Consider the following 144,179-nt stretch of genomic DNA (forward strand, 5'->3'; position numbering starts at 1 on the left):
TCATCAACAAATCCTACACTGTCTAACCTTTGCACTACTTTGAACCAGTCTCATCAGCGGAGCTCTCTAAAATGAATGGAGGTAGCTGCAGCCTGCATGGATATTCTCCTTCCTCTTCTTTTCCTACTGAGAGTTCTAACCTAACAGCTATAAATAACAGCTCTTTGATGAGTGGAGTTGAGTACAATTCTTCATCACTTGTTTAAAAATAAACTAAATTGGAGCATGCACTATATTATAGCTATAGGTCTGTTTCTAAACTGTCTTTTATTTTAGAGAAAGTGGTCTACTTACAGCTTTACTCATATTTTAATTATTTTAATATTTTAGACTTTTTCCAGTCAGGCTTTAGGACCTGTTACAGCACCCAATCTGCATTGCTTAAGGTTATGAATAATAAATAATAATACATTTTATTTATGATGCACTTAATATTTAACAAAATCTCAAAGTGCTACAGAATTAAAAACAATCAACAACAATATATAAATAAGTAAATAACTAAAATAAAATAAATAAAACTGAAAAATTAAGAAATAACAAGTCAATTAAAAGCTCTGCTAAAAAGGTGGGTTTTAAGACCAGACTTAAAAGCATTTACAGTCTGTGCGGTCCGCAGGTGGTCAGGGAGAGCATTCCACAGACTGGTAGCTGAGCAGAAGGCCCGATCTCCCATAGTACGGAGGATAGGAGGGCGCGTCACCATGAATATAAGGGTGTTTCTGCAACTACGGGCACTTTTGACTATCCCAATTTTTAAAAAATCAACCTTTTTGAATTTACATTTTAACCATCATGGTCTGTAATACACATAACAATGTACACAAAATGTAATGTAGTCGTTAAGATTTTAATCTGGAACATGTTTATTTTTTATGTTTTTGGGGTCATCTTCTTAAAAAGTGTCCTTACCGCAACGTTACAATAACGTTCATTTCATACATTTTCCTTTATTTGTTTCTAAAAAAAAAAATCATATTTAAATAGCTTTTTCAAATTTTACACAGTTTTGTAAATACTGATATAAAAATGATAATATACAAAATAGGGAATTTCATGTTTTTTTCTATGCCATGTAAAAAATTTACAGTAACCTTAGATGTCAATTGTCTCCATACGCACAAAATTTAACATTTATTTTTTTTTGTAACAGATTTTGCAATTTCAATGTGTAAATCATGTCAGCTTAAGTGTTAAAATATTTTTTTTGCAAATGAAAATGTGAAAAAAATAGAAAAAGAGCAGTGCTGCAGTAATGACATCTTGTGTCGGTAAGGACACTGTTAAAGTGCCACGAAATCAAAAACAGGCTAAAGAACAACAGTAAAAGAAACAGGTATTGCATGCAAGATACTGCAAAACTAGTACTAAATAACTCTTTTAATTAACTCTTTTAACTACTTTAAAAACATTTACATTTAATCATTTAGCAGACGCTTTTATCCAAAGCGACTTACAAAAAAGGGGAGAGCAATAGAATCAACGAAACAAACAAGGCCAACAACCTGTAAGAGCTGTAAGAAATCTCAGTTAATTAGCACAGTACACTATTTTTTTTTTTTTTTTTTGGGACAAACAAACAAAAATTAATGGATAGTTAAGTGCTAAAAACATTGTCTCCTAAAGTTGATGCTGCACAAACCTTAGTAATAAAATAACACAAACCCATAGCACTATCAACATCTCACCATAACATTTTTTTCTCATTAATGTACACACAGCACCCCATAATGTCAGAAAAACACAGAATTGTTGAAATTTTTGCAGATTTATTAAAAAAGAAAAACTGAAATATCACATGGTCCTCAGTATTCAGACCCTTTCCTCAGTATTTAGTAGAAGCACCCTTTTGATCTAATACAGCCATGAGTCTTTTTGGGAAAGTTGTTCACACCTGGATTTGGGGATCCTCTGCCATTCCTCCTGCAGATCCTCTCCAGTTCTGTCAGGTTGGATGGTAAATGTTGGTGGACAGCCATTTTCAGGTCTCTTCAGAGATGCTCAATTGGGTTTAAGTCAGGGCTTTGGCTGGGCCATTCAAGAACATTTTAAGGGTCATTGTCTTGTTGGAAGGTGAACCTTCGGCTCAGTTTGAGGTCTTGAGCACTCTGGAGAAGGTTTTCGTCCAGGATATCCCTGTACTTGGGCGCATTCATCTTTCCCTCGATTGCGACCAGTCATCCTGTCCCTGCAGCTGAAAAACACCCTCACAGCATGATGCTGCCACCACCATGCCGGTGATATTTTTCTCCACACATACCGCTTAGAATTAAGGCCAAAAGTTCTATCTTGGTCTCATCAGACCAGAGAATCATTATTTCTCACCATCTTGGAGTCCTTTAGGTGTTTTTTTTAGCAAACTCCATGCAAACTTTCATGTGTCTTGCACTGAGGAGAGTCTTCCGTCGGGCCACTCTGCCATAAAGCCCTGACTGGTGGAGGGCTGCAGTGATGGTTGACTTTTACAACTTTCTCCCAGCTCTGCATCTCTGGAGCTCAGCCACAGTGATCTTTGGGTTCTTCTTTACCTCTCTTACCAAGGCTTTTCTCCCCGATAGCTCAGTTTGGCCAGACGGCCAGCTCTAGGAAGGATTCTGGTCATCCCAAACGTATTGCATTTAAGGATTCTGGAGGCCACAGTGCCAAGTGGAGCAGAAATATTTTTGTAACCTTGGCCAGATCTGAGCCGTGCCACAATTCTGTCTCTGAGCTCTTCAGGCAGTTCCTTTGACCTCATGATTCTCATTTGCTCTGACCTGCACTGTGAGCTGTAAGGTCTTATATAGACAGGTGTGTGGCTTTCCTAATCAAGTCCAATCAGTATAATCAAACACAGCTGGACTCAAATGAAGGTGTGGATCAAGGATGATCAGAAGAAATGGACAGCACCTGAGTTAAATATATGAGTGTCACAGCAAAGTCTCTGAATACTTAGGACCATGTGATATTTCAGTTTAGATTTTTATAAAAATCTGCAAAAATGTCAACAATTCTGTGTTTTTCTGTCAATATGTTATATATATATATATATATATATATATATATATATATATATATATCATATCTATATATATATATATATATATATATATATATATATATATATATATATATATATATATATATATATATATATATATATATAATATATATTTCAGTACTAATACTGTCATTTAATTTAAAAAGAATGTAAAGTAAACCTTGAATTTGTCTCTACCGCGACACAAGGTCTTTACCGCAACACCTAAATTTGCTGCGGTAAAGACATGTTGCGGTAATGACATTTTTGCTAATATTTTAGCTAATTGCAGCTAGCAAGGCCTACTACATTAGTTTTGACTCTTAGCATCTTAATATACAATAATTCAACAGTAATTTACATTTATTTTTTGAATGTAGTCCAAAATACACAGTTATTAAGCTGAATGATAAGGACGCACAATAAATACTAGAGCAGAAAAGATCATGTTTACCTTATTTTTTTGGCATCTTCTGAGTGAGGTAGTGTGGTGGCCCAGTTTGTCAGCAATGTGCTCAAGTGATAATTTCTGTTTCTATAAAAACTAGACTTGTTTGTGTTTGATGACATTTCATAATAAAAGTTTTTTTTCATTGTTGCGGTAAGGACTCAAAAGTGTGGGACAGGCACATTTAGTTTAAAAAATCATAAAAATGATCAGTAAATAATACAAATAATTTTAAGATGATTTAAATGAATCTGTATATTAAACAAGTCCATTTGAAATAATATCAAATTTTAATTAAATTAGCTTATGTTATGTATCTCAACATTGAGACCACAGGTGTGGGACACTAACAAAAATGGTGTTTTGAGCTATAAACGCTTCATAATATTATATTAAATCACATTACTCAGTAATTATATTTTTTGTCAAGGTGTGTAATGGCACTGAATATATTTATAAAGCATTATATGACAAATTTTAACATAAATCTAAAATTTCACTGCTGGGACTTAAAAGTGCCCGTAGTTGCAGAAACACCCATAAACGTGTGCACATTTTTGCGATTCATTTCATACAAAAGCGCCCCCTAATACCCCCATTCACTATTCCTTACATTAGGCTTGATTTTGTTGAATGTTCAATGTAAAATACAATTTAACTGATAGCAATTAGATTTATTTCAAGTATCCTACTAACTGTTAGACTATTTACATATGCATTTGGTAGAATTAGTAATGAATCAATTTCCTTAATGGTTAGGGATTTAAAAATGTCCCGTGACATAATTCAGGTTTATGAAATGACGTTAATATTTTTTGCTGCAGAGGAATCGTTTCTAAATGGTTTTGTTGTGGGCCTCAGACCTGTATTGGGTCTGACAAACACCCCCGGAAGAAAAAAGTATTTAATATAACAATAATAATAATAGCCTAATAAATATCTAAGAAAAATATAGGTAGAATTAGTGCACTGCAATGTAAAATAAATAAAATGTATGCCTTTATTTCTTTACGTAAGGTTTACACATTTTGCCTTTTGTTCAACAACTTCGATTGTTCTCTCGGTCAGACTCTGGTCAGTTTATCTAAATTCATTTCCCGTTTAGTCAGTCACATGTGTTTGTAGGTTTGTTGACGGAGTCACGCCTCCAGTGTTCACGACACAGAGAGGAGGAGGAATTTCCTCGACGTTATCCACAACAAAATGGCGAGTATTAATGATTTTCTTTTAGCACTTCATACACCAATATACGTTTTACACTTTTATTTCTCATAACCATAACCAAATCCGGTTAACGTTACTTGGTATTTGCCACAACATTTGTAGTCGGTCTCATAACGGTAGCAACAAGTTATGGGCGGAGATGAGAAGCCTGCAGATTTGTATGAAGTATTGTAAGTCTTTATGTTTTATTTTATTTTATAAATGTAATAGTATTTTGTTATATATTTCCATATAACCATATACCCCACCCTTTTTCCCACCGGAGTGAGCAGAACTTCAGCGAAACTGAAATAGACTTTAACTTGTTGAGAGGCTGAAGACTGTTCGAAGTTCAGGTTGACGCGCAGCTGGATTTAACAGTTAACCTTTTCCTCACTTAAATTATGCCTTGTCATTTCTACTATACGGCGGGATGAAGCCGTGAAGTATACCGCCTGTTTACTTGAACCAGTAAAAGTCTTCAGACTCAGAGCAGATGCTATTAGACAAGTTTGAGTTGGAGATCGAGTGGAAAGAGAACTGTCGGGGAATAAAAACCTAAAGCTGAGATCTAAGTTAATAAAGTGATTTGGATTATGGAACCTGCAGCGAAAAAGAAAGTGATTTACATCACCTACCTCATCGTAGCTCTGGACATCACCTGGCTCTTCCTCCAGTTCTCCATAACACCGGTTTGTCTGACTTCATTCAAAATCATGTTAAATAAAACCACATTTGAGTCAGTCTTTAGCTAAACTCTGGAATCAAACTGCAGACCTCTAGTCTTGTATTAATTTATGTGAACGAATTGTTTTTACACTTACATTTTATATATAATTTTATGTAATATCATTTATATTATAAATTACATACATAAATATATTGGTAACACTTACAACAGTGTTTCATTAGCATTAGTTGACTAAATTAGTTAACATTAACTAATAAACTGCAGTTTTACTGCATTTATTAATATTTAAGGTTGATTTTTAACATTTAATAACAATGCATTTAATTATACATTATTAAAGTCAAAAGTTGTATTTTTTAACGTTAGTTAATGCACTGTGAAGTAAAATGAACAGTGAACAGCTGTTTTTTAAATAATTTGTTTACAGTAACAAATGTATTGCTTATGTTTAGGTCAAGTTAGTTAATGATACATTAACTAATGTTAATAAATGAAACGTGTGAAGTGTTACATTAAAAAGTGTTAAATTCAATACACTTTTGAAGCACTACAACAAGATTCAATTATATACATTTATAGACTACATTTGTAAATATAATATGAGGTATTTTTTATGTATTGTATATTTTCAATATGCATTAATTTATTATTCATTTTTTATTATTCAAGTGATTTTCTTAAGTCACTTAGGATAAAACCTGCGGCTAAATTACTAAATTTAAATGCAACATACATGCTGTATAGTGGATTAAAGCTTGCCTTGATGTTTGGCCTATCTAGTCTGTCTAATCCAGGCTCTTTCAGCTATTCAGAAAGAAAGAAAGAAGGGAGCTATAACCGATGGGTTGCACTGCATGTTCTGTTTTGTCTTCTTTGGAACAGTATTTGGCCAAGAGGCTCGGATTCGACACTATATGGTTCGGGTATCTGCAAACCACTGTTGGAGTGATTCAGCTGCTTGGAGGCCCTATTTATGGAAGGTAAGAATAAACACAGAAAAAGATCTGTGTTGTGTTGGTAGTATAAGGTGTATCAGCAGGAGTGTGAAATTTTGCTCCTGGAGGGCCTGCAAAGTTAATCTCCACCACCAATTAAACCCTCTGAACCAGATAATAAAGTTCTAACTAGGCATACTAAAAACTTCCAGGAAGATGTGTTGAGCTAATCACTGCAGGACAGTGGTCCTCCGGGACAGACTTTGGGCACCCCTGGTGTTTATAGTGTTAATAAATACATGTACACTACACTCAAAAAACGCCTTTTTTAGATTTATGCAGTTTAGTTAATAGTAAAGGTCCATCAAATTTAATTGAATAATCCTTACATATTTTAATTGAATAACTGATTAAGGGTTCTTTGATTATTCAATTCAAAATTTACTATTAATTGAAATGCATAAATCTTAAATAAAAAATAATAATGTATGTATGAAATTATGTACATACATAATGTTTGTAATTATGTGTGCTAAATGAAAATATTTCATTATTTAATATAGTGACTTTATTGTATATAAAGTAGTGATTTCTTTTATTTACATATTTAGATGGGATGTGTGTCATGTACTTGTGTCTGTTCTCAGGTTTGCAGATGTTTTTGGAGCACGCACAGCTCTCTCTGTGTCCTGCTTGGCATCAGTGGTTTATTTCCTACTGTTGACTGTGGCAGACAGCACTTTTATGCTTTTCGTGCACAAACTACCTGCTGTTTTCATGCATGGAATGCCAGGTAGAACACACTCATAAACTCGTACACACACACACACACACACACATAACCTGTACATGAGTACATTTGTATCTGTTTGTGTAGGAGCTCAAATGGTTGTAGCAGATTTGTCAGACAATGAGAAGCGAGCAGATGCCCTTGGGAAACTTGGCCTCTGCTTTGGCATTGGCATGATCACAGGTTCAACACTAGGTGGGACCCTCAGCACACGTTTTGGGTAAGACACACTATAAAGTTTGGGGTGGTATTTTTTTTTTTCAAGGGATACTTCACCGCTTTTTCATATTAAAATATGTTATTCCCTTCACTAAAACGAGTTGATACGGTCTTTCCCTCTCTCATTTCTGTCAATAAGGGGGAGGAATGGATGTGAGGGAGGATTTTTTAGCCGGGTCTTTTTACTGCGCCGAGTCGAAGTATTCTTAGAAGTGCTATTCCGCCATACATTATAGTTCTCCTTTTTAATCCGCTTAGAAAAGCGCCACATTTTATTTTATGTCACCATACTAGGTCATTCTACTATTCGTGTAACTGTTTTTAAATAGGGAAAACGTGGATGTGTTTGGTCGCTTCTAACTTGATTTCTGATTAAGTGCATGCACTCAGACAAGAGAGGTATGTGTTAACTTGTTTTAGTGAAGGAAATAACATAGTTTAATATGAAAAAGTGGTGAAGTATCCCTTTAAGATATCTGCTATGCTCACCAGTGATGAATTTATTTAATCTGTTTTTAATGTATTTAAAAATTGCAATTTGATATATATATATATATATATATATATATATATATATATATATATATATATACTGTTGCTATTAATATGTTAACTCTTACTGATACAGTTGGTGCGTTTACATGCACACCTTTAAGCTGATAACTCACAAATATCAGCTTATTAAAATAATCAGTTTTCCCCGTTGATATGCAAACCAGTAAACTAACAATGCAAGTAAACCGTGTTTGCATGACTTTATTAAAGGTCCCGTTCTTCGCGTGTTTTCGAAGCTTTGATTATGTTTACAGTGTGCAATATAACATGAGTTCATGTTTCGCGTGTAAAAAAACACAGTATTTTTCACACAATTTTCTTATCTGTACAGCGCTGTTTCCTTTGTCCTAAAAAACGGCCTGATGTTTTCCTTGTTCTATGAAGTCCCTCCTTCAGAAACACGTAACGAGTTCTGATTAGGCCAGCGCTTCCCGCGCTGTGATTGGACAGCAGCTTAGCGCCCTTTGCCCGGAAAGGTCCCGCCTCTTACCATAACGGGTAGATACGTGCGCTCAATGTTATTGCAAAAATGTCTATATTGCCTTATCAATTTGAGCCGGAATCAGACCCGGAGAATATCGAAGAGGATCGATTACAACCTGCTCAGGAAAGACTTTTGCTGGATGTTTCAGAATGGTGAGCTGTCTATTCAGTAGTTTAAACTGATCGTTACAACACCAACAATCGATGGAGTCTGAATGAATTACTACACTTTTATATACTAAGTTTTTCGTAGTAGTTTCAATTACCATCTAACGTTAGTTAACAAAGCTAAACAGCATTGCACTTTGTGTAATGAGTTACATAAACTGTTAAACGGACCAGCTTAAATAATAAAATCCACTTACCGGTTGTGCACCATAAACAACGCCTTCTCCAGACAAAGAGGGAACTGCATCATCTTTTAAGAATAATCTTTATGCGAATCTGGCATTAAACTGATTGAGATTGAGGAAGTAGTCCTCAGCAAAATGTGCTGCACATAGTTTTAAATTGTGATTATAATTTTCTGGAACCGAGTTAACCATAAACTGTAGCCACGATCTCTACGTACAGCGTCCGTGGGAAGGCCAAACAAAGGTGATTTGACTCCGGGATGAAAAAACAGCGTTTCAATGGCATGGCGACAAACACTATCTACAAAAACAACGCTTCCTATTCTCGACGTACGAAAGCAAAAGGACCACGCCCCCGAATTTGCGTGTTCTTGTGGGCGGAGGGTTTGTCAACAAACGGTTTTAGTTGCGTCATTAAAGCAGGAAGTGGGGGGGTGTAGTCCAAACCAACTGTTCGCTGTAGGCTTTGAAAGGGAACTTCTGTTAAATAAAATATTTCACTTGGCATTGAACTTTGAGCTTTATAATTTTACAGGTATTATTTATGCTCTAACAGCAACATTACACACTAACTAAAGTTTGAAAGATGGAATCGCAAAGAATGGGACCTTTAATAAATGGGTTATTTCCTTGTTGTGACGTCAAAAATAATAATGTCCATATCTGACTCAGAGTTGTTCAAATGTTATGTCAGTTGTGATGTTAAATAGAGCGTGCACCGTGTCAGCGGGATATGTACGGCTCATATTATCCCTCATGCAGTTCCAGATGTAGCGTTTTGACTGAACCTCTTCTACTTCTGCTGCATGAGAAGAGAACACATCTTTACAATTTTCTGTGTCTTAAAAGAGTCTGCGTTTGTGATATATGTCCTTATTTCATGCAAAACGCTAGCTCTCTCTGTCTGGATGCGTTTAAATCTGCTCTCAGTTTGTGTTTTTGTCGCCTATCACACATGCACACTTGAATAAGCTGAAAGAAAGCAGGTTAATGCGTTTACATGTAGCGACGAATTCAGGGTAAGAGGCAAAAAACTACCTGTCCCGACCGGTTTATGCTTACGCCGTTTATGACCTTACTCCGATAAACCAAAACGGGTTACCGCATTTACATGACCATGTTTATTGTCGGCTTATTAAGCGTAATCGGCTTAAGAACGTGGATGTAAACGCACCCATTGTGTGCTTACTTTAGTACAAAACATTTTGTACTTTTGAAAAACTGTATTCTAAGAAAATGTATTTAATGATTAGAGGAAGACAACACTGATCCAGTACAACACTATTAAAATAGCAATGATTATGTTTTGGTGTTTTGCAGGGAAAAGTTTGCAGCATCTTTTGCAGCTATCGGGAGTTTTGTTTCTTTGCTGTTGGTGTTGAACTTTATCCCTAAACAGACCAAAATGCATGCTGTGCCAGAGAGTGACAGTATGACAAAAACAGACAAACACACAAGACTCACCTAGGCACAGAAGAAATACTCTTGCTGTAGCCTTTTGTATATAAAAAATACTATTGCTGTAGCCTCGTATATTTTAAAAATACTTCTGTCTGTGTTTAGAGAAGAGAGCATCAAAGTCCGTGTTTAATCTGGGGGAGATCACTAGACTGATGAAGTTTCCAGGTGTTGCAAAGACATTTACAGTGAAGATTATGTCTGGATTGCCATCAGGTAAACACATACTGTATATTAAAGGGTTAGTTCACCCAAAAATGAAATTTATGTCATTAATGACTTTAGGGTTAGTCGTTCCACACCCGTAAGACCTCCGTTCATCTTCGGAACATAGTTTAAGATATTTTATATTTAGTCCGAGAGCGTATGCAAGTGTATGCACACTATACTGTCCATGTCCAGAAGGGTAATAAAAACATAATCAAAGTTGTCCATATGTGACATCAGTTGGTTAGTTAGAATCTCTTGAAGCATCGAAAATACATTTTGGTCCAAAAATAACAAAAACTACGACTTTATTCAGCATTGTCTTCTCTTCAGTGTTTGTTTTCAAACCTCAAATAAAGATTCAAATGGCCATGAATCAGCTTATTGATTCATGATTCAGATCACCAATGTCACGTGATTTCAGCAGTTTGGACACGCGATCCGAAATGTATTTATGGATCAAAATGTATTTTTGCTGCTTCAAGAAAATTCACCATCGTCTCCAATCATTTAGTCCACTTAAGCCTTTCTGCAAGATCTGAATGCATGCTTCCATTTAGATCTGCTTGCATCAATTCCCCATCCTATAGTTTTTTTTTTCTCTTTTGATTATCCGTTTTGCTATGTCACAATAAGGAGGCAAAGATCTGTCACTACTTAAATGCCATGTTTGTGTGTTTTGTTTTACATATTTATAAATGTTTTTTTCTTTTGTTCTTCAGGTATATTTCAAGTTATGTTCTCCATCATTGCCATGAACTTCTTCCAACTGAAGGCAGAGCAGAATGGCTATCTGATGGCTTACTTTGGCATAGTTCAAATGGTATAAGCACATGCACACTTCTACTCAATCATATGCCGTATAAATAGCTCTGCTGAGGTGGTTTGGTAATAAGTGACACTGGTCTCTTACTGTTAAAGGTGATCCAAGGTGCTGTAATTGGGCGCCTTACATCTAGATTTTCAGAGTATACTTTACTGCTGCTGTCTGTTGGGATAAGCAGTGCAGTGGGCCTTGGACAGGTAAACTGATATTGCAAAATCATCCTTCCAGTTCTCTTTTTTTATATTTAATTAGTTGCATAACAGTTGTGTCAGTTAACTATGGAACAATTACTGATGTGTGTATCTCTTTTAAGTGTGTATGTTTAATATACTGTATGTGTTTTGTGTCTTTCAGGCTATGATGACCAATGTGTTTCAATTTTGTTTAATTGTGATACCGATGATGTTTTCCCTAAGTGTCTTCAATATCATCACGGATGCCATGTTGACCAAGAGTGTGTCTCCCTCTGACACAGGTAATCTTCACACTCAACAGGATTCCCTTGAATCCTGCATGAGTTTATAAAATATACTTAACGCCTGAGGAATTTCCTCACTAAGGTTATCATAATCGCAATAAATTTGAAAATGACAATTGCTAATAATTATTATTATTATAATTTTAGAAAAGATGCTGCAAGCGATTTCTAAGAAGCATTTTACATTTACATTTGATAATTTAAATACTTTTATCCAAAGTGACTTACAAATGAGGAGAGTAATAAAAGCAACCAGGCAAACAAGGGGCAAAAGCATGCAGTGCTGTTACAACTCTCATTTAATCTAGCGCAGTAGACATAGTACAGTACACATACACTTTTTTTTAAAATAAAGAAGCACTGTTGATATTTGAAGTCAAGCCAAACAAGCACACCCCTCCCTTCATTACTCCTCCCCCAAAATGCACAAACACGCAATACAAGAGTGGATGTCTCTTTATCATAGCTAAAGTAAAGCAAAAAAATGCATTACGAAAAATAAAGTGAATGACAAGAAAGAACAACAAAAGAACACAGTACACAAGAGTATGCTTTAGTCGCCAGCAGCACACCAGCTCCAGACAAACAATGACACTCAAACCTGTCTTGTTAGCTAACAACATAACAACAGCATATCTTGCACATTATCTTTGTAATGTCTTTCAGCCATCGCTCTTTCTAGTCTTTCTTCAAATCTCCCTTTTGCTCACCCCCTCTTCCCCCATTATGAGTGTATAATTTCCTTACTGCTGCTGATTGGCTACAAGTGTGTTGTGATCAACAACTAATAAAGTATAACAATACACTCATATTACTTTTGAATGTGGGAGAAAACTTGTTAATTTTAAACCTTTTTGCTCTATTTTTAACTTCCTGGTTTAAATTGGTCTTCATGTCAATGTCATAGGCTGTGGCGTTTTCTTGTACTATAGTACGGTGATGACTCATCGCTGTCTCATAATTATTCATGAGACTGCGTGTTTTTATCCTATGAGAAGACACATTGCTTAATTCATGAGAGCACACACTTAATTATTCATGACAGCACGCGCTGATAGGCATTTTCCTCTGACTGCCGCTTCAAACTGTAAGATTGCATACAGTAAGTGAGAGATGCATTAATGGATCAAAAACACAAACGCGATTCATTCATACTGTGAGTGTAACCACGCTTTACGGCCATTTAACCGACCAAACGCCGTATAAAACTCCACAAAACAAGCCTCAAAAGTTATCAAAGTTATGATACAGCATATTCATATATATATTCAATACAGAGAACAAATGCGAGTGCTGTGCATTTATGCATTGAATAGCTGTCATAGAATACATGTGTATTTGTGTAGCGGTGAGCTCTCAAATTCAAGTGTATTTGTATTGCGTATGACTTAATGGTAATTTGCAGCATGCATTTGTGGGACGCTTTGATGCTTTTAATGAGAGCAAAATAAAATTGTCTGAATCAGAAGCCGTTGATGTGCTGTTACCTGAAAAAATAAGGCTTTTTTAACACTATTTGAGCATATGAAACAACATTTACATTACATAGCATGTCAGATTTTGTGTCGGTTTTGAAACATGTTATTTAATTGTTAGTTTTGAAAAGCATTTTTTTGATATTTCAGATTCCCCAATATCAATTAGTACTTGAAATGGCTGCCTGGAGGCATTGTCTTGAAAGGAAGGATTTGGTTGTGGTGCTCAGTTCAATCTTTTTTAACAGTGTTTCTCAGAAATCCCTTACTGCACCTTTAATTCAGCCTTTATGCATTTATATTAACAATATATTTTATATAGTTATAATGAATATAATTTATAATTAATAATTCTATAATTAATTTACATATTTTATAAGTAATCATCAACTAGTTAAACATTCATAAGGAAAAAATTCAAGCTCTTTGTGTTGTGTATCCAGGAACCATGCTGGGTCTGTGTGCTTCGGTGCAGTCTCTTTTGCGAACTGTGGGCCCAACTATTGGAGGATACCTCTATGAGACATACGGTGTGCCATCTTTCGGATACATCCAATGTGTCATCAATGCCGCTGTCTTTAGCCTTCTGCTAGCCACTGGAGGGCACTCACAGCCACATAGACCATAAAGTTTGTGAAAAGGGTTGTTGTATCATTATCGTGTTTGTGGCCACATTGTGTGAAAGAGGGCAGTTTACAACACACCATGGGCATTTAACTTACCTCCTCACAAACAGGGGAAGAATTTGGTCCCAGTAAACAACCCAGCTGATCTTAGTTTTGTCAATGCCACAAACATTCAAACAATCTTGTTACTGTCAAATGATGATGTTGAAAAGAAACTGGCATGTAAATGTTTACTGTAAGGCCAGTACAAAGCAATGCAATATAGTTTTATCTATGTGGTGGCGGTGGTCTAAACAATCCCAGATAATATGGTAATTATTCATTATAATAATGTTGCAGTCAGATGTCATGTAAAAATTCACCTTAAATGTCACTGTATCTGAACCTACTCAAATGTATTTGCAGTAAAATATGTTGTTCTGTTCACTGTGAGTTGATTAATACTCTTCATCTTTCAACTCTGTGTCTGAGGCCTAGTCCACACGTACACGGGTATTTTTATTACCGGAGTTTTTCCTCCTCCGTTTTAAAAAACAATCGCGTCCACACAAGCACGGTTTTTAAAAAAAAATCTGTCCACATGAGAACGCAAAACTACGCTATGATTGGCTGCCTGATTTCCACATGGGTCCCAATGTCATTCACTGCACCGATGCACATTGCACTGACTGAGGGATGCCATGGGCTCAAGTGAAACCCTTCTACAAGTTCCTTTACTTTGGACTCAGTGACAGGTGCAGGGCCGAAGTGGACTGTAATAGCTTCAAACACTTGCTTTACTATTTTGTATTATTGCATTCTGGCACCTTTGTTCTGCAATACAATGAAATAACTGAACATCTGTAGGATATACATGTGATAAGCGCTGTTAGTGGAGTCCACCGCATAGAATCGACTCATGTAAATCAAAAGGAGATGTGGAAAATCTGACGTCAAACAAAGGAGAGAACGGCGCGCACTTCAATTTAAAAAAACGAAATCTCCGGTTTCACCATCTACACGACAACGCTGTAACCGGAGTTTCTAAAAATCTTCACCCTGGCCGGAGTTTTCAAAAAAGTCCGGTTTGAGTAACCGGTTACAGCGTTTGCGTGTGGACGAACAGCCAAACCGCGTAGAAAAAGCTGCGGTTTTGAAAATACCCGTGTTTGTGTGGACAGGGCCTGAGAATGGCTTCGGTGTCTCTCCACACTTTCCCATGTTTAGCTTTACAACAGTCCATCTGCAGATTATGTGCACATCACTATTATACAGATTATGACTTTTACTCTGTACTTAACTACAATGATTCAAGAATGTTCTTTTATTAGTCAGATATTAAAGGGATAGTTAACCCAAAATGAAAATGATCCCTTAATTTACTCACCCTGAAGCCATTTTAGGTGTGTATATGACATTCTTTGGAGTTATACAGTCCCTGACAAAAGTCTTGTCGCTTATTTATTTTCTAGAAATACCTGATATTAACCTGACTTTTAATTAATTAATTGGTCTTAGAAATAGCTCATATGAAAAGCTAAAACCCTCCCAAATGATGTTTAATGCACTGAAATAAATAATGTTCACAGAAAAAAATATTTATAATTTAATCAAGACAGAAAGGTCAAATTTTGGCAAGACAAAAGTTTTGTCGCCTATACAGAAATTGAACAAATTTACTGCAAATACAAAAATATGTCAGCAAATTAAGTTGTGGTGCTGTGAGATCCAAATTTAATATCTTGTATGACTTCCATGAGCTTGAAGGACTGCATCCATGCGGTTTAGCAAGGATTCATACAATTTATTGATGAAGTCATCAGGAATAGCTAAGGAAGCAGTCTTGCATGCCTCCCAGAGTTCATCAATATTCTTTGGTTTCGTCTTCCATGCGTCCTCTTTCATCCTACCCCACATATGCTCAATGATGTTCATGTCTGGTGACTGGGCTGGCCAATCCTGGAGCATCTTGATCTTCTTCGCCTTGAGGAACTTTGATGTGGAGATGGAAGTATGCGATGGAGCACCGTCCTGCTGCAGAATTTGGCCTCTTTTATGGTTGGGAATATAAGAGGTAGCTAAGATTTCTTGGTATTTTAGACTATTGATGTTGCCTTCCACCCTGCAGATCTCTCGCACACCCCCATACTGGATGTAACCCCAGACCATGAATTTTCCGCCACCAAACTTCACTGTTTTCTGGGTGAATCTCGGATCCATTCTGGCTCCAGTAGGTCTCCTGCAATATTTGCGGCGACTGTGGTGTAATTCAACAGAAGATTCATCTGAAAAATCCACCTTCTGCCACTTTTCCAGCATCCATCCTTTTAGCAGGCTGTGGGCCTTGGCAAATGCCACACGGTTTTTCAATTGTCTTTTGTTTAGTGCTGGTTTCTGGGCACTGATTCGACCATGGAGGCCATTTCGAGACCGAATCCGACAAACTGTTCTGGTTGACACAGGGACTTCAGGTGGCCAGGTCTCGTGGAGCTCTGCTGCAGTGGAAAATGGGCTGGCCTTGGATTTTCGAGCCAACAAACGGTCCTCTCGAGCAGTTGTCTTGCGGAGTCTGCCTGACCTGGGCTTGTCAAAAATGTCTCCAGTCTCTTCAAATCTTTTTTTTATCCTCTGTACTTGACGCTGAGACACATTGAAGGTGTCTGCCACATCAGCAGTGGATCTGGTCTTCAGCCTCTTGATAATCAAAACTTTAGTCTCAGGGTGAATCTTAGGCATGTTTGCAGTTGTCTAGTTGCATTTGATGTGAAGGTCTAGTGTACTGGGGTTCTTTTTATACACACTTGAGACCTAATTGATCCATTATTAGTCACAGGTGAAGCTCATATGACAAGGTGACAACACTTATGTCTTTGCAAAAATTGACTCAATGGGCTTTACCAAGCTGTGAATATTAGAATACTTTTTGAAAGTTTAGTTGGTGGGATTAAAATGAGCCATTTCTTGTAAAAAAATCTTGATTAGAAATATATTTCAGCGGCACTTTAGGTCAATTTGTACACAAGCGACAAGACTTTTGTCAGGGACTGTATAAAAAAATGTCCTGGCTCTTTCAAGCATTATAATGACAGTGAATGTCAGCCCAAAAAAGTGTGTCCATCCATTATAAAAGTAATCCATACGACGTGTTTCCGGTGGACCGCCTTCCATATTCAATTTATGAAGAAAATGGATCACCTCTCGCAGTCATCGTTTCACCAGTTGCGCATTTTCCATGAGTTGAATATGGAAGGCGGGCCGCTGGGAGCTAGATATGTGACTATAACATGTTAAATATAGATATTTTTCTTACAAAAATCCATCGATTTGCTTCGGAAGGCCTTTATTAACCACCTAGATACATGTCATATACACCTAGGATGGCTTGAGGGTGATTAAATCATGAGCTAAATTTAATTGTTTTTGGTTGAGCTATCCCTTTAATACGTTAGTTCACCCCAAAATGAAAAGTTCCATAATTTACTCCTGCCACTGAAAACCAGACTCATTCATCTTAGGAACACAAATTCATATATTTTTAATGAAATCTAACAGATGTCCTTCTATAGACCATCTATGCAACTACTACTGTGATGCTTCAAAAAGTGCGTAAAGAGATTGTAAAACGAATACATACGAATTGAGCGGTTTAGTCCAAATTTTCTGAAGAGATACTCTCTTTATATGATGAACAAATTGAATTTAGTTTTTTTATTCACATTTATTACACAGCTCTGTGGAATACTTGATTCTGATTGGTCAATCGCGCATTCCAGCTGTATGTTATTCCTATATAACAACCGCTAAATAAAAAGTGAATAACACATCGCTCATCCGGGTACCGGTACTACTTAAATGCTTAACATGTCTCCCCACTGTGGTTCACTGTCTAGCGCCTTGTGAAGTTGTAACTGAAAATCACTTAACCACACGGGTTACAATGGAAAACTTCCAAGGGTTAGTTCACCCAAAATTAGCCCATACTTTACTCACCCTCGAGTCATACTATGACATTCTTATTTCAGACTAATAAAATCAGAGTTATATTAAAAATGTCCTGGCCAATCCAAGCTTTATAATGGCAGTGATTGTGGCTCTGTTTTTGAAGTCCATAAAAGTGCGCATCTGTCCATTACATAACATGCTCCACTTGGCTGTGGGGTTTTACTAAATGCTTTCTGGAGCAAATCGATGTGTTTGTGTAAGAAAAATATCAGCCGTTAAGTTTCAGCTGATTACCATGTGGAAAAAGTGCTGAAAGTGCCTCTCGCAGTTCAAGATGCTACCATGACAATCATAACTGGTAGCAAGCATTTTGTAACTGCAGAGGCATTTTAAACACTTTTTCCATAAATTGAATACGCAAGGTGATCGGCCGAAACTTTATAAAGCTTTTTAAATATGGATATTTTTTTGTACTCATTGAAAAGGGCCTTTATTTACCCCCCAGAGCCATGAGGTGCATGTTATTTGACGAACAGCATAGCTAGGGAAAGATAGCTCATTTGTGAACTATCCCTTTCAGCATTAATTTTAACATGTAAACATATCTTTGAACTTGGAACTGTTTTTCTTAAGAGCTAATAAAATATTTAAACTCACGACAATATTTTGTGTCTAATTTACTTGAGACAAGTAGCCGTGTAATAAGCGTGGGACTTCATTAAGAATTAAGAATTGTACATTAAGAATGTACACCCAGCTGGTTGTTATCACAGAACAAGCCCCTTTAGAGTGACACAAGATCACCGATCACTCTGTCAGGGTTTATTTTGCGATAACTGGCTAGATGTACATTATCCCCTACATAAAAATGAATCAACTTGCACATAATTTGTGGTAAAAGAAATCTCAATCATGTTCGCTTGACTTGAGAGAACCAATGAGGTTTGTTCTTGTGTGCTAAGCAGTTATGGTTGAGCTACAGTTTGTGTTTGCTGATACATGTTTATATGTATAAATGTTTTTTTATTATATGAATAAAAGCCTAAATTTAATATGTTCATCAAAGCAGTCATGTCTCTAAGGAAATTTAGACTAAACTGCTCCATTAATATGGATGAATGTTTTACGGTCTCTTTATGAACTTTTTGAAGCATCAACGTGGTAGTTGCGTAGACGGCCAATGGACGGATAGGAATCTCTCAGATGCCATTAAAAATATCTTCATTTGTGTTACGAAGATCAACTAAAGTCTTACTGGCATGGAACGACAAGGGTGAGTAATTGATGACAACTGTTTTCATTTTGGGGTGAAGGAATATAGTGACATGCCTGTTATTTTTCTATAATATGCCTGTTATTTTATTGTCCATATAAATGACAGCCTACCATCTCCTTTTGAAAAGAAAGTATGGGTGTGAAACACAAGGATGAGTAAATGATAATAGAATTGTTTTTTAAATTGTTATGATGACCATCCTTTTAACTCTGTCAGTTGGATCAAAATGGATTCCATTATCAGTGGGTCATGAAAAAAACTAAATTCAACATGTAAGCCAAAACTTTGGCATTTTATTGTAGCAACAGTAGGGCCTCCAGTTCTCTCTCTGAAGTTTTGGTTATGCAGTTACTTTCATTAGCATATATTATGCTAATGACAGCGAGCGCGCAACGGGTGTTTTCCTCAGCACCTTGAGATGCGCGCGGGCACACAGGAGAGAGAGAGAGAGAGCGCGAGCAGCTGCTGCAGTCAGACGGGAACATGCGTCGGTAGTGCCCATCGGTGTAAGACTGTGAGGGGAGAATCTCATTCCATTTCAAGTGATTCGCATGAGTCACGAATGGATCCTATTTTAACTCCCGGAAAGAAACTTTTTTTACTCTATTTATTATTCTTTATCTTAATTTATCAAGGTAAGTAGCATGACGGTAGACTTGTGTGGTGACTTATGCTCTTTTGCTCATTTCTATATATAGCCTATATAATATTTTAAAGAATAAATTGAATTTTGATTTGACTAAAAAAGAATGTAGGCTATTTTATTATTGTAAGGAACCAGGAAAAAAAATATTTGGCAGTAAAGGAGGAACTATAATATAATGCTGATGGACTAAATGCTTAAATTCCTTATCTTAATAGGCCTATATCAAAGTCAAAGTTTGTAGCATAATAGTCTTTATATATATATATATATATATATATATATATATATATATATATATATATATATATATATATATATATATATATATATATATATATATATATATATCCTAGTCTAATGCATAGTCTACAAACGTTTGATAAAATTATTTAATGCAGAAAAGTGTTAAACTTACTGTGAAAAAATATATAGGCTAATAATCATAAACGTTGAAAAATGTTGCACTAATTAGATCATTTGTTTCTTTTTAGCACATCTCACGTGGGGAACTGAAAGTCTGAATTTAACACAACAGCATGATTTTGAAAAGTAAGTAGCCTATTAAGATTTACATGTGCCTATCCGATATGCGTGTTGTATTTTTTATTTTATTTTAGTATTAATTATTTATTTAAGACTATTATTTATTTATTGTAACAGGACAAACACTTGCGTAGGCTATTGCAATCTATTTACATGATAATGCTAAACATTCTGTACATTTTGAGCATCTTAAGCGTTAACATCCCGACTCGTGACTGAACTCGCGCTAATTTTACGCATGTTTGATGAAATCACCTGAAAGGTCTTCAGGTCTGTAATAGTTGTGAAACAGGCCTGTGAAAACGCCTGTGAGTCTCTGTCGAACACAAGTGCTGATTAGCTGTGTGTGAGGAACAAACCGCTCCTTGTTCTCTGTGTGTCCCAGCAGCAGCGAAAGCAGCAGGATAATGCTGGAGAAATGGGATCCCGCTTCCCAAACGGAGCAGGTAGGAGAGCTGAAGCGATGCATTGAGAGAGCGCACAGGAAACCTGCGCTAAATGCAGTGCCATGAGGTTAAATGCATAACATTACAGAAAACAAGGTGTTTGCAAAGATGTGTTTTCTTCATCTATGATAAAAGCGAGGTTGTTGAACAATGTGTGGTGAGAATAGCCTGCCTGATTTAATTAGGATCTAAATTAAAGTGCGATATTCAACATTTCTATGAGGTTTATGATGAAGGAATTTAAAACGTTTTCTACACAATTCCAGGAAAATCTACGATTCTCTCATGGCTCATTTAATTTTCAGTAGCCTAGGCTACTATTCACCAGTATCATGTTTAATAATGAAAGAAGGGAAAGTTTTTGAGAATTATGCACGAATGATGTCAGGGTGCATTTTTTTTTTTTTTTTTATGAAAACTTGTTCGACTGAAGAGGTCACCGTAGCAACACCACGCTTTCTCGAGCAGTTTGAGTCGGACAAAACATAAATAGCCTACTGCGTCATGATAATTTTTTATTTATTAGCAATGTACATGTAGACTAACATAAAGTTAATGTTTTTTCTTTGTTTGTTTAAAATGTAGGCTACTAGCCTGTTAAATTGTGTCAGGTGCGCCCGAGATCAGTCGCACAGTTATGAACGAGACAGGCTGCGCCCCGAAAACGAAAAATTCCTCGCAACTTTTCTTCTTAAAAGAAGTTGACCCCACTGAAATTCATTGTTTAATTCGCACACTGAAAACACATCCCCCAGTGCTGGCTTTGTGGAGCTCTTTGGGACAAAAGTCGTCATTTCGGAGGCAGTAAAGCGGTTTCAGGTGTCCGCTGGGCGCTCAGGATTGGTAAAGCTGGAGCGGCTGTTCCCCAGAGCCGCTATTCACTGAGACACACTGGCCCCGTTCATTATGTCAGAATACATCTCCCTTACAGCCTCGTAAGCTACATGAAATTATTGAACTCTCAGATATCAGGTGTGATGGGGAGAAGCGGGCAGAATAGAGCCGGTTTCGGTCAGATAAGAAAATGATTTAGTTCTGAAGTGAAGTGAATCGCTGATCGCTCTCATGTAGGCTACCCCCTCCTGCGGTAATAATAAACTCTTATCCATGTTATGCGCAGCACATTCTTGCAGTTTCTGTAGCATACAAGCGAACAATGATTTATTAGATTAGGACTTTGATTGGCATTTCAGATTTGTCCTGCATCTTCTCCTGATAAATTTAATCTGGGAGGTCTTCATTAATCCGATATGAAAACAAATGAATGTAGCCTAGTTGCAGGGCAGAATTTAGGTTTAATTAGTCAAATAATTAAAACTAACTGCTAGAGTTACATTTAGTAGGCTATTGCCTAACAATAAATGCCTGTAATAACCGTAGCCTAAATGTTAAGAATTTTCTGAAGTCTTTTTTCTGAAGTCTTTTCAAGTGAATGACTTATTGTCATTGAGATGACTGAGAGGCAGAGTATAGGGACCCCCATGCTACATATTAAAAAAGGTTTATAAATAATAATAATAATAATAAACCTGAGCGTTTCATTTTTGTTTTTACATATTTGTATGTACATTACAATAATTAGTTTTAATGTGCAGAGTCATGCACATTACATTTTTAATTTTACTCAATACATTCAAATGTTGGATTAACTAAACGTCTTAACTTCAGCTGGTTGACATCAACTAAATATTGCATTTTTGTGTAACCCTTTCCCCCCATAAGTTCGAAATCAAACAATAATTGGCAAACTCCCTTTAGAACTGCTAGGGGTCACAGAACCACTATTACAAAAACAATGTTTTAACTTCAATAATTTTATTCTCCAAAGAGATCCTTAGAAAGCAACAACTCGTCAGCAGAGCAAACAGAAGCACAGAAGCCTTCACCCCGCAGAGCCATCGGTAAGACCTGAGCTGAATGTTACCATACTTTAGGAGTGCTCTCTTTATGCATGTTTTCCTCAATTATACTTTGCTCTGTTTATTTCATCTTGCATGTATTTTTGTTTACACCTGCACATGTGTGTATGAATTCATCTGTTAAAGAACTGTTTGGATGCACCGGAATGCTTGTGTTGCTAACTTTATTTGTTGTTTGCATTTAATTATGTTGATAATTTCAGTGTGGGCAAGTTTGTGATGCATAAACCTTATTTTTGTTATGAGAAACTGCAATCGATAAGAGTTATGCTCATTTGAAATGTGAGAAAGGGACTGCCCCCTCTTTCAGTGGACATCTGTTCAACAGGCTGATGAGTGTCATCATTACACACAAGAGCTGGATTCATCTTAATGCTTCAATGACCCCTTCAGCTACCAGACATCAAACGCACGCTTAAACGCACTGAAACACACACTATTTTAATGTGCTTTATTTTTGTCGTGCAGGTGGGTGTACATCTCCTTGTCTGAACGGGGGTTGGTGTGTCCATCCAGACTCCTGTAACTGCACTTTATACCAGGCCACTGGGACACACTGCCAGACAGGTACTGTACTGTGCAGCACACAACACATTAAGATTCCTCGCTTAATTTTGGCATGACAAATAATAGATCAAACGTTTCAGTCCCCAACCTAGGCTTTGAGCGAGAGATGACATGTCGCTCGTGGGGACAATACAACTATGAAACCTTTGATGGACTCTATTACTACTTCCCTGGAAAATGCAGCTACACATTGCTGAGAGACTGTGATGACAGCACTCGGTCAAGTGTACATATACAGGTGATGTCTTATAATACGTTTATAGTTCCACTGATGTTTATAGTGGTAGAAAATATGTCCTTTACCAGATGGTGATTTGTTGCCTTTTTTGCCATTCGACTGCAATTAGTTTAGGATTGGATCTTTTGAGCAGGCTTCTGTTCTCTGCTTTGCGTTAGCGATGCCACATATGTGTGTGTGTGTGTGTGTGTGTGTGTGTGTGTGTGTGTGTGTGTGTGTGTGTACTGCACAGCTCTTGCCTGAGGAAGATATTTATTGGCATTCATAGAGAAAGTGATCTCATTATTATGGTCATTTATGCCCATTACAGTTTAATACAGTAATTACAGCCAGGGCCAAAACAGAATTGGCTTTGTTCTCCCAGACTCACTGATGGGAATCCAGAGAGGGTGAGTTAACTCAGCCAGGAGTTTCTTTAGGCCATTAGCTTAAGTGCCAATATCATTTATCAATGAATTGAAAGGATGGCTGACAGTAATGCAGAATTTAAGCAGGATTGGCCCGGCTGCTCTGGATAAGTAGACTCCGCTCTTTGATGATGTAGAGGAAGCTTCTTAAGAGCTGCACACTATATTTGCAGACTCTTTATTTTAGTGTTTTACTTCCACTTTATTTTAGTGTTGAATTCTTTTTAATTCAGTTGTCTTCTCTTCCCTATTGTGATGTATATCTAAATGCCTTCGCAAACATGAAAAATGTAGGATGGACTAGATTTTGTCCATCAGGAGTTGGCTCATTGTGGTTTGCTATTGCTGTGATCTCATGTGAGTGACAGGATGTCCCGCCCAAAAGAGAAGTTGTTGAAAGTGGAAGGAAAGTGATTTTGATTAAACATTATGAGGGTAAATTAATTTATTTAAAAAAATATATATGTGCATGGATAAATCACTATAATAAATGCTGCAATATTCCATAAAAAAGTAAGAATAGCATGGTGACTTTAATACAGCAAGATTCTATATCATGCTTTATTACTAATTGTTGATCTACAGGTGCATAATGACCCAGAATGCAGTTATTTCCCATACTCCTGCACACGTTCAATCAGCCTCTTCCTGCCGTGGGAGGGGGAGATTAGGTTACAGAACTTCAGTGTTACTTTCAAGGGTCAAAGGTAATGAACTTTCACATTCAACCACACACTAGTCACTTAACCTCAACCTGACCTACGTGATATGTCATGGATATTTTAAAGGAGCTGTTTTCGTAGACGGTTTAAGTGTGTGTAGTATCAACTGTGGTTGAAAATCCACTCTCTCTCTAGTGTGCAGCTGCCCCATCACATCCATGATGTTGAGCTGGAGCGAATCTCTGACTACATCATAGTGTCACAGCCACAGGGTTTCACGCTAGCCTGGCAGGGATTGACTGGCTCTGTGTACATCAAGATGAGTCCTGAGTTTGTAGGACACACCTGTGGACTGTGTGGCAATTTCAATGCTGACACTCAGGATGACCTAAAGACCAGCTATGGTAAGTTTCACTCAATTTGTGACAGACTGTGGCATTTGAATTAAAGCTGTGTGATGGAAAAGGAAAACAAACAACAATAGATCATAGATATATTTGACAATATAGAAAATAGTGATTGTTTGAATAGTATGAAATATATCATGACAGTGATTATAAATGAGTTATATGTTCTTTCACATTATGCCTGTCAATACCAGTTATATACACTATTCAGTTCTCTATTTAGTGATTCAAACTAAATCTTTTTTTCTTTTTTTTTCAACTGACAGTCAGAGAAGTATTGTTATATAATGAAGTAATATTTGATGGGTAGTTGAAATGAAATACACATAGGATGGTGTGATATGCTGTACTGCATATAAAACTATTTTAAACTGCATTTTTATGTGCGTAAATATACATTTGTTCATAGTTAGTATGCATGTAGTTTTAGATAGTTTTAGTTTTAAAAATGGTAATACAATTAGTTGAAAACTAAATACCTTCCCCTCACACACATTTTAAAATCTAATTTAATCTTTTTAAAAAGTGCATGAACACATAATGCATCTCCTACTCATATGCATTAATGTTTGGTACCTTGTTTGCTCCAGGTGTTTTCACAGAGGATTTGTCCATGTTTGGAAACAGCTGGGCAGAGGAGGATCCACAGCTGGCCAGATGTCATATTGTTCCATCTCTCTACCCCTCACCGTGTGCTATGCAGGATCCTCATGTCTTATTGGTACTAAACACACACACACTCATGTTGTGTTTTCATGCTTTATGGGGACTTTCTATAGATATGATTTTTTTTCTATATGATTTTTATATTCTTCAAACTGTATATTCTATCTCCTTACACCAGTGGTTCCCAAACCTGTCCTGGAGGACCCCCAGCACTGCACATTTTGTCTCCCTAATCAGACACACCCACTTCAGGTCTTGCCATCTCTACTAATGAGCTGATGTGTTGGATCAGGTGTGTCTGATGAGGGAAACATGCAAAATGTGCAGTGCTGGGGGTCCAGGACAGGACAGGTTTGGGAACCACTGCCTTACACTAACCCTACCCCTAAACCTGCATATCACAGAAATTTTTATGTTTTCAAATAAACTCATTGTGTATCATTTATAAGCTTCTCATGGGAACCAAAAAATGTCCCCCACAAGGTCAAGTATTTTAAATGTTGCAGTCTTTGTGGGGTAACTTGGTTTTTACTTGACACACACACACACACACACACACACACACACACACACACACACACACACACACACACACACACACACACACACACACACACACACACACAGACATACACACACACATTTGTTTTTGTGAAATGTGGGGTTATTCTGTATGATTTATTAGGCTTTTAAAAAGTGGGAACTTGGGTAAGGTCCTCATATTTCACCTGCTCCTTGTAATACCTATGTCATACCCATGTCATTATGCACATTTGTGTTCTGATAATTCACAAAAACAAGCACACATATATACACATGTATGTATGTATATTCTGGTCCCACACCATATAATAAAGGCTCTGGTTCTTCACTGCAGAAAGTGGAGGAAGTTTGTGCCACCCTACTGAAGGAACCGTTCCAGTCTTGCCATGAGTTCGTCAGTCCATATTCATACATGGCCAGTTGCTCCAATGACCTCTGTCTGTAAGTACTGACATAAAACTGAACCACTGACATTGCCATACCTATTGAAAAGCTATAAACCTGCATTGCAAAACTACTGACAGTACTTTCCAAAGTGCTATCCTGAACATACTCATGCTGTTGCTGCTATTGTACTTTATAATAGTTGAGTGTGTATAATAGTTTCATCTGGTGCAGGTCTGGTCCCAATGGTGATGTGGTGTGCCAGGTGTTTACAGAGTATGCTAGAGCATGTGCCCATGCTGAACATCCGCTGCATAACTGGAGAACACACTTTCCTGTTTGCAGTAAGTTTCTTGCAAATGCACAAATGTTGCACAGATATTTGAGTTTATTCTGTAAAGGTTTTAAATTTATATTTGTTAAAACATAGATTTCAGACTAACTTAATGAGTATTCAGATGTTAAATAGCCAAATACACGTTTGACCACTCATACTGTATGTGCCACGTTGCTGCATTGCTTGACAACTTTGAGCAATTTGAAGTTTATCTTAGTAAACTATTGGTGTAGTGTTGTTCCAGATTATTCTTAACTTTAAAATACCGTTCAAAAATTGGAGTTGGCAAGATTTGTTGTCTCTTGATTTGTTGTCCCTTGAAGTCTCTTATGCTAATAAATGTAGATTTAATATATTTTGTATTAATAATATTACTATTATGTTTTAAAACATAAATTATTCCTATGATGGCAAAGCTGAATCTTTTTTGGCCATTTCTCCTGTCTTCAGTTTCACATGATCATTCAGAAATCATTCAATATGGTGATCAAGTAACATCTCTCATTATTATCAGTATTTCAAGTCAGTATTCAAAAGAACGGCATTTACTTTTAGATTTTTTGAAAAAGTAAATGTCTTTACTCTCATTTTTGATCAATTTAATGCACACTTGCTGAATAAAATTATTAATTTCTTTGCAAAAAAAATTCTTCCTGACCCCAATCTTTTGAATGGTAGTGTAAATAAATAATTTTAACGGTTTATTTAATATTAGTGACAATTTATTGAATTGTTACAGTACTTTTACTACAGTTGTTAGGCATGACGTTAAGTTGTAAAATCACTCTAATGCACATCATGTAATTTATTGCTTAATTCATTTAATTTTCACTTAATTCATGCTTCATTGTTTTAGATGTTTGATGTAGATGTTTAGCCATTTGATAATTTAAGTGTTTTTGTTAGGTTTTTTTTTTTTTTTTTTGCCATGAGATGCATATTGTGAGACTATCTGTTGTTCTTGGTTATAGGTGTTGATTGCCCTGACGAGTTCCTTTTCAGGGAGTGTATTAACTGCTGTCCCATGCACTGCAAGATTGAACACATGTGTATAGACAGCAAGCTACAGTGTTTGGATGGCTGCTACTGCCCTGATGGTAGTAACACTAAATTAACTAACCCCACGCTATTTATGAATGTTTAAAGGCAATAAAGTAATTTTACTGTCTCTAGATTTGATATACGAGGATGGAGTGTGTGTTAAGGCATCAGACTGTCCATGTGAGCACCACGGTATGCTGTATCCCTCCGGCCATGTCATACAGGAAGACTGCAACAACTGGTCAGACACTAAGTTATCTTATGCACTGCATACTTTAATGCATGAAGAAATATTAATGCTAGTGTTTGTGTGGTACTGAACATACAGTATGTATCCATATTTGTTCCTGCATCTTTTTTAGCACATGTGTTGGGGGCATGTGGAACTGCACAGAGCACAACTGTCCAGGTGTTTATCTGTTTTTAATTGACTTTTTTTCATATATACTGTACCCTTATAGCATTAATCTCTTTCTAAACCACATTTTCTTAATTCATTGCTTCTGAATGTATCTTATTACCATTAAGTTATTTTGCAATTTCAGAGATTTTAGTGATTTAGTCATATATGATTCAACCTTCCTCATTTACTGTTGGTGTGTTGATGAATGACCTTATTCTAGATAAAATGCTTCTCATTAAAACATTTCACTTTGATCAGCTGAATGTAATGATAATTGAAAGGCTTCTGTCATTGCATAAAACCCTACACTAATAGTTTTTTCCTCAGTAAGAATCACTAATTAATTTGAAAATTAAACTTTTTTCAAGCAGCAAAGTTGTAACCCTGGAACACAAAACCAAAAGTCATAGGGGTAATTTTTTTAAAATTGAGATTTATACATCATCTGAAAGTTAAATAAATAAGCTTTCCATTGATTTATGGTTTAGGATAGAACAACATTTGGCCCAGATGCAACTATTTGAAAATCTGGAATCTGAGGGTACTATCTAAATATTGAAAAAATCGCCTTTAAAGTTGTCCAAATTAAGTCTTTACCAATGCATATTACTACTGTATTTTTTATATACATTTACGGTAGGACATTTACAAAATATATTCATAGAAAATGATCTTTACTTAATATCCTAATGATTTTTGGCATAAAATACTGGCTATTGCCACAAATATACCTGTGCGTCTTATGACTAGTTTTGTGGTTCAGGGTAACAACTGTTTTCAACATTGTTAATAATAAGAAATGTGTCTTGACCACCAAAAATCAGCATATTACAATGATTTCTAAAGGATCATGTGACACTGAAGACTGGAGTAATGATGCTGAAAATTCAGCTTTGACATTTTAAAATACATTATTTATTTATTTCAATTTTAATTATATATTACAATAATATTACAGTTTCTTACTGTATTTTATATCAAATAAATGCCTTCTTGGTGATCATAAGAAACTTCTTTAAAAAGCATTAAAAAATCATATCAGTCCCAACATTTTTAAATGGTAGTGTACCTTATTTTTAATTTTTTTATAACAGGGGAGTGCTCTGTGACAGGAGATATGTTCTTCCAGTCGTTTGATGGCCGTGTTTACACATTTCCTGCTACGTGCCAGTACGTTTTAGCCAAAAGCAGAAACTCGGGCAGGTTCACTGTGACCATTCAGAATGCACCCTGTGGAGCCGTAAGTCCCTCTGCGCTTTCATGCTATCCGCACCAACACAAACCTCAAGTATTAGCACACAAAAGAGAAAAGACCTAAGGCATGCCAGAAGTAGCATGCCAAACCTTTATTCATCACGTTCCAGGATTGCTCTAGTGTGGTGATCTAAAGAGTAATCTGGTGGCTGGAACACAGCTTCAGTAGACAGACTTAAGATTACAGATTCTAGATTTGTGTGATTAGTCAAACTATTGGCATATTAGCAGTTAGAGTAGCTGCACTTGTTAGTCTGTTAGTTAAATTAGTCACTAGATTTGGCACAAAAAATTGCACAGCTTTTCTTTTGGCTAAAGTTTCGTTTTTTGGGTTGAGATTAAACAAAGTCTTAGATGAGCTTGTGTCGTGATTAGACCCTGTTTAACTTTGACAGATAAAACATGAAACGACACAAAACATGAAGAGTTTCTCCCCCTCAAAGCCTTCCTTTCCCAAAGCCCAGACCTGCTGATGCTAAAAGTCAACACGCAGAGAGCAGTCTGGTGTATGGTGTCACTGTCTGAACTCTGAACAAGCTATTCTGCTTATCTGAGCCTCTGAATGACAGTGCCAGAGACTTTGTAGTTGCTGAGAGAGAGAGAGAGAGAGAGAGAGAGAGAGAGAGAGAGAGAGAGAGAGAGAGAGAGAGAGAGAGAGAGAGAGAGAGAGAGAGAGAGAGAGAGATGTATTTCAGTAAAACGACTGCTGAAAGATCCCCACATAGGCACCCGGTCCATCATTTCCTTGAATGGAGTGATTCAGAGTTTGAGTCTGAGTGGTTTATCTCCTGTGAACAGCTCTCAGTAATTCATTCACAAGCATAAATGCTTAATTCCTAAACAACATGATTACTGAATTAGTCATAATTGTAACTGATGATCTGATAGGTTTGTTTCCCTGTGCTTTCATTCATCCATTGTGTTTGAAACCGTAGTTCTATTAGCTGCCGATATTATGTGTGCTAGTATAGGACGTTCTGACTCTCTTTGATTTAGTTTTGCTTTATGTCTGCAGAATCTGGATGGTGCTTGCATTCAGTCAGTCAACCTGGTGCTGGATGAGGATCCACGTACTGAGATCACAATAAGCCACAATGGAGAGGTTTTTCTGGCCAGCCAGTTCAGGATCTCACTGCCGTATTCGGATGGTAATGTACTGCTGCTCTGTAATGAGATGGATATGCTTTGGCGTGGAAATTTGCTATAACACTTCTAAAAATGTCCCAATAAATACGACCATGGGTTTTCTAACGACAAAAGTACCTTGGGCTCAATAACATCTTCAGGAAATTCATAAAGTATAGGCGTTTGTGTTAATATTACCTTGCGATACCATGACTCCTCAACTGAATCTAGATACATTACTGATTACTTACAGACACATATCCACCACCCTGATGTATATCTACGTTTTTTGTTTTTTTGTTTTACTTTTAAAGTAATTCTTAAAAAGGAATAGATCACCTTAAAATGAAAGTGCTGTCATTATTTACTCACCCGCATGTCGTTCCAAGCCTGTATAAGTTTCTTTCCTCTATGGTACACAATAGAAGATAATTTGAGATATGTCTGAGTTTTTTTTTGTCCATACAATGTAAGTCAGTGTCACCATTGTTAACTGTTTAGTTCCAAACATTCTTCAAAATATCTTTGTGGCAAGGTGGACGAGCGAGAGACATGGGAGGATTGAGCGAGACCGTGGCGTGAGTGCAAATAAGTGTCACCTGCGAGCCACACCGGTCTCGAGTCCTTGCTTGAGGGAGCTCGGAGGCATTTAATGAGAGAGACACCAGTGAAGGACGAGAGAGGACCAGGCCTGGATTTTGAGTTGTGTTTTGTTTACGTTTTGTTGTGTGTGTGCGGGCAGTCGTTCGTGAAGGGCTGCCCACGTTACTTTCGTTTAGTTTATTATTGGATTAAAGTTGTTAAATGTTCGGCAGTTCCCGCCTCCTTCCTTCCCATCTATGAACTGGCGAACATTTAACGTGGCCTTCACATAATAATGTCGCTCTCCTTATATGCCTCCGAACTCCCTCATGAGAGGACTCAAGACCGGTGTGGCTCGCTCCTCCCATGTCACTCGATTGTCCACCGCATCACAATTTTGTTGTGTTTTATGTATTTATGTACTGCAGAAGAAAGAAAGAAAGTAAGTAAGGAAAGAGTAAATAATGACATGTTTTGAGGTGAACTATACACAATACAAATAAATCAATAATATTCCACAGTGTCTGTGTTTGTTTTTCATAGTTCTTCATATGTTTAATATACTGATGTCTTTACAGATGTATTTCAGATCCAGGAGCTGTCATCAATGTTCGTCCAGGTGAAGTCATCGCAGGGTCTGCGGCTGCAGTATAACTGGAGGGAGTTCAGGCTATACCTGCAGTTGGAAGAGCAGTGGAGAGATGAGACTGTGGGGCTCTGCGGAACCTTTAACGGCAACATTCAGGATGACTTCCTGTGGGTTCCCTCTACTTTGTACTTACTTTCCCTGTCGTGTTTTCCCCTCATATTTAACTTATTCTCCAACCCTTCTTAAATTTCGTTTATGCGTTACTCTAGTGCACCCTCTGGCATGATTGAAAGCACGCCATTCTTGTTTGGAAATGCATGGCGTGTGTCTTCAGCATGTGCACCACGGCCCAGCTTACCCCAGCTTGATCCTTGTGACACACACCAGCAAGCAGGTAACACATTCATCTTGTTATGCATAACATTGCATGTTTTAGGCTACTTGTTCTGAATAACTTTCTGTGTGATTTCAGCCTCTTATGCAGTGGAGAAGTGTGACGTGCTGACGCAAGAGGTGTTTTCTGCTTGTCATGAGTACGTGAGTCCGGTGGGTTTTCAGCTACAGTGTCGTGGAGACGTCTGCAAATGTGGAGCACCGTGCCTGTGCTCCATCCTCGCTCACTATGCTCGCACCTGTAGGAGACACGGTGTCATCATTGACTTCCGCTCACATCTGTCTGAGTGTGGTGAGTAACACACACACACACACACACACACACACACACACACACACACACACACACTCACACATATATATATATATATATATATATATATATATATATATATATAACACCATTTAAAAGTTCTGAGTCAAGCTGCATTTATTTGATTGAATTAAATGATTAAATTATCAGTTTGAATACATTTTAAAATATAATTTATTTCTGTGAACAAAGCTGAATGAGCTTTTCGGCATCATTACTCCAGTCTTCATTGTCACATGATCATGATTCAGTTTCACTTGATGAATAATTCTAATTTGCTGATTTTGGTACTTAAGAAACTGCTTATTCTCAATATTAATATTAGTATTACCTTATTAATATTATATTTTTAACTCATTATTATCAAAAGTATTAAAATTCAAAATAATCATTTATTTGAAATAGATTTTGTGTAAAAATGTAAAATTTGGATCAATCTTTTTTGATCAATTTAATGCATCCTTGAGGAAAAAATATCACATCAAACTTTTAAATGGTAGTGTACATGAGCTTCAGACATCACTAGTGCATCACATTACTGTTGTGCATGAGAATAAAATGTATATGTTTTTGGCCTGTGTGTAAATGTTTTTGCAGCTGTCTTGTGTCCGTCTACTATGGAGTATGGGGTCTGCGTGTCTTCATGTCAGCGCCGCTGCCTGTTTCTGTCTCTCCCACATCCGTGTGGAGATGAGTGTGAGGAGGGTTGTGTATGCCCGGAAGGAACATACTTCAACATGCATACACACACCTGTGTGCCACGGTAAGTTAAAATATAGTTGTATGAAATACTGTACGTTTATTTTCTAGTGCTTTTTTAGAGCTTGACAGATATAGTCACTATATATAATTTTATCATTAATTTTTTCATTAATGTAGTAGAGCTAATGTCAATTCTTACACTAAAGCGAGAGACTGCAAGCTTGTTTAATTTTTTTAAGTTATTGTTTTGGACTTTCTTGGATAGAACAGTGTAGAGGAGACAGGAAGCAATGGGATTGGTAAAGGACCTTAAACCAGGACACAATCTTGGGTCGCCCAAAGCGGTACTATGGTTTGGACATGTCCACAAGGCGATGGCTTCGACAAGCTTGTTTGCCTACAACTACCTCAAATTAAAGGCATTATATGACCTCATGAAATGTGTAAATATGCTAAATTGCTTAACTCAATTCGCTCCTCATTATTTAAACATTAGCTTCGTAACTTTGGCCTAGATTTAGTTATTTAGTGTGTGTGTGAGAGTAAAGTTATTTGCAGTCCTCTTCCAACAGGCTGTAAAATGTTATGGGCCCAACAACCTCAGGTGTTGTATAATGCTTTTAGCCTCCTCACCCTCACATGGGTTCACTTCCCTTAAATGTCCTGTGTCCCACTGCCACATACTCAGTGTGTACTAGAGTTACAGCACTCACGCTGGCAGAGGCTGAGAGAAAGTCAGGGATGTGAGAGAAGGCCTCTTTCTCTACTACAGACTCAACTGCTGCACTTAGGCCTTTGTAGGCCTGTAGTCTATCACCTCTAACCCAACCACTATACTATATCAACTCTTTTAAACAGCTCAGAGAGATTTTATTGACTTAAGGTACGCAAGGTAAATCATCATTATGTTCGTCCTCACTCATTAAGCATTCAATGTCTTGTGATTGGCTGTGTTGTGTCAGTTAGGTTAGGACACTGTGTTATTTAAAGGTAATGTAGGTAATTTTCGGAGAGGCTAACAATAGTGAGCTAGCTTTGAAAGCATAAGATCCCGCCCTCTATTCAGAGCGTCTCCAAAAGCATGTCTTCTCCAAAACACATGAACGCATACAGTAGAGAGCAAAAGCATTGCGAGAGACGCTGGTAAAGTACCTCATGTCTCAAAGCACATTACATTACAGTAATAACAAACAAAAACAACTTAAAGAGCATTGACCTGTGCCACCTGACTGCTACAGATCTATTTCGGTATTGATAGTGTTACCATTGAAATGTTTAAGTTCAAGAAAAGCGTCACGGGTTTCCACAGTAGTTATGGCATGAACGTAGCATAAGCTTGTTGTTTTGGTTCTGGAGGAACTGTAAAAGGTGCCTGTTTCGGTTATGGTGCTCACGGACAGACGTCTGTCTAACTCTGCATTGCATTAAACCGCTGATGACGTGTAATGTCTGCTCGGGCAGGTTGTGCATAGGTATGAAAATGCATAAGTTGACAGGTAGGTAGGGCATTGTATTGTTGTCCTCAGAACAAGGGCAATGATTGGACAAACATTTAATGGTCCTACACCTTCCACAGACATTTAGATACTTTAGTGATTGCTCTCAGGATGTGAAGAGCCTTTCAACCAGCATAAAAAAAAAAAGTGGAACAAATCACCTACCCTGACTTTAACTAAATTGTCTAGAATTTCAGTTCATTTTTTTTTCTTGCATATAATATTACAGATATTGGTTCTAAGTCAAATACTTTTGAATATCTTGTGGTACAGGAGTGAGTGTCCATGCAGTTTTCTCGGGGCTGACTACTCTCCTGGAGATGTGATCATGACATCATCAGGTGTACAGTAAGATTGATCATTCATATTAAACATCACCATTATGTCAAACTTTTAATATTATCACATTCCTAATAAAAATAGTGTTTTGTCAGGGCATAATGTATCTCTGTATATCAAAGTAGCCCAGCAGAATACAATTACTGCCTCACAGCAGTTAAAATCTTTTTTTAACATCAACAGAATTTGCCAAGATGGAAAACTGGTTTCCCAGAGCTCAATTATTGGTGAGTGTTGTATTTCAGCATCCTGATGTCGTTTACCTGTGTAAAAGTCTTTGAATATCTGCAGTGTTTGCAGTTTGTTTGAATTTGTATATCTATAGTGCTGGAGTTTAGTGTGTGTTCTTTTTCTCTTCTCTCTCAGATACCCTGTGCCCACCAGGGCAGTTTTATGAGGACTGCGGGAACAGAGTAGACGGCTCTTCAGCCGGTAAAGGTTTAGCCTGTGAACAGACCTGTGAGTCGTATTTGCTGAACCTCACCTGCTCCATTCATGAGCCGTGCATGCCTGGCTGCGTTTGTCCCGCAGGGTGAGTGGAGTCTTTCCTGTCTGCAAAAACATATCGTGGTGGACCATACTTGCTTTAGTCTCCATTGAATCTTATGCACATATTCATATTGATAAGATGTGTCATGTTAATTGTATACATTTATTACATGCTACATGTGCTTTCGATGGAATTTTATTTAAAGGCACACCAGTTTACCATGGCGTTATGGTACCATGTCAAAAAACATGGGACTATCGTGGTACCTTTTCTCATACTTTTTTATTACTTTTTTATTATTTTCTCGTACTTTTATGAGTTTCCTAGGTAAAAATTGCACTTAAACTCCCTCCCATTTCAAAACTTGAAGCTCGTAATCACGACATAAAAAGTGGGATTTATCAAATTTCCGATAGCATGTAAAGGCGGCATAAATGATCTTACGAGTGCTGATGCCTTTCTCTTTCCTTTTGCTGTCTTTGGTCTTGAAATTACCTGATGTTAAACAAAATGAAGCACATATATGTTGCTTACTTTGACATAAACTGTGTTAAATTTGGACACAGTGCAGGAATTGGATATCAGATTTATATTTGTTTTGTGGAGACACATTTATGTAGCCATGTGTAAATGGAACCATTTTAACAAATCAGATAGCTATCCAATCAGTAAACACACATAACATGACCAGGAACTCTTTCTTGAACTTTCTTGAAGAACTAGATGTTTCTGGCAGAATTTAAGCTTCACTGAGTTCTAATGGGATGGCTTTTTGTGTCATCTATTCAAAGTCTCCCAGTTGCTTTTTCGCCTATTTAAACACTTTTACATACACTGAGGACTGTTTAAATGTACCTGAACATGTTTATTATTCCTCATCTGTTTTGGTAGTATACTTTTTATATATTTAAAGGTTAGATGTTTCCATGTTTGTGTGCGATGTAGAGGATTTAGTAGATGAATGGCTGTATGTGTACGTGTGTGATGAGGCAGTGATCCATAGCTAAGCTTAGTGGGTGGAATCGCCTGAGTAGCGTCAGGAACTGCTCATTTCCGTTACACATGCATACACTGGAATTTTTAGCCAATCTGGGTCAAATAGTGTTCTTAATCAAATTCCATTCAAATACTGAATCAAACATCTTTTCACTGGCAGATGTAGACCGGTGGCATACCGAGTAATGTAGATTTGCGGAAGCACACAAACCCCCCAGGCGCACTTTCACGGACCGATGACATTTTGCTCTACATGTTGAGGTCTCACTCGGATGGTGTCTGCCGGAGCAGGTGATGATGTCGATACAGATCAGTTAAAGGGTCTCCACTGACTCAGTGGGAACCTTTGCTGTGGTCTATGGCAGGTGAAAAGAGTTCTTTGTAGCTCAACTTCACTTCCCCTTCTTTTTTTTCCCTCACGTCACGTTCCCACTAAAGGGGCCTCAGAGAGCACGACTCTTGCTCTATAGATGGATTTTTGTCATCTGATACATTTAATGCCAGTGTCTACACAAGCAAACTGAGGTTAAGTGCCATATCACAAGCTTAACTTCCTAAAGCCATCCTCAGCCATAACAGCATGATAAGACCTCGTCTCAGTTATCCTCTTACCAACACCACAACCTGCAACAGAGAGTGGGAATATACCTGTTCTGTCCTTTATTTTATTGTTGAAAGATTGTTGATCTGTGAGATCTTAAATGGAGCTTAAGCAAAAAATGAAAATTCTATCATCATTTACTCACCCTCAAGTTCATGGGCCACATTGACTTCTATAGTTTAAAAAAACACCTATGAAAGTCCATGAGACCAATCAACTGCTTGATTGACATTCAAAAATATCTTCTGTGTTCAGTATAAGAAAGAAATTCATACAGGTTTGGAGGTACATGAGGGTGAGTAAATGATAGAATTTGCATTTTTGGGTGAGTTATCCCTTTAACCAGCTCACACTTTGTTCACAACACACATTTGATTTGGTTTTTGCAGAAAGGAGTTTCTGCTGAACACTTTCTTCTAAATATCATGTTAAATTGATTCCATTATTAAGGTTTGAGATGTATTTATTCTCAAAATATATAAAAGTTCTCAAAATTCTCTAAATATATGACAGTTGTTTTTTCTGTTACACTTTTAAAGATTATTAATTAAGATTTTAGATTTGTTTATGAAGTTTGGATGAGTACAACACTTGGTTTGTTAATGCTCCAGACCTCGCCAGTTTTGAATTACAAAGGCTAATTCTAATTCTATTAATACAAAGGGAAAAACTCTCATGAACATTCATTAGTCACATAGTGAAAGGGCTGTGAGCTCACGGGTGTATCTGGAGAGCAACTAGAGTCTCCACTGCACACAGAGGGGATGTGATATTTTAGATGGCTGAGTGTGTGTGTGTGTGTGTGCGTGCGTGTGGGATTCACATTCTTCTGACTTATTGACCTTTTAAACAGAAAACAATTACACAAGAGCATCATGGGAAAGAAATATCATGGCTGAGATTCTGTCATGAGTGTTTAATAAATTCCTGCAACTCGATAGTTTGGCATCTGGGCTGGTGTAAATATGTCACAAAGGCCCCTTATGCCACACTGTGATGTAGGGATGAGATTATTGATATGTCTGGAAATTACTAAATGTGGCATACGTGTGGTCTAGCATCATTATCACGGAGCGGTACAGTAGCAGCAGGATGTTATGAAGGTAATGTAAATAAGTAAAGAAAAAACAGGTGTGTAAAAATCAAATTACACTCCAGAATTTTTTTTCCCAAAAGTGGGAATGCATTTTATGTGTTCACCCGGTGGAAAAGAATCAGGACAGGACTACAGGACCCACATCAAGATGTTTGGTCTGGAAACTCACCATAGACAGGGCTCAATCTGAGGGGCGGGATAAACGGTTGTCTTTCAAACTCCCTCTGTACGCGATAGGATAGAGCTACAACCAACCAGAGCAACATGAAGCAGTGCTCGTTGATAGATTAAACATTCGCTGTATCCGGTCGGCAACACTCCAAACACATCTTCCCTTTTTAAGAATGACTTAAGTGCCGTGCTTAACTCCAAGTCTTCCAGAGTCGCGGTCAAAGCTGTTTCGAAAGACCGCCGTTCGCCAGTTTCTGTGTTTACTAATAGCACTCATGCGCAACTCGGCCGTCATTATGTTCAGCCCCGCCCACTGACTCTATACACAATGGCCCTCATTTATCAATCTTGCATAGAAACGGGTGTATATGTTGGCGTAAGATTATGCTTACACTCCTCTCACCGCCTGATTTATGAAACTGTGCGCACCTCTGCAATTCAGGGGTACGCAATACTTGCCCTTGATAAATCCCGCGGCTGAAAACGATCGTCATTAGAATAACACGCTCCTATATATTCAAGTCTCCGCCTCCCGCACACCCTCATTTTACGCCATGGACACACGGAAGACGGCAAAGAAGCGAAACTTCTCCGACGTGGAGATCGGGCGCGCTCAATCATCTCACTAGTCCACTAGTCAGGGCACTGATTAGGACATAAGTCAATGGGCTGACTCCCTGATCAGTGCTCTGACTAGTGAACTATTGAGATGATTGAGACGAGCCCATCGAGACCATCACCAGGGAAGTAGAAAAAAAACGAAATTGTTTTATAAAGAGTATAAAGAGTGGGAATAAAGGCACCCACAAAAACAAAATATGGACCCAAATTACGAGTACTGTTAATAGTGTGGGGGTTGAGAAGCGCACTCCAGCAGTTTAAATAGCTGTTTAGATGATAAATTACCATCACAATGCATTATTTTACAGCACGTTTTGAAACAATTAGCATTTAATTTCGTATCACGGCATGTATTGGGGTGTACGACAGTGATAATGATGTGATGTGGAGTAGCCTACCATTCATTCACATTAATAATTAGGCTACATGACAATTTGTAAGATTCTTCTTCTTCTTCTTCTTCTTATTATTATTATTATTATTATTATTATTATTCTTAATGACGCTTGTTATTTAGAAGAAGAATGTCGTTTTTATTGATTTTATTATTATTTAAAAGAAGAATGTAATTTTTATTATTTTGTCAGTCTGAATTATTTTAGTCCCAGTCCGTGCGCAGCTGCCGGGCCAGGCGGGCCGGTAAAGCGCACAGGCTCGCGACTGTAGGAATACATATGCCTACATATCAAACGCTTTGGTAAAGTCACACAAATTAAACATTGACGTTCATGTTGCACAAAAATAAACACTGAATGTTGTTGTTGTGGTTTTTAACTGTGGGTCATAATATAGCATATCTTGTCTGTGCGTTTTGTGGTGTTAGGATTTGCTGTTCTGCGCATTTTCCCACTAATCAAACGTGCGTACACCACCTCCTGAGCTGGTGTAGGATTTGAGCGTGCCGTACGCCAACGTCCATATTGATAAATCTCAAAGTCACCGTGGGTTTGGGTGTACGCAAGGTGTACGCTGGAAATTTGGTGTACGCACTTTTGATAAATGAGGGCCAATGTGATTGGCCTGACCAGAGTTTGGAGAGTTGCTAGATGACACTCGCGGTAGATTAGATTTGCTGCCGCTAGGGTGTGTCTAGATTTCTAGGCTAGCAGAAATCATATTCATGGATGAGAATATTAACGTTAGTGTAGTATAAAACAGAGCAGGGCCGAGTGCTGTGGGAGCTGAACGAGGTGAAGTGATTGAACTTTTATTTTGCCACAGTCGCCGCTTCCACTTCTTCCAGTCAAGCATAAGTGGGGTAACACAGTGCTGTTTTATCATATTAGATACATTTGAGTGTGTTGAATATGATGTTATAACATTACTCTCTGCGTTCACTGCTATTCTCTCTGTGCTATATTGCAAAATGTGCACAATTTTTCATATCAACAGAAATATATACCAGGATAACCTGGCTTGCATGGTTACTTCAGAGAATAGTTAATTATATGCTAAATCCTGCCCGCATGTTGAAGGGATTGGTTACAAGGAAGTTTGTGACATCAGAAACACCAGTGATGTCAAACCGCATTCTTTTCTCAGTGCAGTTTTAGGGAGAAAATACTCAGCAATTGGTGGTGACTTACAAATTTGCACATGGTTTGTCTTAAAGCATCCTTCCTAATAGCATATTAAAGCATATTAAAAACACCACACAGACAACATTAAAAACAAATTCCCCACAGGGGGACTTTAAAGCTTGCTATAAGTTACTACTTGACCCCCACAATGAGGTTTTAAAACAAATACATACTTCTTGTTCTGTGTCTTAAGTAACTGTGGACCATTGAATGTTTTAACCTATTTAGCAAATATTAGGTTAAAAATAGATAAAGAGTTGTATAAGGAATCCATTGCTGATTGTCAATCTGCTTTAATACATTTGAAATCACCTAACGTGACTGTAAAAGGGTGTAAAGTATTTGATTATTTGCCTTCTGGAACATTGGCATGAGTCTCTTGACCCTCTAGACCTTTTCCAGGGAATTTCCAGCAGCCATACTCTTCCACACACAGACACATACATAGAGAGTCACAGCCTGCCTTATTGCGAGAGCAGTGTCTCATTATAAACATTATAAATTGTATGTATATGTGTTTTTATGTGTATGGTGCCGGTATAACCTACGTTTTAGGGACAAAATGTCCCCACAAAAATGGCAATATCCGAAATCCTTGTGGGGACAACGTTGGTATCCATGAGGAAGACAACACACTAAATCATACTAAGTTTTTGGAAAATGTAAAACCATAGAAAGTTTTCTGTGATGGGTAGGGCTAGGGTTAGAGGACAAAATATACAGAATGTGTGTGTGTGTGTGTGTGTGTGTGTGTGAGAGAGAGAGAGAGAGAGAGCGAGAGAGAGGTATGTGAGCTAGACCTTATGTCTAGGCTGAATTCCTCAGTGCACCTGTTCATGCCCAGAAAATGAGTTTGCTAATTATTGAAGACAGGACTTTTTTCTTTTTGTCTTTCTGTCTATTCTAATTTGTAGTCTTGCACCAAAGTTCTAACTTTAGTTATGCTAATGATGTCACATGCAGGTGGGTAATAATTTATAAGGTAATAAGATAATTAATTTGAGATTGCAACTAATATCAGATTATTATAGTCCATTTAAATCCCTATGTAATTGCCATACACTTTACTCCTCTATAAATTTGATTAATTTACTCAGCAGCTTTCCCCGTAAAGTCATTTCTTTGAGGAGCTGCTCTAACACACTTCGCATCTGAAGACTTTACTATTTTTATTCCCTGGAGTTTGATTCATTGAGACTTCCCTCTTACATCATGCTCTAGGGTTCCCTTACAATTTTTTTCCCTCATGCATACTTTAAAGACAATGCTGATTGTTGACATGCCAAAATATATAGACTGGAATGTATACAGTATATTTGAATAGAATGAAAGATATATAATGCACTGGATGATAGCTTGCTTATTTTGCTTAAGAGTATGGTGTATTTAAGTCCACTTGTCATTCTAACAACTAACAAGATACTATGCTTCTAAGTACCACATCTCAAGAGCTGTAGTTCCAGCCACATAAGTTTAGTTGCTGTTTGCCAATTCAAGAATCAGCAAATTATTGATCTATGTTGACAACGACAGAAATTGTGGCCACATTGGCTAGCAATGCTTTGGTAAAGAACACCCCAGATTAGTTACTGGCCAAGTTTTCTGTAACTTTACAGTTTGTTGAAGATGTTTCAGCATAGTCTGACATCTTCTCACTCTGTTTCTCTCTGTCCATTAAGCTAAGGGTGATGCTGATACCCCTGTCTCTCATGGGAGCAGCAGGTATAGGAGTGTTTTTGTGAGAAGGGGAATTCCTGCACTAATGAGAGGGAATTATTACCCCCTCCTCCATCCCTCAAGCAAAGTGGTTAATGGCAGCGATGCTTATTTACGCAGTAAACAGGTGCACAGCTGGATCAAATAACTGATAAGCGGCTTAAAGACATTCCTGTAGTCCATACTTCAAAATCAGCACATTTTCATTTGTCAAGATGAAAGAAAAGAAAGGAAACTACAAGGGAAAAAAGCCATCTTTATGTTTCTGTGCTCTGCTGCAGACCTTTAGCTTGTGTGAATACAGATGTTTTCTGAACAATTGTTTTCTCTCTTAGGGTTAGGATCAGGTTTAGGGTTAAGGGTTAAGGTCAGAGATCAATGCAGATGACCTCTAAGTCTTCTTGAGTGTAATGCATCTCACTGGGTCTGAGATTAGAGCTCTCACGGTGAAAATGATGCCACAGTTGAGTCTCTAAAGTGTGTTTAACTCCCTGAAGCCTTTTGATGGTCATGGTGCTTATTGTATGCTCACCCAGAGATTGTGCTGTCATTTATATTCTTGCACTTTAAGTTTTACCACAGACTTTGAACTTACTTAAACTGAATTATATGCTTTAATATCGTAAGTTCTGTTTTTAACCAATGTTAATGTTAGTTTTCATACAAGTTAAACTAAATTATATTTAACCCCTTGCCTGTCATCCCCCGATTTGGAAAATGGAGCATTTAGACATACTCATAGTAAAAAGACAGCTGCTCATAAGTTATTCTGAAACACATAACCAATACATATTTAGAAAGCAAAAACTTGAGAGTTTACAGCGGAATACTCAGAATTACTCAGACAATTATTAATATAGAGATATATAAGCTAAAACATAAAAAAAAAAATGTAAATATTTTAAATAATTTTCTTCAAGTATAAAAATATTATGTGAATGTAGTATAACTACAACTAAATTGAAGGCACAGTTGTGTTCATGCTTTATTTAAAATCTGAGGCTGTTATGTCCAAAATTATGAATTTTATGAAACATTTTCTAAGACCATGTCTGGATTTTTTTTTAGATGCTTTTATCAAAAAAGTTTGTTGGCCTGAAGACACATTTGCAGTCTTTTGTCTAATGTCTGGTGAGGAGAACAGCTCAATTAATGCTTTAATGTGCACACTCGATGATCGTTTCACACTTTTGAATGTCTGAGACGTAATCCTCATTATTCTTTCGTTATGAATCTTTTGTTTTTTTTAACAGCCATTATTCAAATCCATTATAACATGTATGCCTGCCTAAATGGCCCAGTAACAGTGCAGTATTTCATTTAGCAGTCAACATTCTCTAGTCTTTCTCTTTAAAAAAACAAAAAAAAACAATACTAAAAGCACATTATTTATTGTAACAAAATAGACAAAGCTCCTGGTCCTACAGGTGCATTAGAGTTTCAGTTAGCATCAAGCTACACAACACAATTTAAAAGATTAAAATTACAACTTACATTACATTAAATTACACTCTATATTTCACTCTACACCACCATTGAGTGTTTGTATTAGTTTCCTGTCACGATATAATGGGGATTTCGTTCATATAGTGATGTTATATTAATCATTTTATATGGAGCTAATCGCTACACCTGTTAGCGTTCATAATGTAAAAATATGCAGGAGCCAAATGAAGGAGAGCAAACGAACGTCTGATGACTCATATCTGACGCATATCATTAAGAGGAGACCCAGAAAGAGCTATGTGCATTTAGCTCTTTTAGATCAAATTATTCAGTGAGAAATTAATAGAAATGGTATTCTGTGTGACAAAATATTTTGCAAACGTAATAATATGTCAATATTTCTCAAAATATGATTATTTATATATATATATATATATATATATATATATATATATATATATATATATATATATATATATATATATATATATAGTGAGGAAAATAAGTATTTGAACACCCTGCTGTTTTGCAAGTTCTCCCACTTAGAAATCATGGAGAGGTCTAAAATTGTCATCGTAGGTGCATGTCCACTGTGAGAGACATTATCACAATTTTAAAAATTCCAGAAATCACAATGTATGATTTTTTTTACTATTTTTTTTTTTGTGTATGATACAGCTGCAAATAAGTATTTTAACACCTGTCTATCAGCTAGAATTCTGACTCTCAAAGATCTGTTAGTTTGCCTTTAAAATGTCCACCTCCACTCCATTTATTATCCTAAATTAGATGCACCTGTCTGAGGTCGTTATCTGCATAAAGACACCTGTCCACCCAACATGGCCAAGACCAAAGAGCTATCCAAAGACACTAGAGACAAAATTGTACACCTCCACGAGGCTGGAAAGGGCTACGGGGAAATCGCCAAGCAGCTTGGTGAAAAAAGGTCCACTGTTGAAGCAATCATTAGAAAATGGAAGAAGCTAAACATGATTGTTAGTCTCCCTCGGACTGGGACTCCATGTAAGATCTCACCTCTTGGGGTCTCAATGATCCTAAGAAAGGTGAGAAATCAAACCAGAACTACACAGGAGGAGCTGGTCAATGACCTGAAAAGAGCTGGGACCACCATTTCCAAGGTTAGTGTTGATAATACACTAAGACGTCATGGTTTGAAATCATGCATGGGATGGAAGGTTCCCCTGCCTAAACCAGCACATGTCCAGGCCCGTCTTAAGTTTGCCAATGACCATTTGGATTATCCAGAGGAGTCATGGGAGAAAGTAATGTGGTCAGATGAGACCAAAATAGAACGTTTTGGTCATAACTACACATGTTTGGAGGAAGAAGAATGATGAGTACCATCCCAAGAACACCATTCTTACTGTAAAGCATGGGAGTGGTAGCATCTTGCTCTGGGGGAGTTTTTCTGCATATGGGACAGGGCGACTGCACTGTATTAAGGAGAGGATGACCGGGGGCCATCCATTACTTATTTTCCTAACTGTATATATATATATATATATATATATATATATATATATATATATATATATATATATATATATATATATATATATATATATATATATATATATATATATAATATATTACACATTATTATGTTATTAGGAACACCATACTAATACTGTGTTTGACCCCCTTTCGCCTTCAGAACTGCCTTAATTCTGCGCGGCATTGATTCAACAAGGTGCTGAAAGCATTCTTTAGAAATGTTGGCCCATATTGATAGGATAGCATCTTGCAGTTGATGGAGATTTGTGGGATGCACATCCAGGGCATGAAGCTCCCGTTCCACTACATCCCAAAGATGCTCTATTAGGTTAAGATCTGGTGACTGTGGGGGCCATTTTAGTACAGTGAACTCATTGTCAAGAAACCATTTTAAATGATTCGAGCTTTGTGAGCCATCAGAGAATGGGTACATGGTGGTCATAAAGGGATGGACATGGCCAAAAAACAATGCTCAGACCGTGGCATTTAAACGATGCCCGATTGGCAGTAAGGGGCCTAAAGAGTGCCAAGAAAACATCCCCCACACCATTACACCATCACTAGTAGCCTGCACAGTGGTGACAAGACATGATGGATCCATGTTCTCATTCTGTTTACTCCAAATTCTGACTCTACCATCTGAATGTCTCAACAGAAATTGAGAATCATCAGACCAAGCAAAATTTTTCCAGTCTTCAACTGTCCAATTTTGGTGAGCGTGTGCAAATTGTAGCCTCTTTTTCCTATTTGTAGCGGAGATGAGTGGTACCCGTTGGGGTCTTCTGCTGTTGTAGCTCATCCGCCTCAAGGTTGTGCATGTTGTGGCTTCACAAATGCTTTGCTGCATACCTCGGTTGTAACGAGTGGTTAATTTAGCAAAGTTGCTCTTCTATCAGCTTGAATAAGTCGGCCCATTCTCCTCTGATCTCTAACATCAACAAGGCTCACAGGACTGCTGCATACTATATGTTTTGTCCTTTTCACACTATTCTTTGTAAACCCTAGAAATGGTTGTGCATGAAAATCCCAGTAACTGAGCAGATTGTGAAATACTCAGACCGGCCCATCTGGCACCAACAACCATGCCACGCTCAAAACTGCTTAAATAAAAAATTGCTTTCTTTCCCATTCTGACATTCAGTTTGGAGTTCAGGATATTGTCTTGACCAGGACCACACCCTTAAATGCATTGAAGCAACTGCCATGTGATTGGTTGATTAGATAATTGCATAAATGAGAAATTGACCAGGTGTTCCTAATAATCCTTTAGGTGTGTGTGTGTGTGTGTGTGTGTGTGTGTGTGTGTGTGTGTGTGTGTGTGTGTGTGTGTGTGTGTGTGTGTGTGTGTGTGTGTGTGTGTGTGTGTGTGTGTGTGTGTGTGTGTGTGTGTGTGTGTGTGTGTGTGTGTGTGTGTGTGTGTGTGTGTGTATATATATATATATATATATTTAGTGTATAACATTAGAAGAAAAAGAAAATATTTTTGGCTGAAATCTATAATCCACACATGATAAACTGGTTCTAAATGTGGCAAAATGTCTGTTTGCGTTCAGAATGTTTTAAGAATTTAATCACCCAGTCTGCTCCCTGTTAAATTTTTATTCTAGTAGAAGTTTTGACAATCAGTGTGTTTTAATGACCTGTATAAATGAAATATAAAATTCTACCCCGACAATTGTGCTCAGTCCAGTGTAAGGCATTTCAGTTTACCCATTCTGCAATTCATTTGAAAACATTTATAATGATTTTGCACAAACCTTCTTTTCAGTATTTCTGCAATTTCAGCCCCCAGAGTTTTTGTTTGAGCCATGGTTTTATTTTCTCAAGTCTGCTTTGTACACAGAGAGAACAGCATCACTAGTGCATGAAGATAATTGGCAAGCAATGGAGTGTGTGATTGTTTAGTTATGGATCCATCTCTTTGACTCTTAATTAATGCATGCAGAACAGGAGCAGGTGATCACAAATTCTTTGATGCCAGTAAGTGATCCAGCATGCTGGCTATGGGATAAAGAGAGCTGTTAACACCTGTCTATCTGGGGTGTAAGTTTACTCAGTTCTAACAGACAGTGTGCTGGGAACTCTCAGAGACCCTCGGGCCAATGGAAATGATTCACTGCAATATTACAAGATCTTTATCAGAGAGAGAGATTGAGAGAAGCTCTTTGGATCTGTGAGAATGAGAATCGGCTGCATTTCTCATGTGACCAGTGTGATTTTTCTTTCATCCCTCCACCCATCCAAATATTCTTGTCTCTGGCAGAATCTTCAGAGTTCCTGCATTGTACTTGCATGGCATCTCTGGACTCACATACAGTACATGGTACTCAGATGTATTCACATTCACATTTGTGTATTTCAGGCTCCTCAAGCATGGTGATGAGTGTTTTGAGCCACGTGCATGTCCGTGTTTGTGGAAAGGGAAAGAATATTATCCAGGAGACAAAGTATCGTCCCCATGCCATCAGTGGTGAGATCACATTAATTCACATCATGTGCATTTCATTACACCAGTTTGCTGTACTACATTTTCAGCTACTTATATCAGAGATCATGTCGTCCCTTGAATTTTGTTAACTTCACTGATTTAGATTACGTATACGAGAAAAACTATTTGACCAAATTCCCAAATTTGTTACAAACATAAAATGTTGTAGAAACTCAGCACAAACACATTCACTTAGTGTCTCTTTAGGGAGAAGTTAAAAGAGGAAATGTGTAGTGAAACTGTTTCTAGGATCTGAATGTCTGTGTTTTGCAGTGTGTGTCAGCATGGCACATTCCAGTGTGAGTTTCGCCCATGTCCGTCAATGTGCACTACTTATGGAGATCGACACTTCCGAACGTTTGATGGGTTCCTGTTTGATTATATTGGCGCATGCAAGGTGTACTTGGTCAAGGTGAGCTTTGAGCAACAGATTCAGACATCCCATAGCCCGTTCTTATAAAAAGAAAAAATGACTGCATGTGTTTGCATGTATTGTTGTTGTCTTCTTATTTGTGCTCCTGTGTGTGTGTTAGAGCTCTTTGGATGCAATGATGTCTGTCACAGCAGAAAATGTTGACTGCTTTGAGAGTGGCGTGATCTGCAGGAAATCTCTTCTTATCTCTGCCGGACGCTCCTTCATTGTGTTTGATGATGACTCTGGCAAACCTGTGAGTGAACTTTTCAGTCTCATTCCCACCTTATTATTGTTACATAAACATATTCTATCTATGATAGAATTAAAAAGCAATGCCAACAGGTGTTGCCTAAAATTCCCACCTTACTATTGCTACATAAACATACTCTATCTATGATAGATTTAAAAAGCAATGCCAACAGGTGTTGCCTAATAAATGTTCATGAGCCAGGCAGAGGTTTATAATATGCCCCACCCACTTTTAAATCATTCCTACACTCCTGGGTATTGATGATTATACTTTGGACTGGATAAATATATATTTTAATGCAAGGAATGCAATTGCATCATAGTGGTGGAAATGATAATGATCTGGTTGATAATAATCTGCCGATATGGTTCATGTGCAGAACCCATCCAGTGTGATTGACAGGCAGAGAGCATATATCTGGCAAGCAGGATACTACACCATTGTGCATCTGCTTGGGGAAGACCTCACAGTGCTGTGGGACAGGAAAACCACCATACATATACAAGCTGGACCACGCTGGCAGGTACAAAAAACACACAAAGAGCTGAATGTGTTGCTGGCTGCTTTGCAGCAAGTATAAACTTTGTTTTGAGTAGCAAATCATTCATTTGCAGAATATTGATTACCTTACAAGTTTGTATTTGTGTGTTCATTATATTTTTAGGGCAAGCTTACTGGTCTTTGTGGCAACTTTGATCAGAAGACAGCGAATGAAATGAGAACACCAGAGAACATTGACTCGTCTACACCGCAGGAGTTTGGCAACAGCTGGACAGCAGCAGAGGCATGACAAACAGATAAACACATATACAACAAAGTTTGAAATAATTATGATGTTTTTATGTATTTGAAAGATGTCTCTTATGCTCACCTAGGCTGCATTCATTAGATCAAAAAGTACAGTAAAAAATAGTAATATTGTGAAATATTATTACAATTTAAAATAAGTGTTTTCTTTTTAAATATATTTTAAAATGTATTGTGTTAAATGTATTTCTGAATAAATGATTCCTTTATAAGCTGAAATTTCAGCTGCCATTACTTCAGATCCTTTAGAAATCATTCTAATATATACATCCCTGCTGAATAAAGAGTATTAATTTAATTTAAAAAGGATAGTGTATAAATATTTTAACAAAAATTTTAACCAGCACAGTTGTTTTTATCATTGATTGGAAATGTAATAAGAAAAGTTTCTTTAGTATGGATCATGTGACACTGAAGACTATAATTCTGCTTTGCCACCACAGAAATGTTTTTGATCAGATACATCAATGCAGCCTTAGTGAGCGTAAGAGAATTATTTGAAAAACATACAAATATCTTAAGTATTCCAAACTTTGAACTTCTAGTCTATGCAAAATATGAACTCTCACTTTTATTTCATTCACATTGTTTGTAGATGACTAAACATTTGTTTTGGCCTTCTGAATCTGGTAGTAGCTACAAATCAAACACTGTAGTATGACTATCTGTTTGTGTGTGCACATCCCATCAGTGTGTGAACAGTCCTGATATAAGGCACCCCTGCAATCTGAATCCTCTTCGAGAGCCCTTTGCGAAAAGACAGTGTGGGATTTTGCTCAGTGAAGTGTTCCAAGTCTGCCACCCTGTGGTAAGTTTATCACCTCTGAACACTAATGCCCACATTCACGAGTCGAACATGTCACACATGTAAGTGAGTGAGGGTCTCTGTGTTTAAAGGTTTTTCATGCTCTATAGGTAGATGTCACATGGTTCTATATGAACTGCCTGGTGGATACCTGTGGCTGCAACCGTGGAGGAGACTGTGAGTGTTTCTGCACAAGTGTTGCTGCCTATGCTCATCGCTGCTGCCAAAAGGGTGTCACCGTTGATTGGCGCTCCCCTTCTGTTTGCCGTAAGTGATATTCTTATAATCAGTCTTTGTAATAATAACAGTAACATTGTAGTTTTAGGGTCCAACTCTTACTATTAACTAGTTATGCATATTACTAGGATATTGGCTGTTTATTAGTACTTATAAAGCACATATAAATGCCTTATTCATCATGATCATATTCTATATCCCTTAATCCTAACCAATACCTAAACTTAACAATTACCTTACTTACTATTAAAAAGTAGTAATTAGGAGTTTATTGAGACAAAAATTATAGTTAATATTTAGTTAATAGTGAGAATTGGACCCTTAACTAAAGTGTGACCATAATGACTAATAACTGAATAAACTACGGTGAACACACATTCTTCCTAAAGACAATTATGGTCAGAAGAAGAAGGAACTGAGCGATATATAATACAGCTTTTTATCATAAGCTTTATTTTTATGCTATAATGAGTAATAGTACCTTCTTCCTTTTACAGCGTATGACTGTGAATACTACAATAAAGGTATATCTGTCATATTTTTATGAATATAACATTTGTACATGTCTAATATATTATTTATATTATTATATGTTTTACAATTGTGCATGTGTGTGGGAATGCATGTGTGCATAGCTTTAGGGAAAGGGCCACTGAAGCTTTTGACCTACAGAGAAAGAGGAACAATTTTGGCAGCTAATACGACGACTGGACTGGTGTTCCCAAAAAGAGACATTACCAGTACTGATGAGGTGCTGACACTGTTCATGATGACGCCAGGCATCAGCAAAGCCAGACCACATGGTCAGTCAGACAGTCAAAAGCACACAATTAACAATAAAAATGCTCAGTAAAACATGCATATTTTAGACCAAATCTAAAACTTAACTCAAACCTATACAATATATGTTTATTTTATTAAATGTGGTATAATGTTGTTAATGCTGCAGACTCATCCCTGGTGTCATTTGAGGCGGCAGACAGACCCAACTACTTCTTAAAAGCAGAACGCAGTGGCCAGCTGAGACTGCAGAAGTGGGAAGAGACTGAGGCATTCTGGGATGCAGCTACATTTGTTCTTCATAGAGACACCTGGATTTCTGGCTTTGATTCGCTGGAGTCCCTGGCAAAGCCAGGGTTTTTTCTGCATTTCATGCTCTCCAGACTCCAGCTCATGAAATACAGTCACTCAGATCGGTACCGCCGTGCTACTCTATTCAAACTGACAGGTCAGTATGTAGCAACACATCTACGAACTTACTCAAAATCACAAAAAAACATTATCACTTGCTTAACCAATTTCTCCCCCGAATCATTATTTTTGCCACAGGCAGCATACCATACTATCCAATGGGTCCTCGATGTCAGTGGCGGTATGAATCATGTGTGAGTCCTTGCTTCAGGACATGCAGTGACCCATCAGGTCGGAGCTGTGCCAGCATCCTGAAGTAAGATCACACACATTGAATTTATGCAAACTTAGAGTAACTATACTCTATATTGATACTCTTGTTTAAGTGTATGATTAAGTGATATGCCTGATATGCACCTTTCTCTAGGGTTGAGGGATGCCTGCCTCAGTGTCCAAGTCACATGGTTCTAGATGAGGTCACTCACAGATGTGTCTATATGGAGGACTGTAAGCTACTATTTGTGCTACTTCTATTGCTACATCTGGTGTAAAACAGTCAAAACTATTTAGATACTAGATGAATGCTATAGCTAAGTTCAGGATTTACAATCATTGTAAATCAATCATCTTCTACAATCATTGTCAAAACATCATAGTGACATCTTTGTTAATCAAATTTCAACTAGAACTAATGTTAACCTTTTGAGTAAAACAGACCACAAGTTATCAATGGAGCAAATCCAAGCTCCAGTTTACCTATCTTATCATAACACAGTTAGCTATATCAGTTAAAAAGGACCAGTTTTGTGCAGTGTCTAATAAATATTGCATTTGTGTTTAGGCATTAAGCCTGCTGTTGTTCCTCCATTCACACCACCCACCACTGCCATGTCATCAACATCCTCAGAATATTCCACCTTGAGTGGCTCAGCGGTGTCTATGTCACTCACACCTACAACAGTGTCAGAGAGTAGTACCATTGCTACGTTACCTACAGTAGACATGCCAAGCACTGCAATGCTTACATATTCCCCTATCCTACCTGAGGTGGTGGAAACCATTACCACATTAACAACATCCTCTTCCTCCCCAAGCCCACTGGCTTCCACTGAGAGAACCACTAAAGCACCCAGCATCACTCACACTTCCTCCACTACATTGCACACCAGCCCAATGTATATCTCAGCATCTCTCTCAGGCACCTCTACAACAAGCAGGCCAACAGAGTCTTCAACACTACTCACACGTACGACAACTATCCCCTTACCGCCTACTTCTAGTCCTGTTTTGTCATCTACCTCAAGTAAAGAGCCGACCAGAGTAAGCACTCTACCTGTGCTTCCAGTCTCAACCAGCATGAGCACCACAGAAGCCACTTCCTCAACTGTCAAAGCGTCATCTCCCTTCACCTCAACTACAGAGACTCCTAGAGTCTCTGAGATTCTCACACCTACTGAAAAGACCACAACTCCCACTGTTACTTCTAGTAGCAGCACACAGTTTCCTGCTGAAACCATTAGCACAACCAAGTTCACATCACCATCGACCACAACGCCTGTATTAGGATCGAGTACCACAGAAAAATTGACCTTACCGACGACTTTACACACTCTGAAGACCTCTGAGAGCATTTCAGAAACCCAGAAGCCTCTGGACATCACTACCATTTCAACTTCCCCTACCGATATTGAAGCATCAACGACTCACATTTCAGTGAAATCCACAATTTCTGCTTTCCAAACACCAACTTCAACTCAAACAACGCCTTTTATTTCTTCAACATCAACCTCAGAGCAACCCGAGACTTCGAAAACAGCAACATCTTTCTCCACGGCTGCTCCAGAAACCCTTATCACCACAGTGTCCTCTCAAGCTCCTACATTTGTGCCAACAGAGACCACAGCAAAAACAACCTTTCAGTCAACATCTGTTACGTATACTTATCATGATGTATCAACAACTGACAGGACATTACAGACAGATTGGAGAATGATCCAAACCACGTCAACTCCATCAGTATTACCAGAAACATCCCAGACCAGTGTCAGGACAACAGAGACCCCACTTACCACCTACACCACCTTGCCATTCACCTCAGCACCTACAGAGGAAACATCAACACTGCTCACATCACATGTGTCACCCACTGACAAGACAACTTCGAGCGTTGTCTCAGCTTCTACTACATTGGGCCCTACAGTGTCTCACTGGAGTTTAGTTTTCCCCACTGCTCTCCTTACAGACAAAGTCAGTACATCTGCAATTCATCCTTCTTATTCTACAACAACTATGACCACCACACCTGCACTGCCTGCGATTTCTACAGCTTCGCCATCCATACTTACGATGGCAACATCAGTATCTCAAGCCCCAACAAAAACCACAGAAACAACTGTCACTTCTGACATACCTCTGCTGACATCTACTGCAGCTGAGAAGGAGATTGTTTTCACCACTCAAACATCCACAACAAGGCCTTTGACTATACATTATGTCACAGAGGCAACTAGGGCTCCTCCTGACACAGATAGAGCTGTGCTGTCAACTACTGCGACAACTCAGACTTCAACACTAGTGCATGAGACCTCCAGCACTTTTCCTTCCACAATGACTCCAAAATTCACAACCCGTGTCACACCAGTCCTGACTACACGGGCGGCTGTGGCTACCACACGTCGAGAAACACCTCGAGTTGTGACCACAACCAGCATTTCACCTCCCTCTTGGAATGAGACAACACTGACAACACTCTCTACCATTTCTACAGATAAAGTGACTACTGTTTCCACATATACATCTTCCTCTAGTACCCCTGTTGCTTCTTCTAGCACACTTAGAACACCCAGTCCTGACAGCACTGAATACACCTCTAGATTTACAGAGTACACAACTGAATCTGCTCCGACCACAGCACTGCCATCATACACTGGAACAACAAAAACTCCAATGCCAAGTGTAGCTTCAGTTACTACCACTTCAAAACAGCCACCTACTTCCTCTTCTGTCATTGAGAGTAGTCCCATAACTAGTGCAAGTCCCTCTACTGAGCGCCATCTGGTGGATGAACGTACCACAGTCACAGCCATGCCAACTGCCTCAGACACTGCCCGAGCAACACTAAGTTCATCTGCGGTGACCAGTCTTCCCTACACTATAGAAACAGAGCACTGGATGACGAGCCAGACACATGTAGTCCCAAAAACTACTGCTGTCGAGCCAAGCAGAGTATGCACTGTGAGTCAATTATAAAAAGCTTTTCTGTTTTTTAACATTCACTTTATACATTTTGGATAACAAAAGTGTGCAATTACATGTTAAACTAAATGATGTTTGTGTGTCTGTAGTCTCCATATTCGGAAGTAGTGGATGAATGTACAAAGCTTATTTGTGTCAGTGGTCAGTTGCTCCTCTTCAATAAGTCTCAGAGCTGCCCTTATGATCCTACCCCCCCAAACTGTGGTCTGCTTGGCTTTGCTGTACTAGTCAATGGTGATAAGTGTTGTCCACGCTGGGACTGCCCATGTGAGGAACACGCATATAAAACACATTACTATAATCATTTTCATTCTGCAATTTGTTAATGTTTTATCAAAATATATTTTAATTTTGGCTTGTAGGTCGTTGTTCAGTGTTTCCAGATCTTAATCTGATCACCTTTGATGGGAAAAGTGTTGCGATTTATAAAGCTGCTTTATATGTGGTGACTCAACTGCCCAATGAGACCATCAGCATCCTGGTGCAAGAGTGTTCTGGACCAGATTACACCGTAAGATATGCACAGCCTCACGTTAGCCCTTCAAATGATAGAAACTTTTATGTTTATTTTTATAAAAATGGGTAGTTGACAAATAAGCAGTAAAAAATGCTAAAAAAAATTGTAAAACATCACTATTGAGTCTTTCACTGTTTTTTGAAATGTTTTACTAAAACATGTCTTATGGTGTGACAGAAAGAACCAAGAATATAGGGCTGTCACACCAAAGGACAACAGAAATGAACAATTTTAGAGTGGTTTCAAAAAAGTTTAATATTTGAACAACTCTGAGACAAAATCTTACCCTGTGCACGTCATGGGCTTCACATCAACATGACCTTGAATGGGGTCCTTCAACTTTATTTTAAACTTAAAAGTTAAATTAAACTTGCCAGTGGAATTGCCAAATCAGGATATGGTGTCACACTAGATTACATGGTTCCTACGCTTTTACACTATCAGAAAAAAAAGTTATATTTCTGTCACTGGGGCAGTACCCAACGGTACAAAACCAAAAAGGTACTAATATGTACCTTTAAGGTACTAATACACACTCTTAAAGTACTGATATGTACATTTTAAGGTATTAATATGTAGCATTTAGGGGTGAGTAAGGTACAGAAAATGTGCCTTTTCACTTTTTTACCTTAGGGTACTGCCCCAGTGGCAGCACTGTACCTTTTTTTTCTGAGAGTGTAGAAATATATAAATGAAAATAATGATTGTCATTTACTAAAAGGTATTTTTTAATATATGTATGATTTTTGTTTTAATTTGTAAAAGTTAATTTATTGAACCTTGAGATAGTCACACCAAAGGACAATTTTAAGATTTGACTCAAAAATGTAACAAAAAAAGCTAAAGACAAAGTTTTATATCAACAGGTCTATGTGAGACAAATAACTGTTTAACCCAATTATATGCTAATTATATTAATTTTTATCTTGTGTAACAGTGAAAATGTCATGTCACGTCAACAACCCAAATGTCAAAGTCATGATATTATTCTGTTTGATTCCAGCTTGTGTGGAACTTTACCAATTTGTGTCTGGCAGCTTTAAACATAACTCACAAATCCAATGAAGTACTCATCAATCGCCTGCAGAGACGCGTGAGTAGCCACCGGCTCGCAATTCTTGGAATTTGCCGCATTATTTTTAGTGGTGATGGATTATATTTTAAAAATAACGTTTGAATAAAACATATTGGAAAATATTATGCCCAGAAAAAAAATATTATTATGCCAGTCTGGCATATTTACATAATCAATGGGTTGTTTTTCCAGCTATATGTGAACTCCAGGTATGCAAAGCCACGTTTTAAGAAGTTTGGTTTTGAGATTCTGGACACAGGAAACATGTATCTAATTCGAAGTCCAGCTGGACTGAAGATCCAGTGGTTCCACACTACAGGCATGATGGTGATTGAGATGGACAGCTATAACAACAGACTCCCCACAATGGGCTTGTGCGGTATGAATCCATTAACCACAGATTATATGGACTGTAAAAACGATCATGTCATATTTGAATGTTTCTCTTTGTCACCCTGTCCAGGTAGTTGTGATGGTAATCCTCTGAATGATCTGACTCTGTCTAACGGTACAGTTGTGCCTGAGCAAGAGGATCCGGCTGTGTTCATCGATAGCTGGCAGATTCCCAACACCACCAGCTATGTCAGCCACAGCAGACGAAGGGAGGCCAACTGCACCACGAGCGACTGCTCTCAGTGCATGAGCATGCTGAGCAACCATACCTTCACCGCCTGCCATCCCTATGTACGGCACACAACATGGACATGAACATCCCGCCAATACAAATCCTGCAGCACATGTGATTATGCATTACATTTCCTAACTTCTTTGTGCTCAGGTCCCTCCAGCGGTGTTCTGTGAGATCTGGGTGAGAGATGTGGAGTATGTGAATAATCCATGTGTTGCTTTGGCCGCTTATGCTGCTTCCTGCCACAAATTCAACATCTGCATGGAATGGAGGAGCTCGGATTTCTGCCGTAAGTTTTCACCAAGGCATTTGAAATGTTTACCACAACTGTATCTGGTGTTAAAATGGAATTTATTGGTGTCATGTGTGGTGTGTATTTTACAGTAATGTTAGAATTTTTTTCTGTGTAGCTTTCATGTGCCCAGAAAATCTGCGATACCAAGCATGTCTGCCCACCTGCACTGCCCCATCCTGCCCAAACCAAGAGTTTGAGTTTGTCCCAGAGCAATGCATGGGCCTTTCAGAGGGCTGCGTATGTCCAGAGGGAACTTTATTACATCGGCCCTATTCTGCCATGTGCATTCCACTAAACAAGTGTGGTATGCCCCTTTCTCTTCTACAGTATCTATTAAAGAGAATTTAGTTATTGTCATTGAATAATTAGTATAATGGTATGTCTTTGCAGCATGTACTGATAGCTTTGGAACCCCACGTGCACTTGGGGAGGTGTGGAAAGCCTCGCTGGATGGCTGCTGCATGTATAAGTGCGAGAACGACAGCATAGTGCCGGTGGAGTATAACTGCAGTAACATCCCTCAGCCAGTCTGCACACGTGCAGGAGAGATTACCGTCAACCTTGCAGATGACAGCAGCTGTTGCCCTCACAAAGCCTGTGGTCTGTTACACAATTATTTCGAACTTCTCTACAAAAGGGCTGGGCAGAATGATGGTATATTCTATTTACCTTGTACCGTGTTTACATCCTTTACGTTAAAACACAGATAAAAAGGTAAACAAGAAGATAAAGGTTTTATTACATAATTATTACATGGTAATTGAATTTCTAAAACTTTCTGAAGATGAATTTCCAGCCAAATAACTATATTGCAGCTAAATAACTATATAACTAATTACAGGCAAATAACTATATCATAACACAAAATGTGTCATAATGCCCAACCCAGTTTGTTAAAGTTAAAGTTAAAGCTGCAGTAGGGAGTTTTTAGAAAACGTTGACTTAGCCTGAAAATTTGAACAAGCACAACTCACAGGTCACTCCCCCTTGTAACAGCCCTCCACAGCTCTTCCTCCATCACAACGGAGCCGGCCGTGAACGCGCAGGCTAGTAAGCAAACAGTTATGGCACATTCACTGGTACGGACAAAACATCAACAATATGATTTACATTGACTACGGCCTGCCCTTACTTTGACTACAAACTTGGTCCTCAAAACATTATGTATTTTGCAATACATGTAATGTAACTATATGTCGTTGCACTATTTCTACAAGTAATAAATAGCTAGTAAGATAATATAACAGCAGCTAACGTTATAGTATGTATCCAAGTAATTAGTCTATTAATATGTAATGCTAAGTAAGGTTTACTAGTACATTATTTAAGTAGCATGGCAAGCCAGTGAATTAGTAGTAATGCGGCTAGGGTTTTGACCAAGCGCAACCTCCCGCGATCTCTCTTGAAGCCAATACGGAAGTAATGTAAACTGCAATTCCTCAACTGGCCACTAGGCTCCAGAAGGGAGCAGAATCTCATTGAGCCCCATGTTAAAATGGCCAACTTTACAGCAGAAAAAACATGTTTACAGCCTGGTACAAATTGTGGTTTTTGCCTATACGGCTAATTTTGACCTTCATGACAACTGTGAGGGGGGTGAATTTTTTTCTAACTCATTCGTTTACGTTATATAAAGCCTTAAAGTTCTGCATAATTAAGGGCGTGGTTACAGGTGGATAGCCATTTATCTGCCGTCTATAGTTATTGCGTCACCTAAGCTCTGCCCACATCCCACCTTTTTGCCCATTTTCTGTTATCCGGGAGTGACACACAATGACTCGCTCATAAGATGGCAACGCCCAGCTCGCCCCTACTTTAAGCTTCAGAACGGCTTCAGAACAGAATCCTATGGGTCACGTCACGGATACTACGCCCATATTTTTTTACATTCTATGGTTTTGACATGTCAATGGGCTCCGACGAGGAATTCACACCCACAGCGACTTTGAGGAATGAAACAAATCAAGCAGGGATACTTACTTGTCACGCAGAAATGTGGCTATCTCTGCATCGTTTTTTATTCCTTTCAGGACAGTTAGCTCCCTCCACCTCAGAAAAGCCACTCTGATATTTAGCCTCATTTTATTTTGGGCTCTTTTCCTTTCTTTTTGTCTTTTTTTATCATCGTCATCTGTCTTTTTCCATTTTCCCGTCTTTATTTTATGAGCAGGAGAAATTGCCAGTTTGGATTGTTTGTCCGCCATAAGCAAAGCTGCGGCACACCGGTAATCTTGAATTTGAACGCCTGTATGCAAGCTGTGCATGAGAGCGCATGAGAGGGGGTTGTGATCAGCGCGCACAAGCTTGATTGACACTGCTGAGACACTCCTCCTGGCTCTGATTGGTTGTTTTTTACCGGGAGCGGTGTATTTCTGCAAATGGCAATAGGACCACTGGGAGGAGCCAGAAGAGCTTGATGTTTTCACAGATTATCTGTCTTGTATTCTACTGTCAGGACATAATGACAGGTTTAATAAATATGTAAAAAATAAATTTTTATAAAAGTTACCTACTGCAGCTTTAATGTATATAATGTATATGTATTATTTTACTATTACTTAATTAGCTCAAATGCTTTATGAGGTTGTTTAACTGTGCTTAATTGTTTTGTGACAGTTTGTAATCAGAGTATGTGTGAAGCAACTCCTTCGGACTGTAAATATGGGGAGAAGCTGGTGTCATATCATAGGCAGGACTCCTGCTGTCCTGAATACTTATGTGGTAAGTTTGGACACATTTGTATGTTTGAGTCTGCGTATTTGTGCATGCATACGAGTGCATGTTTATCTAATGTATATGTTTTCAGAGTGTGATCCTGATCAGTGTGTCTTGGACATTCCCGTTTGTCATGAGGATCAGACATTGATCGCCACTCGCGCTGAAGGCAGCTGCTGTTTGGCACACATCTGCAGTAAGTCATTATCATTAATAATCAAGTCATTCCAATAAAATATGACTTTCATTCTTTTATGGAACAAAAAGTTTAAAAATGTACAATAGATTTTATTATATACAATAGGTCCTTTTGACATTCAGAAGTCCTCCAGCCAGCCTACTTACCTTTGACAAGCATGTAATGTATTAAAATTATTATTCGTTTTTTTAATTGTGTTTATTATTGTGTTAGTGTGTGACAAATGTTCCGAGGCAGCTCCAGTGTGTAAAGACGGAGAACTGCTGATTGTGGACACAAACAGCACAGAGCACTGCTGTCCAGTTTATCACTGCTGTGAGTACAAACACATGGTTAAGTTAAAAGACATTTACCATTTTCTTTCTCTGTGATAAATTCAGCCAATAAAGGCAACTAAAGGATAGTTCACCCACCCTTAATTTTTTTCCAAACCTGTGTAAATATCTTTCTTCTGCTGAACACAAAAAAAGATATTTTGAAAAATATGGGTAGCCAAACAGTTGATGGATCCCATTGACTTCTATAGGATTTTGTTTCCCTCCACACTATGGAAGTCAATGACCATCAGCTATTTGGTTACTAACATCAAAATATCTTCTTTTGTGTTCAGCTGAAGAAAGAAATTCATAGAGATTTGGAATAACCTGAGGGTAAACAAAAAAGGCTGAACAAAATCCCTGTTCAGAGAATGTTCTGGAGCTTATAATGAGCCAGTTACAGTAAGAAAATACCAATGCCAACAACTATTCGCATGAGAACAAGTCACCTAAACAGCCCTCAAGCGCAACAAAACAAAATAACTAAAGATTTCCTCCAGAACGCATAAAAATACCACCACATTAATTGAAACATTGAAGTGTTATTGTAACTATGTTGTGTCTGTATATGCATGCAGTGTGTGAGACCTCTCGATGCTTAGACATCACATGTCCAGTTGGCATGGCAGTAGTTTCCACAAGGATTCAAGAACAGTGTTGTCCATCGCAGACATGTGGTAAGCCCTCCAACTCAGTAATAACATGGTTGAGCAGTATTTGCCGTGTCTTTGTTCATGTGTATCAGCGTGAGAGTGTGTCAGTATGTATATTGATTGCCTGTCTGAAACTCTGCTAAAGAAACAAAATGTGTATGTCTCTGAAAAAGACTACAGCTCTACCCTCTCTCTCTCTCTAAGAATGTGCATGTGAGAAAATCCTTCGTCCTAAATGTTCTCTGGTGAGTCTCCAAAAATTAATATATCCAAATGACAATGTATATTTTTTTTGTGTGTGATCAGGCTTTTGTTTGACTGGTTAGTGTATATCTGATATCAGGTGTATTGTGTTGTAGGGGGAAAGTATGCAGTTAGACAGAACATTTCTGTCTGATCCGGAAAACCGATGTGCCTGCAAAAGATTTGTGTGTGGTGAGAACACACCTCTGTCTAAAATGCTCTGAAAATAAAAGGTAACACTTTATTTTAAGGTGATGTAGTTACACGTTACTACCTGTACTTACTATAGTAATAAGAGTACATTATGCATTATTAAATGTAATTAACCCTAACTCTGTAGTAAGTACATGTTAATTCATATTTCTCAGTATTTAAGTAAGTGCAATGTAACCTACGTCACCTTAAAATAAAGTGTAACCAAATAAAATCAAATTAAATAATAAAATGTTTTTGTGTGTGCGCTTTTTTCTGTGTATTCATAGTGAGAGAGGCAGTGTGTGTGGATGGGGAACGAGGAGTGATGCGACCGGGGCAGACACTGGTCGAGCACCGTGGTCAGGGTGTGTGTTACACCACAGAGTGCACACACACACTGGACTCTGCTACAGGTTTCTATGTCCTCAAAGCCACTGGCACTAACTGCACTGCACGCTGCCAGCCTGTGAGTATTTGAAATGCACAAAGACACACACAGACACTAGCCAAACTCAAAATACCTCCTAACTGTGTTATGTGTTCAGCAGAACCAGCTATACGTCCCTCCTAAAGACCCCAGCAGCTGCTGTGGTGTGTGTAAGAACATTTCTTGCCTGCTTCGGAGTGAAAATGGATCTGTAACTATGTACAAGGTGATGTTCAGCAAATGTTCACATTCACCTCCACTCAAAAGCAGCACAGAACTACAATACCTATCACACTAAAGCTTATTTGATCAAAAATACATCAAGAACGTAATATTGTGAAATATATATTTTTTAAAATGTAATTTATTCCTGTGATCGCATTTTCAGTAGCCATTATCCCAAGTAATTATTAATAATTGAACATCAAGAATAATTGATAATAGTGGAGCAGCGAAATATTTCTGAAGGATGGAGTAATGGCTGTGATGTGAACGTATTCTGTGTGTTCTCCTTTCCAGCCAGGGCGCAGTTGGGTGTCTGACTGCATGTACTATGACTGTACAGACACTCTGTCAGGACCTGTGCTCGTCTCTCACCCCTACAGCTGCCCCCCCTTCAACGAAACTGAGTGCATGAAGGTGAATTATCTCTCCTTAATAACACACAAACACATGTGACTGAGATGTACTACATGGCTGTAGAACAAATACATAAACATACCATAAGGTCCTGAGTCAGTGATTACACAGTGGTTCCAGTCTTTCACTGACTTCCTCTGTTGTGCCAAAAAAATCAAACAAATAGCAAATAATGATCCCTTGTGTTTGACCCTGACTACATTTTTCAAAGTGTTCATCTTGTCATAGATCGGGGGCACCGTTGTGAGTTACATGGATGGGTGCTGCAAGACATGTGAGTACTGATTTTACATTCTATTGTTCATCTCTACTCTTATTACAACCAGAAACGTGGGTAACGTTAAACTTTTAAAAGCTTCATCTGTTTCTTTCACAAGTCATTTGCACTCAGTATGTACCAAATGAAAACAGTGCCACACGTATCCTCATTCATGTTCTCTATTGATATTTACCAGCTTGGTAAAGAGCAAAATTCACTTCCTAGAATTCACTTGAACGGACCAGAAAAGCACTGTGTAAAAGCACTGACATGCACACAACAGCAATAGTTCATTTCTTGCATCAGTGTAACATTCTGTAACAATGTCTCCAGGCGCTGCGAACTCCCTGTTCCCCTTCTCTGTTAGCCCTTTGAAACCCACAGTTAGCACAAACTGTGAACAAGGTACCTGATACTAACATCAGACCTCAAGGCTCGCCATCACCATTGTTGATTTCCAACAATGTACTCCCCTTATTCAAACAATACAGGACTCTCAACAGATTTGAAGATAACTGCTCATGGAAGGCATTTATTCCTCTAGTTACTTTTCTCCCAGATGTTTCTCGGAAGCAGCTAAATCTTTCCCCATTTTGCTCTGTCGGGCAGTGCATTGTTGATTGCCAACAATGTACTGTTGGTAGTGGCCAGTTAGAGAGTTTCTGTAGCTCTGCATGATTCAGAGTGCTTAGGCTGTAGCCTCTAATCACATAGTATGTGTAGTTTGTGGTAATGGGGTGTTTAGTAATGTTTTGAGTGATATGGCAACAACACTTTCTACATCTGTTGTCTCCTTCCAGTCCAGCCTTCTTTTGCCACATTACTCAAACCATTACAGCTTCTGCTCACTACTGATCTATATTTTTTTATTGGAAAATCAAGTACAGAGGGTATGCATGTGATGTCACCAACGGCTGGCGTGACTGCGGTTACACAACAGCATTGGTTTTTGGCACGAAAAACACACAAAACAGGAAAGAGCTGATTGACTGTGCGAATAGATTTGATAAGAAATCAGAGAGATGTTTTCATGCCTCAAACTGCCGAAAGCTACAGAAAAAATAAGCAGTGGATTCTGGACTCCAAGCAGAGAAACATGGATTTGCAGTTATCATTTTCTGTCAATAAGATGAATTTTAGGGTAAAATCATACCCTTTATATAGTATGAACTCATCGAATAAATATTTCTAATATTCTGCATAATTGGATGTTTTTAAAACAGACAAAAACTATAGGTCTGGACGATATGAAACTATATATAACATTGATATAAGTGATGACCCGGATTTAGACATACCTATATTGTATTTATGTAGCGTTTACATGCAAATATGCTTAATATATTTACCTGCCATCGAAATCAGGCACATATAAATGTCAGGAAACGATTTCTGGCTGCATGTCAAAATCCATGGATCACTGGATCTTTGGTAAATTATAAGGAAACACTGTCGAACCTTTAAACTGATAGTCGTTTGTTTTACTTGCGTTTTCGCTATTAAATCCAGTCATGCAGCAGCTCGTTTGCCACTCAGTCCAGCTGAAGGGCCGTGTTCCGGCGGGAAAGTGAAGTCAATGCATACCCTCTATTTGGGCTCTTTTTTCTTTTCTTTTTCTTTTTTTGTATCCTTTTGAGGTAGTGGAACAACATTGATCTTGAGTACAAGCAAAATCATGTCTAAATATTTTCAGTAGGTGGGTAGTTTTATAGTGATTATCAGCTAAGTGGGGAAAGAAATGTATTTACACTGTCAATTATACAAGTAACAGTTCCTAAAATCTAGCAGCATTTAATCTGAGAGGAGGATACAAATTGTTAATTATTATCAAATCTACCAAAAGGTCTGTTTATCATCTGATAATTTTGATTGAATTGGAAAATAAATGGAATCATCCTGCTTTAAGCTGTGGCCTTGACCCAGATTAAAACAATAGATTTGTATGTACTGTGCTGCTATCTATCTTATTATAATTCATCTTAATGCACATTAAAGAACATTATTCAGCTTCATCCTTTTCAGACAGATTACACTGTTTTTCACTTTCGCAAATTAATATTATCTAATGCATAATCAAGCACGTGCTGAATGCAAAGTAACCCGAGGCAAAGCCCTCCAGTGACGTCGCTTAAAGCGGCATCCCAGCAGTTTATGTTTCACTGAATGAATTAGAACTTCTACACAGGATGAAAAAGATCATTCATTGATTCCTCATGCTGTAGGTAAAGAGGACGGGAAGTCATGTCAGAAAGTGACAGTGAGGATGACGATAAGAAAGAATGATTGCCGTAGCAACAGACCGGTGAGTTCATTTCAGAATGTACCTATAATAATCTGGCTCTAATTTGGCTGTAAAATGGCTCACATTATGTCTGTCATGTACACAGGTCAACATAGTGTCATGCGATGGGAAGTGTCCGTCTGCTAGTATTTATAACTACAACATCAACACATATGCACGCTTTTGTAAGTGCTGCAGAGAGATGGGACTGCAGCGGCGTTCAGTCCAACTCTACTGCAGCGGAAACTCCACGTGGGTCAGTTACTCCATACAGGAACCGACGGACTGTTCCTGCCAGTGGTCATAAACCCTAAAACCATAATAACAGAAAGTGTTACTTATCATTCAACTTGAACGTTAAGATCTAGTGTTGTAAAGTTTCTTTTGTCTTTATTTCGCTGAGCAGAATAAAAATCTAAATTCTCGAATGTTTCCGAAAATGCTATAAACTGCATGTTTAAAAATGTAAGTAATGTGGAAGCACGCGAATCCAACAGTCACAGTAATAATACTAGCTTCGTCCTCCTTTTCTGTATATATGGAGTTCTACCACAGAGAATGCTGAAATAAAGAATTACTAATTGTATTTAGATGCTTTAGATGTTACTGCATAATTATCTGAATATAATATGATTTAAAAGGCTATATAGCAATCACGTGTTTATTGAATAATTGACCTTATGCTGTATTTTGAGCACTTTATTTATTTATTACCATATAAGAACAATTGCTTCACTCAAAATACAAGATTTTATACACATGAATTATGCGTGGCTTTGATTTATGAAGCACTTCAGCTGATGCAAAATACATTTTTATCTTCGTGATCTGATATAAATTATTGCGAAGTCAACATGAATTAGCTTTATACACTACGGCACATTTTAAGAACAGCTTTAGATTTTTTTTTTTTTTTTTTGTGAAATACTTAGTACTGACTTAAAACTAAATATGTGAAGTTCCTGTTTTTATATCTGTGTCCACAGTATTGCAATGTTGCATCTATAAAATGCAAATGGACGATCATAATGAATACCTCTGTATAGACTCAATGAATTATTTTATAGAGTGGAGTCCACTTTAGGTTCTTGGTTTAACATTGTACCTGCTGAAGAATTGCAACATTCATAATATGCCTAGTTTTTTGTACCATACTATAAGTATATTTTCATTTTCAATAAAAATCTTTAGAAAATGGTAAGACTTTATGCATTCTTGTGGAAGAACTGCAGTTTCACAGGCTGTGCTAGTACCAGCATGCATATATTAACTAGTATATCAAGTTATCACAGTAGATACTTTCCTGTTCCGATTCATTTTTTGGAAGGTTAATATGGACCTTTCATGTTAATACAAAAGTGCATGGTGTATATACGACTCATTTAACTGTGTACTAGGATATTAACTGTTGATACGTTCATAAGCATTATACCTTACCATCTCATACTGTGATGCTTCATAAAATTGGGGGAAATGAAGACCTGTTTCATTTTTTCTCATTAAATCATCTTTCCCTCGCCCCTGACATATCCAGACTATAATTGGTTAGACCATCAATCCCCAAATATAAAAACGCATGGAAAGGCGGTACAGAGTCTGTTCATTTGCCATAGAAATCAGGTTCATCATAAACATGTCAACTAAGTCAGAAAGCATTGAAGGTTCATATTCAGTTTGATTCAATGTTTCAGCATTACAGTTTCTCAGTATAATAAGGAAACATGATGAATTCTAGTATGTCAGTCTTGAAGAATAATTTTATTCAACTGCCAGATGCAACAGATAAAGCTGGCGAGCCAAACATTATTTACAAAAACGGAAGTTGAGAACCTAAAGACACAGCAAGAGAGGAAGTTCCTACTGCTTAACTACTGCTAAGACCGGACATTGTTAATGTCACGCAGGTGGTGGTAGACCGCCTTTGCCAGCCTCTGGTAAAATGCAAATGGTGGATGGGATCAGAGATGCCTGATGAATGAAGGCAGAGCTCGGAGATGCGGGCAACAGGTATGTCTTGACCACAAGTGTAGATTTCTCCTTGAACGCTTACTTTCTGCGGCGAGCAGCTGCGCCCTTCTTGGAGCTGAATTTCAGACAAAGAAAGAGTGGGTTAGTGATCTTTACTGACTTTCTGGTAGAAGACTGAGAAAAACACCATACAGGACAGGGCTAAATATTTTTTATATTTTTATAATTTTTTATAAATGATGATTCTGCTGTTTTTACTAACATAAAGCCCTTTAAATACTATTGTTTTCCAGTCCAGTTCTCAGTCAGATCCTGGAGGATGTTCCTCTCTGCTTCTTGTGTCAACATACATTTTGACATGCACATTGAACTGAAATCATGTCCACACCATGCAGGACTTACCGCTCTTTCTCTGAGCTCTGTCAGTTTGTTAAACAGGCCTGTCTTAGTCTTAAATGTTTATCACAGCAGCAGTTGATACACATCACATTTACATCACTCATTATTACCTTATGTACCCCAAACACAGTCATCACAGATTTGATGGCACCAATGAAAAATAAGCCAGATATAGGATAGACAAGTGCTTTATAGTGCCACTTAGGCTAGGCTGTGCATTGTATGTTGAGTGATAATAGAGTGAGCTTTATTTTTCATTGTCTGTAAATCATTTCAGAAATCAAGTACGTTTACATGCACAATTATAATCAAGTTAGTCTTTATCTCTAATGACACACTTTGTCATTGAATATTTGAAGGATTTACATGCCCTTCAAGCGGAGTCGGATATATATCGTAATTGTAGATGGTAAATACACGACCAATTTGAAACATGGGGGAAACTGATGATAGATAGATAGATAGATAGATAGATAGATAGATAGATAGATAGATAGATAGATAGATAGATAGATAGATAGATAGATAGATAGATAGATAGATAGATAGATAGATAGATAGATAGATAGATAGATAGATAGATAGATAGATAGATAGATAGATAGATAGATAGATAGATAGATAGATAGATAGATAGATAGATAGATAGATAGATAGATAGATAGATAGATAGATCTACAATCACATTATCTGGGTTGTTCAACTTCACAAAAGCTGGCATGATTTTGACATTTAAAACAAAGATTTATAATTGCTTTATTCCAAAGGAAAAGTAACTGGAATGCTTGTAAACGTACTCAGAAAAGCTTGTATGAGGAGACTGCAGAGAGCACTCGCTGTCTGACTAAGGGGGAAAAACTCATACAGCTCTAGAGGAACTCACTCTCAAAGGCTTCACGCTTCAGTAAGTCTGTCACAATGCTACAAAAATGTCCCACATACTTACCATCTCTACCACAGCCTATAGCCCTATATACGTTTAGGACATGTTTTGTAAAGTCTTGCTGCCAATGATAGTCATATACGTTTAATCCAATATGACCGGCAGCTTGTGTGTGACAGTGTCTTAGGGGTGTGAAAATGATTAGATGATTCAGTCAGTAATATTAAAGTAGTCAGTCCACCCGTGTGCTGCGGTTGTAGCTACTCACTGCTTCTGCAATTCATCAATGCGGTTTCTGAGAGAGATGACCTGAAAACAACACATGAGCGTTTTTAAACCTGCCAAATCATACCTTGACCACAGGATCCTGGATTGTGATGGGTGTCCTCTACCATTGAGTGCTGACAAACACACACAAATCATTCTGGCTTGATGCTCAGGACTTGCTGTAGTCAAGAACTGGTATAAAGCAGCATTTTGTGGGCATATCACAGGCATGTGTGTTTTGTGTTTTCCCTCGGAAAGACGGTATTGAGCTTGAACTATCACACACACTTACCTGCAGGAGAAAACATCTTGGAAAATCAGATGCTTACTGACTCTACATATGATCTGGTTTAACCATGAAGCACATCTCTACTGTACAATATCTAGGTTGTTGGCTTGGTTGTTTGATTTAGCCGCTGGTGGTAAAGAGATCAACTTGTTGTGAAGGCGCTTGCCATATACATTTGACCTTTCACCTGTGGTCTGAATCGACCTGTTTCCCAGAAGCCTTGGAGACCAGACAGTCTCATGCATACAGTCCATGCTGTCAGGTCCCTGTTGCTGAGCAAAGCCTGATGCTTAGCTTCCTATATTTCCAGTTACTCACTATTTACTGAGCTCCTCCACTCTCTTACGCTGGGTTGTAACCTGCAGAACACCAGAACACAGCTGAGACCTGAACTACCACACACACATCTGAATCACCTGCACAGACACCCTCACACCTGCTCTCACACACGTCATGACTGATATGTTTATGGCTGTTTCATGTCAAACTGACCGAATTATGCGAATGAGCAAATGGTATATTGCTTTTATAAACAGTAAGTTAATATTAAGTTACTTACATTTTAAACAGTATAGTGCCAGTTACTTATAAGGTGCAGTCACATTTACCATTTCACTGTCAAAAGGAGAAGAAGGATTTCCCAACACATAAGGTTTTGCAACGGGTTCAAGTTGGTCACTTGAATATGCTGTGTTGAGTAACAGACAGATGCTTGATTGGTTTAAAACTTCTTTGTGAGCTGTGCTACATGCAATGGACTCTCTTTGCTCACAGGATTTCTCCATAATCTGTTGTCAACCATGTAGAGAATTTGCATGAGCAACTTCAACATGAGCGAAATCTTCATGGGGAACTTTTTCGCCCTCAGACAAAAGATGCTGTCACATTTACAGTTGCATTTACATTTTACATATGAGTCCACTTCAATGTGAAATTTCCTTTTAGTGAAATTCCGTCCAATTTCAATGTATGTAGCACAGCTCTCAAAGAAGTCACTTTCAAACAAAGCTGCTTTCTGTTGGTCAATACAGCGAGTCCGTTGCAAAATCTGTTGGAAAACCTTTCACCCTCACACAAAATTTCTGATCGCGCGGACTCGCCTGCAAAAATTCACAGAACAACCATCATGTCTCCAAGCAACTCACAGTAGCAGTGTTTCATTCCTGAATAAATCAGCTTTTTTGAACAAATCGTTGGTTGCACTTTATTATACAGTACATTGCACTTACATGTACTTACAGTGTACTTACTCCAGAAAGTACTGGTTAATATAAGATAACTACATGGGTTAAGGTTAGGTTTAGGGGTAGGTTAAGGGTTAGTACCTATTACCCAGTTATTGTATAAACTATAAGTACATTATGTACATAGGGAACATGACTGTAATCTAAAGTGCTACCAATGATTTAATGATGCACTCATAAAACCACCTACAGTGGTATGAAACCTAGAGAAAGAATCGCTGGAAAATCCCCACCAATAATTAACAGACCGACTGTCTGTAATGCAATGTAACCCAATCAAATTTGAGAATTGTTTTAACATCATGCTTATTCATTAAGATACATAGATACTTCACCTAAAAATGAAAGTTGAGTTATCCTTTAGTGTTGGGCTGGATATAAGGACCGCCCACAAAGTCAGGAAGACTCCATCTGACTCTAATACAATGGGTTGGCCAAGGTTTAAAAAATAAAAAAATTCCCGTTGCCCAAGGGTAAACATGCAAATATATCTCTTTTAAATTCAACTAAGGGCCTCAAACAAAACTCTTGATGTCTTAAAATTTCCGGGCCGCAAACCTTTTTTAAATTTAGCATTTCTTTTCATTGCTGCGGTATCTGGCTTTGTTTTAAGGCGGACTGATAAAGTTTGCTGCAAACAAGTAAACCAATCAGATTCAGACTTTTGCCTTTGTGAAAGTTGTTTCTGGTTTTGTGTGCTATATGTCTCAGACGTGAATGGGGTGTGGGCGGTCCATAGGCATGATATCTGAGGCTGAGACTAAGCTCCTCCTTATACTCCTCATTGTCTTTCATTGCATCTTTTTTTAAAATGATTATTATGAAAATGAATGTTGACTTAGGCGGTCATCTCTTTTTATATTCCATACACTTCCTAAACCTTTCAGTGCCTAAAATAACCATTTGTTTTTCTTAGTCTGAAGGGAATTTTAATAAACTAAAAAACCTTATACTTTACTATAAAGAACCGTTTGTGCAATGTAAAGTTTCCATGGATGTTACTGGGTTATCATAAAACCACAGATGGCAGTAACTGATTTTTAAATGATTTTAATTTTTGGGTCAACTATCATTTTAAGCTTAAAATGGATCCAGGATGTATTTGAACAAAAGAGTGAATCTCCTTTAGTAAAACAAATGTAGGTCATAATGAAATGTCACGTAAAATAAGTTTATAGACATTGTATTGTGTAAAAAAAAAGTATTAGACTTCTCCCTCACCTCATACTTCTGCCTCTTGAGTTTCTCGATGTGCTCAAACTTCTCAGCCTCCAGGGTGTACAACCAGTCCCACAGCTCTTTAGCCTTCTCCCTGTAAACACACATTTACAAAAAGCACATTTAGAATTTAGACACTATGTTTCATCAGGACAGGGTGCCTTTTTCAGCCTCATTGACTGTATAGTCTTAGAGATGTCAGGTATTTGTGCTGACCTCAGCTTGTCCTCATTAAGATGGTCAATATTCAGAGCCTTGCGTCTGTCTGCCAGAATCTTCTTCTTCTTCTCCCTTTCAGTTTGCTTCTTACCTCCCCTCTTTGAGTCAGCCTGTTTTTATCAGCACACAAACACACATTTCACAATCATGTACTCATGTAGAGCGATGATGAACAGAATCAGAGCTGGGGTTGATCGCAAACTCTGCACCTTCTGCAGGTAGCTGCTGTACTGAGAGCCCATGTTGGACAGGGCAGACTTCTTCTTGGCATCCTCATCTGCCCTCTTCTTAGCATCAGCCTCCTCCTTCCTCAGCCTCTCTTCCTCACGTCTTGCCTGACGCTCCTTGTCCTTCTCAGAGCGGATCCTCAGCTGCTCTGCCCTCTCAGCCCTACGCTTCTCCTGCACACACAGATATCAAGTATGTCAATTATAATATCCTGATACACAGCTCTCAGGATTACTCGATTGGTCAATCACAGCATTTCCTTAAATTTGCCATGGTCCAAGACAATATCAGCTCAGTGTTATTTTAATTTTGTTAAACAGTAAAAAATTATTTTAAAAAAAGTTACCTGGTTGCCTTAACATTTTGAGTTTATTGAAATTAAAAATTTAAGTTAATACGACAACCTTTATTCAAATATTATTAAAATATTTTGTAAGCATATTGGGTAATTGAGTGTGTTTTATTTGCGATGACACAGTAAAATATGCCAAATTGTGCTATTTTCATGATGTATCATATTTTTTATGTGGTTCAGATACAATAATATTTTGAGTTTCTATTTATTAAACCAATTTCCTTCATTGTATCAACTCTATTTGTATCAATAAACTCAACATTTTAAGGCAATCAGGTTACTTACTTTTTTACGTTAAACCAACAATATATTTCTTATAGTGTAGTCACTTTGTTATGTACTTATGTACTGTCGTTTTGGGGACTTTTTCCAATTTTATTTCTATTTTATGTTTATTTCAGTTTTAGGTTTAGTATTTTTAGTAGGCTACTTCAACATTTATTATTGTATAATATCAACCTTTATTCGTCTCATCTGTCTATTGTAGTGAAAATGGAGTTATGGGCAGTATTAATATTACTGTAATATTGTTGTGGTGTTTGTCTTGTTAATACTCATGGATTATGTTGTTCTATTTTAAGATAATATACAGGTAAGCTTATAAAATAATTCCAACGCAAATCAATATTTAAAGTCTGTGTACTTATGGCAGAGTCAGGGAGCTATAAGACAGCTGAAACTCACAATTCTATCTTTCAGAGCAATGAGCTCCTCCTCTTCCTTCTTCCTGCACTCAAAGTGGGCATCAATCAGGGCCTGCAGCTCAACGAGATCCTTGTTTTGACGCTTCTTCTGGATGTCCTGTTTGCATACATGTAAAAATGACCTCAAACATGTATTTGTGCAATGTTTAATACATAATATAATGTAACCAACAATGACATGCAGTACTTGCTTACATCAAAGTCCACCTTATCCCCATCAGGGATCTTTGGTGCACTTGGTCTGAAGGGAATGAAAGCAAAATGTGTTTTAGTGGCATTCTGGGTATCACATAACTTCATCAGTTCCTCAGGAAAAGTCAGAGCATGTTGTATTGCGTCACAGCATTGAAATTGGCTGCTCAGCTGTAAAGTTTAGTGGACAATTCTACTTACTTGAACTTGGGCTTTTCATCTGTTATGAAAAATAAAATAAAAAGGAGAGGGATATGTATCATGGTTAGAGATGTTTTAAACAAACTCAGTCAACAATCAGTGGGAATTCTGTTAGCCATATCCATGAACATGGAGTTACTCAATTCAATTTCAGTTTGTGTTACCCCCGAGCTTTAAGAATGATGTATGTACATTTTGAAAGTATGTTTACAAAGTTAAGTACATATATTAATTTCAATCGTTTCAGTAATGTTAATAAACAGGGTTAGTTAGAAAGTTGGTAAACAAATAGTTGATCAAAACAAACCTAGAAGAACCATTGCATAAGAAATCAGATCACGAGGTGCTTATAAGTACACAAGTATGAACAGACACAGAACTCCTGATAAGTGGACCATTCTCACTCTTCCAGGAATTAAGACAACAACAACAACAACAAAAAGCCTTGTGGAAAAGATTCAGCTTTTTATCCTTCATTCATTTTCCCATCTCTTTTAACTAAAAGCATCTAAGTTTATTATATCTCTGGTCACCTCTGACTAGATTAGATGTTTGAGTTATTTTAATGTGTCACAATAACCATTTGGCTTGACCTTCACACCAAAAACACAAGCAATAAGTCACACCCAGAACAAATAAAAACTACCATCTTGTGCTCCTTCTTCTACTGGTGGTGTGGCACATTCATGCAAAAAGAAGCAAAGCACAGAGCAATGTCAGCATTTCATATTCTTTCACCCTCATTATTGACTTAAACCAGCATCAGTTTCAACACTGACACTGCAGGCCACATTTCTGTCCCCTTATTCAGAATATAATGTTGTAAGTTTTTGGACCTGATTTTACTGTGCACCTTGCAGGCATTAACCCCTTCCCCATGCCTTCTTTTTAATCAGAAATGACAAATACAAGAAAGTGACAAACATACCTTCCTCTTCATAGGCCTCTGCATGCATCAAGCGTTGAAAGCAAGAGTAAAATAGAGAACATTATTGTTGCTTTGTGTGCTTTTTGCCGCCCTAAGCAGGGCCGCGTGCTCAGATGCAGAGTTCAGTTGAACGGACACTCAAATTGAGGTATCAGCTTGTATCAGGATATATATTAACATTAAACATAGAATACAAAATTAATTAAACACCACAATTAAGAATGAATGAATTTAGTTATCACTTTCAGTGGGAGACCTCAATATGAGCAAGCTATATAACATAAGCTAAATGACAACATTTATATTGATGATCAATTTATATTAGCATACATAATATCACAAAACATTGTTTGGTATTTCAAAGTGGACAAAAAAGCATCTTAATAATGGACAGAATCTGGTTGGACACTTTCAGCATTTTGCTTTTTAATTCAACATTTAAACTTAAAGAAGAGTTATAATTTAGACTGTAATATTTAGTTGTAATATTTAATAATCAATATAGGTCATTGTGCCAAAGAGAGCCTTTCCAGTGTTAAGCCAGTCAAATGACAGCATATTAACAGTAGCCATTTTTGTCCCTTTGAACATTTTATTAAATACTGATCATTTATTGTGGAATTGGTATTTAAACATTAATATCAGCATTCCATAAACATTATGAAACACGTGCAAAAGAATAGATTTTTCCTCAAGATGCAGCCTAGAAATAGCATTACGTTGGCGGCAACTCAGAGACAATTCTGAATGCAGAAGAGTGCAATGAGTTTTCAGTCACAATCTGATATAAGCATCGTTGCTGCAGCGTAATTGGCCAGAGCAGGAGCTGGAATGGGATTTATTATCAGCTCAGGCCACCAATGTTGAGGAAGCTACTTTCAAACTGTTGTTTGCTGAGCTATACTCCTAATGCTCAGTAATCTACATTTAAGCTACTGGCTACCCTAAAAGGAACAATAAAGGGTACCGGGGGGACAAGAGCATCTTTAATATTTTTATTTTTAATAAATAAGGATCCTAATTAGTGTGCTGGCATTGATTTTAACAGACAAAATTAACACTTAATTTTTATATATATATATATATATATATATATATATATATATATATATATATATATATATATATATATATATATATATATATATATATATATATATATATATATATACTTTTTTTAACACCTCAACTGTGAATCAAGAACAGTGATGAACAGCAATATTTAGTACAGCTTAATACCAAATAATTTATTGAATCAGTGAATCTTTTATTGTCAGTCACTTACTGAATCTACAAATCTTTACATAATTCATTTAAAGGAGCATTTCAAACGACTGGGACTTCCTACATGACATAGAGAGAAGACAGTTTAGGATGTGTGTTGATTATTGACTTTTAAATTAAAAAGAGCTATGTTGCCTTTTTTGTAATGCACCCTACTAAAAATATAGTGTTGCTAATCTTATTTGCTTCCCAACACTGCAGGCCTCCTGCATCCACTTTAAAAAACAAAAGCTGCATTTTAGGTGTGATGAGCGCCATGTCTGTCAGAGCTTAATTGTTCCAGCTCACTCCACATCGGTCTGCAAGTGAATTAGAATTGGAAAATATTCCTTGTTCATAAATTGGGAAATTGTCCAATTCTGAAAGCTAATTCAAATGCACCACAAGGGACTGAAATGGTATGAATATAAGCTCTGTCAACATTTGGTGTTGCCACACCAGTCTCATAGTGGGCCTGAACGAAGAGGAGGTACCGCCAGTAGTGGTTAAAGTTTTGTTGGGTTGGAGGGGAAGTACTGGGGAACTACAGCTACATTAATGTGGCTGATTTTTAAGTAGCAGATGAGGTGTGCTGCCTGTTTTTAGTTTTTTTGGGGGGGAAATGGGAAGGATGAATGAATATTCATGCCACATACCTTCCTCATGCACCTCTGGTTCTGGCTCTGGTTCTGGTTCTGGTTCTGGCTCTTTTTCTGGCTCTGGTTCTGGCTCTGGCTCTGGCACTGGCTCTGGTTCTTGCTCAGGCTCAGGCTCAGGCTCCGGTTCAGGAGCTGCCTCTGGAGCTACCTCTACCTCTACTACCTCTTCAACTAATAATACATGATGCAGCAAGCAACCAGGGGAAGGAAGGTTTTCAAAAGTTAATGCGTTGCAGAGGAGGGAGCATTCAGAAATGGGAGATTAAGTACTGGTTAAAGTCAGAGAGAGAGAGAGAGAGAGAGAGAGAGAGAGAGAGAGAGAGAGAGAGAGAGAGAGAGAGAGAGAGAGAGAGAGAGAGTGAGAGAGAGAGAGAGAGAGAGAGAGAGTGTCATGTGTAAAATCTATATGAATAGGGAAGGGACAGGTGGACAGAGGATGCATAGCGGGAGAACCACTAGGAAATGATGAGACCTTGAGATGTGGGGGTTTTGGGGGTTCCACATGCCAAATAAAATACCCACATGAAATGCCTTTGTTTTCCCCTGTTTTCCTAAATTATAAACTCAAATAATCTAGAGTAAACTCTAACTACTTTGTTTTTGATAGGAAAATAAACTAGAATAAATTTCACATCTTATACACAGACAATATTCACATACTATCACCTCAAAAACAAAGACAAGGCATCAGATTATTTCAATGACCTTTTCAACAGTTACGCCATTTATAACGTAAGGTTTCCAGACACTGGAATACTCCAATCCGTTTGATGGATTCTGTCTAAAAGGTCATCAAATGTCATAGCACCCTTCGAGCTGTGGGGGGCAGCACGTGCGAGTTAGTTAGCATAAACATGATTAATATGTTTATTCTTTTGGTTTTCCTTATGATGAGTTAAATGAAAAGGTTGACGTTTGAAAGATTCTTGAATTAGGCAAAAATATTAGTTAAGCAAGTCATTTTCATTTTCTGCTTTCGGTTAATTTATTTTCAGTTGACTCCAGACAGTGTCAGGCAGTTTTAAATGAATAAGGAGAAATTGTGTTGAATTAGTATGTTGAAAGACATTAATTCATGAATTAATTTTCAAATCCATTTGGTTTGTTTTGTTGTAGTTTATTGTTGCTTATTTTACCTTCCTCTCCGTAATCTTCATATGCCAGAAAAAGAAAGCAGTAAAGGAATACACAAATTACACAATGCTTTTCTTTTTTGTTCTTTCTTTTATGGTACCGTTGTAATTATAATTGCATCATACATTAAATGCATGCTGAGCCTTTTTAAAATGGTGTTCTGTGGAGTCAGTGCTCTTCAGTTCTGTACAGAACCAGTAGACAATTATTAATGTAAACAAATCATTTGGTCTGATCTCCAGCCTGAAATGAGCATTTACCTCAGAGAACACCAGTAACATGAGCATTATTAATACTGCCTTCAGCCACTGCATGGGTTTGGCATGTCAGCCTCCAGAGATGTTCCTAAAAAAGCTCTCCGTGGCAGTGGCAGAAGGCAGTATTACTGGCATGAGATTCATCAAATAGCTGCCAGACAGCAGGTGGCACAGTATCAGTCGCTACAGGCAAATTCAGGGCACAACTCTTGCATTGGATATATATATATATTTATAACTGAAATAGGTATTTTTTATGAATTTTATGAATTTGAATGCTGGGTAGAGCAAAGCCAAACCTGCACCGATATATCATCAAGGCTCTCTATAAATAGAGTAATTAGAGCAACTGCTGACATACCAAGAAAACACTGATGCTGACTGAAAAAATAAAATACATATGGTATACGTAATTTTTTTTTTTTTTTAATAAATTGATATTGAATGTAAAAATGTTTACATATAATGTACATATACTGCGTACACATATGACAGACTTCCTGGCTAGGGCATTTCTATAACAACGGCAATAATAATAATCATAAGATGAAGAAGAATTAAAATATAGAACTTACCCCCACTGAATGAAAAAAGAGAGTGACAGAAGAGATATCATTATTTTGTGTTTTGGCCATAGAGAATGAATAATAATAATTTCATGCTGAACAATGGGGTTTAATATTTAATGTCAGAATACTTACACGTCCTCTGTGTCGGACATGATGACAGGGAGCTTTAGACCTATATGGAGCAGACAGGAAGAGTGTTTACTACTGTGACAGAGCTAATGGCAGACTTGACAGGTGTGAAAGGCACCTCAAAATGCTAAAGATTTTCAAAAGCTTGTAACATTTTATGACATCTTTTCATCTAGTCAACTATTTAAAAAAACAGCTGTATGTCTGAATATGCTTAACATTTACTGTCTGTCTGATTTCAGTTCTTCAAAGAAATTATAAATGATCAAAGTAGGATAATTCTGACATGATTATAGTTTATCTTCAACAGATTATCAACAGAATCAAAATTGGAAAAAAGTAAATACACCTGCTAAATATCTTCATTCTGAAAATGTGATGGTTATGTTTGGGTGTAATGTCTAAAGCATCAAATATCATTAATATTAGGAAAAAAGGTATGTTTGTGTGTGTGTGTGTGTGTGTGTGTGTGTGTGTGTGTGTGTGTGTGTGTGTGTGTGTGTGTGTGTGTGTGTGTGTGTGTGTGTGTGTGTGTGTGTGTGTGCGCGTGGGTTCTTGAATGTATGGTTTATGAGGACACAAATGTGTATAATGACGCAAACATGGTTTATGAGGACAAAATGCAGAACGTTTTCTGTGATAGGGAGGTTTAGGGGTAGGGTTGGTGTAAGGGGATAGAATATACAGTTTGTACAGTAACAAAACCATTACGCCTATGAAGAGATCCCCTTAAACCACATCCACATACAGTGTGTGTATGCAGGTATAATTTATATCCAGGTTTGGTTAAAATTAATGAAATCGTCTTCACAAAAAAATAAAAACCAACATAAATTAGCCAAATGTTTTAATGTTAACTGGATTCTGTGATGGTTATCTTCCATGTAAGAAAAAATAAGTATCATGATATTTTGCATCTACAAGATATCCTCACTAATATAGCTTCAGAATCTCTCTCTCTTTCTCTCTTTCTCTCTCACTCTCTCTTCCTCTGTCTGTGTGTGTGTGTGTGTGTGTGTGTGTGTGTGTGTGTGTGTGTGTGTGTGTGTGTGTGTGTGTGTGTGTGTGTGTGTGTGTGTGTGTGCTGTGACTCATATCTCCAGCACAGCTGCAGAAGCGTTTTGAGATTAACACATGATCATATTTCCCAGCATCAGCTCTCTCTCTTTTTGACAGTGAGTCTCTGGTCCTGTCAGCCCTGCCTTATGTGGGCATGCCCGTGTGCTTAAATTATTATGAGCCATTAAAGGAAAGAATGCTGGATTATATACGTTTCTATTCTGAGATTAAACAAACAAGGGAATGCAATATCACAACAGAATGAACATAGTATACTATTATGATATGCATTGCATTAGCATCAAAATGACAACCATCTAGTTAGCGTTTGAGAAATCATTAGAGCATTGTTTGTGCTATTATCTGTTGACAGCTGTTCTTTGTTAAGACTCTATTGTCATAGTGGTGTCATTATTGCTGATCTACAGGATAGGACAAAGAGCGAGCCAACAATGTGTAAATCCTAAATTGCATTGTGTTGGTTGATAATAGCCTTAGTGTGTTATCTACAGGGTGGCACACTGAGACACAAACAGAGGTGCCCACCCTAAAACGATCAAAGCGTATTCATTAAGCCATCAACTGAAGTAAAATATGTCAGCATATCCCATTCAGCATAGTCAAAGTTCATCATTTACTACAATTTACTGCAACACGTGTAAGACAGAATAATGATTTTAAAAGAAAAAAGCACCATCAACTGTGAGCAGAGAGAGAGAACTTCCCAGACATGTCTTTGATTTTCTGAAGAGACTAAATCTTTAAACTCTTACCTCAGAAAAGCCGAAAGAAGAGAGTGTCTTGATGGCGAAGACGGGCTGTAAGGTTCTGCAAACCTTGAAACTTCTTAAGTCCTTGACTTATACTGATACTTGATCTTCTAAGGAGTCTCATTGGCTGAGGAGCTAATGTGGGGGGGAGGGAATCTGGACCATAAGGAGACCCACAGAATGTGCTGGATTAAATGACGATCAGATTTGGAAAGCTGAGGCACCCAATCGCTATATCTGTCATAGCACAAGGCAAGCAAAAATAAACCCAAGTTAAGAGCTTAGTATGCTAAGGCTCTTTTAGAAATCTGGCTGTGGGATAGGGACACAAACTGTCTTTGTGGATGCTGTTGGGAGCAGGGCAGGGCATGGGGTAGACGTCACAAACTGAAAACTTTCTCCATGTTTTTAGGTAGATGATTACATGCTCACATTGTTGTCCACAAAATTGTTTTGATGTGGGGCAAGTTTGACCAAAGCAAGATTTCACTGAAGTACAGTAAAACAAACTGCCTGCAGTGAAAAGCTAAAACTGTGCACACCAATAAGTGAAATGTTGAAGCATGTTATTAAGTTTTAATGTTGATTAAAACATGAAGCATGTTAATAAGTACATTTTAAGTAACTGATACCATTGTAGAAATTATCTATTCACAGTGAGCCACAATTCCTTTATTCCACAAATGAAAGGATCCAGGATTATTAGGCTGGTCATATGACCTCAACATGTCTGCCCCCGCATGGTGGCCAGCTCCATGTCAAATAAAACAGCTTATATTTGGCCACTGACTAGACTCTTCTCATGTTATTGTATATCATATTTTTAATATTATTAGTAATATTATTTAAAATATATTAAATCAGTATATAGTATTTCTAAGTGGAGTTTATAAAATTGTAACTGCAAGGAGATTATAATATCAACAGATTTTCTCCAACAATTTGGAATGTTCTTGTTTAGATTGAACATTTTTATTTTCAAGTATTGGAAGTATTTTTCCTCTTCAATTTGTACAGTGAATAAAATGTCCAAACAATACACTGAAAATATTCCCATATTTTCAAATCCAACACATTAACAACATTTCAGCATTTGGCCCAGGAGTCTGGCATAAGGAGCAATGCATTTTTTAAATACCTACAACTCAAATCTTCTGTTCTGGCAAAAATTAGAGCATTAGAGCATGTGTTGCACATTAGAGCCACAAATTTAGAACTTCCACCTGCAATATCCGACTTGGTTAACATTTCATCTCCAAAGAAACTTCTCTCTAAAATATACAAAATCAATTTCAAATCAATTTCAGACCATATACTTACCAACAATAAAATGGGAAAACGATCTCTCAATAAGCTCCTGATGCCAACTTCTGGACCCAAATCTGTAAAAACATCTATTTCATGTCCAAAAATGCTAATCTTAAATTAATACACTATAAAACACTTCACATAACACACTTCCCGGGCAATAGATTAGCTAGTTTGCACACATTGCAGTCAGAAATCAACCATGCAACCTGGCACTGCACTCCAGTCAAACACTTTTGGGAAGAGGTCACACAGTCACTATCCACTATAGTGGACTGCCACATCCCACTATAATAATTACAGATGAAACTATAAACTTTAAAACTCTCTTCATAGCCCTAACCATCGCCAAGAAAACTATAACAACATACACATTAACCACTGAAAAAATCTTCCAACACTTCCTGACCTCTTACAACACTTCCAGCGCCCTGCCAGAGTCCCCGTCTGTATGGGCGGGGAAATTCCTGCAGGGAGAGTCACACTGCCATCCCACAAGACCCAATCAGTGGACTATTGGATAACGCTGGAAAAGAGTGCCCCTGGGGGCCGCTGTGGAAGCCACACTACCCCAAAGGGGGATATAATGTGGAAATTACATGTATGGACTGGCCGTGGGCAGTACAGCATACGGAAGTCCCAGGGGTGGCCCCGGCCCTCTTGGGCAGGGGTCAATCACCGCACTGAAACGGCAGAGCGGGCTCTGCCAAGGGAAAGACACAGGCTCGCCGTAGGGAGCCATACCGTGGAGAATACACATATGGGACCGCCGTGGGGGTCACAACATATGGAACCCAGCCTAACACAAGTTCAACCAATGCATACGAGTGTTAGACCTGGTGTCAGATGCTCCGCCACGTCTGACTGCCGCGGGTTGCGGAGGACTCGACAGGGTTCGCCATACTGGGGAACTCGACTGGAGCATATAAGCGCACGTATCCGTTCCATGAGGAAGGGAGTGGCGCAGCAAGCCAACACTAGAATGGGCACTCCGGTGCTACCGACTATGGGAAGTGAGTACATGGGAAGATACCGGCTCTACACGTAGGCTATAGAATCTAGCGAACGTGTTGGGTGTCGCCCAGCCCGCAGAACTACAAATATCTGTCAGCGAGGCGCCATGAGCCAGTGCCCAGGACGAGGCTACCCCCTGGTGGAGTGGACTCTAATCCCGAGCAGGCAGGACGATGGCATCCACTATCCAGTGGGCCATCCTCTGCTTGGAGACAGCCTTTCCCTTCTGCTGGCCTCCGTAACAGACGAAGAGCTGCTCTGAGGTCCTAAAGCTTTGCGTTCTGTCTACGTAAGTCCGAAGAGCTCGGACAGGACAGAGAAAAGCCAGGGCTGGGTCTGCCTCCTCTGAAGGCAGCGCTTGCAGGCTCACCACCTGGTCCCGGAAGGGAGTGGTGGGAACCTTGGGCACGTATCCAGGCCGGGGTCTCAGGATTACGTGAGAGTTGTCCGGCCCGAATTCCAGTGATGGTGTCTACCACACACTGTGGCAGATCACCTAGAACCTCCATGTCCCATCCAGGGACCAGACATGGAGTTTCCAAAGGTCGGGACGCAGGTGCCAGAGGGTGCCCCGTCTCTGAGTCAGGAGGTCCTTCCATTCCTTCCTCAGAGGAATGGGCCAATGAGGTGCTGTCGCAGGGAGCACTAGTTCCGGGAACCATGTCCTGTTGGGCCAGTACGGCGCCACCAACAGGACCTGCTCTTCGTCCTCCCTGACCTTGCACAATGTCTGTGCAAGAAGGCTCACTGGGGGAAACGCATATTTGGGTAGGCCCCGGGGCCAGCTGTGCGCCAGAGCATCTGTGCCGAGGGTCCCCTCGATCAGGGAATAAAACAACTGGCAATGGGCCGTGTCCGGGGGCGGCAATCAGGTCTACTTGTGCGGCCCAGAAGCGGTCCCAAATCAGCTGGCCCACCTGGGGATGTCTCAGGATGTCTACTCTCATGCAGGGACCTGACCCGGACGGCCGGTGGAGGCCCCTGGCGGGGTCTGTGTGCACGTGGCAACACTTACCTGCTTCCACTGAGGGGAGTTTCCAAAATCAAAGGGGGCACACGGGACACCCACAGGCGGCCTCCCCACTGTACCCCCTGCTGGCGATTAGAGAGGCGCCTGAGGGTGACAAGGCATGGGAGCATCGAACACCGCCAAGCGCGCTCTATTGGCACACAGAGATTTTGGAAACTGCTCTTTCTGTGAAGTTTTGGGACAGACGTTATGGTCACAGGGGATCCCCCCAGCCCTCCTCCGGGGGGTTAGTGGTGCTGCTGCCACTTCCTGTAGAGCAGACTCCTCTATCTCTGGGTGGCACGTCTCAGGGTCTCTTCCGACGATGCTTGCCACCTGGCTTGGCAGCAGCATGAGTGGGCTGGACGTCCTTCTACAGGCCCTGACCCAGTTGCATCGTGACGGCCCGCTCCACCGGCGGGAGACCCTCATACCCCCTGGCCTGCCCGCCGTCAAGGGTAGTGAGGAGGGAGGAGCCACCAGGTCACCTGCAGGCGCTAAAAGGTGCTTTCCACGACCTAGTCAGCTCCTCATGCACCTCCAGGAAGAAAGGCACCGGGGCGGGACGCTGAGAAACAGCGCAACCTGCCCCGAGAAACCAATCGTCCAACCTAGACGGTTCGGGACGAGGTGGAGGGTTCCACTCACGCCTGACCATTTCTGCGGCCCGGGAAAGCATAGCCATCAACTCCGGGTCCAACTCGACTGTTGCCACTCTCCCAGAGGGAGGCAGTACAGCCGAATCTTCATCCCCTGAGGACTGAAACTCCCCCCCGGAGCAAGCGATCGACATCTGCTCATCAGCGGGTGCCCCAAAGGACACCATCGGACGCCCATGAGAGGAGCCGACAGAATCCTACGGAATAATTAGGGTCCCGCGGAGGCTCACTCGACGGGTTTGCCCTAACTGTGATCCTCAGGTCACCCCGGCCATCTGTCGAAGTAGGCCTATTCTGCTGGGCAGGAATAGACCTAAATCAAGCTATGGGTGAGGGGGACTACACCCTCCCGAAGGTAGGTTAGTCTCGACCTAAGCGCAGAGATAGTCATGAATGGCGCGATTCACGCGAATGAAGCGGCAATGATCACGTGAATTGAGCGTTTTGAACGCGTGATTCGCGCGAACCGCGCGAAACACGCGGATCGCTCAAGTTGAAAAATCTGAACTTTGGCGGATATTCGCGCCGCGTTAACCAATGAGGAGCCTGCTTACTGCTGTCACGTGGTGAAGTGACGGATGGGAAACCCATAGGGGAACCCCGAGGCCAGAGTAATTTAAAAATACTACTCTATTGTGTCACAAAATGTACTTTTAATAGTTTTTCAGGTGAGAATGTAGTTGTTTAACGCTCAAATATGTGATTTATTTATTAAGAGAGCTCCTATTTGAAAATTTGATCTGGTGTTTTCGGAGGTGTGAGACCCAGGCGATCACCGGAGCTCAGCGCTCATCAACCCCGGTGAGAGCAGCCTTAACTCGGATAGTCTTTCTGCTACCCCCTGGTGGAGTGGACTCTAATCCCGAGCGGGCAGGACGATGGCATCCACTATCCAGTGGGCCATCCTCTGCTTGGAGACAGCCTTTCCCTTCTGCTGGCCTCCGTAACAGACGAAGAGCTGCTCTGAGGTCCTAAAGCTTTGCGTTCTGTCTACGTAAGTCCGAAGAGCTCGGACAGGACAGAGAAAAGCCAGGGCTGGGTCTGTTGCGAATTCGCGTCTGTTGTGTAGTGAATGTCACACGCGAATGAGCACTTTTTGTATAAAAAAAACACAGATTTGAGCATTAAACAACAATATTATCGCCTGAAAAAGTCTTCAAACTACGTTTTGTCACACATTAACAGTAGTATTTTTTACAGAAAAGAAGTCAAGTGACCCAGTCAAAATGACTAGCAGAACCCCCTCCCATGACGCGAATTTGCGTCTATTGTGAAGGGAATGTCACACGGGAATCAAGCGAATTTGACGCGCGAATGGAGAGAATGGATTCAAAATGTTCACGCGTCCAACTTTGCGCGAATAGCGCGATTTATTCGCGTCATTCGCATGCGGTGTGAACGCAGCATGAGAGCTCATTTTTTGAGATATTAACCTCAAAATTGAAACACAGCTTTTTTAGATTTATGGCTTTGATTTTCTAGTTTTACAGCTCATCATGTTTTAAAATTATATATGTTGTTTTATAAAATATTATTCATAATTCATTCTCATAAACTTAAACTTCTATAACTTTTTTTATGATTTTCTGAAGAGACTAAATCTGAAGAACATTCTCTCTCTCTCTCTCTCTCTCTCTCTCTCTCTCTCTCTCTCAATTCAATTCAATTCAATTCAATTCAGCTTTATTGGCATGACTGTCGGATAGTACAATGTTGCCAAATCATAAAACATGTAACAAGTTATACAGGTATAGATATCTAAATACAAAATATAATTAAAGAAGAAAAAAGAAAGAAAGAAAAAAACAAAAAAACATACATGCTATATTGTAAATATAGTATGACATAAGTCAATCGGTTGTAAGATACAGGGTAAATGGTTACAGAGGGCAGTGAAGAGACTAAAGAGGGTTCAGCCTTTGTCGATCATGATATGGCAGGAGGACACATACTGTGCTGCCAAGTGGAGACATTTCTCTTTTTCTCCTAAGATATAACACAGTTTGGCGATGTCACTTGCTTGCTGGAATTCGGGGAACATTTGAGTGATTTGGGTGAAGTACATTTCTCTGATGTTGTTATATTTGCTGCACTGTGTGAGGAAGTGCAGCTCGTCCTCTACGACTCCATCAGGGCAGTGTGAGCACAGTCTGAGCTCTCTGGCTCTCCAGCTCTGCTTGTGTCGGCCCGTCTCCACACTCAGACTGTGCTCACTCAAACGATACTTCGTCAGGAGTTTTCTCTGACGATAGTCTTTAGTTTGGATCAGGTAAGGTGCCAATTGATAATCAGTCTTTATTCTACAGAAGTACTTCAATTTGTTTATTTGTGCTATTTTGATTTGCCAGTCATTGATGTAATCTTCTTGGTTTTTTTTTCTCCCTATTTCTTTAATTTTTGTGAGTTTTGACCGAATTGTTGGATTGAGTTGGTGTGTTTCCACTAAATAATGCAAGGGGTCATTCTCTGGGTGTCCTGCCCTGTATGTGAGCGCTCTCTCTCTCTCTCTCTCTCTCTCTCTCTCTCTCTCTCTCTCTCTCTCTCTCTCTCTCTCTCTCTCTCTCTCTCTCTCTCTCTCTCTCTCTCTCTCTCTCTCTCTCTCTCTCTCTCTCTCTTCCTCTCTCTCAGTCAGTCTTGGTGATTCTCTGGCCATCTCACTATACACGAGAGACACATTTTCATTGAATGAATGAACATTGAATGATTTTTCCAGGTTTGGTTGCCAGGTCTTTCTCAAATTCTCCCCATTACATGGCTTGGCATTCACACACAAGCATTCACACCTTCACATATACCGCATGTTTTCTAATTGCAGGGGGGAAAGGAAGTACCCGGAGGAAACCCACAAAGAATCAGGGAGAACATGCAAACTCCACACAGAAAGGACTCCTGGCTCAGCCACCTGGTACTTAAACAGGTTGCCTTTATATGCACATGGACTTAATGACAATTAAAGACAATTTATTCGTAATCTGCAGGCTTCAACTTTTCTGGGACGGTTTTCCACAAGGTTTAGGTGTTTAGGTGTTTGCTTATGGAAATGTTTGACCATTCTTCTAGAAGCGCATTGAGAGGTCAGGCACTGATGTTGGACAAGAAGGACTGGTTCACAGTCTCCGCTTTTATTCATCCCAAAGGTGTTCTAAAGGGTTGAGGTCATGACTCTGTGCAGGCTAATCAAGTTCCTCCGCACCAAACTCACTCATCCATGTCTTTATTGAGTTTGCTTGGCACACTGGTGCGAAGTCATGTTGGAACAGGAAGGGGCCATCCCCAAATTGTTCCTACAAAGTTGGGAGCATGAAATTGTCCAAAATGTCTTGGTATGCTGACACACTAAGAGTTCCTTTCACTGGAACTAAGTGGCCAAGCCCAACCCCTGAAAGACAACCCCACACCATAATTTACACTTGACAAAATGCAGTCAGGCCAGCACCATTCTCCTGCCAACTGCCAAACCCAGACTCCAGACAGAGAAGCGTGATTAGTCACTCCAGAGAAAACATCTCCACTGCTCTAGAGTCCCGTGATGGCGTGCTTTACACTACTGCATCGTACACTTTGCATTACACTTGGTGATGTAAGGCTTGGATGCAGCTGCTTGGCCATGGAAACCCATTCCATTAAGCTCTCTACACACTGTTCTTGAGATAATGTGAATTGCTTCCACTTTGTTATAATAGCACTAACAGTTGACCATGGAAAATATTTATTAGTGAGGAAATTTCACGAATGGACTTATTGCAAAGGTGGCAAACTATCACGGTACCAGGCTTGATTTTACTGAGCTCCTGAGAGTGACACATTCTTTCACAAATGCCTAGGTACTTAATTTTACACCTTTGGCAATATAGTGCATGCCACAACAGGGGGAAAAATACTATTGCAACTTCAATTTCAAGCCGACTTTAAATGTGAATTTGCACCCAAAACACATCAGCAGACTTAGTTAACAATTTTACTGCTGCATAAAACAGCAATACCTCGTCTTCAGCATCATAAATGCGTGAAAGACTTTTGATAACCATAACACATGCATTGGGCCTGCCATACGTTTCAGGTGAAGTGGAAAGCCCCTGCTGGTTAGATCTCACTGGCTGTCAGAGCGCAGCTTGAATTCAGGGCATGGAGTTTTATTTTTGGCATGGAAAAGGGGTAGGTCACCATGTCCTGTTGCTCTGATCTGTCCCCACCGCACTCACACGGAGTTGGACCCTGCAGACGCACACTTAATTGCACAGCAGTACTTGCACAGGTAAAAACAAAACACGCAGTTTAGCTTTCATTAACAGTGTGTCTGTGATCTGTTAGAGGGTGTCTGGTGCATGGCTCTGTGAGAGACGTTAGGCCTCTGCTCATTGTGCTGACTGGCACTATACAAGTGCCTGCTTTAAAACCATTGAAAGCTGCTTTGTCATTTAACATCTTTGTTGGGCATTATATTATAATAGCCAGTGTGTGGCATTTGTGCACCTTGTAAATGTATTTCACAGTACGTATTAACTGATATTAATTTCATATCTATTCATCTCTTTTGCAGACCAGAATCATCTCTCTCTTCTGGCCTCACTGTAAGTCTCATGAATGCTTATAGCACTATCATCATACCCGGAAGTATTTCATAAAAAAAAAAAATACTGCAATTGCATGTTTTAGAATACACAGTAGCATAAACAACGATTTAGCATGAAGTCTTTCCACTATTAATGGAACAGACGCATTATGCTAATAGAGCCTAAATCAAACAGGCATGTCTAAGGTTTTCAGCACTCAGACACCTGACACAGGTCTAAGCAAAGCACACACTCACACAGACCTCAGAACAGTTCATTAATCAGGGAGGGTATTAGGACACTGAGGTTAACATGTTTGACAACCAGATACACAGATTAAAAAAAGGCAATAATTATCTATCTTATGTATTATAAGAAAATGATTAAATGCATTCTAATGAAAGTAGTTATTAGTGTAATTTCCCCCTCTGTGCTGTTGTGATAGAATTGAGCCTGGGGTGTTTATCTTATTGTGGTTGCAGGATGTGCAGTCTTTCCGTGAGCAAAAATAAAATGTAGAGCAGCTCAAGATCAGATTTCAGGGACACTACTGTCACACAGGCACTAGAATACACACAGATACTAAAGTAACCCAGATACAGAGGGAGTCACAGACTGTATGTACACGCAAGAATATTACAATATTGACCATTCTGTATAATGGTCAATTTGAATTTGATAAGTTCATCATATTTAAGGGTCATGTATGCTTATTAACCTATTAACAGAGGACAAACAGATAATCCTGAAAAAAATCACGGTATTTATATGCCTGTGAAATGCAGGATGTCTAAATGTAAATATACATGGAAAGACATTCTACAACGTACTATGTATATTTTTATTAAAGTATGGAATTGAAGAATTGAACAAAGAGACAAAACACTCCTGGAAATTGAGTTTTATTTGTGACAAATACACCTTCCACTGCACAGTTGTTTGTTTGATTGGTTAAGGCTACTTAACAGAATATTATTCATTTATATGGAGACAATATTTTAAAAGACAATCACGAGAAAGGAAAGAAAACTAAATGAGAGCAGGGCATTGAGAGTAAGAATGCTCAGGAAAAAAAAACGCTAACTAAACCAAAAGAAAATTTGTATCAGCTAGAAAGAAATTATTCAACATTTTGACAAAAAAGTATATATATTTCTGCATATTTACTTTCTGTAAATTACGTTTGTTTTCACAAAAATACTTATATTAAAAGAAGAGGTGTTGAATACTGTTCCTCATGGTGCACCTTCCAGCAGAGTTTAGCTCTAGCCTTAATTAAACACACCTGAACCAGCTAATCAAGGTCTTCAGGATCCTTACAAACTTCCAGATAGAAAGTTGTGTCAGAGCTAAACTCAGAAGGACAGGATTAGAAACCCATGATTTAACGGTTGACACATTAATGTGATGTTATTGTAACTAATAACCACACTGTAAATGTCAATTGTGATTAAAACAGCATCTTTGTTTCCAAATATGTAACTTGTTACAACAGGTTATGTCACTCACTTTTACTTTTTTTCAATTATATTTTTTATATAGAGTTTTTAAAGTTACAACTTTATTTTCATCATCAGTAAAGTTATTCAAAGTGATTGAGGCCTTGGCACCACTTTGATTTTAGGGGTAGTTAAGGGATAGTTCACTTTAAAATAAAAATTCTGTCGTCTTTTACTCACCCTTAAGTTGTTTCAAACCTGTATGAATTTCTTTCATCAGCTGAACACAGGGGAAGATATTTTGAAGAATGTCAGTAACCAAACAGTTAACTGGAGCCATTGACTTCCATAGTATTTTTTTTCCTATTATGGAAGTCAATTGCTGCGTCCCAATTCGCCTACTTATACTACGTCCTAAAAGTATGTACTCTTTTTGTGAAGAAAAAGTATATACTTTTGAGGGTGTAGCAGAAAAGTATGCAAGCTTCGGGACATACTACTTCGCCATCTTTAACGGACTCTGTCGCTTAGTTACGTGCATCCCGTCACCGTTTATCTGCCCTGTCAATCATCGTCAGATTCGTCACAGTTCAAATCCTTCACATTCAGTTTAATCTCCTACCGTATCGGAGAGAAATGTAGCCGCTCGTTGATCTGCCATTTATGGGTCTTTAATGCAGAGACTCTCTTCATGTTATTGACAGTTTAAATATAATGATGCATTTAAAAGTTAATGGCCAAATGTGTCATTACAAAAGTTCTCAATGCTGCTGCGGGTGAAATATAATGTGACAACACTGAATAAATATATTTTTGTCAGGTTAAATATTGATAGTTGGTCACTCAAACCCCTTTATCTAAATTTCTCTACTTAACCGTCGAACTCGCACATCCGTCATGTTTGTAGTTTTTTAACGCTTTTTATCCGCGTTTGTAATCGAATCCTCGTCCAACTCGCAGTGGGTTGTGGGCAATATCAGCCGTTAAGAGTGCCCATCGATCCATACTGTGAATTCGGACCGGAAATAGTAAACCATCCGGGAATCTTTGGAATACTCTTTTCAACATAATACGATTTGGGACATACTAATTCTATTTTCGAATACTATTTAGGATGGATAGTATGCGAATTGGGACCCAGGGAATGGCTCCAGTTAACTGTTTGGTTACTGACATTCTTCAAAATATCTTCCCTTGTGTTCAGCTGAAGAAAGAAATTCATACAGGTTTGAGACAACTTGAGGGTGAGTAAAGGATGACAGAATTTTCATTTTAAATTGAACTATCCCTTTAAAATATAAGGGACCAATTAAAACGTAAAAGTTTACACACAAAAAAATGTGTGGGTTTAAAAAACATTTTTTAACAGTGCAATAGCTGAAGGACGGTCATCACATTAGCATCCTGTCTTCAGACATCTTTTCCAGCTAGAGAGAGAGAGAGAGAGAGAGAGAGAGAGAGAGAGAGAGAGAGAGAGAGAGAGAGAGAGAGAGAGAGAGAGAGAGAAATCATCAATTATCAATTTAAGCATGCGGAGTGTATCCTGCATGTGACCCTCAAGTAAAAATGTAAATATCAAATTAGCTTCTGGGTGTGGACAATAGGCTTCAAATTAATTACATTTTTATTTAAGAAAATACATTTTTTTAAATTACATTTAAAAAAAAGTGTAGGACTTCCTTAGAAACAAATTGAAATTAAGTAGAACGATAGTAGAAAGTAGAAAGATTAAATAGAAAAATAGTATTTTCTTGTAAAACATACTCTAATAATATTTGTTTTATTTACAACTTAGATTTTTTTTACAGTATATATGTCCCAAATGTATGTAATGTATGTAAAACGTTCGAATTCTTTAAGCATGTATCAAGCATGATGATGTAGTGATATTCCCAGTTCATATGGAGAAAGAGAGATCAAGTTTAAAACCAAAGTTAGCGTTCAGTCTAAATTGAAGTTTTATTTTTAATACCAGACATGTATTTGTGGCTTGTTTTTAATGCAGGTGTTGAAATGCTGATGGCTTTAAGTTATGGTAGTCAGCCTAGTCTGCTTCCACAGCAGTACCCTCCCCCTATACTGCCAAAACCAGGGCGAGACAATGCACGCCTGCAGAAACTCATGAAGAAAAGTGGCAAAAAGAAAGTAGGCACTTCCTCTCAGACACCCATCCCATTCCGGTCAAATCTTTCACCAGTAAATGAGGCCAGCCCTGACCTGGAGCACAGTGACCACTCCACACCTCCAAGGACTCCAGAAACCCCTCTCTTTAGCAGGACCCTTGAGTCTCGATATTCCTCCAGCAGTCCTTTCTACCGTCACTCCACCTCCCCATACTTTCACCCCGCCAACTCACACTACAGTTCCACGCCCACACTGTCTGCACAGTCGTACTCTTACCCTGCCCGATCGCTGGAGCACCAGATCGCACCTCTATACACATGCTCATCTATCCTTTTTGACGATGACTCAGAGCAGGCCACAGATGCAGACCCAGATACATCCTTTGAGATAGCCTTCAGTCAAACACTACAGTCCAGTTCATCAAGAGTAAGGACAACTCACGGCACATTCGGCGAACAACAGTCCTATCAAGCCTCAGTGCAAATACAAGCTCCCCATTTGGCTCCAGTTCGACCTTCCGCTCCAAATTTGACATCAGCCTGTGCAACGGGTTCCCAGACACAACCATCAATCTCTCAGGTTCCAGTGAGCCAATCCAATGTGGAAGGATATAAAAACATTGCACCTGCACTCATTACTCACTCACCTCTCACAAACAGTCACGTCATGGAAACATCTGAATCACAATTCAAGACTCCAGCAATGGAGAAAATAGCTGCTTTTCCACAAACAACAATTTACACTCCAAAAACTTCATTTTATGAGATATCAAAGCCCCCTATTCAAGACTCCTGGGCCTGTGGTTCAGCTTTACAAGAAGCACCATCTAATGCAAAAAATCAAGAGATAGATGTTAATCAAAATTCAGGAATAAGGTATGTTCAACCACCTCCTAGTCAGATGAATACACATGTAAGCTCAATAAGAACTGTTTTTGAAGCTTCTGCAGATAATCAACCCTTGTTTGCATTCAACTCTACATTATCATCCACAATGGAGGCAAGAGTCTCCACAGAAAACCATCAGGAACCCATATTTCAAAATCACAGGCTTCAACCTCCCTCATCGGTTAGTGTAAAAGCTCAGAGTGCAGCAGTTGATCATGATGATGGCCTTAAAAAAATTGCTGTGGATAAAATAATGAACTCCATTCCAAATGGTGTTGTGTTCCCGAGAGGACTCAAACCATTCATTTCTCATGCCTATTCTGAGGAATGCTTAACACCAAAGATTTCTAAATGTGAAGTTTCCTTATCTAAGACCCCTACCGAGACTAGTAAGTCAAGCTCTAGAGCATGTGAGGTGCTTACATCTACAGTTCTACAGGAGTATCCAATGACTAAAACTGAAACTTCAGAAACCTGTATAACGACACCAACCAAGCCTGTTCCAACAGATGTAAGTGAGGAATCATCCATGCCTGTACCCTCCCGAAACTACCAAACCCCCAGTACTCCTGTATACTGGTCACCAAGACCACCAGCACGGTTTGTGGGCAATCAGAGGCCACTGCAAAATGATATTAACGTCTCGAAGCGAAAGTCAACATACTATGGTTTGACACCTGCTGAATATACTGCTTATGGTGGAATCAAGGTGAATTCACATGGTGATTTATCTGTGTCTAAGCCTGAAGTACCAGAAGATATTAAAAACATGACATATGAGAATTACATGTCCAAAACTACAAACAAGACATCTCAAGAAAAACTTAGCTTTATATCTGATTTCAATGCAGAGAAATCCTCAGCAGGTTCAGAGGCTTTACAAACTTCAGTGGGTGTGCAGCCCTCACAAATCGCGATGACAGACCAAGCAAAGGTACTAGTAACTGAAATAGAAACTGTCAATAATCCCACTTTGGAAATAGCAGATCAGAGTTTAAAGGAGCAAGAGACGATATCTGGAGTACAGCCAAGGCCTCTTGCTTTAGTTCCTGAAGATGCAATGTACCATGGGCTTCAAAATGCACCTTTAAGAATGGTTGTAAATCCCACTGCTGTAGCAGAGGCTCATAGACAACTAAATTCAGGACCTACAGACATCCCCACCCCTCCTTTTGCTGCAGAGGGGAAAAAAATGCCAACTTACCCTTTTCCCCTGGCACAATCAAATATTCAGAACTCAAATATAACCGGATTGTTAACAAAGAATTTCTTGTCGGTTCAAAATATCCCGGTGCAAACAGTGCAGTCAGAGACTGCACACAGATCTATATATCCAACAGAAAGTTTTAACCCGGCATCAGTGAAAATGATGCAGTCACACGTTTCTGCAAATGAAGAGAAGAACACCATGACATGTTTATCAAAAAGTTGTTTAGAAACCTACTCTGCTGTCTGTGATTCTTCTACTGCCATCTTTACAGGCAATCAACTCCACAATATCATAAACACCAACGAGGAAGGTTTTGCTGTAAATAAAATCACAACAAACTCAACCAATATCACAGATTCTAGAATGCCATCTGCAGACACCAGAAGTTACACTAAAGTCCCTCCTGATATTAAACGTGCAGCCCTCTCAAAGCTAGAGGAAACTAAATCTACAGGTCATTCAATGTTAGGTTCATCTAGCTATACAGTCCCATTAAAGACAGAAATAACCAGACATGAAGCCACATACAAGTCTAATGCAGCCAGTCCTGTAGTTTTGCCCAAATCAGATATATTTAATTATCAAAGTCCCCCTAAAACAGATATATTTAATACTGCAGGTCCCTCTAAACCAGATGCATTTCAACTTGAAAATACATTTAAATCAGGTGTATCTAATCCAGCAGTTCACTCTAAACCAGGAGAAAATACTACTGATGTTTTATTAAACCCAAACTCAACACCTTCCTCCTTGAAATCCACTGCTAAAATCAACCAAAACACAGAAGAAACCAAAAGTCAGCAAATGCAGAAACATGAAAACAATATGAAATCTATTCCAAGCCCTTCAAACAAAAGAAAATCATTATCCAAAATTCCCTCAGATGGACAGCTATTTTCAACTGCACCTTACTCTGAGGCTCTAGTCACACACTTGGCAATGGATAAATCCTCTAAACAAGAAAACGTCAATGAAAACGTAATACCCATTAGTGGTGTTATAAAAGACCCATTGGTAGATTTGGAATCAGACTTACAGGACTCCAATAAAACCCACACTGATTTCAAAGCTGCAGGTAAAGTTAAAGTTGAATTGAAATCAAGCAATTCAACAACACTACAAAGGGATTCTATCAAACCATCAAATAACAAATTGAATATGGATAGTGTGCAGTCCAAATCCTTAAATTCTGACACTCAAAAACCTTTACCGTGTTTAAACATCAAAACTTGTAAAAAAGCTCCAAATGCAGAAAATGGTCTTGTTGCAATGCTTCTCAAGGCTGCCAAATCTCTACCACACTCTTCATCTGAGGAAAGATGTGCTAAATCCCAGACAGAAGCCAAATCATCGAATATAGATGTAAAGGCACAACATATAACTGCTCCGAATTCAAAAATTGATCTCAACACAGATGCTGAAGTTAAAGTGATAAAGTCTGATACCTCAAAACATCAGAAGTGTTTAAAAGATTCATTACCCACTGAAAGACAACATGAGGCTAAGGCTATAGCCACTGAAGATGGCAAGTTTAGCAAAGAGACTCCTTCTGAACCTACACCAGATGATCAGAAGAGACTAAATGAACCCAAGGGTGCTCAGAAACCCAAAGGCCTGAAAGCCAAACTCAGTGGCTGGACAAGGCTGAAAAAACACATGGTTGTTGAACCTGATGCCCCCAGTTTTCCAGAGCCTGATGCGGAGAAAAATGCTCAGAAAGCAGATATAAAAATAAGTGGTAAAGACAAGTCTGCAAGGGCCAAAGAACAGTCATCAGGTGGACAGGATGTGGTCAAAAAGAAAGATGAGCCTAAGGTAACAAAAATGTGGGATGCTGTACTTTTTCATATGTTTGCCACAAAGGAGAACATTATGAAGCAGATACAAAGCAACAAAACCGAAGAAGAGCGCAAAAACATAGAGAAGGATGACCAGTTAGTCCCATCCTTCGTCCACCGTCTGCCCATCCTTCTCTACAGCCCGCGCTTCGATGCCCGGAAGCTGAAGGAGGCAGCTGCCAAACCTCTCAACAAAATAGCTACTTCCTTTGAAAGAGGGCTGCTGAATCGCAAACAGAAAGGTGAAGAGCCGAAAGACTTCAACAGAACAGCTAAAGGATTCGGTAGCTCTACAGGGAAAATGGAAGATGTTTGATTGAATATCGAATGTAAAGTGTAAAATTGATTTCAACTACAAAATTATCCAATCGTGTAGCATTGTAGTGCTGTAAATATAATTGCCTTATTCTTCATGAAATCAACGACGAGATCAACTATGCACTGTACTCTGCTCTGAGCAGTGCAGTAAGGGGCTGGTCAGCAGAAATTGAGGCCTAGTGCATTCCTGCTGTGAGAGGGCAACTGATGGGTGCAGCTGTTCGTGATGTGGCGGGAGTGAGTGAGGAAGTGAGCAAGGATTGAAAACGTAATGGTGAGAATGATCAAACAAGGAAAGTGGCTCAGAGAGCAATGTGGATGGATCCTGGGTTTCAGTTTGCTCACGTCAGCTGAGCTGGGTGGCGCGAGCAGACGTGTTCTGAATAGAGAGTTTAGAATGGGACGTCCTGAGCGGTGTCAAGAGCCTTGCTCAGAATGAGTTATGACATGATGGCCATGTTGCTTTCCAAAAGTGGAAAGCTAGAACTAGAGCATGAAAGAAGGACATTTAAAATTAAAAATGAAATCTCAATATGTTGATCATGAAATAAGACCTTACTATTTTCAGATGTGTTCATTTTCACTTTTCTTAATATAGGATAAAACCATTTGAGTTTTGGATGTTTTCTTACTGACACATTTCTAGTGAAATGTTGCAAGTGATTTTATGCTTATGGATTAATTTGTTGTTCAGTGTCACAAATATTCATTAGACTGAAATGTGTGACGGCAGGCATGTGAGATTTACAGAATACTACCCAGCTGCCAGACAAAAAAGGGGAAAAAACTTTTTATAAGCTCGCAATTATGGCAGCCCTTGTACTTCAGGGATCTCTGTTGGAAAATCCAGCTGATTGTAATGTCATGCTCTTTACTCACTCTATGCACATAGTAGTTCAACTTTAGCATGAATCTGAGATCTACTTCTGTGAGAACTGACTACATATATCCTAAATGAACACTTCAAATGGAACCAGCACAGATTTTGTTATGCATGATAACAGAGAAACCACAATAAAATAATCATACATGTGCCCTACCGTGTACACCCATAAGTTATTTTAATATAGCTCAGTGTGTTTGATTCTGTAAATAACCAGCGGAAAACAAAGCTAATGTACAGCACATTATCATAATTGAGTTACTTTAGTAAAGCATGAATTATGTGTAGTAATGAACATGCTGAATTTATATTTTGTTATTTTGAGTAAAAAAATATGAATAAAGAAAATACATTTCTTACTTGATCCTTAGTTTGTGTCATCAATGAAGACCTTCTCATACTTCCCGTGCCCATTCTCAACAAATTTGTATCTTTTTCCAGCTGATCCCTGAAAAAGATCAAATTATAACCTTTAAACCTCCAAAACCAAGTGAAGGGGACTTACTACTAAAATTAAACTAACACTTTAAAAATGCAAGAGAATGAGCCTGTGTTTAATGTGAACAGCCACACTCAAATGATGATTGTAACTGATTCTGGTGTTGTTTATGGGTTGTTTTAACAGTTAAAACATAATAGAAGTTTAGAAGAAGGTTTCTTTAGGGTTTATCATGGTTTAGTGTCATTAGGAGTCATGATACCTTTGCACATGGTTTATCCTGTGACAAGCCGTCTCCCAGATTCTCCCACAATGATTTTATGTTACGCACCTCACCAGCCTTAACATCCTGACACTAACACACATAAAGAAAGATAATAAATGGCATAGATTAGTTCAAGCCTTAACCAGTAGATGGCGTCATTGAACAACAGGCTTGTTTCAGGGATCTCTCCCATCACATGACCTGCCACAGCATGAACTTTAAACTTACAAAATCGTTTACATTTTCCATAGGTTTTATCCAGAAAACACATATAAATAGCAGCAGTTCAAAACAAAAAAGTCACAAAAACAAAGCAGACATCAGACATTTTTTAAAATAGCTGGTGTCTTCTAACAGAGTCCATGGCATTGCAGGACTTTAACCCAGTGGACCCCCACTGACATTTTGAAAGAGTGAGAAAACACCCAAATCCTTTTACTCAACTATTCAATATGTAGAAAAAGAGAGATAGGAAATGTTTACCTTATTGAAAAGGATTAGAAGAACAGCAGACACAAGAAAAATGGAAAGAAGAGAACTAAAGTTGAAGAAAAAGAACATATAGTATACAAAAGAAGAAAATTACTTTTAACAGGATTCAAGAAAGAAACTATTCAATTAACATTCAGAGTCCCTTATAAACTTACAGCTGCTTTGGAGGTGGGGCTCTTGGTGTTGACATCAGAGTTTCCTTTCACCCATTGGTTAATTAGATCTGCCACACCCACATTCATTCCCTCTGTATCCTGAATCAGATGAACAAAGTCTTCATTTATTTATTCATTTAATCCCTCACTCACTAACTCAATTTTAGTGTCAAACCTATGATGGCAGAGAGTGATGAATGCACTGCAACTAAAGGAGACACGAAAATACAAAAAATACCAGCAAATTAAGAAAACATCATCAATTTGACAACACCACGTCCTGCAAATACTCACAATGCACATCAGGATGTTAAAATAAACAAACAACAAACTTAGCCTTTCAGGTCATCGACAAAACCGACGAGTAGACATTGAACAAGCATGTCCCAGCCAGGTTTGTCACTTTTAATGGTCTCCTGTACACATTTCCATTATAGTCTGTGCTATTTTCAGTGGTTTGTGTTGTGAGCATTTGCAGTGCATGTGTTGTCAAACTGATGAAGATGTTTTCTTAATTTGCTATTTATTTCTAATCTATTTGCAAGTTTTCTTCATGAGCAGTACATCCAGTGCTCAAAGTGGGCCGATAAGCATCAGTACGCAGTAAGCACTTATTTTTATCTGTAGCTTACCATCACTTCTTTCTTTTTTTTGCGTACTGGGACTTGCGTTCTGTTCTCAGAAAATAAAAATTCTGTCATCATTTACTTTCATGTTGTTCTAAACCTATATAAATGTCTTTTGGGAACATAATTTAAAAAAGGGTCAGAGTCTAAAACACTGAACCCTAGTGACTTGATATGTAGTAGAAAGAAAGAAAGAAAGAAAGAAAGAAAGAAAGAAAGAAAGAAAGAAAGAAAGAAAGAAAGAAAGAAAGAAAGAAAGAAAGAAAGAAAGAAAGAAAGAAAGAAAAACACTGAGGAATTCTTCTAAATATCTTCGTTTATGCTCCACAGAAGAACAAAAATCATAACGGTTTGGCACAACATGATGGTGATAAAATGGTGACAAAATTTCCATTTTTGTGTAAAGAAAGACATAATAAATAATGTATTGATAAACAGTGGATGATCATTTTGAACCTTAGCGGACACAGCCCTCGTTGAATTCTGATTCCAGGCTTCCCCCGCCTCAAACAGGGTCTTCCGAGCAGATACGGGCTCTGGTGGTGTTGGGACATCCATTAGCTTGACTACATTTCCCTCTTTATAGCACTCCTGCACATGCACAAAAACACACACTATGATATTATATAATTATTATGATTATAATATTACGCTATCTGATTCACAGCAGAGACTATGTGGTAAAACACCTGTTTAATTCTCAGCAACAAAGCAAAGTAACACCTGGATCTATAATACACACCATGCCATGGGGCTTTTACACACTTCCTGACAGTGAGGTGGCAGGAAAACAGAGGACCGGCTAAGAGCACAATTGTTTGTGCGAGTCAGTATGACTAATAGAAGAGATGCCTGTGCATGCAGGGTGTCTGAAAGCACCTCGGCAGTGAGATCAGAGTGGTAAACATCAGAGCAGGTGTACGTAAGAACTGGGTGTGGTAATGAGAGCTGCATGTGTAAAGAAATCCATGTAAAAGCAGCAGCATTTAACTAAGCAGGTGTATTTATATGAATATAAGCAAAAAATGTAACTATAAATTGACATTATACAAGTGTGTGTGAAGATAATTCACCTCAATGGCATGGTTGTACTGCTCCAACCTGCCATCTAACTTCGAGATGATCGTGGGAGGCTGGGTCTTCTTTATGCTGTTCCTGTTTTCACAAACAGATGAAATATTACCTTAAGCGCGCCACTGTTCTTCCAAGAAACGTATAATCTCAGAACAAGTAGTGACACGAAGAGGGTCATGACTCATAAAGTAGTGTGAGATACAAACAAAAGCAGAGTGAAGTATATTGTTTATACTTCATGCCAGGACAAAACAATGTGGAAAAGAATAGCCAGGCTTCTGAGATACATGTGATAAATGACAAAACAATCCTTCATCATTTTCTGTTTATTGAGCAGGAGAAGGGTACATAAAGAGAAGCATGTCAAGTCATGTCTGCCTGCCTGAAAGGCGAACCATGTTTCAAACAGCTGTTCATTCATGAGTTAATCATTCATGTGTAGTGTTTAGATCAAACAGAAAATACGGATGAACCCATGATGTCACACCACAGCACAGAAAAACAGTTCTGCCCCTGCTTCTTCTCACACTCCACACTATGAGGGGATTTTTTTTATACAATGAATCCTACAATAAATCACTTGTACCCATTGATCTCAATGTGTACGTGTTTCTGAAGTCTACTTACTTTTTTTTAACGGAGCGGTTTAGAGACTCAGTCCTCTCAGTAATCTGTAGATTGAAAAGTAAAGCAACGTTTATTTGTAAATGGATTTGAAGTATGTATAGAATCCTAAACATAAAACCCTTTATGCCAATATTTCGTGCAACGTTTCCAGGCGAAAGGGAAAAAGTGAAATGCAGTGCAACTTCATTGGGCAACAGATGACGATTGCAAAAAGTAATAAGTAGTAAGCCATACTCTGTCAAGATTTTGAGCCATTACTCAAAAGCCCACTGATGTTGTAAACAGATTATTTCATAATTTCATTGCCGGGGGCTTTGCTGATCTTCTAAATCCCTGTAACTGGTTGACCTTTCTTTCTTCCACTTCAGTTTGACCCAACAGTAAAGGACGAGGTGCTTTTGTATGTGTGCGTTCCCAAAATGTCTTCCTGCCTCCAGTTTCCTGTGTTTATAAAATGTCATCATTATATGTGCTGTTAAAAACTGATCTATTGCCTTTAAAGTAAGTCTTACACACACTGATATATTCAGGGCACTGAGGTCACAATAAATGTTCTTACATAAAAAAAAATGGTTCACTAAATGCGTCACTTTATCAGGATTTTATCAGAAAATTGCAAAAGTAAGACAGAAGGGAATATGATCATAGACAGACAGAACAAACACAAAGCAATTATAACTGCAGCTTTATAAAGCAAGCGTAAGGTGCACAGTACTAGCAGACACACACAAACACTCTAATCCTATCATGCACATGCAGATAGTAAGCAACTCACCGAACTTGCACCTTCTGATTGCCACTCCTCACCCTCAGCCTGAAACCAGCAAGCAGACGACACACACATACAAAGCACCTCAGCAATGTAAAGCATATGCTTCATGTTCTGCAATCTTTATCCCTCAACCCACAATACCATTGCAAGAAAAATCAGAACCACACACAGCACATGGAAGACATCAGTCACGAATACAGCACATAGAAGATACCAGATCCAGTTACAGAGTGAAAACACCACTGAGCACAATGCACAACTGTGTGTTTTGTATCATGTTGTATATCAGTATCTGTTATTCATAAAGGTGATTTGAGCCAATTATGCACTGAACAAACACCACCAAATTGTACAGATGTAGTTTTCTTCATTAAGGTATTTCCTCATTAAAGGTCTCTACAATATAAGTTGTTCAGGTTTATTATCATCTGAGAAATTTGCCCTTACAGAAACAAACAAGATAATCCAGTCTTTGCAGAGTGTCCTGCTCATGGTGGGTCACACTCCTGCAGACTTTAGCTCTAGAAAAAATGTTTCTAATAATCCTGAAACCCTGAAGTCAGTTCATTTTGTGGAGATATTTGCATTATATTTTCAGGCATGCTAGAATATCAAAAACTGTTGGCCAAACTTACATTTAAATAAAATATTTCAAATGAATCTGACATGAACTGTCCCATAAATGTAGTTTCTTATGCTAAAATAGCATTTAAAAATATTTCCGGTTGGTCCAGCCAATGCGCATGTGCAGTTCTGTTCTGTTTCTATAGCTGTGTTTTCACAGGCACAAAAATCTAACATTGCTGCGAACATAACTGCGAACAAAAATGTGTAGAAGGCTATAAGATATTTTTTCATTGCATTTGTTCTGAGCCACTTCCAAATGTGGTTTTAAATCAAATACATACAGTATATGGGTATCTGTACTACGTCTAAACATGCATATCAGTTTCCCATTGGAATTCCAACCCACCACAACTAAAGAAAAAAAAACTTTTACCCACAAAGATAACTTTTCTTTAGGTTATATTATGAATCAGAATCTCAGAGCTTATTTTATGTAGGCAGAAACTTTATGTAATATAGGTAATAGAATGCATGAATACATAAAGTAAGACTGAAAAGCACTGCTGAAAGTTTCATTGTATTTTTCAGCAACGAGGTAAAACTGTTGCTGTTTATGAAGTAATTAAACTCACAGCTAGAGATGCTGGACAGACGCAATTCACATGCACAATCTTTTTCTCTTACCACACTACATTATTTTACTTCAGAATTCTAGTTCTAACCACTGTAGATATTAGGGTACTTGGTTCGATTGCCTGGACCGAACCCGAGTTCGATTGCTTCCCCTTCCCCCTGCCCCCGCTGACTGTGTTCATATTATATTATTTGGGTCCGAACCGAGGTTTGTGTGCGTCATCAATCAGCAGCTGTTTACCTAGATGAAGGTGGCGAAATGCACAGTGTTGCTCCCGTCATTTTTTTTTTTAACCATTGGTTTTTTATTACCAAAGCTTCAGTACGTAATGGCACTAGCGTCTATCTGCTGCAAATGTACTGAAAATGCTCCAAAGAACGCCGAAGACGAGCAGAAATGAGAGCTACAGCTCTCTTCTTGCAGCATGTCAGTGACGCTTGTAAGGTAAATGAGTGAAACGCGCACAAAACACACATTTTTATCAAATCATTCATCATAATAGTGGTTCACTTCCACGATTTAGTATGATTGCATTCACATCAGCAGCGAACCGTACCAGAGTTTACATGAACCGAACCTTTTTAAGCAGACTCGGGTAAGGTTCGCGGGTGCGCACCCAAATTCGGAAGAATTCGTTCACATCATCCAAACAAACCGAACTGCGGAACAAAAGTGCTAGTGTGAAAGCACCCTTAAATTAACTAACAAGAACTACTGGAATTTTTATCCGTTCAGTCAAATTTTGTGATTCAAACATCAATGAAGGCTTAAACTTGACCTTGCTTGCAAGTGATCATAAGTGGGATAATTACTTCTGCTGTGCATTAAAGGGGGGGTGAAACACTCAGTTTCAGTCAGTGTCATGTCAATCTTGAGTACCTATAGAGTAGCATTGCATCCTGCATATCTCCGAAAAGTCTTTATTTTTTTTATATTTATATAAGAAAGATGCGCTGTTCCGAGTCTTTCCGAAAAAAGCCGAGCGGGTGGGGGCGTGTCGTGTGAGCGGAGCTAAATAATGACGTGTGCTCGCTGCTGCTATTGTGTTGAGTCGAGTGCGTCGTAAAGCTGTGTCATCCCTAACAGCGGGAAAAAAACTTTATTCAAAATAAAAATATGGCTTTTAATCAGATAAAGCCATACATCTATGATCCGGAATCAGACCCAGAGGCTGAAGTTGAACAGGAGCAGCAGCAAAAACGACTAGAGCAGGACGTCTCTATGTGGTAAAAGTTATACACTAACTATATAATATGCTTAGCGGCTTGTGTTATTTACATATTTATACTTGAATTATATCGTCGTATTTTTGTCTTTGAAGGTGTACATGTGGGAAGTGCAGTTGTGCACGTGTGTTTGTGTGTTTACGCGTGGTTTGTGTAGACAGTAAGCGGACTGGTTTTGCACGGCAGGTTAAGTTAGTGTTTACATAGAAAGACATGGAATAGTAGCACATTTGAATGAAGAAGCGTGCTTATTTAGTTTACATATTTCCCCCCTCTTTGTGTATTGTTGTTTGGAGTGCTTTTACAATACACAAACATAAAGTTACACATATAGTGGCCAGCTAAACAAATGTACACGCACTACACATCGCATGCTCCATTGATCAATTAACTATACGTGATCATGTTTGGGCTACTTGATGAGCATAGGCAAAAACACAGACATTTGAAGCAGTCTCACTCACCCTTCTAACGTTGGGACTGCTCCATCATTCAGCATTAGGCGATCGGGAAAATCCGGCGTCGAGCTGGGCCTTGTTTATGAAACAGTCGGCACCGAAATGCAGCGAACAGATATAAACATTCGCGCAACTCAGTTGCTGATCCGGAAAAGCAAATTACATCCACTGTTGCCTTAACGCGGGGTTTTTGGGGAATCTGTGCAGGACTGTCTTGGTCTGGCAACCAAAAACGCACTTTTTTGGTGACATTGTTATGTGCACATCACCTGTCCAGCATCCTACAAGCCAGCGCTTTGATGGGCGTAGCCTGTTACTTTCGCTCTCTCCCTCTCTCTCTCTCACGCGCTTCCGGTAGAATTGTCCGTAAGGCCCATACAAGGAAATTCCGCCCCCATTAACGTCAAGGGGACGTCAAGGGGACGCATGATCTCTAAAAACTTGCCGAAACTTATGACTAACCGGAAGTAGTATTTTTGACAAAGAAATACTCCCATCAAACGTCCACCTTAACTTTTGAAACTTTTTCTATGTTTAGTATGGGATTCCAAGTCTTTAACAGTGTAAAAAGATCAGTATGCATGAAACAGCATTTCACCCCCCCTTTAAAGTCAAAGAATTACCAGACAGATCATTTTTATAGACAGCAATGTTGTACTATTTTTTATCTTGTGCTTGAAAATAATAAAAGTATTTTTTAGAGTGCAGACCTTTTATATCTTAATGCAGCCATTTTAAGTGTGAACCACAATCTCCAATTGATTTATTCTAGTTTGGGTTGGGATTCATCTATAGTATACGTAGATATGAGTCATGTTATAAGTAAATACAAACTGGCAAGACAAAAAAATGGATATGGTCAAAGGAGCGGATATGTGCAAACACAGCATATGGGAGCCACAGACTTGTTAATTTTAAATTGAATACTGTTTAACAAGTGTGTGTGGACATATCTGTAACAAATCTTCAATTGCAATGTCATTTTGAGGTTCGATGTGTCTGATGATGTCATACCATGTAGGAGGGGCTCCTGGGGCTGAGAGGACTGAAGGGCTCCTCTGGATCTCCGCTGGATATACTCAACCTCTTTAACTTCTCCATCACACCCCTCCTCTTCTTCTCTCTCTCCTCCTCTCTCATCATCCTCTGCACCTCCTCATGAGTCTGATCCCCTGTTTCTCTGTTCTGCGGGTTCTCCTCACTGTCTTTCACAAACACTTCCTCCGACACACTAAATACAACAAGATTGATAAAGAAAAATGATTCATGAATAAAGTATTCTACCTCAAATGCAGTGTTTTTTTACCTCTCTGGACTGCTGAGAGCTGCTGAATCAACTGTAGAGTCCATGTTACTCTGTATCTTCACTCCTCTGAGTAAGATTAAATGGGCTGAACTCAGGAAGGACATTTGTTCTGGGGAAGTCGTTGTGAAACTTGTGTGGTTTTATCATGACATTTCTCAACACAGAGCAAACTCTATTGCTGCCCAATCATTGGTACACTCTTCTCAAACCGATCTCCAGCATGGCTATGTCTCCATATAGCATGTCAGATGCTTTTTCATAACCGTCAAAGGAGTGATGAGTGAGGTAAGCAGTCACATGTTGCTTTAAAATTGTGATTGGCAGGATTAGATAAACAAGCCCCCCATTTAAGAACTTTAAATTTAAATATTTTTTTTTATATTTTTAAAAGCCTTGGACCCACTTTATATTAGGTGGCCTTAACTATGTACTTACATTTAAATGATTTAATTTGATACAATGCACTTATTGTGTACATACATGTTTTTACATTGTACCTCCACACCTGTCCCTGACCTTACCCTCCAACTCAATATTTGCAAAAGTGTTTTGCAATACAATATCAATACAATAAGTATATTGTACTTATTTTTTATGTAAGTACATAGTAGTTAAGGCCACCTAATATAAAGTGGGACCAAAGCCTTTAATAGCGTATGGTATTTACATAATAACAGCCAAGTATATTCGTTATTTAAAGTTTATTTAAAGTTTGAGTTTTAAAAGTTGAATAAGTGCAGCAGAACAAGAATGACTTCAAGTGTTTGAAGCTCTGAAAATAAAAGTGTGTGTCTGTCTAAGCCTGTACCTGTCATTTATTCTCCTGCCCTCTTGTCCATTTGTGCTGTACTGTCTCCCATTCTGTTGTAGGATGACTGTGGAGGTGTAGGATATCTTCCTCTCTACCTTCTTTTCTCTCTGTAAAAGGAACAGATTTAGAAGCTTGTATGTCCGCTGCATGAAGCAGTTATAGTAGGGACATTTGAAAGACATTTAAACGACACATTTGATGCACGACTGTGTTGAGGTGAAATTCATTGCTAAATATTTTACCTTCTCATCCATATCACAGCTTGGATTTTGTTTTTTCCAGAAAGATGATTCATGACCTTTAATTCTCATCGGATCATCCTCCTCTGCACACCACCGTCTGATCTCTCCCTCCTCCCTCTCTACAGCTTTAATGTTAGCCCTTCTTTCCTGCTCTCTGGCACACCAGTCTTCATCATTACCATCCTCATCCAGGTTTTGCTGATTTGAAAAAGGGGGTCGAGTCTGTATAGATGGGGCGCTGTCATACATGTTTAAATCATGCAGTTTACTATGTTGAGCAATGCTGGAGCAGAGCTGGGGTTTTGAGGGACGAGAGCCATTGAGATGTGTTTCAACATTTTTATGTTCCATTTGTTCCTGTCTGCGCCTGCTTAGATGTGTCCAGTCACTGAAGCCTTCGTCCTCTTCCAGGGAGGATGGAGGAGACCTTGGAACCAGATCATTCTGACCCCTAACAAACAGTGAAACCCTTTCAGATATGCCACTCACTCAGATACCGATATGAGAATAACTAGTCTATTTACAAGAGTTAATTCTGTTAGAATAGAATAGAATAGAATAGAATAGAATAGAATGGAATAGAATAGAATAGAATAGAATAGAATAGAATAGAATAGAATAGAATAGAATAGAATAGAATAAACTGTAACTGTATAAACTGAGCAGGTGTGGTCTTGTCACATATTCACATACAAACTCACAAACAGATTAACACAACACAATGAGTAAAACAGAGAAAGTTGGCTTGAGCCGCAATCTGGGGGTTGAGATTCCATGGAAACAAAACAAATACACACAACACAGTTTCTTCTATGTATTTGATGAAGAATGGAGTATGCTTTAAGGTTTTTGAAACTAACTGGTTGTCCAGAGTCTGTGCAGAGCAAGGGCTGTCCTGTGGAGTCACATTAGCTTGAGAAGTCTCAGTAGAGGTACTGGCTCGTGAACGCCGTCGTCGTTCTCTCTCAATTTCTTCTGCATCCTCCAGACTGCGCTGAGCAGTGATCCTGTATACACAAAAACAAGTAATGAAAATGAATAATAATAATAATAATAATAATAATAATAATAATAATAATAATAATAATAATAATAATAATTCACATGTTAAAAAAAAAAATAAGATAACTTAATCAAATGCTGCATTTGTGTTGTGCATTAAGGTAAACAGAAGCTGATATGTCTATATCTTGAGGTCAATAACGCATTAGGCCTGTCGCGAAGAGTCAACAAATCAATTAATCCCGATAAAAAATGAGCTTGATCATTTTTCCGGCCACAATAATTGTCATTTGGATGCTTGTATGCGTGTCTGTTTAGGAAGGTGTTTATACTCGACGCACAGACAGAGGTGCTGGAATGATGAGATGTCATGCTCGGCCAGATTAGCCTGGAACTCGTGCTTCTTTGGTTGTGGAGCAACACGCAAAGTTACAAAATTTGACGTGTAAACCGCCAAGGGTAATGAGGTCTCACGCACTGCGTTGACATAATTTTTTGCCGTGCACACCCTCGCGCTCGTGCGGACGCGTCGACAAAAAACAAGGCGGCATTCACGCGCATTCGGAATTATCGTAAATACTAGTTTTCTAGGTAAAAATTGCACTTGAACACCCTCCATTATCAAATTTCTGATAGCACGTGAAGGCGGCATTAAAGCTACACTGAAATTGGCAGTTTGATAAATGCAAGTTAATTATTCAGTTCAATCTTTGTGTGCTAAAAAGGCATAAGTTCCAGTAGAGATAGCTATACACATTCTCCTTTTTTGCCAAATAAATAAAAATGTCATCAATGTCTTCTCTCTTGAGAGATGGTCAAGTCAAGTTCAGTTTGGGCATGATTGCATGATATTACATGATTAAAACATTGTTAATACTTTATCATAAATTGTGGATAATTAAGTTATATTATATTCTGAAGTACATTTTTGGAGTGTTAATGATAAAAAAAAAAAAACAACAACAACAAGAACCATACAGAACCGAAAACCATGACCCGAATCTTGGGTTTTGTGAATGCCACCCCTAATATGCACCTAAAACACAATCATCCGTTGCAGTTTTCATCCATTTTATTTATTGTTTTTGGTATTTATTCAAGTGCATTATTATGCCATTATCATTATTTTAGAGGAAAATGGTCTCAAACGACAATATTATCGTTTATTGCAATAATTTCTTGGCCAATTTATCGTCCAGCAAAATTTGTTATTATAATATCCCTACGCATCATCATTATTATGACAGCGATAGGGGTCATCTGACAGATGGTAGGGTCAAAGATGGACAGGAAGTAAGTTAAACAAGGACAGGAAGTGCAGGGTTCACACTGGCAGGAAATGGCTCACAGGCTTCCTTTATGGGGGCTGACATTACAGAAACTAAACAAAACCACTGTATCAACACCTTTAATTAAATATTTATATTATTGTGCTGTGTAGTTTTCCACAATCATCCATTAAATCACAAGTTTTACTTAAGTCTCTTCTGCTAGACACTTTACACACACCTCTGGGAACTGATGCACTATTTGCTAACACTTTTTAAGTATTCTTCAAGTTCCTTAAATTGAGTATACTTAAGTAATGGTCAAGTATATTTTTAAGTATACTGTAGTATACCAATATTAATGTAGTAAACATCCAAGTGTATCATTTCAATACTGATTGGGACTAAATTGGCCCAGTTTTAGTATATATAAAGTATACTAAAGTATACATTTATGTGTACTAAAAGTGTAACTGTAGTAAGTTTAGTTACTTTCATTTTTTTGTTTTTAAAAGTGCACTTTGAAGTAGCCTAACAGTTAACTACTAGTTTAGTAGTTTTATACTGGAAGTATACTTGTTAGTTTTCTTTGTGAACATAACATCATAGTTATAGTTTACAATTTATATACTATCTTTGCATTTTAAGTATACTACTATGTTCCTATTAAGGTATTACATTTGTATACTTCAAATATGCCTTTAAACTCTTCCATTTTAAACACATTTTATTCTAGTTTCATGCATCCATTTTATCAACACTTAAATCTGGGCAAGTTTAAATGAAAAGGCAACATTTTAAAAAGATAAAAAAATCACATTTTTGTCAAAGACTAACTTGACACTGGACTGGAAGGATGATCAAAACACAGATTGGAGTAGATCGAGTCCATCAACTCCCCCAAAGCTTCACAGTCGTTTCCTCTTCATGGGGTTGACATATGCTTATTAAAGGTGCACTGTTGTATTTTTGCAGTAAAATATCCAAAAACCACAAGGCCATTGTTATATATTTTGTTCAGTTACTTACAATCTCAAATGTTTCCAACTATTTTGTAAATTAGGCATTTGAAAATTGCTATTTTAACCAAGGACCCGGGATGTCTGAGCATAGTATCTGAGGGAGTCACCTGTCAATAGCATTATGCCTGCGTTACCCTCGGTTTCCGGTTTTGTTTGGCAGAAACGATTCACTGTTAGCAGTGTGAACAAGTTTCACAGCAGCCCGAAATAACGCCGGCGCCTGGCAATTTTGTCCAGTCCTATCATAATAAAAGTCCCGCTGCACTGGGGCGTTTATTCATCTCATTAACAATCGCTCCAGCGGCTTTGCTCAACTCCACAACACATCGGTCCTGCTCTGCTTAATACTAGAGTAACGTTAATAACTGCACCTATGCACATTTCTGCCTGAGTCCTATTTTCCACTAGCCTTATAAGCCAGACCCACATCAAGATGTTTGGTCTGGAAACTCACCATAGACAGGGCTCAATCCGAGAGGCGGGATGACCAGTTGTCTTTCAAACTCCCTCTGCACGCGATAGAATAGCGCTACAACCAACCAGAGCAACGAAGGTGAAACAGAGCTTGTTGATAGATTAAACATTCGCTGTATCCGGTCGGCAGAACACATCTTCCCTTTTTAAGAATGACTTCAGTGCCGTTCTTTGTTCTTTTCTTAGAGAAAAGCTTAACTCCAAATCTTCTAGAGTCGCGGTTAAAGCGGATTCGAAATATCGCAGTTCGACAGCCTCTGTGTTTACTAGAAGCACGCAAACGCAACTCGGCTGTCATCATTATGGCCCCACCCACCGACTCTATACACGATGTGATTGGCCTAGCACGAGTTTGGCGATTACAGCTCAGAAGGGTATTGAGAGTTGCTAGACGACACTCGCGGGCAGATTAGATTTGCTGCCGCTAGGGTGCGTCTAGATTTCTAGGCTAATTTTCCACCGGCTGTGAGGTGAAAACCACATGTCCCAAGATTCTGAGCTCAAACTTGGCGTCATCAAACTACTCCTTTGTTTTGAATAGGCGCCCTCTAGTGGACGGAAAAGTTGCATAGGGCAACTTTAATGTTTGATGATTACTTTATTTTACATTTCCATTAGCAATATTTTATGAATTATTTCTGTTTGTTCACCTATGTTTTGATATAGAGATTATGTACTTTCAGAAGATACGTAATATCGCCAATGACCTGTGCGTACATTAGTACACTAGTAGAGCAGCTCACACAAACATTCTGATACATTTCTTTATAAATATTTTCGAACAATAAGTTATATAGAGTTACTAAGTAGCCCAAATAATTCTGTCAGTATATGTCAAGTATACTTAAGTGCAATTTTAAGTATATTTCTAATTACATAGAAATTAGACTGAAAGTAAACTTTCTTTTTTTTTTTTTTGTTTAAAAGAAGCATAGGCTAAAAGCACACTTGAATAAACTTTTTTTGTAAAGGAATATTGTCTTTAACCTGTCTAAACAAGCAACAGTGGTGTTCTCATTTCTAATATTCTGGACGTCCTTCCCCAAGTAAACAGTAGTTTAGTAAATCATAATTCCATGATCATATTATGTTACACATGGAAGAAGAAAAACACATACATCTTTCTAAACTGTTGTGCTTAGAAAAAGCAGTTATTCAAATTGTTCAACCACACACATTCTGCTTACACATTTGAATCTGTTAAAACACATATCATACCGAGAACTGAGTAAATAAACATAGCAAGGCATTAAAACAGAGTATAATGATAACTGCACTATGTCCTTTGTTTAATAAACCCAGTGTGAGTGGCTGGGTGTTGAAACAGCTCACATTTTCCGGCACAGTTTAGAGGATCTCCAGGTCCTTAGGGCAGAGTGGGAGGGGGCCGCTCTGTATCTCAGATCCAGCAAATTTAGAGCAGGGGGTGATCTGATGATGTCACCACCCTCAGGAAAATTCCAGTAATAAAAGAAGCTATTCAAGCCTGTCATTGACATTTCATATGATGTCATGAATTGACTCACCATGTGTCGTGTGAACAGCAGCCATCTGGGACGTTTTTGGGACAGATTTTACTTTAACTACAGACACATCCTCAAGACAGACACATTATCATTTCATGACATTGCTCACAACTATGTAAAAACAAGAATATAACCTCAAAACACCTCGGAAGCCTTGGTGATTTGTGTTTCACTACATCCGCATCTATGGATTCTTTAACCACAGAATTTATATGAAATGCAGAGTAATCGCAAAAAAAAAAAAATACTGACAAGATTTGAACCCTTCCTTGAAGAACCCCCTTCCCTTGAAACACCCTGAAGAACTGGTAAACAGCATAACTCGTGCTCTGAGTTCCCCTCTTGACCCCTCTGTCCTGCCTGATAAACTGTCTTAATGAAATGTAGTGCTACAGCATTTCTAGATAAAACAGATGATTGTTATAAGCAAGTGAGAGTTTAAAAGTCATTATTTAGGTTAAGTCAAGATTCATGAAACAGGATTTAATTAACTGCAGCATACTCCATTTAAAGGCAAAGGAACTGGTGTGACTCTGTAGATCAAAGACTACTACCCCTCTGACCAAATGGCCACACACACACACACACACACACACACACACACACACACACACACACACACACAAATGAAGAACATCTCACCTCTGGAGTTTCTCTAATCCCTTTTTGCTGGAATTCCTTCGTAGGATTGAGCTGGACATTATGTGTTTCACTGACTCAATACAATATCTGACTGCTTGGTTCTGTGATTCTCTCCTTTCCTGTGAGTCCCCTAAAGGGTGTGAATGTGCTCCCCCTCTTTCACCCAGCTGAATTTACTCTCTCTCTCTCTCTCTCTCTCTCTCTCTCTCTCTCTCTCTCTCTCTCTCTCTCTCTCTGTTCCACTCACTCCCTTCCTCTGTCTCTCTCCATGTGTTTTTCATTCAGAGCTTTGAAACTCTGACTCCTGTCTTTTCCAGTTCTGTCTTCCAATCAGCAGAAAGCTAATTAGTCATGTGATGGTCCCGTGAGAAAGTAAGATGATACCACACACACACACACACACCAAAACAATAGCGTTGCAGGGCCACTAGTCCATGTGTTGTCAGACTCTATTCAGAACCAATATATAGGCTACACTTGCTTTATTTACCTGCCTAAAGATAATAAACAGGCTATTTTCCTTTGTGACCACAAGGGGTCGTGGCGATAAATACATAATTTCTATCATAATTATAATATAAATATCATAACCACTCCACATTGGCGAGTCTAATGTATATTTAGAGGGTGTGATGTGAAGATATCATCAGATTATGCTGGAGTTTAGATGTAGCCTAGCCAGCATCATAGGTGGACACCTACAGTTTATGAGAGACTGATAGTTTAATAATAACATATATCATTATACATTTATACTGATAGTATAATAATAGAAAACACTGTGGATTCGCTGTTTAACTCATTGCACAGGTACTGTGTAATACTTTTCTTTTCTTTTTAAAATATAAAATACAGGAAAAAGTGTGAGTATTTTAAGATTATTTTTTAATCTTAACAACCAATCTCAACAAATTGGGAGATCTTGCTCTGTGTGTGATCTTGCTCTGTGTGTGAGGCTATACAATACCTTGCATTCTATTTCAAAGAACACATACTGAAAGTTAGACTGTTTTCCTTTGTGACCACAAGGGGTCATGGGTTGCTGAGTCTTACACTCACCGGCCACTTTATTAAGTACATCTTATCTGCCAGTCACACGGATGGCAGCAACTCAATGCATTTAGGCATGTAGACATGGTCAAGAAGATTTGCTTAAGTTCAAACTGTGCATCAGAATGGAAGAAATGAAGTGTCTTTAAATGTGGCATGGTTGTTAGTGCCAGACGGGCTGGTAAAAGTTTCATGTGTGTGTGTGTGTATATATATATATATATATATATATATATATATATATATATATATATATATATATATATATATATATATATATATATATATATATATATATATATATATATATATATACACTTGTGCTTGAGCTAACAAAATTCATGTGTTTGAATGTGTCCTTTTAAAATTAATGTATGTGTTTGATTTTGTTGCAGTAAATTGACAAGCAGAATCACCTCAGGAGGATAATGGAAGCTGATCAAAAACAAGGTTAGTTTTAAAAGGCTCTCATTAAGACATAAGCTTATACAGATACAGATAGTGTGTTGTTATGTCACATTTTCCAGGAATGTTCTATAGTTCTATTCTATAATGTTCTATTATTTTAGACTGTTCCACAACAGTTGGATGGCTCTATTGACAGATTTTCATGTTAATGGTAAGAAAAAGAAGGGAAAGGTAAAAATTTAAATACAAGCTGCTCTTCATTAGGATAAAAAACATGAGGGCTTTTAACACTTGAAATAGTAAACTCCGGGTATACAGAATCCTGAGTTATCTTGCTTCATGTTTCACACTGATCATCATTTTCCTGAGATGAACAATTAATCCTGGGTATTCATACACTGCCGTTCCACACTATACTTTAATAAACCATGGGATAACAATAACATCCTTATGTGCAGTATCAGGGTCACTGATTGGACAGACACTGCACTACACACAATGGCCCTCATTTATCAAAAGTGCGTACACCAAATTTCCAGCGTACACCTTGCGTACACCCAAACCCACTGGCCCTCATTTATCAATCTTGCGTAGAAACAGGCGTATATGTTGGCGTAAGATTATGCTTACACTCCTCTCACCGCCTGATTTATGAAACTGTGCGCACCTCTGCAATCCAGGTGTACGCAATACTTGCCCTTGATAAATCCCGCGGCTGAAAACGATCGTCATTAGAATAACACGCCCCTATATATTCAAGTCTCCGCCTCCCGCACGCCCTCATTTTACGCCATGGACACACGGAAGACGGCAAAGAAGCGAAACTTCTCCGACGTGGAGATCGGGCGCGCTCAATCATCTCACTAGTCCACTAGTCAGGGCACTGGTTAGGACATAAGTCAATGGGCTGACTCCCTGATCAGTGCTCTGACTACTGAACTATTGAGATGATTGAGACGCACCCATCGAGATCACTGAGACGCACCCATCGAGATCACCAGGGAAGTGGAAAAAAAAAAACTAAATTGTTTTATTTAAGAGTATAAAGAGTGGGAATAAAGGCACCCACAAAAACAAAATATGGACCCAAATTACGAGTAATTACGAGCTGAAATACGAGCTCATATGAGTAATAATATGAGTAGGCTAGTTTGAAATACGTTATAACATTACGAGCTGTTAATAGTGTGGGGGTTGAGAAGCGCACCCCAGCAGTTTAAAGCTGTTTGGATAAGAAATTACCATCCCAATGCATTATTTTACAGCACGTTTTGAAACAATTAGCATTTGATTTCGTATCACGGCATGTATTGGGGTGTACGACAGTGATGATGATGTGATGTGGAGTATTCATTCACATTAATAATTACATGACAATTTGTAAGATTCTTCTTCTTCTTCTTCTTCTTCTTCTTCTTCTTCTTCTTCTTCTTCTTCTTATTATTATTATTATTATTATTATTATTATTATTATTATTATTAATGACGCTTGTTATTTAGAAGAAGAATGTCGTTTTTATTGATTTTATTATTATTTAAAAGAAGAAGGTCATTTTTATTATTTTGTCAGTCTGAATTATTTTAGTCCCAGTCCGTGCGCAGCTGCTGGGCCAGGCTCGCGACTGGAGGAATACATATGCCTACAAATCAAACTCTTTGGTAAAGTCACACAAATTAAACATTGACGTTCATGTTGCACAAAAATAAACACTGAATGTTGTTGTTGTGGTTTTTAACAGTGGGTCACATATCTTGTCAGTGCGTTTTGTGTTAGGAATTGTTTTTCTGCGCATTTTCCCACTAACTCAAACGTGCGTACACCAACTCCTGAGCTGGTGTAGGATTTGAGCGTGCCGTACGCCAACGTCCATATTGATAAATCTCAAAGTCACCGTGGGTTTGGGTGTACGCAAGGTGTACGCTGGAAATTTGGTGTACGCACTTTTGATAAATGAGGGCCACTGTGACTTTGAGATTTATCATGGACGTTGGCGTACAGCACGCTCAAATCCTACGCCAGCTCAGGAGGTGGTGTACGCACGTTTGAGTTAGTGTGAAAATGCGCAGAAAAACATGTCATAACACCACAAAACGCACTGACAAATATATGCTATATGACCCACTGTTAAAAACCACAACAACAACATTCAGTGTTTATTTTTGTGTAACATGAACGTCAATGTTTAATTTGTGTGATTTTACAAAAGCGTTTGATTTTTAGGCATATGTATTCCTCCAGTCGCGAGCCTGTGCGCTTTATCTGACGTTTCAGGCCCGCCTGGGCAGCTGCGCACGGACTGGGACTAAAATAATTCAGACTGACAAAATAATAAATATTATTGTGAATGAATGGTAGTACTCCTATCACATCATCATCACTATTGTACACCCCAATACATGTGCCGTGAAACGAAATTGCTATTTTTTTCAAAACGTGCTGTAAAATAATGCATTGTAATTTATCATCCAAACAGCTTTAAACTGCTGGAGTGCGCTTCTCAACCTCCACATTATTAAGAGTACTCGTAATTTGGGTCCATATTTTGTTTTTGTCTGTGCCTTTATTCCCACTCTTTAAACTCCCAAATAAAACAATTTCGTTTTTGTTTTTTTCTCTTCCCTGGTGATGGTCTCGATGGACGCGTCTCAATCATCTCTCTAGTTCAGTAGTCAGAGCACTGATCAGGGAGTCAGCCCATTGACTTATGTCCTAACCAGTGCCCTGACTAGTGGACTAGTGAGATGATTGAGCGCGCCCGATCTCCACGTCGGAGAAGTTTCGCTTCTTTGCCGTCTTCTGTGTGTCCATGGCGTAAAATGAGGGCGTGGGAGAGGCGGAGACTTGAATATATAGGGGCGTGTTATTCTAATGACAATCGTTTTCAGCCGCCGCATTTATCAAGGGCAAGTATTGCGTACACCTGGATTGCAGAGGTGCGCACAGTTTCATAAATCAGGCGGTGAGAGGAGTGTAAGCATAATCTTACGCCAACATATACACCAGTTTCTACGCAAGATTGATAAATGAGGGCCAATATGTTTTCATAAATGCTCAAGCTTTGCATGTCCTTGTATTACAAGTTTATCCTGAATGGACATTTCAGACTACAATCATTTAAATGGTCTCTTCTTCGCTGCAATTGTTGCATTTTCTGTTTGCATTTGATGTTTTTCCTCTTCAATGCTGACTTTATTATTTATATAGAATGCACAGTGTTCCAGTGACTGTCCAAAGCACCTAAATATAAAAGTGTGAAATGTTTCTTTACCTGAGATTAAAAGTGTGTTTAGAATGACGATAAGCTCTGTGTGAAAAGCCATATGAAGTGCTGTATACATTTTGAACTGCAAATGGTTAATTAATTTGATTGTAACAGGGTATGATTTATGTCAGAAATATAGACATGAGAAACTGAATTTCACAACTTTATTATACTTGCTACATCCTGACTTCAACTTTTTACTTTAAAAACGTTACAATGGTTTTTTATAAATATTTTTTTTCACGTAAATTATTTTTTTGTATTGTTATCCAGTATTGTTTATTTTAAAACATATTTATATGATTTAACTACGAGTGAGTATATCTATCTAGCCTATCTATCATATCTCTATCTATCTTTAATTAGAACTTATTAATAAAATACTTGAGATTATTAACATTGTTTAAACTTTGGGCTTGAAAAACGCTCCAAATGGAGCAATGTATAGGAAGATAAATCAGCTCCACCCACTTCCGGCATGAAACTGGCGTGGTGCTGTTGTCATCCTCAGACTGTTGTGAGTGACTTATATGGGTCTCGAGGTCAGAGGATAATGGCCAGACTGGTTCATATTTAAATTGATAGAAAGGCAACAGTAACTCAAATAACCACTCATTACAACAAAGGTCTGCAGGAGAGCATTTCTGAACGCACACATTGACACATTGAACCTTTGAAGCAGATACAGCAGCAGAAGATCAAACATGAATCTGGAAACAGGAAACTGAAGATACAGTTTTCAGCAGGCTCACCAAGATTACACAATAGAAGATTGGAAAATCATTGCCTGGATTGATAAGTCTTTTTCTTCTGCACCATTTAGATGGTATAAGGTTCAAATTTGACATAAAAGCATGGATCCAGCCTTGTATCAGTGATTAATTCTGATGGTGGGGATGAACTAATGTTGGGTTTTTCTCAGCGAAATTTGGGCCCCATTGAGCATTGTTTAAATGCCACAGTTGCCAGAGTCCATCCCTTTATAACCACAGTGACCCCATCTTCTGTTGGCTGCTTCTAGTGGGATAGCCAGGTCACAAAGCTCAAATAATCTCAAACTAGTTTCTTGAACATGACAATTAGTTCACTATGATCAAATGACCTCAGTCTCCAGATCTCATCCAATAGAGCACCTTTGGAATGTGGTGGAATGGGAGATTTGCATCATGGATGTCAGTCGACAAATCTACAGCAACTGTGTGAAGCTATCGTCAATATGGACCAAAATCTTTCCAGCACCTTCTTGATTCTATGCCATGAATAATGGAGCCAATTAAGAAGGTAAAATGGGGTGCAACCTGGTACTAACAAGGTGTACCTAAGTGGACGGTGAGTCTACATTTGAATGGTCAAGGTGAAATAATGTTTGATGTAAAATCAAAGGGCCAAAGTCAGATTTATTTATTGTTACCAATTTAAAGCCTCAGCTGCAAAGCCAACCATCACATTCATTAAAACCTCCTTCATACAGCACTTTTACCACCTACAACATCACTTTACACAATAGATAACATTACCACTTTATGTCTCTCAAAACCCCGAAGACCACAAGAATTTAGACAACACAACTGAATAAATCATTTAATGGAAATGTAAAATTATTGAAGAAAAACAGATTTAGGCCTCAGACTCAAACATCTTCTTCCTGCCATCCATACCAGCCTTGTCCTCAATGTTCTTACGCCAGTCTCCCACTGACTCCTTCTCCTGTAGCAGCAAAAAATAGTACAGTGTTTCAAAACTACAAGCCTTCTTGTGTAATTTGCTAGTTTTAATCACTTTAAGCATACAGGAAAATTCTGCTTTATCAATCATTATATGATGTTTAACAACTGACAACCTTTGCAGTAAAAAAAATTATCCAAAGGAGAAAATGTGAGTTCTATACATAATAATGTGCGCTCACCTCCTCTTTGACCTCTTTCTTGACCTGTTTGAGGTTGGCTCTCAGGTCCAAGGACACTTTGTGTTTGGAGCCCAGCAGGGCCTGCAGCATGGCATCAGCAGACATACGCACTTTCTTCAGAACAGGTTTCTTGAATTTACCTTTCAGGTCCTGAACTTTAATCTTCAGATCATCAATCTCAAATGATCAAGAAAAAAAATTAGGTTTTGGAAGTTACATTTCTATAAGTAGAAGAGAACTATTAAGAAGTACCTCCTTGTTTGACTTGGCCACTTTAGTCTCCATATCATATCTTTGTTCATCAATGGCATCAATCTGCTGGTGCAGCTTCCTACACAGTTCCTTTACACAAAGATACATGCAGATTTTTCCCCACACATTTTCACACACAGCCTTTGAATACGATGGTGTGCTTTAAAGGCCAATTTACAATGCACTAGCATTGGCATTAGCCCAGCAGGCAAAACCTGATTCCACAAAGTGCAACATGTTGCTGGATCAATACTTTTGTTGATCCTGGAACAACATTCCAATCAACCAATCAGATTTGAGGGACACGTTTATAGTTTATGTCAAGTTTAGGCTTACAACGTTAGGAGGTTTTACATTAGTGTTATTCACCTATCATTCTCCTCTGATTTATGGGATAAATTATGGGTAAGGATTAAATTGTTAGGATTACATTTTCAGACTGGAATGTTGTTCCAGGATCAACAAAATATGTTGACCCAGGAATACGTCTAACTCAATAAACTATTTTTGTCGGATCAGTGTAATACTCAATAGTGTACAGTGTAAAACCAGTAGTGTTGCTATTGGTAAGAGCTTGTTTTCACTGAATTAACATTCAATTGCTGTTTGTTGGAGCAATGCTGACACCTGTCTGTGCATTGTGAATAGGCTTTTATCCTATATAACACTGTTCTTAAGCATGATATCTCTCTCTCTCTCTCTCTCTCTCTCTCTCTCTCTCTCTCTCTCTCTCTCTCTCTCTCTCTCTCTCTCTCTCTCTCTCTCTCTCTCTCTCTCTCTCTCTCTCTCTCTCTCCTCTCTCTCTCTCTCTCTCTCTCTCTCTCTCTCTCTCTGTGTGTGTGTGTGTGTGTACCTGTAGATCCTGCATACTTCCAGGCAGTGAGAGAGCAGGGCAGTTCTCATCCATGTATCGCTGTTTTTCTTGCTCTGCCTCAGCTGCCTCTTCCTCCAAAATCCCATGAGCGATTTGAAGCAACAAGCTCTGGAGCACAAAGACCAAGAAGCTTTTAGTCAACAAGAAAGTTCATATAGCTCAGATCTCACGAAGAAAGAGATGACCTCACCTTCAGATGGTGCCTACGGCTGGACGTCATCTTTTTCCTTTATCAGAAAGCAAATGTTTACAATTTCAAAGAGCACAGAACAGTCAGTGTATCATTAAAGTGACTGGGATAAAAAGGGAACTCTAGAAAAAGCATTGTGCTTTTGATAATTGTAGTATTTAGACATGTACTGTATGCTAGTATGTATCATAATACATACACAATGATCATTTGATTGGAGCTTGATGCTAGATGTATTCAGTGATCAAGGATTGATTTATATGATCATTTTCACAGCACACAAAGATCATGATGTTGTAACGCAATACATACTCAGACATTTTGCCGGTCTCTTTGTGGCAACCCCTATGAAGGTGAAGATGCCTATGAGTGGCAGGAGGGGGTGGTGCTGCCTTCAATCTAATGGAAACAATTTATATTCAGTCAGTGACCCTGCAGCCTAAATTTGGCCTGGGATAATGTGGAAGTGAGATGGCTGGTGTGGGTGTGTCATAACCCAAAGAAGTGTTAGGTGTTTAAGGCATTAAATTTGAGAAGCAGTTGTCTTGTGCTCTTTTTTTAGTGTTCCTTTGTAAGAAGTAGGAGGTCTGCACCCAATACAGAAGATGAGACAGCTGACAGACAACTTGCTGCCTCTTGAAGAATCTCGTCAGCTTCAACACCTAACAGCTGAAACCATCCACAACAGTAAAAATACTCTCTGTTAGTCTAAAGAACTATACAAGTTTTTTACTTTTCTTGCCAAAAAAAGATTTTGGATTGGACGTGGACTGGGGAGTTGGGACATACCATATGTCATCAGTCTCCATACCTATATCATCAGCTGTATGGAAGCTAATATGTAATACGTGGTAAAACTCTTAAAAATAAGGGTTTAGAAGAACCACTTTTTTTAAAGAACATTTTAAAAATCTAATAACCTTTTGTTCACTGGAAAGGTTTGTGTTAAAGCTTCTTAGTGGAATGAATGTATAAAAACTGCTGATAAACTAAGGCATGAATGATCTATAACTTTCAACGTGTGCTTAATTACATAAATCAGAAGAAAAACTTTAGAGCATTTGATCTGACATTACAGTGCTTTAAAAAAGGACCAAAATTTATCACAAAGAACAAATAAAAACATAACCTCTACAATAATAAAAACAGCAATATATCACATTAGGCAACAACCACTGTTAGTTTTATGTAAGTTTTATCTCCAGGACCTTCCACCAGTACACATATTAAAGCTTAGTATTGTGCTTATTGCTCTGATTTCTTGGCTGTGTTTGGCTGCTCAGCATGAGTTCTGAAGATCTGGCATGCTCAAATGTTAGAGTGCAAACCCTAGAGAGAGATGGAGAGAAAAATACAGACTCACCTTACAGTGTGCAGCAGAATGTTCAAATGAAATTAGAGGAAAGGAGTTTCAGTCTATAACATTTGTTGAGTTTATATAGGTCTCCCATACAGCCTCTGTTCTTTTTAAGGAAGCAGACCTGTCCTTAAGCCAATGGGATTCTCTTCTCCCCTCCCCCACTGTAAACACACACACACACACACACACACACACACACACACACACACACACACACACACACACACGCACACTCTTTATACATACATCATAAATATTTCAGCCTTTTTGGATTTTAATTAAAAAATAATTTAGTATGTTGACTGGTCTCCACAATTTATAAGCGATTTCAGTTTATCTGCCCTTGTGGGGAAATTTGGACCCAACAATACAAAACATCACACACCTTTCACAAAATCATGTCCCTGCAACGAACATAGAAATATAACACTTTCACTTATAAGCCTTTATTAAGTGCACAATAATTGAGAGAAATCAAGAATTAGATTGATTCTATTTCTATCAATTTTGTCACTGAATTCTGTTTTCTCACCTGTTGTGCTCTCTAGCAACTGTATTCAGCATAACAGGTGGCAACTCCAACTATTACAGGAGTATCACTCAGCACATTCTGCATAGATCACATACTGCATATAAACCTCACAATTGCTTTGCAATTGTCAAAATAATACACTTTTAATCTTTAAAACTTCAAAATCTTCAAAAGATTTTATGGGTAAAGTATTTAAAATTATACTTACCTTGAGACTTTGCAGAAACATACACAAATCTATTTATAGCAGTGTTAACTATAGGCCACTGTGTCCTAAAAACCCTTTATTATAAAGTCAACACAGAGCAACCAGATGAAAACAGACAAGCAATGACTCCTGCCATTGTTGAGCTTTTTTTTAATCAGTCATTTGCCGCATTCTTATCTAAAATAAATGCTGCTTAATATAGTTTTAAGTTGAATAGCAAAAAAATAGGAGCCTGGTTTAATTTTAAAAAGATAGGACAGTTTTTACATTGAAATGCAAGTAAATGTGTCTAAACAATTCTTGGTGGCTTTAATTTAAGTAAATTAAAATAGATTTTGCACTCTTGTAAAAATTAATGCTTAATGCCTTACAAAAAGAAAACAAGTACTAGTATTGCAATTTAAGTGATATTATATAAAATAATATAATTTAAATTGTAATACTAGTCCTATTATCTTTAAAAAGTACTATATTTCTGAGTAATGTTTATTTGAAGTGTTTTTCACCTTTCTACAATTACTTGTTGAAGCATTAGTGCTGATAATGTGTATATCATACAAATATCTGCTGAACATAAGAAAACATTTTACAAATACACTATATTTTTAAGTGTTGGGACATCTAAATTATTGAATACATACAGGTGTTCCAAATTCCAATCATTTCCAGGGCATGTGTATAAAATCAAGCACCTTCTACAAACATTTTTTGTGTGTGAAAATTTCAGTGAATTCAAGCCTGGTATCGTGATAGGCTGCCCTCTGTGCAATAAGTTCAAAATTTTCTCAGACTTACAAACCAAACAGACCTCCAAACTTTGTGTGCCCTTGAGATTTGCGCAAGTACAGTGCGCAGATAGCTTTGTGGAATTGCCAAGCAGCAACATTCAAGCCTTATACATCCCCAAGTGCAATGCAAAGTTTTAGATGCAGTGGTGTAAAGCATGCTGACACTGGACTCTAGAGCAATGGAGACGTGTTCTCTCTAGTGACAAGTCATGCTTTTCTGTCTGGCAATCCGATGTACGAGTCTAGGTTTGGTGGTTGCCAGGAAAACGGTACTGGCCTGACTGCATTGTGCCAAGTGTAAAGTTTGGTGTGGGGTTGTTTTCCAGGGGTTGGGCCTTGGCCCCTTAGTTCCAGCGAAAAGAACACTTAATGCTTCAGCATACCAAGACATTTTGGAAAATTTCATGCTCTCAACTTTGTGGGAACAATTCGGGATGGCCTCTTCCTGTTCCAACATGACTGCGCACAAGTGCACAAAGCAAGGTCCATAAAGACATGAATGAGCGAGTTTGGTGTGGAGGAACTTGAATAGCCTGCACAGAGTCCTGACCTCAACCCGACAGAACTAGCCTGACAACAAGCCAAACCCACATCAAGATGTTTGGTCTGGAAACTCACCATTGGCAGGGCTCAATCCGAGGGGCGGGATAAACGGTTGTTTTTCAAACTCCCTCTGCACACAATTGGATAGCGCTACAACCAACCAGAGCAGCGAAGGTGGAGCGGAGCTAGTTGACAGATTAAACTTTCGCTATATCCGGTCGGCAAAACTCCGAACACATCTGCCCTTCTTAAGAATGACTTCAGTGCCGTTCTTTGTTCTTTTTGTCGAGATGGTGATGAAGGGGAGGACTCAAATAGCGGGTGAAAGAACAAGTTTATTCAGGCCAACCAGAGACACCAAAAAATAAACAAAAGACAACAAAAAAGACTGGAAACTGTCTGAGAAGACTGTCTGGTGCTTCCGGTGTGTCAGTGCACACCACAGCTGACAAGCTGGCTGGAAAGGCCACCGAGAATACAGGAGGCAGGAAGAAACGAGACCCAGCCAGCAAGGTAACAACACTTGCTGCAACTGCTCGTCTAATAATAATAATAATTCATTACATTTATATAGCGCTTTTCTAGGCACTCAAAGCGCTTTACATAGAAGGGGGAATCTCCTCAACCACCACCAATGTGCAGCATCCACTTGGATGATACGACGGCAGCCATTTTGCGCCAGAACGCTCACCACACACCAGCTGATTGGTGGAGAGGAGACCGAGTGATTAAGCCAATCAGGAGGGGGGGATTATTAGGAGGCCATGATGGACAGAGGCCAGTGGGCAAATTTGGCCAGGATGCCGGGGTTACACCCCTACTCTTTTATCGAAGGACATCCTGGGATTTTTAATGACCACAGAGAGTCAGGACCTCGGTTTAACGTCTCATCCGAAGGACGGTGCTCATTGTCAGTATAGTGTCCCCATCACTATACTGGGGCGTTAGGACCCACACAGACCACAGGGTGAGCACCCCCTGCTGGCCTCACTAACACCTCTACCAGCAGCTACCTAGTTTTCCCAGTTGGTCTCCCATCCAGGTACTGACCAGGCTCGGCCCTGCTTAGCTTCAGTGGGAAACCAGTCTTGGGCTACAGGGTGATATGGCTGCTTGGGTCCTGGGTCTAAGGGTCCTGAATGCAGAGTAAAAAGACAGGTAAGACACAAGACAGAACGTAGTGCAGACATCCAACATCAACGTGACAAGAAGTGATCTACTGACAACAAGAGATAGACACAGCTGGGTATATAAAGGGTTGAGGGAACAAGGGACAGGTGTGGGAGATCAGCTCGTGATCAAGCTAATTACTCCAATCACGAGCTGCAGGAAAATGACAGGACAAGACAAACAACAGGAAGAGCCAGTGTCACACCCTGAACCTGTGACAGACACCCCCCCCCCCCCTCAGGGACGCCTCCCGGCGTCCCTAGAGGACTCACCATGACGCCGATGGAATTGGTCAATAAGAGCGCGGTCCAGCACATCCCGAGCCGGAATCCAGCATCTCTCCTCCGGACCATAACCCTCCCAGTCTACCAGATACTCATGACCTCTGCCCCTCCGTCTCACATCCAGGAGTCGCCGTACCGTGTAGGCAGGCAACCCCTCGATGAGTCTGGGGGGTGGCGGGGCAGAGGTCTGGGGCTGAAGTGGGGAGCGAATAACGGGCTTGACCTTGGAAACATGAAACACCGGATGAATTCTCTTAAAACGGGGGGGTAATTTGAGTCGAACCGTCACCGGGTTAAGCACCTTAGTAATAATGTACGGTCCAATAAGTTTGGGTCCCAGTTTACGTGCGGGAAGTTTGAGGGGTATGTCCTGGGCTGACAACCAAACCTTTTGACCACACACGTAAAGTGGGGGCTTAGAACGGTGACGGTCCGCCAACGCCTTGTTCCTTTCACCAGTCCGGGAAAGGGCTTCTCTGGCGAGCCTCCACGTACGAAGGCACCTCTGAATAAACGAGTGCGCGGATGGAACAAAGGCGTCGGGTTCTTGGGAGGGAAATAATGGGGGCTGGTAGCCTAAACAGCACTGGAAGGGTGATAACCCCGTAGACGAGACCGGGAGTGAGTTATGTGCATACTCAACCATGGTTAACCTGGAACTCCAAGTCGACGGCTCTGCCGATGCCACACAGCGCAAAACTCTCTCTAAGTCTTGGTTGGCTCGCTCAGCCTGACCGTTCGTCTGCAGGTGATAACCAGAGGATAGGCTCGCCGTTGCCCCCAGCTGTCGACAGAATTCTGTCCAAAATCTTGACACAAACTGGGGACCCCTGTCAGAAACCACGTCCACCGGGAGGCCTTGAATGCGAAAAACGTGGTCTAAGACAATGACCGCTGTCTCCCTCGCTGAAGGTAGTTTGGGGAGGGGGATAAAATGAACCGCCTTCGAAAACCTGTCCAACACAGTAAGAACCACGGTATTGCCACTAGACGGGGATAGGCCCGTGACAAAGTCCATGGCTATGTGTGACCAGGGTCTCGAAGGATTTGACAGTGGTCGGAGTAGCCCTGCTGAGGGTCGGTTAGAGCCCTTAGCCACCGCACACGCCGGACAGGCCGACACGAACTTCCGAGCATCCTGCGCCAGTGAAGGCCACCAGAACCGTTGCTTGATTAATGCACATGTTCGAGCCACTCCCGGGTGGCAAGCTAGAACGGAAGAGTGACCCCACTGAAGAACGCTAGTCCGGACCGACTCCGGCACGAACAGCAGGCTCTCTGGGCACCCTGCGGGAGTTGTGACGTCGCGCAAAGCCTCACGGACCCTGGACTCCACTTCCCAAGTAACCGCCGCGACCACCTTGCTGGGGGCCACGATGGTTGCAGGAGGAGTGGGACTAGCCTCAGCCTCAAAAATCTGTGAGAGCGCATCGGGCTTACCGTTCTTACTACCGGGGCGAAAGGAGATTTCAAACCTAAACCGGCCGAAAAATAATGCCCAGCGAGCCTGCCGAGAATTTAGCCTCTTAGCGGAGCGAATATATTCTAAATTCTTGTGGTCAGTCCAAACCAAGAATGGAGCCCCCGCGCCCTCTAACCAGTGACGCCACTCCTCCAACGCCAACTTAACAGCCAGTAACTCCTTATTCCCAATGTCGTAATTCCGTTCCGAAGGGGTGAGACGATGAGAAAAAAATGCGCATGGGTGTACTCTGTCGTCTGAAGGTGACCTTTGAGACAATATCGCTCCCACTCCCACCTCTTACGCATCCACCTCCACAATGATTTGACGAGACGGGTCAGGGTTGATAAGAATGGGGGCCGAAACAAAGCGTCTCTTTAGATTTTCAAACACCTCCTGAGCCTGCGTTGACCAACAGAACCAAATTCGTGTGGAGGTGAGATTCGTCAGTGGTAGGGCGACCTGGCTAAAGTTCCGAATGAATTGTCGGTAAAAATTGGCAAACCCCAGAAATCGCTGGACCGCCTTGCGACTCTCTGGGGTGGGCCAATCAGCAACCGCTTTTACCTTCCCTGGATCCATTCGGATGCCTTCAGGCGACAGAACGAAACCCAGGAACGGAACCGACCGTGCATGAAACTCGCACTTCTCCACCTTCGCAAATAAGCGATTCTCGAGTAGCCGCTGTAACACTCGTCTGACGTGCTGGACATGGTCGCGTTCGTTCTGGGAGAAGATCAGGATGTCGTCGAGATAAACAAATACAAACCGGTCGACCATGTCTCTAAGCATGTCATTGACGAGTGCCTGGAAAACCGCTGGGGAGTTTGAGAGTCCAAAGGGCATGACCAAATATTCAAAGTGACCTGTCGGGGTATTAAAAGCGGTTTTCCACTCGTCCCCCTGCCTAATCCGAACCAGGTGATAAGCATTGCGCAGGTCCAACTTCGTAAAGATGGTTGATCCATGCAAGAGTTCGAACGCTGAGGACATCAACGGCAAAGGGTGGCTATTCTTTACCGTGATGTCATTCAGCCCTCGATAATCTATGCAGGGACGCAAAGAACCATCCTTCTTCCCCACGAAGAAGAACCCCGCCCCAGCTGGAGAGGAAGAAGGACGTATTATGCCAGCTAATAGAGAATCGCTGATGTACTTCTCCATGGCCTCCCTCTCAGGACCGGAGAGCGAATAAAGGCGTCCCTTGGGTGGGGAAGTGCCAGGTAATAATTCTATTGCACAGTCGTACGGACGGTGCGGAGGAAGAGATGAAGCTCGGGACTTACTGAACACCGCTCTCAAATCATGGTAAGCCTCTGGTACATCCGCCAGGCTCACCGGTTCCTCCTGTGACACAGAAACAGACATTAATGGGGAAGAAGCAGACACCAAACACTTAGACGAACAGAATGGGCTGCACGCCAATACGGAGCTTTGAACCCAGTCAATATGAGGGTTATGCTTAGTTAACCAAGTGTGCCCCAATACCACTGGAGCAGAGGGAGAATGAATCAACAGGAAACGAATCTCCTCAGAATGATTCCCAGAGATGGTGAGGCTAACCAGTCTTGTGGAGTGAGTGATTCTTGTGAGGGGTGTGCCACAAAGTGTTCTGGCTGAAATCGGCTCAGGCAAAAGAGAGCGAGAAATGCCCAAGTGCTCAGCCAGACCAGTATCCATAAAATCACCCTCTGCACCAGAATCAATTAAAGCTGACACTCGATGAGCTGCCCCTCCAAACTGCAGTAAAGCCGGGAGTGTGGACCGACCACCAGATGGCAGTAGCGTGTTAGTAACGCTCACCGTGCGTCGTCCTCCAAAAGATCTGCGTTGCCCCTTTAAGGGACAAACCGCCGCCATGTGCCCTGCCTCTCCGCAGTAGAGGCACAAGTTGTTGGTGAGACGATGATGTCGCTCTGCGACAGTCAGATGAGTTCTCCTGCATGGGTTCCTCCTCAGATCGGCCGAACTGCTGTGATGCAGTCATTCCCGTGCTCTGTGCGTTTTTGATGGATCTGAATTTATTTCATTTTTAATGATTTGTGTATCCTATTTTCTGTGTGTGCTTTTGTGTTTTTCCCCTATGCTACTCTTGCTCCTCCTATGCTGCGTTCCAGTTCGTTTTTATCATGCCCTTCACTCGCAAACTTCCCTCCGTCTCCTTCACTCGGATGTGCGTCATGCCTACATCGCATGAGTGCCCACTACTGGCGGAAACTTTGCAAATGGACTGAACTGGAACGCCCTAAGCCCTTGATTACTTGGAATCCACAATGGAGTTATTTTTTACCTTTACGAAATTGTTTAATGCAGCATTCTATATGTATATGGATGTTTTTGGGTTGTTTTAAATGTTTTTAAAAATAGTTATAGTTGTTTGTGGTGGGGTAAATTAAACGTGATATGTGGTGACGTCACAATCGCGTTGCATTGTGGTATATGAAGCTGCCTGAAGTGTACATATGAAGTAGACTCGCTCACTCGGTCAAAATCGAGGGAGCAAGGGTCTGTCCATACAAACTTCCCTTGTCCACTTCACGAAGTGGAACGCACTTCAAAATGGCGGCAGGGATTCCCCCAAGGGGAAGTGCTTAGGGAAGTTTGCAATTGCGTGTCTTAAAGTGGAGTGAAACGCAGCACTACTGTCTGCTTGACAGGATTATGAGTGCCACCTGAATCCTGTTCCAGCTGTGGCCTTTACTCGCTAACTTCCAGCTGTCTTATCACTTACATCACTTACACATCCGAGTGCATGTCTGTGCATCACTTACTCGTTGCTTCGCTGCCTTATCAAAAAATGGCTTGTAAGGCAGCGTTTTGTGTATGAAGGCACCTCACGAAACTTCCTGATTTCAGACAGACTTCTAATGGTGCGTAACAGTTCAATGATCTACAGCAAAATAGAGAGAGCTTTGGTGAGAAACTAAACAAATGTTTATTTACTATATTAGTAATTTCTCACTAGAAATTACATCAGAAGTGGAAAATAAAAAAGTGGTAAAAAAGTGGTTAAAAAAAACGTACATTTACACACAAACTGACCAGCAAACGCAACTTTCAGACGCCATCTTTTCCCCCAGCTCAACTGTCACTAAATGAAAAGCACAGGATTGTGATATATCGAAAGCAGGGAAGGATACATGTAAGCTGCCTTCAAAAATCAATCAGATGACGTGGCTTGATGCCTTCCTGCCTTGAAATGTGTCCTCCGAAGGCAGCATTTTCCAGATTTCAGATGCAGCCATTGCCCGTAGACTCGCCCTCTGTCAAAATCGAGGGAGCAAGGGTCTGCCCACATAAACTTCCCTTGTCCACTTCACGAAGTGGAATGCAGTTCAAAATGGCGGCGGGGATTCCCCCGAGGGCAAATGCTTAGGGAAGTTCGCAAGTGTGTGTCTAAAAGTGGAGTAGAACGCAGCACTAAAGAATTCCAGAGAGAGACTACCACCTTCTGGCCTCAATGTGAAGGTTTTTTCCCCTCATGTTGTGTATGTTGCCTTGCCTGTAGTGTTCAGGTAAATAGCTGTAAAGTGTGTCTCACTCTGAGCTAACTTGTCTGTATACCTACCTAAGCTGTTAAGTGTGCTTCAGCTAACTTTGGTGTACCTGAGCTGTGGTGTCCCAACTAACATTTGTATTCCTACCAGACTATAGTTCAATCTGAGCAGTGCAGAGTTCTCCAGTTAATTTAAGTTCTATTTGTGATCATCACATACTGTATTTTGTTGCCTCAAATTTCTCACTGCCTTCTGAGAGCCTTTTGTTTCCCAAATGTCCCTGTGTTTAAGTAGTAAGGGAGTTAGGTAATTGTTTCTGTATTTTCTTTAAGTAGGATATTCTTAATAAACCTTGTAAGAATGTTTTATTTTTTGGTTTGGCCTCTCCCCTCCTGAAGCACTTTTTGTTAATTCCCACCGTTTGTTAAATAAATCTTTTGTTTTTTGTTTTTAAACTGGTGTCATTGAGCCTTTTGTTTCTGCCCTGGCCCTGACCTGGAGACTACAGTTCTCCCATGCTCTCTCCGCAACTTTTGTTACCCTCCTTTCCTGCCCCTAGACTATTTTTGGAAGAAAAAAAGTTACAAGTGGGGACTCATCCATTAGTTTTTAAAAAAACAAAAAAACAATTAATTTGTTGGAGTGAGTACAATTTCTCTTTTCCCTAAAAGTCTGTTTTTCGCTGTTTTCATTCTTGTGTGGGGAGGGAAGTCTCTGTGGTGATAGAAATGGGGTTTGATTTGCTCTCTTCCACCATAGAGGATTTCCATAGGCTAAGTGTAGGAAAAAGGGTCTGCTTTTGATTGTAGATTTCTTTAATTTAGAGGTGCCAAGAGAAGGAAAAAAAGCAAGTGCTTAAAGATTTTCTGTTTGGCTAGCTTGTGTGCAATGGTATATTCTTCCATTATTGAAACCTGTTGCTTTAATTAGCTTGACCAAAACTAAAAATCATCAAGTACATTGTTCTAAAATAAAGTAATTTTAGCGATTTTCATTCGCTACATAAATCTACAACAATTAAAACAAGCAAACAAACAAAACAAAAAAAAACATTAAATAGGAGATCAAATTACAGAATCAACGTTTTGGAAGAATAATTACAGTATAAATTTAATTAGCAAAGCATATTGAATTGAATTTACAACATGATTGTAAAAGGGTTGTTTTTCATTTTCTATATCAGGACAATACTCAACCCCCTTTGTTCCTCCATTTTGGTTTGGGCCACTGCCCCTCAAAATGTCTGTGCATGGCCCTGGTCTGTCTGACCGGCCATCACTTAATTTAAACACCATTGTATTTGTATTTACATTGCATTAAACAGTCCTGGTAAATAATGCCACTTCAAATGAGAGCTTCTGTACCACTTTTATGTTGTAAAGATGGCTCTTTTTGTACTGATTTAATTGGTAACAACTTATAGTTGTCACAAGGGGTCTGAAGAAGATGAAAACGGACAACAGGATTATAAAAGATCAACTAGACGGCAGCAGGTGTAACAGTGTGCAATAACACAAATAACAACTGACAACTGAAGCGTGAACAAGGAGGAACTTAAATACACAGAGGTGATGAACTAAGAGCAGCTGAGATGAATGATTGGTGTCCAATGAAACCAATGAGTGGCGGGAATCAAAGACAAAGAACACGTGACTGATGAATACAATTGCAATTGATGTTAAATGTGCTCACACAATTTGCACATGTGCACTGGATTGTCAAGCTTGAAAAATAAGTTAATGCTATTTGAACATAAAATAAAATATGAATTTTTAAAAATCAGATTTCAGTGGTTATTTCAAATAGAAAATTGTACTAAGCTTTGCGAGCAGGAGAATTTGATGTTTCCCCATTCAGAGACCTATACTTGGGCTTAAATAACTGCCGGAGAGGCGTTTCCAAATTGGCTGCTGAGCAGGGGCGGATCTACAGGGGGGCGGGGTGGGGGTGGGGCAGGTGCCCCTCCATTCCAGAGCCTTGCCCCCCCAGCTGCCCCCCTAACCCTGATGTTCCAAAAACGGTAGTCCTACTTGTAAAAACAACCCGAACTGCCAGTATGTCCAATGCATTTACCAAAAGTAAACCATTTAATTTTTAATTTTAAATGTATTAACATTAAAATACATAAAATACCCCTCCCCCGCGGCCCCGCCCCTCAAATACGTCCCTGATTCAAACGTGCAGAGCAGCGTTTGTTCGCTCAGTCTGGCTCTCACACACACACACACACACACACACACACACACACACACTCTGAAGGTGAAGTAAGGTTCCCCAGGTGTAGTTTAAACACACGTTTAACTTAAAATTAAATTTGTAATGAATGTATTGTGTGCTAAAGACGATTCAGCATCAGCAAAAACAGCGAGTCTACGTTAGCCAAAATCAGCGCCGGAGACCGACAGACTAGACACAGCAGGTTAACTTACTGTTGAGTTTTGATATTTAAAAAAAATCTCAGCTCTCAGATTCTGTCACTTTTATTACGAAAATCAAACAATAAATGCTGTTTTGGCGCTTGTAAATGTTACGTGACAGATCCCTATAGCTGCACTTGGACCGATCATTTCTAACTTACTAGTAAACACGAATGAACAATGTTGAAAGAAACAGTAGCCTACAACTTACCTAAATGTATATTCCTCATATAATATCGACCAATCAATTTAACAAAGGGGTCAATAAAACAACTGGAGAACAATTGTCACATAACATTTAAGTTACCTCAGGAAAGCCATTAAATGATCATTAGAGCTAGAGAGTATTTAGCTAAATATGTGTAGTGTACCATATTATATATTTATTATATTTGTATTTATATCATTAAATAAAGTTATTATAATAAAAAATAAATAATTTGAGTTATTTTTTACCTTAAATAACACTGCCAGCTGATAGGGCTCTGTATGTTTACAGCATTAGGTGAGTTGTTTTTTCTTGAGATTAGGTACATTTTGTGTGCCTAATATTTATCTAAATGAGTCAATATTAAATCAAATCACAATAATATAATTGAATTGAAATAACAAAGCGTTGCTTACCAGAAATTGTACCATGTAAACAATGTAACATGTTGTCACTAAACCTAATAAAATTCAGTTGTTACTAAAATGTTAGTGACAGTCACAAAATGCACTGATTGTGATGCAATTATTATTATTTTTTTTACATTTGATTTAGCAGTCCTATTAAATCCAATTCCTCTCAGATATCACAGCAATGAAACCAGTTAAGAACTGGGGAAATAAATACAATAGGATTAAGTTGTCTAAACATGTGCATGTGATAAATCTTTCTGTTTTTATATTTGTTATATAGGCTACTTATTAGCTACATGGCCCTACAATGTAATGTAATACAAGGATAATCAGAGGTTTTCACATATTGACTTTTGCAGGCAAGAGTAGTTGAAGAAAGTAGCTGGAGCCTAACCATGAAAAGGAAGGCTAAAAGTAAGAATATTACTAGCCTTTTTGCTAAAAAAAAAAAAAAATCCAAAGAAGTACAGGAAGAGGGTGAGGGAAATGAAGGAGAAGGCAGTAAACTGGAGAGACCAGGAGGGTCAGAGCAGGAAAAGACAGGAGACAAGGAAATAAGTGACAGAGAAGAGGAAATAGTGAAGGAGACGAGGAAAAAGAAGAATCAGTGAGAGATGAAGAGGAGGCTCCAGATTCAGATAGAGGGACAGAGGTAGAGAGTGTTCAGGAGGATGAAGATGACAGAGAGGAAGAGAGTAGACCTTCAATTCCCACAATTCTTGTACTTTATATTTATATTTACATTTTGCTTTTTATACTGTTTTGTTTTGTTTGAACGCTGGGCTTATTACTGTTGTGAATTAAAAACCTTTGTAGTGTGTAAGGGCATGATTAAACAATACTGTAGTTTAAAAGTGGTTTTGTGTTTGTTTTGTTAAAGCAATTCACATATAGGGATTTCCATGTACCGTCTACACCTGCCACCCTGCCAAGACCTCTTGCCACCCCTTTGCCCCCCAATGTAAAATTTTCTAGATCCGCCATTGCTGCCGAGTGAAATTACTTGCTTTAAATGACTTTGCTGCATGCAAGGGGGTAATCTAGCGCTCAGAAAGCGTTCCACCCCTAGGGGCTGCCATTGCTAACCAAGCCATCACCTGCTGTTAGCATCCCATTGACTCCCATTCATTTTTGAGTCACTTTGACAGTGAATAACTTTACATCTGAGACGTTTAAAGACTCCATTTGTCTATTGTTTATTTCTAAAGAAACACGACAATGCATAAAAGGCTCCATTACCTTGTACCGTACACTATCGCCCCGCAGAAGCTGTTTTTGTAAAAATAGGCTAACGATTGCGTCATAACCAACGCGACTCTGTCGCACAGTTGAGAAATTACCATATAGACCTGAGGAGACGCTCCCAGGCAATCTTTTACTGTCTATGAGACAGTCGGGGGGACATGGAGACATAAAGTCTGATAAAGTCAAGGGGGAAGAATGGGGAGAAGCCCATAGTGAGCCAAAAGCAACGGGAGAAAATATTTAAACAACGTGATTCAGCTTTCACTTTCCACATCTACTAGAAGACCTACAGCTGTCAGACAGGAGGCTCACGTCACATCTACGTCACTTTTAAAAGAACTGTATGTAAGAAATATATTTCAATGAATCATAAAATGGCCCTGATTTAAGAAATCATGTTAATTTCAAATACTTATATCACTGAAAACAGTAGTCCGGCCAAGATATTGTCATTTAAAAGTTGTGTTGCAGCCCTCAACTGATGTTGATGTAGACATGTTGTGCTTTGGCCTGAAGCTCCACCCTCCACCTATCTACCAATCACAAAGTAAGTAGTGTTTCTGCATCCGGGTTGCCAGCTCTGCTCTACAGCTGCAGCTACTTGGACATTACTGCTGATCCAGCAGCATATCTGGCAACCTCGAGTCAAGGGAGAGGGGGAGAGGGGATAGGGATTGCAGTACCAGTTTTGGCCACAATCTTACATACACTTCCTTTAAATAGGAAGATAGAGGATTTTAACAATTATCAAATGACGCTAATTATTTGCTCAGGTGATTGCTGGGGGTTTCTTTTATTAACTCTGTCAGCCTCAAACGGGATATCTTTTTTTAAAGCTCACATTTAGTTCTAATTAGGTACATTTGAGCGATATTGGCTCAGGCACACATAGCATAATCAATGGCAGGCTATGTAGTAGGGCTGTGTATCGATTCAGATGTTTCAATATGATTTCGATTCACAAGCCCTCAAATCGATTAGATTTCGAATACAAAAACTATATATAAATAAGAACAGTGAACATAAGTGGGTAATTAAAAAGAAATGAAGAGCCACAAACCATATTAAACTTTTTAGTTTAGGTACACCTGGGTATACATTAAAACAGAACCCTATATTTCAAATCCATACAATTGTTAAATACAATTTTGATGCAACTCTAAAAAAAAATATCTGAGAAGTATTTTATGGGTTTTGATAAATTTATTCTAATACAAAGGATATTGGATGATTTTTTTTTAAAGCAATTTTAAGTACACAACAAGCTTTTCTTGCACTCGTCATGTGTGCATTTACTTTTGAAGTTCATTATTTTTTTATAGTCTATTGTTAATTCCTGGACATGAGTAGTTGTCGTGGTAACGGACAATACCTTAACGTGCTGACTTAAGTTGACTGTGAATTAACTTTTATTTGAGGAAATCTGTTTATAATATACGCTAATAGGGTTTGAATTATTGATCCTGAAAGTGTCTTAGAGAGACCGCATTATTGTCTAGATAACACAAGATGCTAGTACAGTAACAATAGGAAACTCCACCATACAAAACTAAACAGTGTGTCTAATGACAAGGTTAATATTATTTTGTATTACAAAATACAACCGTAGATACGTTGCTTACAGATCGTTTACTCGATCCTTCTAGCAAACGTCACCTTTTCCACCATATAAGTTAAAACGACAGTCATTTGATAAGGCTATTTATATTTATATTTTTGAGAACTGAATGATGTTTTTGCATGCTTGTATTTCCGAGTACATCACAGTCACTGTGTAACGTTGGCCTACATTGTGACTAACGTTATATAAACATGCAATATCAATATCAAGTCTAAAATGGAGACTGAATGACACTTTAAGCAGTACATCTCAAATGGAGATTGCTGAAATGCAGCTTACTTTATTGGACCAAAAAATCTGGGTCGTGAAAAAAAAAGCAATACAAAAGTAATAGGCCTAGACCAAATTAGTTGAGAAAAAGGTGAATCTCTGTGCCAGTCTCCCTCTGCAGAGGCATGCCCCGCCCTTCCCCACCTCCCAGTGTCTGTTCGATTATGCCTCAATCAATGTCAAATTTGGCAGACACCGCAGTGCAAAAGATCCGGGGCTTTTAGCCCTGCATGTTGAGTCTTTTATTTTCACGGGGTTAAAATTGTGAAACTCGGGCTGTTAAAGATGCAGTTTGTTTGAGAATGAAAAGAAGGCCAATCGTTGGGGTCCTCATCGTCATATTTAAATGACAAATAAAGCTAATTTTCCCTGTAGGCTACGTTATGGATGTGTCACGTATGCATATAGCTATTAGTGCAGAACGTTCCCTATTGTAATTTCTTCGCTTGAATACAATGTCTATCTGCCTCCGTCTGAACTTTAGAAAAACCCTGCAACTGAACGTGATGTGATTTTGCCAAATTAGACCACTTAGATAAATATTTTTCGTTGTTGTACTATGGCATGCGGCCATTTTCAAGAGGTTCGGCCAAGGGCGACATTGGTGAAACTGCAATTAGAAAAAAAAAGAAAAAAAAAATCTCAGTGTTTGTATATTTTCATATTCACAGAGTTGTCAAATTATTAGGGCTGGGAAAAGATTAATCATGATTAATCGCATCCCAAATAAAAGTTTGTGTCAACATGATATATGTGTGTGTAGTGTACTGTGTATTATTATTTTGTATATATACATTATATATACAAAATAATTATACAAATTATATAAATTATATATACAAAATAATTATACACAAACATATATCATGTAGACTTGCACTAAACTTTTTTTTTTTTTTTTTTTGCACTTTTAACTTTCTGTGTTAACATTGTTCAGTTCCAATTATACATTTGCAGCAGTTATTTTGGGAGTAAAGAGAACCTAACTAAGAAATTCTGAATGGTAGTTATTTCTTTGGTGGGTGGGTGGTCTATATATTTTGTGGCTCATTGAAAGGGCTTATTTTGCCATTAGATGTTTACAGTATTGAAATGGCCGTTTTTCGTTTCTCAACCACATGAGGGCGACATCTTTTGCTATCTGAACAGGAGTAGGCCTACACAGTCCAGTAAAATAGCTTGACGTCCTACACGAAAATTACTTGCACCCTCCTCACACATGGGCTAATAATAATAACAACGCAGGTATAAAGATGTCTATGTCCTTTATGGACTACTGCTGAACAACCACACGTTTTTCACTTTTACATTGTGGATTAAGAAAAAACCTACTGCTTCAGCTACAACTATTTTGCTGAAGAACCAGAAAACGAATGACAAGTTTCACAAATAAGCGAGACTACAGCAAATAAACACTGCGGCAAACCTCATTTCTATAAAACAAGTTTTTAATGTAATGTCCTGAAAAAAAAAGATTTAATAAAAGTTTTAATATCACTTGTAGCCCTGAGACGAGCTTCAGCCTGAGCTGTATTTAATAAAGTACAACCCCATTTCCATTCAATTGTTAATTATCATTTAAAATGTATATCTGACAAAAGTACAAAGAAAATATTTTCAGCATTTCACTGACAAACTTAAATTGTATTTTGTAAATATAAACTAATTTTGCTGCAACACATTCCCAAAAAGTTGGGACAGAGGAAAAAATAGTTAAAAAGTTTTGATACACAATGTAAGCAGATTAGTTGGTAATAGATGAGGGTATCGTGATTGAATAGGCTACCATTCACCAAAGACTAGTCTTTCCAAGCAAAGATGCTTGGAAAGGCCACTTTGCACTTTTTCTCATACCACTTTGTACCAAAATGTATGAGAATTGCTAATATATATTTTGTGGAAAGATTCAATGGAATCCAGAGAAATCTCAGTCTGTGTAGGGCAAGGCAAGAAACTCTGTTGAATGTGCATGACCTTTAAAAGGGTACTTCAGCGCTGGGAAGATGAATTAGTATTTAAACTGGGTCATTAATGTTGTAGAAATGTGAAATTATTTTTGAATTTGGTGCTTTCTAGACTGAAAAAACAGAAAATGTATTTGTCTTATGGGGATGAAAGACAACAATTCCCAGAATGCTCACTTTCCCACCACCGCGATCACTTTCCCACCACCGCGTTCATCTTCATAAAATCATTTTAGTTGGAGAACAGACACTACAATTAAAAACTGAACGTGGCTGTTCAATATATTGTGAATTAGCCGCTGAGTGATTGTCACAAACGCAGCAGGAGTCATATTACACCCATCGTGATGAGCTGAGGTAAGAGTTCTCATGATGAGAGCTGAGGTAAACGCGTCCGCCCTCGCGACAGTAGTTCTCAGCGTGTGTTCAGTTCATGCCTTTGGAAGCTTAACTTTTAATAGAAATTGATTTGAGAAGTTAAAACACTCACTTTGCTCCACCGACCGCACCGTTTACATGAATGCCTGCAGCTGTCAGCTGAACTGTGAGTGTGATCCCATCCCCCATGTGCGAGTTGAAAACGTACTCGGTTACTTTCGTAACCTCTGTTCCCTGAGAGAGGGAGTATTGCGTTTATAGGAAAACTCCTTTTCTCGAGAATATGAAGCAAAACTTTATTAATAAAGGTATCCATGTAAAGCGCAGTGCAGCTGCACGGCAATAGCCAGGCGCGAGGCGCGCTCTGATTGGCCTGGCCACGGCAACTTCAGGAACCTCTAGGCTCTAGCTTTCGAAATAGTGTTCATAACTCTGTCAGAGAGGTTTCCGGATACCCGTTGATGGGCCATATGTGGAGGGCCCATAGCTCGGGACTGGGATGCCAGATTTTGCCCTTCGCCTGCGTGAGGAGGTCTTTCCTCAGCGGAATGGGCCATGGGGCTGTGTCTGCCAGCAGAAACAGTTCGGAGAACCATGTGTGGTTCCTCCAGAGCGGGGCTATTAGAAGCACTGTGGATGCTGTCTCCCTGATCTTTTCGATGGTTTGTTGCAGCATCGGGATCGGGGGGAAAGCATATAGAGGGAGTCTGGGCCAGGGCGTCCCTGTGTTTGGAGAAAAATATCTGGCAGTGAGTATTGTCTTCTGAGGCGAAGAGATCTACTTCTGCTCTGCCCAAGGAGTTCCAAATTAGTTGAATCGTTTGTGGGTGAAGAGACCACTCTCCTGGGGGTATGGGACCTCTGGATAGCATATCCGGACTCCGATTCAGAGAGCCAGGCATGTGAGCCGCCCTAAGGGAGCTCAGACGTTTCGCAATGCGGTGAAGAGAGTCTGATCTCAGGCCGCCTTGGCGATTTATATACGCTACCACCGACGTGTTGTTTGTACGGACCAAGACGTGGTGGTTCTGTATGTGTGGAAGGAAAACTCTCAGCAATAGGGCGACCGCTTTCATCTCTAGACAGTTTATGTGAAGCCGTTTCTCTGGTTCCATCCACAGGCTGGAGATCGGCTTGCCCTCGTGTAGGGCGCCCCACCCTCGAGTGGAGGCATCTGTCGAGACTACTTTCAACTTCGTGATCGCGCCCATCGGCACACCCTTCTGGTACCACACCGTCTCCCTCCAAGGAGCCAGAGCATTGATACAGCTGTGGTTCACTTCGATGGGAAGTCGGCCGCATTTCCATGCGTGAGGCTGAATGCGGGAGTGTAGCCAACGCTGGAGGGGGTGCATGTGTAACAGCCCCAGCCTGAGAACTGACGATGCAGAGGCCATAAGGCCGAGCATCCTCTGAAAATGTTTCAGGGGAACGCGAGCCCCGACTTTGAATGAGGCCACCATGCTCTGAACAGATAGCGCACGCTGTGACGTAAGCCGCGCTCTCATGAGTTTCGAGCCCAAAACTGTGCCCAGAAAAGATATCTTTTGGGTGGGGGACAGCAAGCTTTTGGCGATATTAATCCTGAGACCCAAGCAGTCTAAGTGGTTGAGGAGCCAGGATCTGTGTTTCAATAACTGTGCTTGGGACTGGGCTATCACCAGCCAGTCGTCGAGGTAGTTGAGTACACGCACCCCTTTCAACCTGAGCGGGGCTAACACCACGTCCATGCATTTCGTAAATGTGCGAGGTGCTAGGGATAAGCCGTACGGCAGGACTGTGTACTGATAAGCCTGTCCCTCGAAGGCGAATCTCAAGAATGGCCTGTGGCGAGGGGCTATCTGAACGTGGAAGTATGCATCTTCCAGATCTATTTTGATAAACCAGTCCTCGGGGCGAATGTGCACGAGGATCTGTTTTACTGTCAGCATTTTGAAAGAGCGAGACATCAGAGCTTTGTTCAAATGTCTTAGATCTAGTATGGGCCTGAGCACTCCGTCCCTCTTTGGGACAAGAAAGTATCGTCTGTTGAAGCCTAACTCGCTTAGGGATGGGCAAACGGGCTCCACCGCTCCCTTCTCTAACAGTTTCGTGATCTCGGTGCGAAGCACGTGACTGACGCCGTTTCTCACCGAGATCTCGACCACAGCGCGAAAGCGCGGGGGCCTGCGAGCGAACTGTAGCGAGTAACCCCGTTTTATTGTGTTCACAACCCAACTTGATATGCCGGGGATGGCCTGCCAGGCCTGAGCCCGAAACGATAGTGGTTGGAGCTGGTGCGAGTAAAGTTTGCCTACTGGAGGGAACTCTGTAGCACGGCCATTTTGTGTTTGTGACACGGGGGGGAAGTGCTTGTGTGTGGCGGCGTGCACTGTGCAGTGGGCGCCGGAACATTTATAGCATGGTTGAAAGGGGTATGTAAGTGTAGGAGTGCATACTGAGAAGTGGGCACATTTACTACAGAGAAAAAGCTCTTTTTGAGATTTATTTGGGTCGCCGTGATAACAGCGTTTGTGTGCAGGTGAGCGCGTTTGACAGCGGGCTCGTTGGCTGCAAAGTTGAGGTCGGCAGTCACCTGGGTGCAGGGAACTGGGAGACCGGGAGGGAGAGATGGGGGTACGGCCGAGGCGGGACCTGGCCATCTTCTCTTTATCTGTGTGGCTATGACGGCTTCGGAGGCTTGGGGTTCAACACAAGCTTGGGTCGAGGTCCCCGGCGTTCGGGCTGTCTGCTGCGGCTTGTAGAGCGGGAACGTTGGCGCGTTCTGGAAGCCGAGCAAGGCTGAGAAGATGATGGAGCCGGCTTAGTGGGCTGAGAGGGCGGAGCTGTATCTTGATGGCCTGAAGAGCTGGAGCGCTTGGGTAAAAAGTGTCTCATGGCCTGAGAGGCTTTTTGCGCTTCGGTAAAGCGTTCCGCGAATCCGACTACCGATGGACCGAAGAGACCTGCAGTAGAGATGGGGGCGTCCAAAAAGGAGACCTTGTCCCCGTCCTTCATTTCAGGCAAATTTAGCCAAAGGTGCCGCTCTAAAAACGTCAAGTTCGCCATGTTCTTCCTAATGGCTTGTGCGGTGGCTTTATAACACGGAGGGCTAAGTACGTCGCGCTGCGAAGGTCCTTCAAAGTTTCGGAGTCGGGGACAGACTCGCCCAGGGAGCAGAGAAGTCTGGCCTGGAACACTTGAAGGACAGCCATAGTGTGAAGAGCCAAAGCAGTCTGGCCAGCGGAGGCGAAAGCTCGGCCGGCGAGAACTAAAGTGGTGCGGCAGGGCTTGGAGGGGTGCTGTGCCCTGGCCTGCCATGCTCTGGAGGAGGGCGGGCAGAGGTGCGCAGCAACGGCCTCTTCAAAGGGGGGGAGAGACTCATATCCCTTTTCCTTCGCGCCATCGACAGTCGAGAGCGCTTTGGAAAACGAAGACTTAGCGCGAGCAGAGTAGGGCGACTTCCATGACTTCGTTAGTTCATCATGAACTTCGGGAAAGAAAGGCGCAGGCTTCTGGGGAGCAGAGAAGCGGCGGCTTTCGAGGAACCACTCACTGCGCGTTGGCTCTTCAGGCTGGGACCACTCGAGCCCGAGGTCTCCCACGGCCTTTGTGAGCACGCAGATAAGCTCCGCGTCAATGCTGGTCTTGGAGCTCGTGGCAGTCTGCGTCGAAACGGGGGGCTCCGAGACAGATTCTGACCACTCGCTGCCGGACGCGGCTGTAGAGAGGCTGTCTTCCTTCTCCTCTGGCGACGGTCCACCGAAGGATACTGAACAGGCCGCTGCTGAGGAGGGGCGCTGTCCTTCCTGGGTGAAGGTTACTGGCAAGGGCGAGGCACACGGGGAAACGTCCGGCGTGCAGTCGATCTGTCCCTCAGGTGGCGTCTGGTCACGACGCTTCTTGCGACGCGGTCCAGGGGCTGAGGGCGGGACTGGGTGGAAGGAGGTGAGGCGAGCCTGAAGGGTCTGCAGTGCCATCTCGCCACATTCGGGGCAGCCGCCTCTGGAGAGGGCGAGCTGCGCGTAGTCCTGTCCAATACACGTCACGCAGATGATTTGTCGGTCGCCATTGGAGAGAGGTGCTCTGCACGAACCGCAGGAAATGCGAGGCATTTGAAACAACGCCTCGCAGTCTTTTAGAAAGAAAGAAAGAAAAGATAAAGCGCCGGATGGCGTAGCTGGAACTGCAGAGATGAAGGCGGAGAAATCCGGCGTCCTCACTGCTGCGGGTTCCGCTGTGGTGCTTGATTCGACGGCGGTTGCTTCTTCTTCCAGAGGTCAGCGAAGGTGTCGCTGAAGGAGATACAATCTGACACCTAAGGCGAAACAGGGTCTTTTATAGCCACCTGTATGCTAATATAAGCCCCCTTTTCCGGCGGGCTCTCTGGAGCGCCCCCATTGGTTCGTTCCTCTCAGCCGCCTCAGCATAGGTTCCTGCAGTTGCCGCGGCCCGGCCAATCAGAGCGCGCCTCGCGCCTGGCTATTGCCGTGCAGCCGCACTGCGCTTTACATGGATACCTTTATTAATAAAGTTTTGCTTCATATTCTCGAGAAAAGGAGTTTTCCCATAAACGCAATACGAGGAACCTCTCGATAAGAGAACATGCGTAAATGGCTCTCTCTGCTGGCTGCAGTCTTTAGCCTCTGGCCAAAATTTTTACCGATGACGCAAATTGACGATATTCAATTTGGGGGTGGCCTACAATACAGCATGTGACAATAAAGCATATTTTAATATACAGGCTAATGTAATAACCTTGCAATACTGTTCTGTAGTAACCATGAATAACAAATTATTTTAACATTGACAGTAGCTTTTTGTGTACCTCTGAAATAGAGCATATTTGTATCATACAGAGACATATACTACCATCAAGATGACATCCTTCATGGGAAGCAAGACAATGCCAGGCCTCGTTCTGCACATGCTAGAGTGGTTTCTACACTCTGAGGAAAGTGTCTTACAACCAAATATTAAATAAATATACTTTTTTATCATTACTTTATTATGGGCGCACCCCCCCCCCCCCCCCCACACACACACACCCACATACACAGCAGA

At 39.4% G+C, this 144,179-nt stretch overlaps 6 protein-coding genes across 9 annotated transcripts; 3 read left to right on the forward strand and 3 right to left on the reverse strand.

Annotated features, from left to right (window-relative positions):
- Positions 1-4,606: 4,606 nt before the first annotated feature.
- slc22a18 (solute carrier family 22 member 18) lies at positions 4,607-14,198 on the forward strand. Of its 3 annotated transcripts, XM_067439025.1 has the most exons (12): positions 4,655-4,673; positions 4,794-4,861; positions 4,957-5,362; positions 6,244-6,341; positions 6,944-7,089; positions 7,174-7,306; positions 10,017-10,126; positions 10,260-10,370; positions 11,084-11,184; positions 11,283-11,384; positions 11,542-11,662; positions 13,584-14,198. In XM_067439025.1, the coding sequence occupies exons 3-12, from the start codon at positions 5,267-5,269 to the stop codon at positions 13,766-13,768; spliced, it is 1,203 nt and encodes a 400-aa protein (XP_067295126.1). In that variant the 5' UTR covers positions 4,655-4,673; positions 4,794-4,861; positions 4,957-5,266; the 3' UTR covers positions 13,769-14,198. The 3 variants fall into 3 exon arrangements, with proteins under 3 accessions (XP_067295108.1, XP_067295126.1, XP_067295118.1); XM_067439007.1 differs by having other exon boundaries at positions 4,607-4,861; XM_067439017.1 differs by having other exon boundaries at positions 4,794-5,362.
- A 5,811-nt stretch (positions 14,199-20,009) lies between these two features.
- Positions 20,010-65,491, forward strand: otog (otogelin). The gene is made up of 55 exons (XM_067439036.1): positions 20,010-20,158; positions 20,541-20,598; positions 22,427-22,499; positions 22,986-23,084; positions 23,165-23,322; positions 24,315-24,436; positions 24,587-24,795; positions 25,389-25,519; positions 26,342-26,448; positions 26,626-26,735; positions 27,700-27,825; positions 27,902-28,010; positions 28,132-28,178; positions 29,267-29,412; positions 30,442-30,574; positions 31,712-31,889; positions 31,992-32,116; positions 32,195-32,407; positions 33,026-33,191; positions 34,900-34,974; positions 35,149-35,192; positions 35,332-35,497; positions 47,560-47,667; positions 47,959-48,097; positions 48,219-48,353; positions 48,730-48,873; positions 49,015-49,134; positions 49,849-49,965; positions 50,073-50,229; positions 50,697-50,723; positions 50,835-51,002; positions 51,149-51,427; positions 51,529-51,646; positions 51,758-51,837; positions 52,172-54,564; positions 54,675-54,852; positions 54,948-55,096; positions 56,106-56,195; positions 56,370-56,556; positions 56,641-56,861; positions 56,956-57,094; positions 57,216-57,404; positions 57,491-57,700; positions 59,717-59,821; positions 59,907-60,011; positions 60,228-60,329; positions 60,910-61,008; positions 61,189-61,229; positions 61,344-61,419; positions 61,710-61,888; positions 61,971-62,075; positions 62,369-62,488; positions 62,717-62,762; positions 64,970-65,049; positions 65,135-65,491. Exons 2-55 carry the CDS (start codon positions 20,560-20,562, stop codon positions 65,333-65,335), a joined length of 9,183 nt encoding a protein of 3,060 aa, XP_067295137.1. The 5' UTR covers positions 20,010-20,158; positions 20,541-20,559; the 3' UTR covers positions 65,336-65,491.
- A 1,276-nt stretch (positions 65,492-66,767) lies between these two features.
- tnnt3b (troponin T type 3b (skeletal, fast)) lies at positions 66,768-77,466 on the reverse strand. Its single transcript, XM_067418559.1, has 13 exons — positions 77,370-77,466; positions 77,182-77,196; positions 76,043-76,216; positions 74,124-74,141; positions 73,842-73,862; positions 73,196-73,214; positions 72,998-73,043; positions 72,783-72,899; positions 71,725-71,916; positions 71,513-71,625; positions 71,300-71,390; positions 69,153-69,193; positions 66,768-67,111 (listed from the first exon to the last, which is right to left on the reverse strand). The coding sequence occupies exons 1-13, from the start codon at positions 77,464-77,466 to the stop codon at positions 67,075-67,077; spliced, it is 981 nt and encodes a 326-aa protein (XP_067274660.1). The 3' UTR covers positions 66,768-67,074.
- Positions 77,467-86,775: 9,309 nt separating this feature from the next.
- On the forward strand, positions 86,776-97,354 carry LOC137071232 (uncharacterized). The gene is made up of 3 exons (XM_067439047.1): positions 86,776-86,858; positions 88,494-88,524; positions 91,951-97,354. Exons 1-3 carry the CDS (start codon positions 86,817-86,819, stop codon positions 96,318-96,320), a joined length of 4,443 nt encoding a protein of 1,480 aa, XP_067295148.1. The 5' UTR covers positions 86,776-86,816; the 3' UTR covers positions 96,321-97,354.
- Positions 91,185-113,047, reverse strand: lsp1b (lymphocyte specific protein 1 b). 2 transcript variants are annotated; one of them, XM_067439060.1, is made up of 13 exons: positions 112,834-113,047; positions 107,760-107,906; positions 106,900-107,350; positions 106,655-106,764; positions 105,555-105,771; positions 101,659-101,697; positions 100,884-100,927; positions 100,256-100,337; positions 99,639-99,773; positions 98,557-98,655; positions 97,907-97,999; positions 97,566-97,653; positions 91,185-91,372 (listed from the first exon to the last, which is right to left on the reverse strand). In XM_067439060.1, the coding sequence occupies exons 1-12, from the start codon at positions 112,890-112,892 to the stop codon at positions 97,573-97,575; spliced, it is 1,557 nt and encodes a 518-aa protein (XP_067295161.1). In that variant the 5' UTR covers positions 112,893-113,047; the 3' UTR covers positions 91,185-91,372; positions 97,566-97,572. The 2 variants fall into 2 exon arrangements, with proteins under 2 accessions (XP_067295161.1, XP_067295170.1); XM_067439069.1 differs by lacking the exon at positions 101,659-101,697 and having other exon boundaries at positions 112,834-113,043.
- A 5,884-nt stretch (positions 113,048-118,931) lies between these two features.
- On the reverse strand, positions 118,932-122,281 carry tnni2b.1 (troponin I type 2b (skeletal, fast), tandem duplicate 1). Its single transcript, XM_067450393.1, has 7 exons — positions 122,140-122,281; positions 121,089-121,175; positions 120,777-120,813; positions 120,566-120,694; positions 119,713-119,802; positions 119,461-119,637; positions 118,932-119,261 (listed from the first exon to the last, which is right to left on the reverse strand). The coding sequence occupies exons 2-7, from the start codon at positions 121,094-121,096 to the stop codon at positions 119,172-119,174; spliced, it is 531 nt and encodes a 176-aa protein (XP_067306494.1). The 5' UTR covers positions 121,097-121,175; positions 122,140-122,281; the 3' UTR covers positions 118,932-119,171.
- Positions 122,282-144,179: the final 21,898 nt, after the last annotated feature.

This window comes from Pseudorasbora parva, chromosome 1 (assembly GCF_024679245.1).
Source record: "Pseudorasbora parva isolate DD20220531a chromosome 1, ASM2467924v1, whole genome shotgun sequence".
Classification (NCBI taxonomy): domain Eukaryota; kingdom Metazoa; phylum Chordata; class Actinopteri; order Cypriniformes; family Gobionidae; genus Pseudorasbora; species Pseudorasbora parva.

Bases quoted from the DNA above. Each gene is read 5' to 3' on its own strand.
- slc22a18 (XM_067439007.1), top strand. From the start codon at position 5,267: ATGGAACCTGCAGCGAAAAAGAAAGTGATTTACATCACCTACCTCATC. The intron at 7,090-7,173 runs GTAGAACACACT...CTGTTTGTGTAG, and splicing joins TTTCATGCATGGAATGCCAG to GAGCTCAAATGGTTGTAGCA. The intron at 10,371-11,083 runs GTAAACACATAC...TTTGTTCTTCAG, and splicing joins TATGTCTGGATTGCCATCAG to GTATATTTCAAGTTATGTTC.
- otog (XM_067439036.1), top strand. From the start codon at position 20,560: ATGCTGGAGAAATGGGATCCCGCTTCCCAAACGGAGCAG. The intron at 24,437-24,586 runs GTAATGAACTTT...CTCTCTCTCTAG, and splicing joins GTTACTTTCAAGGGTCAAAG to TGTGCAGCTGCCCCATCACA. The intron at 55,097-56,105 runs GTAAGATATGCA...GTTTGATTCCAG, and splicing joins GTTCTGGACCAGATTACACC to CTTGTGTGGAACTTTACCAA.
- tnnt3b (XM_067418559.1), bottom strand. From the start codon at position 77,466: ATGCTCATGTTACTGGTGTTCTCTGAGGTAAATGCTCATTTCAGGCTG. The intron at 72,900-72,997 runs GTAAGCAAGTAC...GTATGCAAACAG, and splicing joins GGGATAAGGTGGACTTTGAT to GACATCCAGAAGAAGCGTCA. The intron at 71,626-71,724 runs GTGCAGAGTTTG...TGATAAAAACAG, and splicing joins ACAGCAGCTACCTGCAGAAG to GCTGACTCAAAGAGGGGAGG.
- LOC137071232 (XM_067439047.1), top strand. From the start codon at position 86,817: ATGCAAACTCCACACAGAAAGGACTCCTGGCTCAGCCACCTG. The intron at 86,859-88,493 runs GTACTTAAACAG...TCTCTTTTGCAG, and splicing joins ACTCCTGGCTCAGCCACCTG to ACCAGAATCATCTCTCTCTT. The intron at 88,525-91,950 runs GTAAGTCTCATG...TTTTTAATGCAG, and splicing joins CTCTCTCTTCTGGCCTCACT to GTGTTGAAATGCTGATGGCT.
- lsp1b (XM_067439060.1), bottom strand. From the start codon at position 112,892: ATGTCCAGCTCAATCCTACGAAGGAATTCCAGCAAAAAGGGATTAGAG. The intron at 105,772-106,654 runs GTACAGGCTTAG...TGTTGTATTTAG, and splicing joins GGCAGGAGAATAAATGACAG to TGTGTCGGAGGAAGTGTTTG. The intron at 100,338-100,883 runs GTAAGTAGACTT...TTGTGAAAACAG, and splicing joins AACCGCTCCGTTAAAAAAAA to GAACAGCATAAAGAAGACCC.
- tnni2b.1 (XM_067450393.1), bottom strand. The intron at 119,803-120,565 runs GTACACACACAC...CTTTGTGTAAAG, and splicing joins GAAGTATGCAGGATCTACAG to GAACTGTGTAGGAAGCTGCA. The intron at 119,262-119,460 runs GTGAGCGCACAT...TTGCTGCTACAG, and splicing joins AGAAAGAGGTCAAAGAGGAG to GAGAAGGAGTCAGTGGGAGA.